The 110,205-nt window shown below is 41.1% G+C and overlaps 1 protein-coding gene and 2 long non-coding RNA genes across 4 annotated transcripts; 1 reads left to right on the top strand and 2 right to left on the bottom strand.

Moving 5' to 3' along the window:
• Positions 1–25,211: 25,211 nt before the first annotated feature.
• RNASEH2B (ribonuclease H2 subunit B) lies at positions 25,212–85,120 on the bottom strand. Its single transcript, XM_058686334.1, is given in 12 exon segments — positions 25,212–25,662; positions 27,369–27,449; positions 31,659–31,701; positions 33,492–33,573; positions 36,927–37,032; positions 38,622–38,686; positions 48,345–48,459; positions 52,737–52,813; positions 57,251–57,358; positions 59,227–59,298; positions 84,488–84,586; positions 84,589–85,120. Coding segments are annotated over 12 exon segments (1,488 nt in total). The 3' UTR covers positions 25,212–25,554.
• Positions 44,396–48,338, bottom strand: LOC131486166 (uncharacterized). The gene is made up of 2 exons (XR_009249215.1): positions 45,348–48,338; positions 44,396–44,511 (listed from the first exon to the last, which is right to left on the bottom strand). It is a non-coding gene; the product is annotated as an uncharacterized LOC131486166 (long non-coding RNA).
• LOC131486152 (uncharacterized) lies at positions 84,743–89,962 on the top strand. Of its 2 annotated transcripts, none has more exons than XR_009249210.1 (2): positions 84,743–84,844; positions 88,865–89,962. It is a non-coding gene; the product is annotated as an uncharacterized LOC131486152 (long non-coding RNA). The 2 variants fall into 2 exon arrangements; XR_009249206.1 differs by lacking the exon at positions 84,743–84,844 and adding an exon at positions 85,118–85,229.
• The last annotated feature ends 20,243 nt before the right edge of the window (positions 89,963–110,205 follow it).

Raw genomic sequence — 110,205 nt, 5'->3', positions numbered from 1 at the left:
TACTGGAAGAAAGCGGGAAAGCTCGATTTCCACAGAGAGCCATCTGGCTGCACCAGACCCACGCTGATGCTAATCCGTTGGTTTCTTTTTCTTTAGTCTTTTTTTTTTTTTTATTTTGTTATTATTATTTTTTCGTTTTTTTGTTCCTGAGCAACACTTCGTCTGCAGCTGTAAACTGAGACCTGGTCCCTCCGAAGGCGAGCCCGCGTTGGGTGCGCACGTTTGTTACAGCATTATGCACTCCCCGCCCCCTTGTAGGTGTCAGGGCATCTTTGTTATCACTGGTGGGTCTATGTACTTGTAACGTCAGGGCCGTACTTTCAAATGGAAATCAGGCAATTATGCTCCACATGGAGACATCTGACAGATGCAGAAGTTTTACACCACTGGCTGTGTCACGGGGACAAAGGCGACCAGCGCTCCCAGGAGATGGTGAAATAAATAGAATATGTTGCAGGGGGGCAGAAAAATCGAGGAATAATGAGCCGTGTGATGCGAGTTCATAGCTCCTGTGGCTGTTTAACTTCAAAAGGTGATAATGATATGTCAACGAACTGCTTAACTCATCCCTGTGAAGGCAGCATTAGAAAACCGACCACAATGTGCATTCAAACACGGGCGGACGCCCTTCTCTGCATGTTTTTCAGTTTCCCAATGCATGGCTTCAGAGTGTTTCCCCTTGTTTTGCCTCCCTCTCGCGGGGGGCTCCAGTCAGCCTAAAGACAAGAGGGGCTGGTTGTAGCCTGAGGTCTACGTGACCAGCAGCTTCCTGTCGACATGCAGCGTTAGACATAGAGTGCTCATGCTGGCTGGGAACCGTGGTGGCAATACTCTCGCGGCCACCAGGGGTTGCATCCGTGTTAGGCACCAAGCCCCAGCCGGGTGCCCTGGTCCTGTGAGTGTGAGGTGAGTACTGTTACCATCCGACGTTACAGCTGGGGAAAGAGGCATAGAGCTGAGTGTGAGAACGGGGCTTCGGCTCTGGCCCCCGACTCCCACCCCAACTCTGGTCTTGGCTCAGGCCCCTCGCAGCCTCTCTGATGCTTCCACAGACGTAGGGGGAAAGGTGCATGCTCGCGCCTGCTCCCTCGACAAAGCCCCCGAGGTCAGACACATATAGTTGGAGTTAACTAAATAGGAGAGACCTACATGAAAGTTAAAACTGAATTTTTTCCCCATAGAATATCCAGCAGTTTAAACGAATGGTTAGTTGGAGCCTGAAGCATGCCGTAAGATTCATCGCTCGATGTGTCTAAAACTGAGTTCAAATTCATTTATATTACCAAGAAGTAAAGTGTCCCCAAATCCTGCTCATTGCTCTCTCCTGTCGGGGAAGAAAACAACTCGGAGCAGGCTTTGGCCCATCGCTTTGGACTTGAGCAGTCCCTGAAGATCCCCCGTTACTCGGTTGCCTTGGATTAACAGGAAATTAACATGAAAGCGGATGCCAAATAACACTGAGAAAAAAGGGAAGACGTTTTATCTTCCAGAAACCGTATTTTTAAACTAAGCATATGATGAAAGAAATAAAACAGCTTTACATAGGAATCGCTGACGCGTTCTCAGATCAGCAAACGCCACTTTGAAAGTGCCTGAAGCACTGTGACAGGGAGAAAACATTAATCCAACAAAACCAGAGGCGGCGGGCGGGAGGCAAAAGGTTTACTAATTTGCTAGTGATCAGTAAACACCAGTCACACGCACGTCGCCCTCTGATCGTGACTTGTTCTACCCTGTCCGAGGGTGGAAGAACATTTAAGGACACTGACAACTCTTTGCACTGTTAGCTTTGTCGTAGGCTAGGAAATAAATTACATTTCTGCTTATGGAAAATTAGTCTTACTTTTTTCATTTCTGCTGAACACATTTGTTTGAAGATATTACATTAGAATGGTAAGCTTGCATTGCAGAAGTGAAAAAATACCATTAAAGTATTCTGTTACATAAAGACCTCAATTAAAAAGGATTGAAAACACCAGTGACAAGCACAAGAGACTGAAGTTACAAATCACTCGCGAATGGGCCACTCAGGAGCTCAGCAAAGCAGCAGGAACCTCATCCCTTGGGTGGGGCCCGCCGTCCTGAGGAACCCATGAGCCCAGCGAGGACTTGTGTCATAGAGACCAAGCACTAAGGACCGAAGGGAGGAAAAATAGGAGCAAAGAAAATGGGAATACTAATTAAAAATCAGGAACTAAAAAATCTAAAAAATCGGGGCACCGGGGTGGCTCAGTCGGTTAAGCGTCTGACTTTGGCTCAGGTCAGGATCTCACGGCTCGTGGGTTCCAGCCCCACGTCGGGCTCTGTGCGGACAGCTTGGAGCCTGGAGCCTGCTTCAGATGCTGTGTCTCTCTCTCTCTCTCAGCCCCTCCTGGGCTCTCGCTCTGTCTCTCTGTCTCTGTCTCTCGAAAATAAATAAACATTAAAATTTTTTAAATTAAAAATCAAGAAAAGCTGGGGCACTGGGGTAGCTGTTGGTTAAGCATCTGACTCTTAATATTGGCTCAGGTCATGATCTCATGGTTCATGAGATCGAGCTCCATGTCAGGCTCTGCACTGGTAGCACAGAGCTTGCTTGGGATTCTCTCTCTCCCTCTCCCTCTGCCCACCCCCCACAAAATAAATAAATAAACATTAATTTTCTTTTAAATCAAAAAGAGCTAAAACAGAGGTTAAGAGCCTCAAAATATATGCCATAGCTAACCAGCTGGACACTGGCTAGTGTCCATGATTAGTTAGCCTATAATATCTTTCCACAAAGAACTTTAACATCTTCATTATATGTTCTTTACCTATCAAAAGTATTTTTTAATGTTTATTTTTGAGAGAGAGAGAAAGCTTGAACAGGGGAGGGGTAGAGAGAGAGGGAGACACAGAATCCGAAGCAGGCTCCAGGCTCTGAGCTGTTAGCACAGAGCCCAATGCGAGGCTCGAACTCACAAGCCATGAGATCATAATCTGAGGCAAAGTTGGACGCTGAATCGACTGAGCCACCCAGGCACCCCCATATCAAGAGTATTTTTAATTAAACCTTTGACAAAAAATAAGTCAGTTCACAGAGAAATCTCTAAAAATTTTTCAGGTTCAACCATTTACCATTTTGAAAGTTTTTTTTAAAAAACCACCTCTGACTAAAAAAGTTGTTTTACGTTTTGGTTTTGCTTTTTTCTTGTCTCTAACACATTTGTTTGTAAATATTATGGTCATCTTGTGATTGTGAGTTTTTTCAAAGTGAGTATGATTGGCAAAATCAAAATTGATTTTGACCCATCTCTTCCAAAAAATTGTGTGTGTGTGTGTGTGTGTGTGTGTGTGTGTGTGTTTGAATATGAACCTGGCTCTCAGGTCATCTAGGTATCGTAACTCTGTATGTGACTGTGTGCATATCACCACAGTACTTAGCATCTTAAGAAAAGTAAAGCAGATTGCTGTATAATGAGGGTACAGTGGGAATGCAACAGTGCAGGAAAGCTTTCCATTAATCATTCTAGTAAAAACATATCAACTTTCTTTATATGTGATTATGGACAATGTGAACTTTGAAAAACCGTGCCGTTTATTGGAAGAAGAAATAAAATGAGACAGCAAGCAGACCATATAAAAAAACACATGTGGGATTTTTCAGATTACACCCTTCACACCCTTGAGAAAATCCTTTCAAAGGGAGCCACAGTCACTCACAGAAGTGAGTCACAGTTCTCAGATGGATCGAATTGAAGGAACAGTTGAAAGCCACTGATTTAGATCAACATGTTAATAGCAGTCATCTTTAGAAGCTAGAATTATGGCTGACTTTCTTTTTCTTCATCATGAGTTTCTGAGTTTTCCAGAAACTCAGAAAAGGGCTTATAGCACGTTGCTTAAATGAATGGGCACTGGAGCCAAGCCTCCCAGGTTTGGAGTCTGGTTTTGTGGCTCATTGGCTTATGCAAATCACTTTCCACCTTTGGGCTCTCCATGTCATCTGTAGCATGGCAACCATCACAGTCCCTATTTCAGAAAGTTATTAGGATGGCTAGTGGGATAATGCTTGCAAAGCACATAGCGTCTTGGTCACGGAACTGTGCAATAAATGTTAACCATTTAAGAAAAATCCTTTAACGGCCCATGTCTGTATGGTTTCTTACAGAAATAGAAAAAGCGGAAACCCCAAGTCTCACTGATGAAGCCAAATATAATTTCCATTTGCCACATTGCCTGATCCCTGGTGTAAGTGAGCATTCCTCCGCTTCCTGTTCTTCCACACTCTCCTGTGTTTTTCATTCATAAGCCCATTGCAGCCTGACCCTAGCTGATTTGTTTATATGTGCTGGAAGTAGTCACCGTGGTTGATTTTAAGCTACCAGTGGTTTCGCAAACGGCTTGGGAAACTCCTGAATGTTTAAGAATTCGCTCTCATGAACCAGCATGCCACTGGCGAACTTCTCTTTTGACGATTCCTACATTTGAAAATTGCATGTTATGTATGCATGGATGGATTTATTTTCAAAGTCGATTTATTTATTTATTTATTTATTTGTAAAGAGCACAAGTGGGGAAGGGACAGAAAGAGAGGGAGAGAGAGAATCCCAAGCAGGCTCTGTGTTGTCAGCATGGGGGCCTACGCAGGGTTTGATCTCACCAACCGTGAGATCAGGATCTGAGCCCAAACCAAGAGTCAGACGCTTACCCAAATGAGCCACCTAGGCACCTCTAACATTGCATTTTAAATGGCAGGTTGGGATTGACAGGGAAGAAAAAATAACTCCCCTCTCCATACCCCTGGGCCAGCACAAATATGGCACTGAATTTGGGGACAATATTACTAGTAGGGGTCATTAGCCATAACTAAACATGTGGCCAAATGGACCGTTTTCTGGGTTGATCTTTATTATTGCAATGGTGAGATGAAGATTTCTTGGAAACCAATGGGATTGTCAAAGCAGAGTCCATTCCACGGGTCCCCAGATAGCTCTGGCACCCTGAGGAAAGGAGCAAGGTGGAGCATCTTCGGATTTCTTTAAGTATTTTTTTTCCAGTTTATTTCAAAAGTCAAGATAAGTAATACCATAAAATAATAATAATACCATAAAGTGGCATACTTTTTCCGATGTCTTTTTCCGATCTCTGAACCTATCCACCCACTGCTGTCATTATAGATCAGCATTTGAAATTAACTTCTCACTAATATTTTCTTTATGAAACTACAGGCACACGCACATAGGTGTTTTCATTCCCCACACCTACCTACCTTCCCCAAGAGATATTATCTACATGGTTCTACACTTACTTTTTTCACTTCACACTAGAACCTGACATTTTTTCACGTCAGTATCTAGAGAACATCCTCATTCTTCTTCTTGCAACTGTGTAGGTTTTCATGAGGTGACACACTGAAGACAGCACCACATTCTTCGCTCCTCTTCCCACCGAGAGGTAGATTCTACTTCCTTCCCCTCGAAGACGTGCCGGTCGTAGTGATTTGCTCGGTTAACAGAACACTGTGCGAGTGAGGCCGTGCATGTAGGTCAGGAGCGAAGAGGTTGGCTGCTTCCCCCTCCTGCCTCTTGGGACACTCCCCTGGGGGGGGGGGGGAAGACGCTTGGGGAGAAATCTGACTACCCTGCGGCCATCATGCTGTGTGGCAGCCAAGCCGGCCATGTGGAGAGACCGTGTGCAGAGAGATCTCAGCCAGTCCCAGCTATTTTAGCCAGTTGGCCTGTGCACCGGACATGGCGATGAAGACCGTGGAGGCTTCAGATGATTTCAGCCCAGCCAACATCTGACTGCAACCCCACGAGAATTCCGAAGTGAGACCCACCCAGCTGATTCCGGTCAACCCACAGAACACTGAGAGATGATAATGTGTTTTTGTTCTAACTATTGTATTTTGGGGTCATTTGGCTATAGCAAATGATAACCGGAACACATTGTGCAGATACGCATAATTTATTTAGTTAGCCCCTTATAAACACACATTAGGGTTGTTTCCAATCTTCTGTTGTGTCAACCTATGAGGTCATGAATAATCTTACCTATATATGTTTTGCACAGTCGCAGGTTTATAAATTCTCAGAACCGGATAGTGAGTCAAAGGACAGATGCATTTGCAATTTGGTGAATTTCCATTCATTTAACGTGCCAATTCCTTGTGCATTTTTCTATTGGCTTGTTCTTTTACTTCTCAGTTTCTAGAAACTTGGGTCTTTGTGAAATGAGATACAAATAGTTTTTCCCATTTATTTTGTATTTGGACTTTGCTTATATTGATTTTTGCCAGGAAGAATTCTATTTTTAAGTCTCCCGTATTTCTTTCATTTCTTTGATCTTTTATCACTTAACCTTTGATCCATTTAGAATTCATCCTGATGCACACATCTAACTTTGTTTTTTCTAAATTGCTACTTGTCTTAAAATCATGTATGAAATAGATCCATATTTTTGCTACTGATTCGAAATTTTACCTTTAGCATATACTAAGTTTTAGTATGCATTTAGGTCTACCCGTAGTATGTTTATTCTGATTCTTTATCATCTATTCATTTCCTACTGCACTCTTAATTTTTGTAACAAAGAACTATAGTTTAATACGTGAGACGGCTAGTGTATGTCTTGTTCTTTTTTTATTATAAAATTTTTTTTTAATGTTTATTATTTTTGAGAGAGACAGAGCGCAAACAGGAGAGGGGCAGAGAGAGAGGGAGACACAGAATCCGAAGCAGGCTCCAGGCTCTGAGCTGTCGGCATAGAGCCCGACACAGGGCTCGAACCCATGAGATCTCAGAAGATCGTGACCTGAGCCGAAGTCAGACAGATGTTCAACCGACTGAGCCACCCAGGCGCCCCGTGTCTTGTTATTCTTATTTCAAAGGATTGTCCTGAATGTTCTTCTTAACTTATTTTCTTACGTGAGCTTTCGAGTCAACTTGTTAAGTTACACACATAATCTGGCAGTATATGGGTTGGAATTACAACACAGGGAGATTTCATTGAGGGAGATTTGCCATCTTGAAGATAGTCACTCCTTTTATCCAAGCATATGGTATGCCTGCATTTGTTTAAAACTGCTTTTGTGTCTTTCGGGATCAGTTTAAAGTTTTTGTTTCATGAAGATGTGGAACATTTCTTAGGCTTATTCTTGGTTATTTTAGCTTTTTTGTTGTTATGCTAAGTGTAAAAAGGCCTTCCATTACGTCTCCTAATCGGCTGCATAAATGAAGGAAAGCTTTTGAAAGTTATATATTGATTTTATATTAAGCCACCTTACTCAAGTTTTCTTTTCAGAATCTTTTTCAGATAATCCTCTTGGGACATCCAAAAATACAAATATATGATTTGCAAATAATGATAATTTTATATCTTTTCAATTTTTCTGTGTCTAATTTCTCTTTCCTGTTTGTAACATTTTTAGCTTATTCTTGACATTAGTAGGGATGATATTGGTATTTCCACTTTATTTATTTTTTAGAGAGAGAGAGAAAGCGTGAGTGTGAAGGGGGCAGAGGGGGAAAGAGAGAGAGAGAGAGAGAGAGAGAGAGAGAGAGAGAGAGAGAGAATCCCAAGCAGGCTCTATGTTCAGCATGGACCCCAAAGTGGGGCTCAATCCTAAGACCCTGGGATCATAACCTGGGCTGAAATCAAGAAATGCTCAACTGACTGAGCCCCGGTATTTCTCCTTTAAACATATGTTGACTTTCAAGTTGGCTTATCCTAGCAGGTGCACATCTATTCTTATTTCACTGAATTTTTTAGATCAAGAATGGAAATTTAATTTTACTACATATCTTCAAAGCACCTAAAGAGATAAATACATAGTTCTTTTCTTTGATCATTTATATGGTGAATTCATATAAGTAGACTTCCTGAGATTGAACCATCTTTGCATGGAATAAATGCTACTTTTTCATGCTATACTATTCTCTTAAGGAGTTGCTTGAGTCTACTCGGTAGAACTTTGCTTTGTATTTTTGCATCGGTATTTTAAAATTATTTCATTTAAAAAAATTACAGTTATTATCAGGTTTTTAAATTCAATATTATGCTCACTTTTGTGTCCTTCTTAATATGTCTTTTCTACACCCATATCCATTTCATTTTGTTTGCTTTTCTCATTGTGACCCTCTAAGCTCCTTCCTATGTTTTATTATTATCCATTTTCTCTCCCAATTCATCCTTCTTTCTTTGATGGTTCGTTTTTTCTTCCATTTCTACCCAGGATGTCGCCAGCTCACTCTCGGTCTCTTGTCTTGCCGTCACTGCTAACGGAGGGCTGTGCCTCTGCGTTGTGCCCCAACTTTGTAGAGGTGACTTCATCACTAAATATTTCACATCTGTAGTACAATACTTTATACTATTTTCATCTGCTCTTTGGCAACATTTTATCTGCCATTTGCTTTTCCTGATCTTGTTTTATGTCTTGAGTCTCTGGAATAATTTGGGTGGGTCCTTTTTGATGTCTCACTTTTGGAGCCAGTGAGTTTTTCTTGTACCAAATATTTGCAGGGTCCCATCCAAGCCTAGTTGGAATTTTTTTTTTTTTTATGAATTAAGAGTTTGTGCATGAGTTAAAAATTTTTTTTTTAATGTTTATTTATTTTTGAGACAGAGACAGAGCGTGAAAAGGGGAGGGGCAGAGAGAGGGAGACACAGCATTGGAAACAGGTTCCAGGCTCTGAGCTGTCAGCACAGAGCCCGACACGGGGTTCGAACCTATGAACTGTGAGATCATGACCTGAGCCGAAGTCAGACACTTAACCGACGGAGCCACCCAAGCGCCCCTGTGCATGAGTTTTAGATCTAGTCTCCCCAGCCAATAAAGACAGGCAGCAGTAGGGTTTTCAAAAAACTCCTCTCTTTCCTGCTGCTGGCAGATAGGGCTTTCCCTGCGTGTGTGTGTGTGTGTGTGTGTGTGTGTGTGTGTGTGTTAACCCCATCATTTCTGCTTATCACAACCAAATTGGGTCCAGAAAGTTCTTGCCACCCTTATTTGTACATTGTTCCCTCTGTAGGAAAACACGAGCCCCAGATTCTGTTCCTCACCTCATTGTGCCCTTTTAACAAACATATTTTACTGATTCATCCTGGTATTTGAAGCCACGTGCTCTTCTCTCCCCTTCCCTGCTCTCCAGCATTTGCAGGCCTTCCCTCTATTTTGCTGTTCTTAGTCTTAACTCCCTCCTCCTTTTGCTGAAAATGGGTATTTTATTTTCATTTCTTATTTCACTTTTGCGTTCCACAACTTCAGAGAAGGGAGAGAGACAGATAGACCTTCCATCTTTACACTCCTATAAGAAAAGTTCATGGACATTCATATTTCAGATTCAATGCCAACAGTCTGAAGGATTAAAGCAGCTAATTTTGAAAATCTTTTAAGGAAAAACAATACGGGATTCACTTTCCAGAGCCTGTGATGTTTTGAAGTCTCAAGATGGGTTTAAAGTATTCAGGACATTTCCTTAGCTTATCATTTGGGCAAGTTATCTCTCTGGACCTCATTTCTCCAATGAAGGGAAAGGATCTCTAAAGCCTTAAGACAGAGTGGACAACCCAAGGCTTAACTCCGAGAAATTAATCACTAGCGGTGAAACTTGGGCATGAGGAAACTTGGATGGGGGAGAAGTTTAGGGCCCTGAAGTAGAGGAGAATTAAGTTGTACAGGGAAGTTACCATCTGCCTGGCTCTGTGCTAGGAACTTACATTAATGTTCACGGGGGCAGGTATTATTATCGGCTCCATTTTAGAGTCATGGAAAATGAGGTTCTAAGAGGTTGGATAACTTATTCAAGATGACAGAACCAAGACAGAAATCCTGACCTTCTCGGTTTTGGAGCTCAGTGTTCTTTCTAGAGCAATTCTCTTTGGTGTGCAGGCCTGTCCTGCCTGAAATGCGTGGGCCGTGGTAACATTCCCGGTCACTAAGGCCTTCTGCTTCCCTGCCTTCCGTCCCGTCTCCATGGTAATTATTTAAAAGACCAGATGTTTTAATACACATCATATTGATATAATCATGGATGCAACCAAGCTAATTGGACCCACTCTGCTATTAATCCTCCAATGGCCACATCTAGGCTGTGTTAAGGTAACTACATTATGCCTGTTCAGGCTAATGCTCTGGAAACTATATTCTAAAATTTTTTTTTTTCAACGTTTTTTATTTATTTTTGGGACAGAGAGAGACAAAGCATGAACGGGGCAGGGGCAGAGAGAGAGGGAGACACAGAATCGGAAACAGGCTCCAGGCTCCGAGCCATCAGCCCAGAGCCCGACGCGGGGCTCGAACTCACGGACCGCGAGATCGTGACCTGGCTGAAGTCGGACGCTTAACCGACTGCGCCACCCAGGCGCCCCATGGAAACTATATTCTAAACAACATGCTATTCATTTACTAAAACTTTAATTAATTTTAAGCCAAATCAGCCATTTTTAAACGAGACAAACTACATATATTAGAAGACCCAAGGCACCTTTCACGGAGCTCATCTCTTAAAACAAGACAAAGCAAACAAAAAACCCATCGGTACTTTGGTTCACATTTAAAAACTATTACATATCTCATTTCGACCGTTTTTGATTGTTCACTAATGAAATCAATGCAAATAACCTTCATGTTTATTACAAGAATAAAAAGGCAAAAAATTCATTTCCTCAAAATACATTTGCTTAGAAATTCTTTTTACCTTATGAACTTCCTTGGCCTTATAAACCTGTCAGCAGAGGAAACTGGGAGCCAGTTTCCTGCAGCCATAACCTCCACTACCCTTTTTACAAGTCTTTATTCTTTGGAAATATAAACACTTGTGTTGAAAAACATTGCCTGGGAAGATAAATGAGCAGTAAAATGATTAGTGCCCATTTAGTGATTACTTACCTCTGGGCTTAACAACGGAGAGCTGACTTGAGGGGCTTTGAAAGAGGACTCCTCCTCCGCACCTGGGTAGATGGGGTCTCCTGGGGCCCTGCCTGGGCCTGCCCGACTCCAGGGCCCCTGGACAGGTCTCCTCACAGACCTGTTAGCCTTTGTGGTGTCTCCTTGGAGCACGGGTTCGAACCACCACTCAACTTGGAATTATCGCTGCCACCTTTAGGCCATGGCACCAGGCAGAGAAAAGTGAAATCAGATCCCAAAGAGGTTCTCCAAACCCTTAGGTGCTGAGACTGTTTTCTCCTGAGTTCTCATCTGCTTTTCATCCTGAGGAAGGGCTGGGGCGCAAGCAGTCTGCACGCGCACGGACAGTTCACTCTCCCTGGGGCCTCGCCTCAGGCCGCACCTGCCTAGATCCCAATCACCCCAGCTCAGGTGTACCTTCGCCATGGCACCTTCCAGTCTGTATCCCACAATCCGTATCTCTTTTTGTGGCTCTTCTATTCTGAGAACCTACATTTCCATCCATTTCCAAGCCAAACTCCTCTGCCTGGCTTTCAAGACCTGGATAACCTGACCTCACCCAATTTACTACACGTTGCTCCCGGATTCCCTGAGCAGCCATGCTGGGTCCTGCAAGGAGAGCTCACAGCTTTGCCAATCAACAGCTGCTGCGCCTCATAGTCTGCGGTCTTCCCTAGAGAAAAGTTTAAAAATAGCAAATGCATGGGTTTACATTTACTGGAGGAGAGAGCCTCCCCAAGACAGTATGTAACATACGCATCCTTATTACTGATATTGAGCTCTTGCCAAATACTCACAACCAATATTAAAATTAATTGGCCTCAGCTTATACGTAAAGTGAGGTAGTATGATGGGCATGGCACTAAGTGGTGGTGTAGACCGCTCACTGTTGAACACAGCGTTCTCACGAAGGGATGTTCTTAGGAGTGACCCACTCTGAAATCATCCTGATTTTTATGGTTTTGAGTTCTTCTGACTGCGTGTCCTAACTGTTGCCCTCCTCTTGCCCTGCTGAGATTACGAGGTGTTATTTCTTCCTCTTATCAGTGTGCCTGCCTATTGGTTGCGAGCGAAGACGCCAGAAAACAGAAGTTTTAAGAAGTCTTGCAAAAATAAGGATAAATTGGCCTTGACTGGAAGCCTGGGCCTGGTGAAATATGATTGTCAAAAAAACATGGCCTGGGGAGCGGGGGGAGAAGGGCAGTGCGGGCGTCAGGAGGGGCTGCACGTTGAAATCCTGGTGCCCAGACTACACTTCAGACCAATTCTATCAGAATTCCTAGAGCAGAGGCCCCAGCGTCATTGTGTTTTAAAACTTCCAGATGATTCCCAATGCGCAGTTGAAGTTGGGACGCACTCACTGCTCCCCACGCTGAGTGTCACTCTATGTGATAGCCAATGGGTGGTGGGGCAGCAGGGAGACAGGAAAGCCAGGGAAGACGCATCTGGGCCAGAGTGAAGGTTCTAGCCCATTGCTCCCCGTGCCTCCCCCGACTTTAGACACAGAAAATTCATTGTCTTGAGAAAACATTCTGACTGGCTTTGACTGTATTAAATTTCCGGAATCATTTCTTATTCCGCTTTTTTGGGAGGTTTGTGCATTCTTTATTTGGGTCATGGGGATATAGTTAATAAATTATAATATTTCTTAGTTCTTTTGAGAATTTCCACAGGATAGATTAAGCCCCAGCCCTCTGAAGTCATGTTCACTTTCATTTAAAAAATAGATAATAAAGCACTTAATAAATGTCAAATACTGTGCAAGTTTCTGGGGACACAATGGTGCTGGGAGAGTCCTCAAGACCACTCCCGTGTTTGAAGGTCTGCTATAAGGACTCACGGGAGTTGGCAAATAGCCGTATTCCCAGCTAAGATTCATTACAGCGGCATATGAAGGGAATACAGCCAGATCATAAGGGACAAAGACACAGGTGGTCAGGAGAAATCCTGTGCAGGCTTCCTCATGCTCCTCTCTCTCTCTCTCTCTCCAGTGAGGGGGTCACACAGTGTGGCTGAATCTTTGTACACATTCGTGATTATTTCTTCTGTGGCTCACGGTGGGCACAGCTGAGGCAAAGGGAATGCAGCATTTGGAGGCCTTTGATATTATTTTCCCACTCGGCCTCCCTTAGTTGTCCTTTTTTATATTCTTCCCAGCAGTGTTCACTTCCAGCACCCTCTCTGGCTCTACGCGGGACTGTTTTTTAAAAGTCCTTGACAATTTGACGAAGAAGGAGGATCTCCTTGTATTTGTGCATCGGCGACTCCTGTACTGAGCGGGGAACACGTGAGACACGCTCAGCTCTGTGGGGACTAGAGACACGGGCCACATGGTCTCTACCCTCAAGACTGCCGACAATCCAGGTGGGCAACAGCCTTAAACCTGGGGGCAGCGGGCGTGTGGAGGAATGGGCTTTTTTTTTTTTTTTTTGAAAGTGCTGGGGTTTTAGTGCCATTGATCTACTTTAGTTTTAGTTTTCCTGTGAACTATTTCTGAAGAAGGAACCAATAAGACAACATAGTAACATACAATATATACGGCATTGATGAGTATATGACATGAAAACCACGTAGATGAAACAATGCAAGAGACTGCATGAAAAGTGAGTGTGGGGTTGCCAGCTGGAAAAGGCTAGAAACTCGATATTGGAAATTGAACAGCTAAGAAAAGGAGCTGGTTCAGGGCCAATGAAACAGTCACCTAGAGGAGCCTGAGCAGTGGTGAGGGTGGGGATTGTGTTCACCTTCTCTTGTCTTTTAAACTTTTTGGGAATGTCTCATGAATTGCTGCGTAAAGATTAAAAAGGTAATGAATGTTTAGAATTTTAGGTGTGTTGAATTTAAAGTGCTGGTAGTTCTTCACAGTTCCGAGGTCAATGAAATATGAGGTCGGGACACAGGTAAGAGAGTGGGGCTTCCGGTGACAAGTTAGGTGTCACCCGTGTTCATGACTTTGGCCACCAAGGAGTGGGTTATATTTGAGGTAGTGTGTATGTGTGTGTGTGTGTGTGTGTGTGTATTTGTATGTGTACATATGTGTGTGTGTCTATTTGTGTGTGTATGTATTTGTGTGTGTACGTGTGTGTGTGTGTGTGTGTGTGTGTGTGTGTGTGTAGCGAGAGACAGAGAGGGCGAGGGAGAGGAGAAGAGGAGAAAAGAAAGCAGAGGAGCAAGGACACGATTGATAAGTGGATCCAGTGGAAGACTCAGAACTGTTCCGACAAGACTTTCTCAAGCTGGGGAAGCCTCGTCCATGTGGGAGCCTGGTGCCCACCCAAGGTTTCCCAGCAGTGTCTTTCTGGAGGAGAAAGAGAGAAGGGACAGCTGTCGCATCCGTTGGCTCTCCTGCCCTGGTACGAGGTCCTGAGAGGCTAACCGAGTTGCTCCTGGATACATAGCACACTTTGCAATAAAACTCCAGGGCTGGCAGTTGCTCTGGGCCAAAATATACACTGGCCTCCAAGGACAGTGCTTGAGATTATGCAAGGGGAGGACGGCAAAGGCCAGGTTTTAACTCTACAACCGTATGTTGAACTAGGTGTCAGGCTCTTGGTTCTTACCCAAATGGCCTGGATTCCAAACAGGTGATTTCTGCCAAGTGCTCCCTCTTGGAAGCCTGTAGTACACCCTCGTTCCACAGCTGACTCTCCAGAGTTGGGTTTCTGAAGAGGACGGTTCACGTACCAACTACAGAGCACGGGAATATTAAAAGTCCTTCAAGGCGAACGCAAATTTCTCTGTGTGGAAGGAGATGTGTAAAAAAATTACAAAGTACTTTCCAGAACTAGGTTCTACTTACCTGCTGGAGTTAGAGAATCAGAAACAAAGCTATTTCAAGAAGAAGAAGAGGTTTGGGGTCCTGTCTGAATGCAGGAAGATCACCGAGTGGCTTCTACTCTGCTCCCCTTGTGTGTCCGGTGGACGAGCCCGCTCAAATCCCTGGATGTCTTTGCACAAATCCCTCCACTGCCCCCTACAACATACTCACTGTGTATCGATTTCCCCATGAAATTTTCTGGCAGGTACTTGCCACTTTCCCCCATGTCTTAGGTCCTCACTTTTAAAAATAGTCATAACACACATACTAGGCTTCTTTTAAAAATGTCAATGTTTATAACTCCAGCAGGTCGTAAGATACCCATGTTCAGCTACCACGTTGAATTAGAAGAAGCTGACAAATTAATAAAGAGTAAAGAAAAGTCAGGCTTTCCCCCCCCTCCCCTCCTTTCTTTTTTAAGTAAGGGTAGAAACTTGGTTCAACAGAGCTTTTAGTGCGTGGAAATCAAGTACTTATGGTCGGCGCACACATCCCTAAAACACATTCACCTGGCCCCAGGGAGACATTACTTCTAGGCCAGCATGGTCAGGTTTTCGAAAGGACCCCAATCTCACAAAGAGCCTTCTCCTCCCAGTGCTTTGAAATCAGAAGCACGAGGCTGTGGAAGAGAAGACAGGCTGCGGGCAGAGGGGCGGTGTGGCTGGAGCTCCTCAGACCCCAGGCGGATTCACACCCAGAGGCTGCTCTCAAGTTCCAGGGACGGAATTGCCTCCAGGGTGGCATGCCATTGACCAATGGACGGGCGGTAGCAGTCAAAGAAGAAATGAATCATCAGTGGGTAGTTCTTTAAAATACACCTTTTGGCATTTGGAGAATTTCCAGGAGGCGCAGAAGAAACAGTCTTAGCCCTTTGAGAGTATCTGAAGTTCTAGAAGAAGCAGCCAAGCTTTGAGTGGAACGGCTGTCACTTGTCCCTTCCCTGTCTTTGTGCTGCCACCTAGAGAGAAAAGAAAAACATATGTTGTATTCCGCCGAGGAGAAGCAGTCACCTGACACCCCCAGCACTATCTGCACCTTCTAGAACAGAAAAGCAAGGCGAGCTGTTCTAGTTCTGAGAAACAGCAGCGGTTAAACTTCTGCTTCTGAGGGAAGACCTCAGGTAAGGGCCAGGGCTCCCGTCGTGGCCAGCCTCCATCCCCAAGCTCCTTCTGGAGCTAGTATTAGTCTCCTCCAGGAGCAGTGGTGGGGAGGAAGCATATTTTCTTCCCACTGTTCAAATGGAGTGAAAGACGAAATCTTCAGTTCACCCGAATTTATGGAATGGACACCATCATTTTAGCAAAAAAAAAAAAAAAAGAAACCTATGAAAACAAGGTTCTACGATGAATGATTCTTAAATCCTTTCTACTCTTTGCCTTTTCCTTTCTTTTTTGTTAAACGCAGATCCTTTTATGAGACAGTGGGAGGCCTTATGTGGACTCCAGTGTATAAAAAATAGGTACCTACAGACTTGTTGGCGGAAGTTGTCGTCCCTAAAGAAGACTTGACTCTGAACATGTGTAATTACGATCCGCTGTTTTCCGTGTCCAAGTTCAAACATCATTTATTCTGGAGCTGTGTTCTCAAAGATTTTTTTTAAGTTAATGGAAATCAGATTTCCGTGCCATAATGGGGGATGACCTTCCCTAAGCACCTGCCTCCCCAGGACTATCACCCTCCCTTCCCCTTCTGCCATAGCCCTAGCACCACACGACACGCCCACCTCTCTGCTTACACCTCTGGTGTAAGGTAACACCTCTTTTAACATGTGTGAAGAAGTCGATTCCTCTATAAATCACATATGGTGTTTTTCCTCCCTCTCACATGGGCTTGACTAACGTGAGGCCATCAAAATAACATTTATTAACCAAAGTACAGTAAAGGCTAAAATGCTGAGGCTGAATTGAAGATCTGACGTGCAGAGGCACCAGCTAAGTAGAGGCTTTCCTTAAATTCTGGCTCACCACTGCTGAGGATGCACGGACATGCAGAACCCGTTTTGAATACGGCAAGAAGTTGAAGCCCAGGAAATCTGAGTGTCCCTTCCTTAAGGTAAAACTCACGATTAAAACAGACTAGCGAAGGAGAAACGGCCCTAAAGCTACACACACGACGGTATGAATAAGGTACCTTTGAGGTAGGCTGAAAGGAAAGAGGCCTGGGCCGGAGGGTAAAAGGGCAGCGGTGGGCTCAGCCACTTTCAGTCTGTGCCACCCACCGTGACCAACATGGAACAGGGACACCCTCCCTTTCTGGTCTACGTCAGAGGGTTGTTGTAAGGATCAGTGCAGCTACTGATAAGTGGTGGCTGCGGAAACCATAAAGGGCTATTCAAACACAAGGCAGGAAACCGCTCTGTCAGTCTAATGAGACTGAGCAGTGTATAAACACCAGTATATGAAAGGTGTATAAGCCCGATCGCTTCTTCCCATCATTCAGACGAGTCAAAGCCTGTGGCCATCCTCTAAGGACACTAAGAAAATACCAGTACACCTCCCTTCCTGGACCAGGAGCTCTTTGTCTTCTAGAGAGGTTTGACTCTTCAATGCAGCTGACTCTGGAGCTCTCCAAAGCTTGCATTAGTCCTGGAGAGAGGGCTTGTGGGAGGACGTATGTGATACACGGCGTCTAGCAAGTTCCATCACCTTTAATAATGGAGGAAGTCTGTCCTAACCATGTGAGGAGACTATCTTTCAAATCTAGTGATGGCATGACTTCCTAGAGTGTGACGGAAGTCCGTTCCTCTGGAGAGAGGGAGTTTGGTCTGGGAGTCAGGGTCCTGAGGTGAGCTTCTGGCTCAGCTCTTTATCAGCCGAGTGACCTCAGGCACATAAGGTGACCTTCGCTTTTCCAACTGTAAAATGGGGGAAATAATACCAATTGTGCCCTACGGTTTCTGGAAGGATCAATCACATAAATCCACGTGAAAAGTGCTTAACATCTGCTGAGCACTTGGTGAGCCTTTGTTATTACTTCCCCCAAACGGTGTTCTTCATGGTTTTTTTTCGCTGCAAGGTAACGTAATCTAAGGAAAATGAAGAAAAGAGACAAGTCTATACCAGGCACACCGCAAGAGCCAGAACGAGCATGTTGGCAGGTTTCCTTCAGACTTTCTTCCAGTCAAACAGGTAAGATAATCCACTTAAAGAACTCAGAGGAGTGCCTGATGCATGCTAAGTACTGGATGGATACTAACTCTGAAGCGTTTTTCTCCTGGGTATAAAGGAGCTGAGGCTCCCCACACAGCAGCAACTGCAGGGAAGGACATAAAAGGACTCACTGATCGAGACTCATTTCACAGGGAAGACACGGCTGTGGGCCAGCAAAGCTAGTGATTTGCTCCTGGGCCCACAGAGTTAAGGCAGGTTCCAGGGACAGTATAATCCAGCTACTGTAAATTAACCGGTCTTTTTAGACCAATTATTCTTACGTTTTAAAACTTTTTAGTTCAGTTGGCAACACGGTGGTTGTTGGTCACTTTTCACTTTATTACATTTTTACAGATTCAGATATCTGTTTCCTGTTAGTGTCGTAAGTTCGCATATGACAAAAGCAACACTGTACATTGGGTAAGTAAATGGATGCTTTTTAGTTTCTCAGTTCCAAATTGCCTTCGTGTCTTGCTAAGTCTCCTCATGAGAGAAACATGATCCTGGGCATGGGCACAGCACACGAGCAACACACCCGAACTAACACAACACAATCCACTTGACATCCACATTAAAGCGGATGGAGGAGAATCTCCTCGGGAACGCAGGACCAGAGAAGTATAAGCCTCGAAAGACGAGAGAGCCTGAGAGCCGGGGTACAGGGAACATTTAAATGGAAGATAAACCAGACATAAAAAAGAAAAGAACGCTGGTAATCTGAGATCCGCTTCAGAATTATGTATGGTTTGGTGAAAACGGGGGCTCTTGTGTAAGTACCTAACTGGTTTTATAGTTTGCAGAAGTTTTTGAAGCTTACCTGAACTCAGCACATGAATCAAAAAAGATAAATAACGTTAAATAACAGAAGCAAAGGACCAAGAGATTTAAGTAAACTCTTTCGGTTAGACGTCACTATCCTGGCTCCTATATCACCCTGCCCTACGACTGTAGCTGTCATGGGGATTCAAGGAGTTATTACATGTAAAGTGCTCAGAACAGTAGAAATACATAAATGCTATACAGTGTGCGTGGTTATTAGAATCATCAGGTCTTAGTATTATGAAATGATCACATGAAAAACAGGATATTAGCATAGTTTCAAAACCTGAGGGGCATTTTTACAAAATAACTGACCAGTATCCTCAGAATTGTCAAAGTCATTGAAAGACAAAGGAAAATTGAGAGACTCACATGTTAGAAAAATCAGAGGAGACAGGGCAACTAAATGCAACGTGTGATGGTGGATTAGATTCTGGAGTAGAGGGGCGCCTAGGGAGCCGTGGAGTGTCAGTCGGTTAAGCGTCTGACTCTTGGTTTTGGCTCAGGTCATGATCTTGCAGCTCATGAGTTCAAGCCCTGCGTCAGGCTCTATGCTGAAAGCACAGAGCCTGCTGGGGATTCTCTTTCTCCCTCTCTCTCTGCCCCTCCCCTGCTCACTCTGTCTCTCTCTCAAAATAAATAAACTTAAAAATTTTTTTCAAAAGATTCTGGAATAGAAAAACGTTAATGTAAAAATAGGTGAAACTCAAATAAGGTGGTAAATCAGTTAATACTATTGCATTATTGTAAATTTCCTGGGGTTGATCATTATACTATGTTTACATAAGGTGTTGACATTAGAGGAAGCTGGGTGACAAGTATATGTAAACTCTATTGTTTTTGCAACTTTTCTATATATTTAAAATCATTCCAAAATTAAAAAGTAAAGAAAAAAAGAAAGAGAAAGAGACCCTGAAGTGACAGAGATGATGCAACCTGTAGACAGGGACATTTAAGCAACTACTGTAACTATAATGAAGGATTTGAGAAGAGAAATGGAAAGACATAAAAAAGAACCAAATGGAGAATCCAGAACTGAAAATTACTGTATTTGAAATAAAAATTTACTAGCTGAGGTTAATGGAAGATGGCACAGAATAAGATAAAGTAAACTTGAAAACACAGTGGGAGAACTGTCTAAAATGGAACATAAAACAAAATCCAGAAACTCAGTGAGAGGACTGGTGGGCTAACATACGTGTAGATAGAAGTCCTAGAAGCTGAGGGGGTGAGAAGAAAAAAAAAAGCAGAAAAATATTTAAAGAAACACCGACCAGAAATTTTCCAAATTTGATAAAAAATTACAAATTCAAAGATTCAAGAAGCTCGATAGGCCCACAAACAAGTTATCACAAAGAAACCCATATCAACACATCATAATCAACTTGCTGAAAACTAACAATAAAGAAAAATCTTAAAAGAAGCCAGGGAGGAAAGGGAACACACTTTATATAAGCTAGAGGAAATACAAAAATTATCACAGATGTCTCATCAGAAATCACGCAAGCCACGAGACAATGATTCTTTGAAGGGATCAAAGAAGTTAAAAAGTTTTTAGTTGGATCAATCAAAAACAAAACAAAACAAAACAAAACAAAAACAGAAACAAAAAAAGACACGACCAATCAGGCACGAAAAGAGAAAATCACTACAGATCCACAGATATAAAAGAGATAATAAAAATATGAGAAACAACTTATGTCAATAAACTTGACAACACAGATGAAACACATATTTCTTTGAAAGACAGGAATTACTTAAACTGGTGCACACACACAGAAGAAAATTAGGATAGCTCTCCATCTATTACAGAAATTGAATTAGTAATTAAAAATTTCCCCAGAAAGAAAATTCCAGGCCCAAATGGCTTCATTTGGTGAATTCTGTCCAACATAAAAGGAAGCAACAATTACTAATCTCATATAAACTCTTTCAGAAAATAGGTGATGAGAGGATATTTCTCAATTTATTTTCTAAGGTCAGTTTTACTCTGACACTAAAACTAGACAGAATTATTACAAGTAAGGAAAACCACAGACCAACATCCTTCATGAACAGAGATACAAAAATCCTTGACAAAATACTAGGAAGTAAAACACAATACTGTATGTGAAAAGAATAATACACTATAAACCAAGTAGGGTTTTTCCCAGGAATTTAACGATATTTTAACTTTCCAAAATCAATCATTATACTTCACATATTAAGAGATACTCCTCTATTAAAGGAAAACTACATGATCATCTCAATAAATTAGGAAAAAAATATGTGGCAAAATTCAATACCCATTCCTGATCAAAACTCTTGGTGAAATGGGGGTAGGAGAGAAATCCACAAAAACCATGCATATCGACTGATAGAAGCAATGAGCACATTTTGTGCCTAGATTTTGGTTTCTAAATACCATTCTCCATGATAAGGAACCCTGGATTTTTAGGAAAAAGGCCGATTCACGGCTTGGGCAGAAGGAGTACCAGAGCCTGGAATACACTGTCACAGAAGAAGAAAGGAAGTATTAAAGAATAATAGAAACACACCAAGAAGATACAGAGGCCAGCTAGAAGGGGCTCCCACTGGCCCTTCTGGGACAATATGAACAACAAAATAATTTAATATAACACAGTGGGCAAAGTAAAAAATCTACAAGTCCATACTGATATAAATTCATAGATGAAAAATAAGTAGAGAAGGGAAAGCTATTCCTTATTTTAAAAATGCCAGCTAAATAAAAAAAATAAATATAGAAGAAATGAAGGAGTTAGAAACATCACCAGTCAATTCTAAACCTTGTGGGCGAATGTTTGATGAGGAATAGTATAGTTAAAAATCCCAGAGTATTTATCTGTAAATTATCTATTAATTATAAAGAAAAAAACACTAACTCTACAGTGGATAAACCTGTATCAAAGGTTACCACCACCTTAATCTAGGTGAACATCATTGGTATTGGGTCACACTGTGACTCCTGATATGGTGCAATGAGAACGACACATCATCACCTCCGTGGGTGCCCATTAGGTATCATTCAAATCTAATCAAGAGGAAACATTAGGCAAACATTCTACCTAAAGTACAGAACATTCTACCAAGTAATGGCCTGTATTCAATAATGTCAAGATCAAGTAAGACAAAGAAAAGGTGGGAAGTTCTTCCAGATTAAAGACTGTAACAACAATGAAAAAGAAGTCTCAGTGCTAGGTGGTTTTATCAAACGTTTTCTTTAATATGTTTCAATACTAGAATATTCCTATGCAAAATTATTCCTTCCAGAACATTGGTCAATATGGAAAGGTGGCATAATTCTAACGCTAAACATAACAGCAATATTACTTTTGAATACAGATGCAAAAATTCTAAGTAAAAGCCCAGAAAAACAAACTGACATGGCTAAACCACATAGAAAGCATACACTATGGTATTCTTTATCTAATGTCAGGTGGAATTTATGGTAGGAACTCAAGTACAGTTCAATAGTGATAAAAACTCTCTTGTCATCTCAAGAGATGCCAGAAAGATATGATAACAGCCAACACCAATTACTAATTAAAACTTTAAGGAAACTAAGTATGAAAGGAAATTTCAAAAATAGACACTCCTTATATTAACTACAGCTAGTGTCAGAATTAATGGAAACGTACATTAATCAAATCACAAATTAGAATGACTACCATTATTATACTTCAACTGTTCCAGGTATTAACCCATGTAAAAGGACATAAAAGATATAAGAGATATAATAATTAGAGTTACACACAATTTTTTGAAGATATGTATCTTATGCATCAAAACCCCAATATGAATATAATAAAAATATTTAAATTAATAGTTTAGTAAATTGGTCATTTAAAAGATAAATATGTAAAAATGTAAAACTTTGCCACAAAATAGCCAGTTAGAAGATCTAACTAAAGGAAAAAAAAAAAGATTTCATTAATAGCAACAAAAATACCTTAGAGATATGCCTTAAGAGAAATATCTAGAACCTATATGGAGATGGAGAAACAAATGTTAGTGAAAGGTATGGTTAGGATTTTAGGAAATATGCAAAACTACTACATGCCTGAATAACAACAATGAATTTTATAAACACATCTGTTTGTCTCCAAATATTACTGATTTAACAACATCTCAATAGAAATCTCATTGGAGCTTATTCTTAGAACCTGACAAAATAATCCAACAGATCCAATGGAAAAATAAACAGGTGAGAAAACAATTAAATTAGAACTTTATCTCACAGCACATTTAAACACAAATTCTGTAGATGATTTAAGTAATTAAATATAAAACAAAAAATTAATTATTGAAAAATTAGAGGAAAATAAGTGGTTAACCTTCCTGCAAAGGGAAACATCCTTCTAAGTGTAACATCAATATAAAGGAAAAGTTTATACACACACACACACACACACACACACGCACGTCTACTTAAAAACCAAAACCATCTGCATGACAAAAAAGTCACACACAAAATTAAAGACAATTTACAGGCCAAGAAAAAAATTAACAATGAATATAGTGGACAAACAAGAATGCCTTTAAGTTATAGAATATCTTTAGGGTCCATAAGAAAAATACTGACACTCCAACAATTTAAAAAAAAAAATTTTTTTTTTTAACGTTTATTTATTTTTGAGACAGGGAGAGACAGAGCATGAACAGGGGAGGGTCAGAGAGAGGGAGACACAGAATCTGAAGCAGGCTCCAGGCTCTGAGCTGTCAGCACAGAGCCCGACGCGGGGCTCGAACTCGTGGACTGCGAGATCATGACCCGAGCTGAAGTCAGCCGCTTAACCGACTGAGCCACCCAGATGCCCTGACACTCCAACAATTTAACAGAGGACATAATCAGACAATTCTCTATAAGATGACAAATGGTGAAGGAAATGTGAAAAAATATTAAATATTATTACTAATTAGGGAAATGCGAATTAAAACCACGATACAATGCCTTTTCCCCCACTTATTTGCAAAGATAACATTCAAAGCTAACCAGGTGGCATGAATAAGACAAGAACTGATACTACCATATGATACAGTACAAGATCCCATACACTTTCTGTGAAAGATCTTCCCGTAAGTATGTATTTGGAAAGTTTAGTTATAAACTGGGAAGCCCACATCTAAAAATCCATTCTAGGGGGGCGCCTGGGTGGCGCAGTCGGTTAAGCGTCCGACTTCAGCCAGGTCACGATCTCGCGGTCCGTGAGTTCGAGCCCCGCGTCAGGCTCTGGGCTGATGGCTCGGAGCCTGGAGCCTGTTTCCAATTCTGTGTCTCCCTCTCTCTCTGCCCCTCCCCCGTTCATGCTCTGTCTCTCTCTGTCCCAAAAATAAATAAAAAACGTTGAAAAAAAAAAAATAAAAAAAAATAAAAATAAAAATAAAAATCCATTCTAAGGGAGAACTAAACGTTTTGAACAAAGGGCACCCGGATGGCTCAGTCAGTTGAGCATCTGACTTCGGCTCAGGTCACAATCTTGCAGTCCGTGAGTTGAAGACCCTCTTCGGGCTCTGTGCTGACAGCTCACAGAACCTGGAGCCCACTTCGGATTCTGTGTCTCCCTTCCTCTTTGCTCCCCCTCCCCCGCTTGTTCTCTCTCTCTCGCTCTCTCTCTTGCTCTTGCTGTCTCTCAAAAATAAGTAAATAAACATTAAAAAAAACAAAAAAATAAATAAAGGCTTGGACAAATATTTACTTATAATGTGATTCTTCAAACAGTGAAACAGTGTAAGTAATCTAAATGTCATGGTCATGAACTAATCAAGTATCCAAATAATTTAAAATGACCATCATTAAAAAAAATTTTTTTTAATGTTTTAAGTATTTTAAATATTTAAATTATTTATTTTTAATTTTAATTTTTATTTATTATTAATTTAAATTAAATATTTTAAATATTTAAATATTTTAAATCATGTATTTATTTATTTATTTATTTATTTATTATTATTATTTTTTTAAATTTTTTTTAACGTTTATTTATTTTTGAGACAGAGACAGAGCATGAATGGGGGAGGGTCAGAGAGAGGGAGACACAGAATCCGAAACAGGCTCCAGGCTCTGAGCCGTCAGCACAGAGCCCGACGCGGGGCTCGAACTCACGGACTGCGAGATCATGACCTGAGCCGAAGTCGGCCGCTTATCCGACGGAGCCACCCAGGCGCCCCTAAAATGACCATCATTTAAAAAGCATATTTATGAAAAATACTTTGGCAGCCTGGGAAAATGCTCACGAAATGATGTTGTCAAGAAAAAAGATTATAAAATTACTACTATGATTCCTTAAAAAATTATTCTTATAGAAACACATGCCATATTATCTCCAGCCAGTGTCAAGGTGGGAGATTCGAATTTTAATTTTATACTTTTCTCTATTTTCTGCAAAGAACAGGTACTCATAAAACAGACAGTGTTAAACAAAAGATTTACCAAAAACTAAAGGCTTTTAGCAAACTAGTAGTTTCTGACAGCTGTTATCTGAATTCTCTTGCTACCCTGAAAACCAGATTGCTACAGCTACCATGTGGCAAAGTTGTGCAAAATTACAGGCATGCACTCAAATATGGTCACATGTTCGTTTATTGAGGAAACTGTGAGGCTAGCTACAGATCAGCTCTGTTCACTTGATGACTTTTCATGATGTCAGACAAGACTCTGAAGGCCACAGGCCGTGAAGTTACCCAATTACTTTCCCATATTTTGTTCAGAAACACAAAAATCAAATGCCAAGAAATGTTCGACTCTGAAAATTGCCCTCATTTTAAAAAAAGTTTTTTTGTTTTATTTTTTCAAAAGGTGGTAATTAAGGGTCAGGAGGTAGAGTGGCATGGAGGAAGGACAAAAACGGAACCTGGAAAAGGCGAATATTTTTTGCCAGATTTCATTTTTAAAGTTTCAAGTCTTTTCAAGTTTTTTTTTTATTTTTTGCAGCGAAAAAGGAATCAATACTTTTCATTCCACTCTTGTCAACTTTAGCCAAAGCCTTCTGAGCTGCGGTCATTTTGTTATTTTTCTGTGAAGGAAAATAAGAGAACAATTGTTACAAATGTAACGTTTATGAATCATACATGCAAATCAAACAAGACCACGCATGTCTCAAGGTTCATTAAGAGAAGTATTTGCTGGTAACGTGCTTCATAAGGGAATGATTATTATTTTTTTTTTTAAAGTTCTGATTTCTATTCAGAATTCAGACCTAAGACACAAAATACGTTAAAAGAAGCAGGACGCAAAACGGCCGCCTTCTAAGGAGGGGAATGTTGCAACCAATGGTTTACTTTAGGGGAATAATTCTGGAGGGTGTTTTAAGTGCAATAACACCAACAAAGGAACTGACATAGGCTGCGGTTGTCAGAGGAGGAATTACAGCCTGGTATTACAGCACGATGAATAATTCACAACAATTTACCGTTGGAGTTTATTCATAGGCTCTCCGGGAAACCAAGGCCAACACTATAATATTCAAAAGATAACCTGTACTGCAGAGCATCCCGGACCAGCAGGACCACTGCCCTGGGATTCCTCCAACTAAGAACTTTTCAAAAAGCTGACTTCAAGTGACTCTGCCTTTTAAATTTCTATCTCTTTATGGTCACTGTTTGTTTTGTTTTGGTTTGTTGCCACATCCTGGAACGAGCACTAACAGGAGGTAGATAGTAGCCAAGTTTCCTTCAGTGCATCATAACTTCTCAGCAGAAGCATACGCCATGGGAAGCAGCGAAGGAAAAAAATTCCTGTGTCTCCCTGCGAACTGTGAGATAGTCATTGACAGAGAACCTTTTAAGGGCACGGCGTCTGATCCCTGAAACCTTGCTTCTCACATTCTGTACTTATATTTTAGAAGGCTTATTTCCTCACGGGATGGTGAAAAGTGGCAGTCTCTTCGAGACAAGTTATCCCCTGTCTTTAACAGACAGGAGGGTCCAGCCCCTCATTTCCCTGGGGCCGTGCCCAAATAGATACAACAGAAAGCAGCAGTTCCAAGGGTGGGGCAGAAGCAGTTCTCACAGAGAATGCCAAAGCCTGCCCTGCTTACAGAAGCCATTGAGGTGACCAGCTATCTTGCCAGATCTCAACCTGGATTTTCCCCTGACGTCACATGCCCAGATGAATTACGTATAGATCAAAGAAAAAAATTATAAAAAAAACATTAAGTGCTAAGGTGGGGGGGGGGGGTTAAATGTTAAAGTCCAAGTGGAAGTTAATTTATCTTGGATTGGGCAAGGTCTTTTTAAGCATAAAAATAATGAGAAAATCACAAGAAGAAACAATTCCTATTATTTAATCCTCAGGAAAACTTAAAGCTGTTAAAAAAATCAAATGAAAAGGATAAACACAGATTAGAAAATTATTTGTACCCTATTTAATATTAGTAATTATGGTCCCCGTCATAAGTTCCGGGAAGCTTCCAGGCAGTAGAGTTGACAAAAAATGACCTGTGGAGGCCCCCTCTCTTTGTGCCCCCCTACTCTTAATATAGAGCAAAGGGTAGGCACACTCTTGCTAAGCATATTGCCTTCGTGCCTCACAAGTCTTCTTGACTTGACATATCCATTGCCATTCACAATTTTGAATTACTGAGTCGCAGAAATGCAAGTTAACAATTCTTCATGGTTAAAACTGTAAAATCACAATCAAGCATGTAATTGTTCCTACGTGTCCTCATGCAGGATCACCTACGGGATCCAAGAATATGCCACTACAGCTGGACACACATACCTTTTCAGTCTTCCAATCTTTCCTGTTAAACTTAGTGTAATCTTCTTTTGCTTCTACGGGCTCATCAGATAACTTTACTTTCTGCAATGTTAGAGCAGTAAAGTGGTATAAAATGTCACCTCGACACATCACTCCATTTTTAAGAAAACAACAGGGCCAATCTGGACCCACATCAAGGCCAAATGGAACAACAGACCCGGCAAAGGGCTTTACTTTGCATTTTGCCAATTGTCTGGGGAATGAAGCCACACGTCCCTTCTGAAAAGCAGCCTTGGTGATGGGGGGATATGATCAGGTGAGCCCACGACCCAGCCCCTTGGGCAGTCTAGTGGTACTGATCACATATTTTGTATGTACCAGGACCAGGAGGCATCTAGGTGAGACTGCTGACTTCCAGGACAGTCTAACGGGGTGAAGGCAGGCACAGGGGTCAAAGACAAAAATTTCCTTTAATGGGGCCAGGTGTCCAGCCAGAACCCCCACTGCATTCACCATCTGGGCTGGTGTAACGTCCATTGAGGAAGAAGGCACACCATGATTCTGTTGTTACCATTTTTGTATAGCTTCATGTTCTTACCTCCTTTCAACTGAACTCTCTCAGTTTGTCCACACAAGGACAACCTTGCAAAGCATGAAGCCAGCAGAAGGAAGCACAGAGAGACTAAACAAATGATCAAGGCCACCTAGCAGAGGACAAGGGCTGGGATCTCCATTTCTTAACAAGTGCTCTTTCCATGAGGCCCGGTGCAACCAAGCCCACCTCTACCTCATATTTTCACCATCCACATGAGCCTCGTGCACCAAGGAATGGGAGAATCTTGTCAAGAGCTAGACTGTGGCCTTAATGGTCCCATTATAGAAGGAATCGTGACACATTTACTATGTAAAAGGCACACAACAGGGCAGGGAAGTCTTGATGATTAACACAGAGAACTAACTGCACAGTGACCACAACCTGGTCTTCTATAGATCTTTGGGTTCTTTGTGGAGACACTGGGTTGACAAGATCTAACGTGACTCTTCCCTGGGAAATGCAGATTTGTTCCCGGCTTCCCTCTTCATATTCCAGCTTTTGCTAAACAAAGAACTGCAGGGCTAGGGCTAAAAGATACCCTGGCACATGAATGAAACCCAAGGGGATAAAACAACAGGTCTTGAAATACTTCATTCTAAACAAGGGCGGGGAGGTGGGGGCGCACTCCTGGGAATCTATAACATTATGTGACACTCAAAAAAAAAAAAAAAACCAGGGGCATCCTGGAAATCTATAAGGCAAAACCTTCTCTTGGGCACACCACAATCTAAGAAGGGAACCTTCAAAAGAAAAAGACGAGCTTATCACGAATGAACTACCTACCAGCAAAGTATGTATACAAGGAACTTAAGAATACATGTTTCTACTTAAATTAAGATCAGTAAGGGGTATTTAGGTGATGCATATTTTTACTAGAAAAGTCTCTTCAGCCAGGAGAGTGGAACTCGCAGGTAATAACGATGAAGGCTCTGATGCAAACTGCAAAAAGCTTAACGTTATAAGGTGGTTTGCTTTCCTTCTCTGTGGCAAAATGTTCTACAGATGTCATTATAAACCCTTGGGCGTATTTACTTTTCACGGAAAAGGAAGTCAAATGAAAAATGTTCAAGGTAAAGGTTAAGATGAAAAGTGCTTCTTTACAAATATAAAATGTTTCATAAGATGACTGACTTGTCCAGGTGTTTTAATGGCTCACTGCTAAGCAAGACACCAGTTATCAGTGCTTACAATAACAGAAATTGATTGTGGAAGGCTCTGCCAGGAATTTTCTTGAGTGTTATTCACAGCTCACGTTGAATACGCTTGAAAGAGTCATAGTTGTTACACTCACTTGAATTTTTGTTATTTAAAAAACCAAATCACTATAGGTTTGGAGGGATGTTTCAGAAGAAATAGAAAAGGGCTCAGAAAGACAGTAACAAAGGGTATGACTAAGCGGGTACAGTTCTGGAAAGAGAGGGGGGCAAACAGAAGAGTACCACAGGGATTCATGCTAGGATGGTCTGATTCTTACAAATGAGCTGCAAGAAGGAGCTCAGGGGCGTCTCCAACCTACTGACTGCATTCGGCTCTGCCAGCTGCCAGCGATAAATTCAAAGCATGGAAGGGGGCGACGGGTGGAAGCAGGGCTTCAATACAGGCAAACATGTGATAGTAAGAAAATAATGTGAAACATATTAAGGATGACAGGCTTCGTGCCATCATTACAAACAGATACAAAGATACCTAATGGCCACTGGAACGTATTTCCTGAAAACGGTCAACTCTATTACTGTAAAAATCAATCAAATCCTGGACGCAGACAAGAAAGCTAGCAGAAGACATTACCCTAAGCCTGTTTAAGCCGTGGTACATCATCCAGTGCAGTTCGCACTTTGCACGCCAGAGCCCCAGGAAGACACAATAGACCGGGAGACCTCAAAAAGCAACTAAACAATCCAGGAGATGAGGGTGAGATTTAGGGGAAACGGGACTGGGAGATCTAAATCAGGGCTTGGCAAACCGCCCGCAGGCCAAGCCCTGCCGGCCGCCTGTTTTTATAAATGAAGTTTGGCTGGAACACGGCCGCCCGCCTTCGTTTATGAATCGTCTGTGGCTGTCTCTGTGCTACCACGGCAGGGCTGAGCAGTTGTGACAGAAACCAGCTGCTTCGCGAAGCCTCAAGTATTCACTCTCTGGCCTTTGCAGAGTAAGTCTGCTGACCTCCGATCTAAATCATAAATGATGAATGACATCACAAATGATTTACATTTTGGAAATTAAAATAGGAAAACAGAAAACCGGGTTAAAAGCAAACGTATGAAATGCATTACCCCGGATGCTATCAGAGGCCAAAAGCTTCAAGAACAGGCTTCGATCTGTTCACGAATGATCTCTAAGTTACTACGGAAGACGGATATTTGGGAGAAAGAAAGATGCTTAGGTTTTGGAAGGAGAGATATGAGAGAGAAACGGATATGCCCATCTCCTTAGTTACAGCAAGGCAATCATGTCTCTGTCCCCTAGAGCTACTTACTGTCAGAGATTAACTACCAGACTGGAAGAAGTGTGGGTCTGACCTAGAAAGACCTTAGCAACTGACCTCTGCCCAGTGCTATTCCTCCAGAGAAAAGGATGCCCCTCCTCGGACGATCCGCTGAAAATGGCCCATAGCTACTACTGATGCACTTTAACAGGACATGATACAAAACAAACAAACAAAAACAAACAAACAAAAACGACCCCGAGTACGTTGGCCATCGTGAAGGCCGGGAAGACAGAAAGTGCTTTAACATCCATGACGTGTCCACTGTACATTCTCAGGGCATCCATTATTCTGTTGGCAGGAGAATGGCCTCACTGACAAGCTGATGCATGTGTTTATTTCCCTGTCTCTGAGCAGCGCTCGCTTGTCTGAGATCAGGCCTGGACTGAGGGACGCCACAGTGTGCCATCAGGTGTGGTTCATGGCTGCCTTCTCTACTCTCTGTATCTGGGAGACAAAAACAAGCTGCGGCCCACGGAGAAGGGGAGTGGTGGGTGGCGGTCGGAGAACAGCTGGAAGAGGAAGGGTTTTGTGCAACACAAAAGTTGCGTTGATCATTTCAAGCGGAGGAAAAAAAAAAGTTTGGCTATCTTTGTTCAAAGGATTCTCTGTGTTATAAAAATCATGCTCTGCTCACCTCTGTGCCAGTAACAATTAGATCTGGCAAAGTGAGTTTAAGTTATACATGGAGTCTTCCTGATGATTAATAAAGTTAATTACAGGATCTGGCTGACTCAAGAAGAGTTCGTCACGTATCTATAAGACTTTTACGTAGGTATCTGGCTAAAACCAACTCTTATCTGGTTTTCACAGCACTTTATCATTCAGGTAAACTCTACAAAAATAAAAAATACCGATGGACAGCTCATTACAATCTTTAATCCATACAACATCAGTCTGTGCAAGGTGGATTTAGAAAGCTTTAAAATGGGGGTGCCTGGGTGGCTTAGTCGGTTAAGCATCCGACTCTTATCTCGGCTCAGGTCACCATCTCACAGTTTGTGAGTTTGAGCCCCATGTTGGGGTCTGCACTGATGGCTCAGAGCCTGCTTAGGATTCTCTCTCTCCCTCTCTCTCTCTGCCCCTCCCTGCTTGTGTTCTCTCCCTCTCAAAATAAATAAACTTAAAAAAAAAAAAAAGCTTTCAAATGTACTAGAACAAATTAACTTATGTGGTAAAAATGAAATATTTTTCCAAGTGCCCCAAAGATAGCTTAGTCACAGCTCCTTACCTTTGATGGAGGGTTTGGCAATGAAGCTGAAGGTTCTGGAAGCCTAAGGAGTGAAAAATAAGAATCATAGTCATTGTTTTTCATAAACAAGCAAACAGAGAGTCTGGGCCAGCTTAGGACTTACAAGTCCCACTTTTAGGGAATAGCTTCACCTCCATGTATCTGACTGTACAACTGCCTCAGTGAAAGGAATGAAATTTCTCTAAATGAAGAAATCTTCATTTTCCTTGTGGTGAAACGGTCTGAACTAAAAAACAAAATTAGAACTCATTGTTGAAATGGAATTGCTTTACTTTAGCCTCTAGAAATTTGCATTCTGGCATTGTAGGATTTTTTTCCTTCAAAAACGACGAATGCAGCACATATATGAAATTGAAAATTATTTTAATTGTTGACAAAAAGTCACACAAACTTTACTTTTCTTCAATTAAAGAGAAGTTGAATTGACCTATCTTTCTCCCCAAATCTTCAAACACTTCAGAGTAAAGAAAAGAATCTAAAAAATAATGGGAGTACAGAGACATAGGTCTCTAATGAGACAAACAGGCACTGAGAAACACAGGGAAATATTAAACAGAAAGATAGGGTTATTGATTGAAAGCAGGCTTTGCAAGCACTTTAACTACACTAGAAACCAGTTCCCACTGTTGTTTTTTTTTTTTAAGTTTATTTTTGAGAGAGATGGCGATAGCGTGAGTTGGGGAGGGGCAGAGAGCGAGGGAGAGAGAGAGAGAATCCCAAGCAGACTCTGTGCCACAGCACAGAGTCTGATGCATGAGATCATGACCAGAGCTGAAACCAAGAGTTGGGTGGATGCCTAACCGACTGAGCCACCCAGGTGCCCCACTGATTGTTTTTTAAAGTAGGACCTAAGTCATTTGCTAAAAACAGCAACTATGCATCTGTTAAGAAGTCGCTTTATGTTTATGCATCAGAGGAGAAAGCTACTAGAAGAATCAGGGAGAGCTATTATCACACCCATAAAATCTTAACAATAGTTGCTAAAATCTAGAAAATAAACACATTCTTTTCAGCCTAAGGTGAAGTCTTTATAGTATATTAAATATCTTTATGAAGGACATAACACAAATCAGGTCCTTCTTAAACCCGTTTTCTGCCCTCTGACACAGATTGTGTTTCATTCTTTCCACTTCAAGTGCTGGGCAAAATGAAGGTATTTGGTGAGTATCCAATGACGGTAAATATGGTACAAAGCCCTTACATGTAGCTTTCAAGAATATTTCACATGCCATCTCTTCTTTCCTTCTAACCTTTATTTCTCTTAAAATCATGACAAAGAACCAAATTAGTTAAGTGTAACTGGGGATCAATTTTAATACTGTTTACCCTCTAAAATCATACCAATCCAAAAATCCAGTCCTAACATTCACAAGTTTCCGCAATCAGTATCCACCAAATCAATTTGTTCCAATCCACCAGCGTCCACTAAAAATTACCTTCAAACCACACAGTCCAGGAGGTAAGTCGAGAATACTCTCTTATCAAAAATAGTGATGTGATGGGGCACCTGGGTGGCTTGGTCGGCTAAGTGTCCAACTTCGGCTCAGGTCATGATCTCACGGTCCGTGAGTTCGAGCCCCGCGTCAGGCTCTGTGCTGACCGCTCAGAGCCTGGAGCCTGTTTCAGATTCTGTGTCTCCCTCTCTCTCTGCCCCTCCCCTGTTCATGCTCTGTCTCTCTCTGTCTCAAAAATAAAAACGTTAAAAAAAAAAAAATAGTGATGTAATGTGATGAGCCATAAAGGACCTATTGCTGGGAGACCAGGAAGCGCCGAGGTACTTCCTAATTACGACGGAAGAGGAATGATACTTACTTTAAATATTTACACAGGTCGTCACTGAGTTCTCTAGGGATGTAATCAGATACCAGACCATGGGCATAACAAATATAATCCTCTGAAAGAAACAGAATGGAGAGTGAAAGAAAAAGAAATTAGTAACAATTATGATAGTTTTACAACCAAATGGACCAGAGTTAAAATTCTGGCTCTAGCTGGCCTTAGAGACTCATTTAAGCTCACAGCCTCAGTTTCGTCATTTGTTCTTTTTTTATTTAAAAAACAAAAATTTTTTTTTCTTAACGTTTATATATTTTTGAGACAGAGAGAGACAGAGCACGAGCGGGGAAGGGTCAGAGAGAGAGACACGCAGAATCCGAAGCAGGCTCCAGGCTCCGAGCTGTCAGCACAGAGCCCGGCACAGGGCTCGAACTCACAGACCGCGAGATCATGACCTGAGCCGACGTCGGACACTCAACCGACTGAGCCACCCAGGCGCCCCTGTTTTTATATATTTTAATAGTCGCTATGGTATGTGGTATGTGAATGCTGTGACTTCAAGGTAGAAAAATTCAAGGCATAACAAAGAGGGGCCGATCTTTTTCATCATCTTTTTCTTTTTATTACTTTTTAAATGTTTATTTTACTTTTGAAAGAGAGACAGAGATAGAGCACAAGTAGGGAGGGACAGAGAAAGAGAGAGAGAGAGGGAGACACAGAATCCGAAACAGGCTCCAGGTTCCGAGCTGTCAGCACAGAGCCCGACGCGGGGCTCGAACTCATGCACCGCGAGATCGTGACCCAAGCCGAAATCGGAGGCCCAACCGACTGAGCCACCCAGGTGCCCCGTCAGTTTCGTCATTTGTAAACTGGGGATGCTAACATCCAGCTGTTAGGGTAGTGAGGGACTTCATGGATGAGGTGTGACAGGATGATAGCAAAGATATGAGGAGATCAAGTAACACAGCAGTTGCCCAATGAGAGTTGAAACAAATTCAGGGTTGTTGTCTTAGTTGGGGCCTTTGAAAGCAAATAAAGCTCCAAGTCAGCTGTAATACGACGACATATTCACGTCTTTTAAAGAGTAATCTTTTCTAGGTCTGCTTCAATATCGGGTAAATCTAATTAATGAACAGTAACAAATATGTTCATGTAAGAGATGTAAGACATGACGTGTCTCTCTCTGTCAAGCACTTGCTTTGTAAGGGTCCTGAACATTATACGTACTCTCAAACTTAGAAAAATGCCTTCAAAAATGTAAAAAACTAACCTCGGTAGAATGTATAATCGTGAATTCTAAAGCACCTGGACAGTCAGTACTAAAATGAAGCTATGGTATCAATGAAATACATAAGACAAAATCTTTTTTAAAACCCTGTTTTTCAGTTCGGTATTTTAGGTAGAATACTAGAGGATAATGAAACACGATATATGGGATCAACGTATGGGCATATAAACTACCAAAAGCACTATCTCAGGTTTGTTGCTGTGATAGTCATTTGCTTCTTCTTTTCTTCCTCTTCTGCCTTAAAACTAAGATAATAATTTGCCTAAGTATTAAAGTGCTGCCTAGACCACAGGATCTCAAAGAGTCTTCAGTGAGGGACCCTCACCCCCAAGACAGAACTGAAAGTTATCATGCGACGCTTCTTTAAATGTGCTCTTGGTTCTAGGTTAGTAATTATCCAATAAGTCATGAAGAGACAAAGGGAACTAAGAGAGCCAACACATGATTGGTTTGCCTCTTCTGGTAGCATACTGAACTAAAGATATAAAAAAAGGAAATGGTGTGAAACACTGTAAAGCTTACTTTATGGCTAGGACCCCAAGTGGTGAGATAGCCACACCCAGACTCTTATCTTTAGAGATTGGTTCAAACACTGGATTCAGAGACAGAAGTCTACTAGCTATGACGGGTGACCCTGGATAAGTCATCTCCTTCTCTGATACCATGAGTCTTCACTTTTAAAATGAGGTCTATCTAAATAATGTCTAACATCCCTTCTCCTACTTAAAAAAAAAAATCTGGGGTCCATCCATCCATTTGACTCAATCCCTTCTCTTTTGTTAAAGCCAGTCAAAACAAGTGATAGCTGGTAAACTCAGTAAACTCAGCTCAGCAGAGCTGTCCACCGTTTCCTGAATGCCTGGAGCCTGCTAACATCTACATGTGTAAGGTGTTTTAAGGTAGATTTCTGCAAATCAAGGACTGCCTGAATCACCTTCAATCACAAACAGATCCCTGGTCCTAGTTTTAATTTTTTTAATGATGAAATTCTGATGCTTTGGAGTGGTATGCCTGTCTAGAACAGGGGAACATTGAATTGGAGTTTAAACTCAGAATAAGTTTTTTTCTTTTTTAATGTTTATTTATTTATTTTGAGAGAGAGTGAGTGCAGGGGAGGGGCAAAACCAAGCAGGTTTTGCGTTGTCAGCACGGAGCCTGACGTGGGGCTCCGTCTCATGAACCATGAGATCATGACCTGAGCTGAAATCAAGAACGGGACGCTTAACCGACTGAGCCACCCGGGCGCCCCCAGAATAATTTCTGTCCCACGGTTGAGAATGTTAATTGTATTATACAGCTGTTTTTATTCAACTATACATACAAAAATAAGGGGACACTACACTGGAAAAAGCAAAAGAATGTACCTTAAGAATCTAAAAGAAAAAAATTGCCAAGGGCATCAATTTCCATCGAAAATCAAAATATTAAGATCCATGGTAGGACATACACTTCTGGAGACCAAGATGCTAACAGAAGCAGCCCGTTGGAAGCCTAGGGACACACAGCAGTATGACAGAAAGGGGAAGCGTGTGGGCCCCAGAGTCAGGCAGGCTCGGCTTCACCACTTACTGGCTGTGTGGCTTTGGGTGCAGCCTCCAGACTCTCATTGTAAAGTGAGACTTAAGGGGAGTGTTAGCTGGGATACTGTGTGTATACTGGCAAATTAGCCAAGGGCTTGGCACACAACATGATCTCAACGAATGACGGCCAGAGTTGTTAGGGTGGCCATTACTGTTTTTGCAAAATAAGTACTTGCCGAAGGAATTATTTAAGCATCGATTAGTGACAGCAGCGATCTATGGTAGAAAGACCACTTGGTTCTGAAACGAAATGCACACTGCCACAAGATCTATGAGAACACATGGACACGAATGCGAAGCTTCTGGGACATTAAGATTTTAAAATCATGAGGCAGGCATCTGTAAATCAGCAACTTACTCCAGGCAAAAGTAATTTCTGATAAAGTGATTTACCGGGGTGCCTGGGTGGCTCAGTTGGTTGAGCGTCAGACTCTTGATTTTGGTTCAGATCATGATCTCATAATTCTTGAGATCGAGCCTGCTTAAGATTCTTTCTCTCTCTCCTTCTGCCCCCTCCCTCACTCATGCTCATTTTCTCTCTCTCTCTCTCAAATTAAAAATAAATAAATAAATACATAATATTAAAAAAACTGATTTCCTTACCTTCCTTGTCACTGGAAGCCTGGTCACCAGAGAAAAATGCAGTTGCCTGTACCCGGGCACTGACATTTACATTATTGGTTTTTAAGGCTGCCACAATCTGATTAACCTATAAAGTAACCAAAAGGGAAACATCAGGGTATTTCCAAGGAACTTTAGAGATCCACAACCTTCCAGATGATCCTCGATCCATTTAAGACCCAGGAAGAAGTAACTGAGGACCTAGAAATGTCTTGACCAGATACCAGAAGATGAGAGAGAGATGCACATTTGGACAGGAGTTGAGCAACAGCGGCAGCATTTGGGGATGATGTCAAAACATGGACCTCTAAATGCCTACGCAGTATGAGAGCACTGCCTCCGGAGTCAGGCTACTTGGCTGTGCTCTGTGACCATGGACTACTTACTTAACCTCTCTGTGCCTCTATCTAATGGGGACAAAAATAGTACTTAATGCACAGTATTGTGGTGAGGCTTAAATGAGTTCATATATGTAAAGCCTTTAGAAAAGAGCCTGGCACAAAGTTTATATGCAATAATTTTTTTTCTAAATGGAATAAATCATATTAATATCCCACTTCCTAGTAATTTAAGAAAAGAAACACAATTGATAAATATACATGTGAATTTGCGATTCATGTCATCATCACTTGCTAAGAACAAAACCTAAATGCCGAGACCCTGCTCAGCACTCACCCTTATTTTCCACCTACTATTAATGCAAATGAAAACTGAACCATGGGGGCACTTGTAAAATCTTTCCACTATTTTGTATAGTAGGAACCTGATTAATTCCGCAAGGTTCGCTTCCATGTTTCCGGGTTCCCCGTGTGCCCAGTAACATGGTACGACAAGTGTGTTTTCCACATACAAGACAGAAGAGAATCTTCAGAATCCGTACTATACTGAACTTGAAAAATTCTGTCATCAGTAGACCTAGACTGGTGAGATTCTTAATCAGTATGAAAGTCCACAATATTCTTAGACCAGTGGCTTTCAAAGGAGTTTGTTTCTACTACACCTACAGTAAGCAATACCCAGCAACCCAGTACTTCAACACATATATATGCTTCATAGAACCACACTTAATACTTGCCCTTACTCTGTGCTACATTTTAATACATCCTATCCTACCCTATCCCATCCCATCCCACCCCAATCCCATTCCATTCAAGAGAAATACTGGTTGTGACCCACAGAATCTATTTGAAAACCATTGCCCCAGACCTGAGATTAGTTCTGGGATGTTAGGATCACTAAGTTCCCTCCAGCATCCGGATGCTGAAGGTGAAACACACTTCCCCTAGGCCTGAATCCCGTCTGCCTCAGCCCCCTGCCTCGCTGTGTGAGCAAAAGCAACCTCTGAGACAGGGACCGAAAGCAGTAAGTGCGTGTCGCGCCTGGTATTATCTGGCTTGTAAGACTCAAATATCCATCACCAAATTGTGGGAACTTCTTTCATTCAGGGGTGAGGATCATGGGAAATGGGGATGCAGGTCAAAGGAAAACATGGAGCTAAACCCAGAGATACATGAGTTAGGGAGGATGAAGAGTATTTGGATATCTCTATACAGTTTCTGTATTTTAGCTGGATAAACAACATGGCCCTTTAGATTCACACTTACCTCCTTCTGTAAATATTTTTTAAAAGGAGCATTAAAACTTTTTCTGCCGTAAGGTACTGGAGGCGTACTCTACCTTTTTTTCCAGCCACTTTATCGTCTTCTCCTTGCTGTACTTGTAATATTTCTTTTTGTCTATTTCTGGATTAAAGAGAAAAACAACACAAAACAGAAGCGTGGATTAAGCAAAAAAAAAAAAAAATAGACTTATAAGGTTATATCGTATACAGGATATGTATGTAACATCCACAATCATTTAAAAATGTTTTGTAACAGTTTATATTCTTAAAAAAGTCAATCTCTAAGCCTGAGAACATACTTGAGAAGTTAAAAAATCATCCCAAGCCAGAACTTGGGTGACTCAGGTTTCATCCAACCGTTAAATGAATGGGAATTTAAGAAAATCATCAAATTATACTAATAGTTCTCATCCCAGAGAGAAATTTCTTTCTTGTCTTTTTATTGCACCTATAGGAGATGATAGATGTTAACTAAACGTATTGTGGGAATCATTTCATAATATATGTAAGTCAAGCCATTATGCTGTACATCTTAAACTTATAAGGTGATGTGTGTCAACTATTTCTCAGTAAAACTGGAAAAAAGGTTACCAACAAATCTGTAGAAAATCTGCAATTTTTAAAACTCAGCAAATGAACATGCCAAGCAACCTTCATTTGTCGACATAAGTTTAAGCTTACCTCAATGTTTTCAATGAAAGGCTTTTCTTCCTTTTTTAAAAAATATTTTTTAACGTTTATTTATTTTTTTAATGTTCATTTATCTTTGAGAGACAGAGAGAGACAGAGACAGAGTGTCAGAGGGGTAGGAACAGAGACAGGGGTAGACACAGAATCTGAAGCAGGCTCCAGGCTCTGAGCTGTCAGCACAGAGCCCAACACAGGGCTTGAACTCACAAACCGTGAGATGACGATCTGAGCCAAAGTCAGATGCTTAATCAACTGAGCCACCCAGGCGCCCCGAAAGACTTCTTTTCTAAAATAAAAATGGAAATCCCAAGAAAGAAAACAAAAACTAAAAGGAGATGCATATGAAGTGTGTTGCAAACATTCAGGAAAAAAAAATCTCGTTAACTACTTAGTACTGTCCTGGTGGGATTAGTGAGAAGGAAGAAAAGATATGCCTATCTTTGAACACATCACCAGTCTAACCATAGCTATTCAGGGGAATTTAGATTTATGATAGGCTTGACTTGGCCCGTAATGGGGGATAAAAGGTTCCCCGCTTGTAAGTTATACTGTCCCCCCCTTACAATCCACCCAGCTTTGCATACTGTGACCTGAGCTGTTAGTTCCTTGGTAACATTTCATTCATGGAGTTTCTTGCTTTCTGTGCAGTCAGCAGAGGCGGGGCTTGCACTCCCAGCCTCCTGCCCAGTGCAGGAGTTATCTTGGGGACGCTTCAATATCCTAAAGCCAGATGCAGACTTGCGCCATGTATTGTTGCTAGCCATGCAGAGTGACAATTTCTCTTTCTTCCATAATCATCGTGGGAAGTGGAAATGCTTAGGGAGGGATCGTTTCCTGCAGTCTGTTAAATTGCTTGCATTCCGTGGGACGGCTTAGATGGGAGAGGGGCTGGCCTCAGCACCTGTAGTCTTTCTCCCCATTGCAGCCTTCGGTTGTTCACGTTGTGGGCAACAGGAGGCATGATGGAGCACGGGCTGGGCCTTTGCATCCATCCCCTCGGCGTGTGTCACTGGCGTAATGAAAAGGAGACCACCGCAAGTGGCACTGTCAGGAGTCCGAGAATTCCAAGGTGCAAAGTCTGTCATGCTGGAGCCAGGACCACCGGGGCCAACAGTCTGCTGTGGAACCAGGCGAGGCTGGACTCAACTTCCCTGGAGACAGTGTCCTACCCACGTGCAAGAGTAAGGGGCGTTCTGAGAGCATACAGCAATCACTTAATAAATGTATGCTGCTGCATGGGTTAAAACTTCTAAAGAAGCTCTGGTCACTGCCCGAGACAAATCTCCAGAGAAGCTCAGCGTGCAGGTCTCTCCTAAGAAATCCCACCTTGACTCGGCTGCTCACTTCTCTCTGGCCTCCACCTCTGCATTTCCTGCAAGAACATTCCACAATCTGCCACAGTTTCCTTCCTCTCTCCCACTCCCTGAGCCCCTTGTAGGCCCTTCATTAATACTCTACCAGAAGAAGCAGAGACCACAGGCTCTGAGCCATACTGCCTGGGTTCTGACCCACCCAGTGCACAGTGTCACCTATTATGTGACATGATCCACACAAAGCCAATAGCACAGCACCTGGCATGTAACAAATACTTAATATCACTTTAAAAAAAGATTAAATGACAGCTTGTTAATGATAACAGCATCAGAAACAAATATACAGTCAAGCCTTTGTAAGTTCTTTATATACATTTCTCATTGAATGTTCAGAATGGATCTCAGGTCAAAACCATTGTTTGTCCCTACCTTCCTAGACTGGGTTAGAGTGAAGTTCACTAGATTGTCCAAAGTCACTGAGCTAGTAAGCAGAGGCACCAGATTCCTACTCCAGATGACTTCAGAGCTGTGGATCTGATACTCATTTTATTGAGATCAATTAGGTCTTCACCCTTCTCAGTATTTCTGACCTTGTTCTTTGTGGGAAAAACTCCTCCATGGTTCTAGGTTCTACAAAAATTTTCCTCTTGGTTCTTCTGTCTTTGATGACTTTTCCTCTGATTCTTTCCTGGCTCTGCTTCCCCCTCCTCCAAGGCTAACTATACCTTTCTCTGCAGGGGGGTTGGGGGGGAGGAGTTCATTTTGTTTCAGACTAAACAAACCCAATCAGGAAGTCCAAAGGCTTGAGCTGAGGCTCTGTATCTAAAGACAGACAGTTCAGCTTTCTCCCAAACCATCCTCCTGGCCAACCAGGCTTGAATCTCAAAGCCATTACTCACTCCTGCCTTGCTTCCCACATTCTATCGCTGGATTCCAGCATTACCTTCTGGGAGCTGTGGGGTAGGATAAACAAAACAAAACAAAACAGAACAAAACACAAAACACACCGTATCAGAAATGAGGAGGCTTAGCTTCTTGTGCTGGATCAGTAACTACTTGAGTTTTTTAAAAATCACCTTTATTTAGGAATGATGTGCATATGGTTGATACACCCGTTTTAAGTGTACAAGTTGAGGAGTTTGGCCAAATGCATACATATGGTCACGTAACTGTCACCCCAAAATGTTCTCTTGAGCCCTTCCGTAGTCAATTCTTTCACACCTACCCAGACTTCAGGTAACCACTGATCTGCCGTCATTAGAGCTGAGTTTTTGCTTGATTCTAGAATTTCATGGAAATGGAATCATACAGTAAGCATATTTTTGTGATCATCTTCTTTTGCTCCACATAATTTCTGTGAGATTCACCCATTGTGCTGCAGCTAGGAATAGTTCCTTCCTTTGAATTATGGAGTAGTATCCTGTGTATGGATATCCTACATTTTGTTTACGCACTCACCTACCGAAGGGCATTCGATTTTTTCCAGTTTGGGGCTATTTTGAAAAAGTTGCTATAAAAACAAAAAAGCTGCTCTGAACATCCTTGCACAAGTCTTTTTACATGGAGATATGTTTTTGTAAGGCTTGGGTAAATCTCTAGGATTAGAATTACTGAGTCATAAGAAATTGTTAAGTAGTTATATTACTTTATGCTTCCATCAGCCAGGTAGGTGAGTTCCAGTTGTTCCTCAATTTATAGTTTTTCTTTTTATTTCACACCACTCTGGTGAATGCTAATGACATTTCCTTGTGGTTTTAGTTTACATTTCCCTGGTGACTAATGATATTGAACATCTTTTCATGTGCCTATGGGCTATTTATAAATCTTCTTTTGCCAAGTGTCTGTTCAAACTTTTTGCTGAATTTTTACTAGGCTGTATATGTATATTATTACTGTGTTAAGAGTTTATATATTTGAGATTCAAAATATATATATATATATTTTTTTGAAATATATATATTTATATCTTTTATCAGATGTGCCATATAAACATTTTCTTTCAACTATGACTTCTCTTTTCTTTTTTCTTAATGGTATCTTTCAGAAAACAGGAGATATTAATTTTGATGAAATGTAATTTATGGTTACATTTACAATTTTTTTTTTATGGTTAGTGGGTTTGTGTCCTAAGAAATCCTCGCCTATCCCCAAGGTCACAAAGTTTCCTCTTAGAAGTTCAATAATTTTGATTTTTGCATTTAAGTTAGTGATCCATATTGAGTTAATTTTTCTGTATGACTGTGAGGTGAGGGTTAACATTGTTTTTTGTATGAATATCCAGTTTTTCCAGATCATTTGTTGAAAAGACCGTCTTTTCTCCCATTATCTTGACACCACTGAAAAAAATTCAATTGACTATACAAGTATGGGTCCACTTCTAGATTCTCTATTCTGTTCCATTATCTATATATTTACTCTTAAACCAATACCACACTTTGGTTATTATAACTTTAGAGTAAGTCTTGACATCAGATTGTGTAGGTTCTACAACTTTGTTCTTCTTTTTTCAAAATTGTTCTGGATATTGCAGGTTTTTGCAAATTCATATAAATTCTAGAATCAGCTCATCAATTTCTACTCCCCGTCAAAAAAAGCCTCATAGGCATTACATTAAATGTATAGATCAATTTGGAGAGAATGAACACCTTAACGATATTGAGTCTTCAAATTCATGAAGATGGTATATCTCTCTATTTAATTCTTTAATTTCTCAGCAATATTTTATAATATCTAGTGTACTGGTCTTACACATACTGTGTTATATTTATTTCTAAAACTGCATGATCCTTGATAATATTATGAATGGTATGTTTTTATTCCATTGTATTATTTCTTCTTAGAGTATGGCAGAACTCGCCAATGAAGCTAGTTGGGCCTGGAGGAGTTTTTCTAGGAAGGTTTTAATTATAAATTTGTTTCTAATTAAACATTCCCAGGACAAGATGGTCACTAAAAAACATCCAGCTCGGATATCCCAGAATGCTACAAAAGGATCAAGTGCTAAACTGCTTAATTTTGAAATTATCAAATTTTGATAAGCAAGGGAGTTCAAAATATCCACGAAGGCTCACAATTATGAATTACCCACACTTATGAAAAATACCATAACATGTCTGCTCATGTCTTAAATTTAATATTTGCAAGAGTTGGTGAGTTAGATAATACGTGCACATGCTGGAAAGGTTTCTTTCCCTAATGTGTCTGGTGCCGATAAAACTGGTCTCAAACATCTGGAAAGAGTGGGTTTACAAAATAAAGATGGAATAAAAGTGAGTCCACAATTAAACAACATGTTCAGCAATTGGGTAATCGGCTCACAATCTTGAATTTCCCTGATGCATTGTTGAACAAACTGCCTAGAGCACATTCTCACATCTACTTTCTCAATGTTTTCCATAACGGAGAAACTCATATGGTCTCTTTTTTTTTTTCCTGCCTCTTGGGGATAGAAACTTGGCAACTGTACTTGGGGTATTTTAATCAGGTAAGTTTTCCTGGCTCTTCCTGTTAATCACATCGGACAGCCCAGCGCAGCTCTGGCTTGCAGTATGAAACAGTGTTACACTCAAGATGAAGTTCATAAGCCTTTATTAGGCCTTTCCTCTGTCATCCCTCCACTGAATGTGAGCTTCTTTGGCAAAAAATATACTGGGCCCCAGAGCTAGCAAACAGAGACACATCATTTCCTTCACTAACAAAGCAGGCGATGTTAACTAAGGTCACCACCATCATCATTTGGGATGCAAACGACCATGGCTGGGTTTACTCGGTAGGGACACAGGGACGGCAGGGACGACGCGAGCAGGGGGAGGTTCTCATAAACCTAGCAGGCTTAACCAGGTCTTTAATGCCATAGACTTTTGAGACAGCATCTGGAGTCTAATATCAAAACATCTGGCTGGGGAATGTGAGTGTTTCAGGTTTTGCTCTGTCTGCACAGTGCCTGGGGAAAGAAGGACATTAAAGATAATCAGCTCTCTTCTTTATCTTTGCTCCTTCTCATGGATATCACCTGACCACTCCCTAGCAGTCCTCTTTTGTTACTTATTTTGAAAATCCTAGCAGTAAAACACAGAACAGAACCAAACACTAACTTATAAATGGACAGTAAGCCAAATTCAAACAAGCAACCAGTAGCCAAGGCAATGACTAAAAAAGAGGGGAATGGGTACCTGAGAACGGAAGAAAGTTCATTGTTGGGATGAGAAACTTAGACGTCTTTTCCTTAAGTTATTGAAGTTCTCTGTCTTCTTTCCTATCCCTTTTTGCCTTTTAAGACGGGGTATACAAGATTTTTCGGATGTTTCTATTTTTATAGGAGACACCAACTGACAATTCTAATGGAGTGTTCTGGAAGTGTTTTGCAGTTGCAAGAAGGAAAGGAAAGAGTTGCTGTCAGACACGGGTTCAAGTCCCGATTCTACCACTTCTACCTCTGTGACTCTAGTCCAGTAACTTCAACTCTTTGAGCCTCTGTTCCTCATTTGTAAAAATGCAGGTTGTAATAATAGTGAAAGGAAATTACGGTAAGGATACCATAACATATGTAAAGCAGTAGGCACAGAAATGATACATAATAATTTCTCATTATAGGGTAGATAGATATTTTTTTATTGTTATCTGATTATCCCCATTCTACTTAAACCATTTGAATATAATTTAGCAATGGACCTTCAAAAACACATGTGTATCAGTGTATATAGTACTTAAACATCAGCAAAGAATTTAAAATTTCTAATTTAGCAGCCTTAACAGTATGAACACTTATTGAGCACTTACTATATATCCAGTACTCTCTTGGCACTCAGTTACTACAATTGTAGGACATGGCACATCTCTTTAAGGTAGATACCAGACACTACTAACTGCAATATTTAAATAATGTTCACGTTCTGGTCATTCCTGGTCATTCAGTAATCTCAATGCTATAAAGCTAAGAGCAAAAAGCTTTATTTTGTGATTCAGAACAACTTTGCAAAGTAGTAAATACAATGTATGAGGGATACTCTCAACCCTTCAAACTCTTCATCTTACAAACCAAAGATGATGAAAAATTTGAATGATTTCTTCAAAACTATATAGTAAATACACTTCTAATTTTTCTTGCAAGCCATCAGATCCTGAGATCAGATTACCAGACTGTTCTTAAAAAATTCTTTCCTCAAAAATATCTGAAGCAACTGTATCAAAATATTAACATTTGTTGATTATTGGGGTTGGGTGCAAATAATATTTGCAGTTTTTTTTCTTGAGTTTTTCCTTTACCTTTGATTTTTTAAATTAAAATAATTATTTTACCTGCCCATGTACTTTCATTTTCAAAGCAGATATAGTATCAGCCTATACATAAACCAGGTTTCTAAACATTCCAGGCCTCAAATTTTTCTTTCTGTCTCAGTGATATTAAGGCAAAACATAAAGTAATTCAGGTTACATTTCATATACTAAAAGATGTATGAAATTCTCTAAAAGCCTTGACAGTTTCTTCATAATCAAATTCTTCCCCTAAAGAACTGCATTCTGTAAATCTTAAAATAATGGAAGGCTTAAAAGCAACACCAAAAATTTTAAGAACAAATACAAAAAAAGGAAATAGGATCCTTTATTTTTCACCCTCAAAAAGGCCTCTTCATCAAAATACACATAAGCAATCTCACATTACTTATTTCACCCCTAATCCAGAACACAAATATGTGAAATATTTTCTTTACATCAGTTCTGAATACAAGGACAGCATACTGAGTCAGACATCTTTTTCCAGGAAGATCCAAAGGGAAAGGCATCGTATTTTGAAGTTTATTTAGAGCTGGTCAAACAAGAGAAGTGTAGGGCATGTACTTTCTATTGCAGTAGAACTTCCAATGATCAGGTGATGTCGAGGAGAGAAAGTGATGATGACAGGAGTTCAGATAATGACTCAGTAAATGGTCACAAGTTCAGCACACAAGAAGGAAGGAATGAGAGAGAGAGAAGATCTTGCTTTGAAATGCAGGCTGTAAGCTAACAAATGCCAGTGTGTTAACGTTGCTTCTGAATTTGGGTTTCTGGGTTTGGGTTTAAGGTAATTGTTCTTTATTCAGCTAATGTAAGAATCTGGGATAATGAATTAATTGCATTTTCAATTTCTGGTAACTTGGCAAAATTAAAATGACTTGTAATTATTCGCCACTACTTAAGCTTTCAGAAATGGCTATTTGTCATCCACAAAACGATGGACATCTTCTCCGAGCTCAGCATCAGGGAATGTCTTTAACGGGCCTGTTTTAATAAAACCTCGGTGCCACACACCATATCCAGAATGGAGCCCTGGGCCTGGCCAAATGTGAATTTAGCAGAACCTAAAATGTGAAATGCAGTCAGTAAGGTTCTCCCCTCTCCCACAGTAAGCTTACACTTCTTGGAACCACGGCTACTTTGGTCTCAGATCCGTCAGAGTTGCCAAACCGACCGTGACCCTGAACAACCACAGCTCATCAGCCTGTTGTTTTGGTTCCCACGCTATATTCCCATGTTAACGCTGAAGCTACCTGGATGACTTTTTTGAGACACTGACACTAAGGTTGTAGTGTTTCTAACTTATCAACTTATCGACTCACTTCCCCCTCTCAGAATTCAAAAGAAGAGTATCTGCTACTCATCTCTTCTTTACCCCCAGCCTGCTCCTCTCACCTGTGTCTCCAGGACGCCAACCTCACTGCGGCTCAGGGCACAACTCTACAGTCATCCTTGACTCCTCCTTCTCCTTGACTACCACCCAACACTAGATGAGGCCGGTTTTCCCTTTCGGCGCTGCTTTCCGCAGGTGCTAAGCTCAGGCCACCACCATTCCTGCCGAGACCGCTGCGGCAGCCTCCATGGACCTGGGCTTGGCTTCTCTAGCACGTTTTCCACATTATAGCTCTGCCCTGCTCCAACTCTGCCGACACTCCACTACCACGAGGTAGAGTCAGACACATACAAGACCCTTCACCATGTGAGCCCTTGCCCTACATCCTACCCCATTCCTTCCTTACCAACCTAAATGCATCCCAGGCATCCTATACGCTGGCTACCCTGAACCCCTTGGAGCTTCCTAAACATGACACTTTCCCATAAATTGATGCCCCTGTCATGCTGCTACTCTTTGAGCTCCACTTAGAGCTCTAAGAGCACTTCAGGGATCCATTTAGAGGTCATTTCCCCCAGGAGAGCAACACAATACCCAACTTTCTGCACTCCCTACCTGCCAGGGTATGAATCTGTCCTGTGCATCCCCAGAAAACCGAGAGTTCACTCCTGTGACTCCTTGCTGTCATTGCCCTACTTGCATTTGTCCCCAGCAGACTCAAAGCTTAGTGAGGGAAAGGACGATGTCTTATTTATAACTAGCTTAGAGTCTAACCCTAGTGCTCAACATACGCTTCTTAGTTGGCCCTCAATAAACACGTCTTGATTCGGTGAAGGTATAGATTTTATGTAATTTTACAAGTGAGAAATCCACGGCAGAAAGTAGGCAGGAAACTTAACTAAAGTCACAGACTAGTTAAAAGAAGAACTGAGACCAAAGCCCAAGCTTCACGATTCCTGGCCCTGTAGGAGACAGGCCACTGTATTCCACTGGTTGGAATTTCACAGGCTGAACAATCCAGTAGAATAGAGGACCAGTACTGACAAGGGGAAGCAAGTCTGAGTGTCGGCCTCCCCTATGACCAAACTAGAACAAGTATTACATTCGGTGGGACGGACGCCCAGCCTTTCCAGCAGCCAAAGTCTCATTTCAAAGGCCACGTACTATACCTTTCTCTTCTGTCACATGTTGAAGTAACTTCTCAAGTTCAGGAAGTTTCAGCAACAAGATGCAGTTTGGGAACATGTCATCCACCACGACTTGGTCCAGGGGCTGGAACTTGCCCTGAAAAAAGACTTTATTTGGTCAGAATGTAGGCACTCCAGTCAGCAAACTCACACATAAAAAAGAGGAAAAGATACATCGTCTTGTAACTGAACCTTTAAACTAAGTTCAAAGCCACTGGTTCCACCTACGGAAACCCTACACTGGGACTGGTGCCAGAACTGACTCTCAGCTCCCCTCAGCAAGCTCTTGAAAGCACCGGGGTTCCAGGCAGCATACTAGCCACATCAAAGGCATAGCCACTGGATAAAACAGGGGAACAAAATTCTGAAAAAAATGCGAGAAGCCACGGAAGCTTGCGAAGATGGCAGATATTACCTGGGGCCGTTCCGACCCATTCAACATGAAGAAGAACCAGCCAAGTGAACAGAGCAGGAGTCCTGACCACCACTCGGGAATAAGCCCAGATCGTGCCCGGAGCAAACTGCTTCGCTCCCTATCCTTACTCTAGGTTGAAGAAAGAAATCCCACAGCAAGAAGAAAATTATCAAAATGAACCCACTCCTGCCAGAGCTGTCTGAAGTACTTCCAAATGCAGACCGTGATAAAAGAAAAGATAGCTGGATGGATGAGTACAGTGAAGGTGCATGCATATCAAATCAGGCTCATCCATATACGTGTATAAGGCCTGGTAGCCAACGGGCCAGAAGGCAGAACATAGGAATTCAGAACATTCTTCTTCTCAGTCAGGTTTATTTTTACTGAACTGTACAGGGGCATGGAGGGGTGAAGTCTGTCTAAATGATTAGTTCCCTGACTTAGCGATACCAGACTTTATAAAAAATGTATTCTTTTGCCCATGTCCCACTTTTAGCTTGCTATGCTTTTCTGTTTTAGTGACAACTCCATTTGAAGACAGAAAAACTGATCGTTTTTCTTTCTGCAAATGCAGCTTTCTTTGGTTTTGAGATGAAATCTCATTCATTCAGCAGCACATGTGAAAGCTTGTCATACTTTCTCTTAGGTCAACAAGTGGCAAGAAGTGCCTCAATTTAAATGCTTTTTCCTTCAGATAGTAAGAATAATCCAGGGATTTTCCAAGTCTTACTTTCCCTTACTTAATTTTACTTTCATTCTGTGCCTTCTGAACCAGCCACAGCACACTCAGGACTTCCAAACGGCCAGGGTGAGGGTCAATTCTGCACCCCCCGCCCGTGGTCTTAAGGGGACATAGGGAAATATCACCACTACATAGGAGGGAGACACTTTAAATGTGCATCATTATAGGTACTAAGGCTGGTCAGTGGCTTTCTCTTAGACTTCTACTTTAATCTATATCCCATGATCAACCGATACCTTAAATATTTAGCAATTTAAAAAAATATTCTAATTATATACAATGGACTGCCACACAGTTATGATATAATAATTTCATAATTAACTAATGTTTTATTCTCATTTTCTTTACCATACATGCCCCAAGGGAAATGTAATAGCAACTTGCTTTGAATATAAAGTTAACAACAGTTGGGACAGCTAGAAAAAAGAATTTTCCTGATGTTAAATCTCAGGATTAAAAAAGACTAGGTCTGGGGTGCCTGGGTGGCTCAGTCGGTTAAGCGTTTGACTCTTGATTTTGGCTCAAGTCTTGATCTCATAGTCCATGTGCTGACAGCACAGAGCCTACTTAGAATTATCTTTCTGCCCCCACTCCCCAAAAGAAAGAAATAAACTTAAAAAAAAAAAGACTAGGTCAACATTTTAATTTTATTTCTTTTAAGTTTATTTATTTATTTTGAAAGAAAGAGAGAGAGTACAAGCAGGGGAGGTGCAGAGAGAGGGAGACAGAGAATCCCAAACAGGCTCTGTACTGTCAGCACGGAGCCCCATGCAGGGCTTGAACTCATGAACTGCAATATCACGACCTGAGCTGAGATCAAGAGTTGGACGCTCAACCAACTGAGCCACCCAGGCGCCATGGTCAACATTTTAAAAGTGCATACCGATATTTTTTAACTAAACAGGAAAAGACCATGTCTAAAATGCATGGGAAGGAAATACCTAAATGTCTCATGCGTTATTTTATAGGGCATTTCAAGTATTTCAGAAGAGGAAGTAAGATGGCTTACAATGAAAGCCAACCACCACTTTGAGCAGGATTTCTTCATTTCATGCCATTCTGAACCAGCCACAGCACACTCAGGACTCACAGATGGCCAAGGTGAGAGTTAATTCACCCCAGTCATGGTCTTAGGGAAACATCACTACAAAGTGGTGGGGAGGCACTTTAAATGTGCATCATTACAGGTACTGGTTCACGGCCTTCTCTCTGTTAATGTATCTTAGAAAGCAAATGGGAGCCAATGGAAGTTTTCAGCTTCCTCCCTGAATACTACTAGGGCCTTCGTGGTGGTGACCAGAACCATTTCTGTTTGTTAGAGATATAAGACTTACTTGCCTCACTGCTTACATGCCTTAAATAGACTGGCTCCATGATAATGAGCACCATGAATAAAGTAAGGAATACAACTTCACTAATCCACACTAAAGGACAGAGGATGTAGGAAAGGAGGAGAACAAAAGAAGTTAAGCTGCATCAGGAGAAAGCAGGACTTGAAAAGTTTGAAATCAGTTTTATTACTTTCAGTTTTTACGGCAAATTAAACTGACACACCTACAATATGGAAGTTTTGGAAATTTGGTCTAAGGACTAAATAAGATGAGCTATAAACATTTAAACTGTAAGTAAACACCAGGGTACGAAAATCCAGATTCTTCTAAGCATTTTAAATAACAACTTACTCCTTAAAGTTGTTAATTCACAGATTTTCAAACTGTGGTTGATAGATCCCTGGGAGTCTCCAGCATCCTTTCAGGGGGTCCGCAAACTCAAAACAATCTTCACAATAATGCTAAGAAGATGCTATCTGCATTTTCACTGTGTTGACACTTGCACTGAAGATTCAAGTGCAAAGGTGAGTAAAACTGCAGGCTCCTTAGCACCAGTCACGGCCATGCCAACAAACTGTCCTAGGAGTCCCTGTTCTCCTCATGGCCATGCAGGGCAGTTAAAAAAATTTTTTTAAAAAGCCAGTTTCACTTTAAGGATATCCTTGATCAAGGAGTAAAAGCAACTACTTTTAGTTAAACCTTGAACCTGAGTACAAATCTTTTAAATACTCTGTGTGTTAGGGGCACCTGGGTGGCTCAGCTGGTTGAGTGTCCCACTCTTGATCTGGGCTCAGGTCATGATCTCACTGTTCACGAGTTCAAGCCCCATGGCGGGCTTTGCACTGACAGTGCAGAGCCTGCTGGGGATTCCCTCTCCCTCTCCCTCTCTCTCTCTCTCTGCCCCCACTCAGAATAAATAAATAAACTTAAATACTCTGTGTGTTAAGACAGATGCTAAAGTCCTTCTGCCACTACCCAGGCACAGTGATCACCTCAAGGAAAAGTGCTTGCGTCACTGAGTCACGAGCAAAAATAATCATTCTTTGTAGGATACCATTTTTAACTGGAAAAAAAAGGAAACGTTACAGACAATGGCTATTTAGACTTAGGAATTTGATAGAACATAAAAGAAGTGAACCTGTCACTTCAAGGAAAAGACTGACAGTGCTTATAATCAATGATACAACTTTAAATTCTAAGCAAAAATTAGAACTGTAGAAAAGTCATATCTGCCACTATGACAGCTTCCTAATAAATAATAATAATAGTTTTCTGATGAGACCAGTGGTAATATTAACAAATGTGAGAGAGAGAGGGAGAATCTATGTGCGTGTAATGAGATGTGTCAACATTTGTAAGATCTGCATAATTCAGTGAAACAATATTTTCTAAGTGATCAATGAATGACATTACAAAGTCATACATGGGAAAAAAAAATCCATTCTCAGTGCAAGACAGGCCAATCGATTTTCATGTGAACAGAGCATGAGAAGTTCATTAACAGGGTTTCAGATTCCACATTGCAACTAACTTTTCAGAAACCTCTACTCCTTGTTGATTTTTGGAGTAGTATCAAAGGGTAGTTAATGATAAAATTTTCACTGTCAGGCGGAGTCAAACAAGTAAGGTACATAGCATGGAGGGCTAGGCGATTCTAAGACACAGGAAAACTAGTCTGAGATTAGTGCTGCTTCTCAGATCTGAGTCAGTGATCGAGTCCATACCAGCACATGTGATACAGGTGTTCTATACCAACCTGAATTAAATTGAATCAAATGTGAATTGTGGGGAATCTACATTTGGATCATTAAAAGGAGAGAGAGAAGATCAAGCCAAAACAGTGTATTCTGTTCCCTCACTGTTAATATCCCAAACTGGGAACTCACCTCTTTATCAGCCTTTCTGAGGTAGTGGAGAAGCAGAAATAGAGGGTCTACAGGTGTGGCAAAGTGGAGAAGACCTCCTATAGATTAAAAAGAGAACAAAGGGAATTAAATGTCTTGGAAAGACAACTTAGTTATTTCATCTTAATCCCAGTGTGGAAACCATTTACTGAAAAATATACCTGGGTGGCTCAGTCAGTTAAGCTACCGACTTTGGCTCAGGTCATGATTTCATGGCTCACGAGTTTGAGCCCCACGTTGGGCTCTCTGCTGCCAGCACAGAACCTGCTTCAGATCCTCTGTCCCCTTCTCTCTCTGCCCCTCCCTTGCTCGTGCCTTCTCTCAAAACTAAATAAACATCTAAAAAAAAAAAGAAGAGGGGCGTCTGGGTGGCTCAGTCGGTTGAGCGACCGACTTTGGCTCAGGTCAGGATCTCACAGTTTGTGAGTTCGAGCCCCGTGTCAGGCTCTGTGCTGACAGCTCAGATTCTGTGTCTTCTGCTTCAGATTCTGTGTCTCCCTCTCTCTCTGCCCTCCCCCACTCATGCTCTGTCTCTGTCTCAGAAAGAAATAAACATTAAAAAAATTTTTTTTAAAAAGAAGAAAAATATATGTGAAACTCCAAATTCAGAAGTTTTTCCTCCACAAGCCCAAGATTCTACACGACTCTTTCAAAAGGCAGAATGCGGTCCATGAGATTCTACTCCAAAAAGCTTCAAATCCGTACGTGGAGAGGACAGCCAAGACAATGAAACTGATCTTTAAATTCCTTTTGTCTTTAGACATCTTTTTGTTGTTGTTGTTTACTGAAGTATAATTCACATACAATGTTATCAGTTTCAGGTGTACAACATAATTCAACAATTCTATACATTAGTGCTCATACGTTATACTCAGTGCTCACCATCTGTCTCCAAATGACGTTACTGCACTCTTACTGATTATATTTCCTATGCTGTACTTTCCATCTCTGTGACTTCTTTATTTTACAACTGGAAGTGTGTGCCTCTTAGTCCCCTTTATCAATTTCACCCATCTTCCCAGCCCATCTTCCCTCTGGTGACCACCAGTTTTCATTCTGTATTTAAGAGTCTGTTATTTTGGTCTCTTTTATTTGTCGGTTGGTTCTGTTTCTTAAATTCCATTCATGAGTGAAATCATATGATATTTATTTTTCTCTGACTTATTTCATTTAACATTATGCCCTCTAGGTCCATCCATGTTGTTGCAAATGGCCAGATCCCATTCTTTTTTATGGCTGATTAATATCCATTGTATATAGGGGCATCTGGATGGCTCAGCTGGTTGAGCGTCTGACTCTCGATTTTGGCTCAGGTCATGATCTCGTGTTCGTGAGCTCGAGCCCCACATTGGACTCTGTGCTGACAGCATGAAGCCTGGTTGGGATTCTCTCTCTCTCTCTCTCTCTCTCTCTGTCTCTCTCTCTTTCTGCCTCTCCCTTGCTTGTGCTCTCTCTCCCCAAACAAATCAAGTTAAAAAAATATTCCATTGTATAAAAATATTTCTCCTCAGGCAAAGGGAACAAAAGCAAAAATAAACTATTGGGGGGTTCCTGGGTGGCTCAGTTGGTTAATCGTCCGACTTCAGCTCAGGTCATGATCTCAGAGTCCATGAGTTCAAGACCCATGTCATCATCTGTGCTGACAGCTCAGAGCCTGGAGCTTGCTTCGGATTTTGTGCCTCCCTCGCTCTCTGCCCCTCCCCTGCTCATGCTCTGTCTCTCTCTGTCTCAAAAATAAATAAAAACATTAAAAAAAAAAACTACTGGGACTATACCAAAATAAAAAGATTTGTACAGTGAAGGAAACCATCAACCAAACAAAAAGGAAATCTCTGAATGGAAAAATACATTTGCAAATGATATATCCCATTGAGGGTTAATATCCAAAATACATAAAGAACTTACACAACTCAACACCAGAAAAACAATTTGATTTAAAAATGGGCAAAGACCTGAACAGACATTTTTCCAGAGAAGACATCCAGATGGTCAACAGACACATGAAAAGATGCTCCACATCACTCAGCATCAGGGAAATGCAAATCAAAACCACAATGAGATATCACCTTACACCTGTCAGAACGGCTAGAATCAAAAATACGAGAAATAACAAGTGTTGACAAGGATGCAGAGAAAAAGGAGCCATTGTGCACTACTGAAAGGAATGCAAATTGGTGCAGCCATTGTGGAAAACATTATGGAGATGCTTCAAAAAAGTAAAAATAGAAGTACCATATAACCCAGTAATTCCACTACTAGGTGTTTACTCAAAGAAAATGAAAACACTAATTTGAAAAGATACGTGCACTCTGATGTTTACTGCAGCATCATTTACAACAGCTAAGGTATGGAAACAACCTAAGTGTCCACTGATGGATGAATGAATAAAGAAGATAGGGTGTGTGTGTGTGTGTGTGTGTGTGTGGAATATTTAGAAATCATTTTTTAGCAGAGGTCCTCCCACCACCCCGAAAAAGGCAAGAATTGGGGGAAATATGGACAGAACGTGAACCAGCAAAACATTACGAAACCTGTAGAAGTCTATCTATAAAGCTGCAGTAAAATGTAATTTCCTACGCTTTTGAGGGTGAGGTCATGGGCAAGCAATAGTATTCTCTCCATACATAGCTCCTTCTCTGGTCTGTGGGTTCACAGCTCGGAACTTCCAATGATCGAAGGCTCAGAAGGTGGTTCCCCACCCCAGACCCTATCCTATCCACATCCTACCCTATCCTCCTACTCCTGAAGAAAAGGCAAGAGGAAAGGAATCTAACAAGACTGAGCATAAGAAACAGGAAACTCTGCAGTAAGAGTCTAACTCTACCATCCAGGCTGAAGGGAAAAAAGGCGAATCAAACAAACTAGCCTACCTATTCCCCACTTTTCTTTCCTCTGTCACAGCCCCCTCCAAGCATCCAAGACTCCTTCTCCCATGGGAGTAAGCCAGAAGAGGTATTTCATCAAATGGAACAATAAACAATTCCTTTATCTCCAATCCTTATTTTGGTTTCAGAAACACATGTGCTTACTTTTATTCCCTAGCAGAACAACCTATCTATACAGCCAAGAAATTCTAACCCTAAATTATATATGTGAATCCATTTCATAGCAAGTAAAGAAAAATTAAGAAAGTAATTTCGTATTATATTAGTTGATTATTTTATTAAAAGTAGAAGAGAAACTTATGAAAACAAACTGTAAGCTCATTTTATAGGAGGCATCCATGATAGTCAGAAATTAGGAACAGGTTTCTAATATCCTGGTGGCTATTCTTAAAAACAGCTCTTTCTTCAAGGCTAAGTTTAAAAGAAGACAATGATGAAAAAAGCAGACATCTTTGCTGTGAACCTAAAACCACTCAAATAAATAAGATCTATTAAAAAAAAAAGCAGGTACCAGCTCAGAGGGAGAGATGATCAATCACTGCCTCCCAATGTATCCCAATTTCATCTGGATATTACTGTGTCTATCGAGCTAAACCCAACTGCAAGTGTATTACGTTAGAAGTTAGAACTCTCATATATTGCCAAATGAATAAGCATAGCAGTGACAATAAAAGGGAATATATACTTTCCACCTGCCAGACTATACACAGACTGCCATTGCATTTTGGCAACTGAAAGCCATTTCAGATATTCTCATGCACACAAGCATGTGAAATTTATCACCAGCAATAAACCCTTGTTCTGGAATGTCTGAGAAGAAGAAAGACAAAGTGGCTTTTCTACCTTGGCACTAAGTGGAGACATACACAGTCAACAGAAAGCAGAGGGCTTAGAAAGAAACAGAAAGCACTCTCTGGAAACAATGAGAAAATAGGCAGAGAGAATACAGAATGCCTCAACTATCCCTGACTCCCCGCAACTGCCAGAACCATCAGAACAACATGCGGTTTACTTTTTCCTTCTGAGTCAATACTACCCCCAAATTAGAACATTAAAAGAAACAGAACTTTCTTCGGTGTTGAGTATATGTGTGTGTTGGGGGTATGTTGGGGTGGGGGCAGCAGGGATTTATGTGGCAAAGCATTAAAAAATCTGTTACATTCTATCTTATTTTAGAAGCAATATCGGTATCCATTTGCAAAGAAATAAGATGTTAAAACTTGAAAATCTTCAAAAGCGTCTAACAGAAGAGCAAAGAGTTCCCAGTCTGCGCAATGTGCAGTGAAAATGAAAGATTTGTACTTTCAGTGGTAGGAAGATCCTCTAATTTCTGACTAAGGACATGTCAATGTTTTAGGAGACAAAGCAGAGGCATTCGTTTAAATTTTCCTACTATCTAAGACGTGTAGGTATTGATTTAAGCTTGCTCAAATTATCTTTCCTTTCCCCTTGATTAAGCCCTGCTCTGGTGCCAAGGAAGGCTAAGGCATGGACCAGACTCCAAACTGGGCAGACAGGCCTGTACCAACCCCCACACCCCCACCATGCATGAAGGTTGGAAAAGTTAGAGTATGTGTTTAGTTAATGGAAACGTATACGCTAGTCACTTACCTGATTGAACTGACTGATTTATAAACCAAGAATGGTGTTTTTCCTTGAAAACTTTTATTTCAAACAGCTGCTGTAGACACATATTGAACAAGTAAATGGTTCCTTCCCCTGTTAAGACAAATCTGTTTTTTATTTGTAAGTTTTCACACACACACAAAAAATCAAAAGACTGTCCAATAGTTCTGAGGAATGTTCCTAATATGAACATAAACATACATAGATATATTCTACACAAACTGACTCCAAGGAAAGCTTATAGCTATTATATACAGATGCTTGTTTTCCAGCTCTATAATCCTCACTGAACTTAAACCAATAAATACAAAAGTACAAGCCATTCATCTTAACTGCTACAAAGCCTCTCACTGAATCCTCCGTTAGATCATGAGGGGAAGCCCATTATTAAACTACCCAAACCTAATGGTTCAGCCAGATGAACTGAGCTGGCATGTGGGTCCTTGTCAACAGTGCAGCGTGTGGCTCCGCACACAGAGGGCCCAAGAAAGGGACGGATCCTACACACCCCAGGGCCAGCTCGAAGTGAGAAAAGGCGAGGGCCCTTCAATGCATGAAATCTTTTTCTAACCACAGCACTGTCAAGGACCCTGAGTTTGAATCCGTGGGTACCACATGCTTGGCACGTGCCGTTGGGGAAGTTATGGAAACCTTTCTGTGCCTCTGTTTCCGTTCCTGTAAAACGGAAGCAATACTGAAGCTACCTCACAGGTTTTTGTAAGGGGTAGAAAGACAGAATATATGTAAAGTTCCTAAAACAGTACTCGGCACATAGTAAACGCTCAGCAAATGTTAGCCTTTATTTTTCCACAGCCAACGTAGAAGATGCAAACATTTGTTCTTCTGTTGTTTACAGACAATTTAGACAAAATGGAAATTTTACAAGAAGCTTAGCTTTTTTTTTTAAACCTTTATTTTCGTTTGATTCTTTACAACCTTTACCACTACCTAAGACTTCTCTTGAACAAAATCGCCCACCTCAGCTTAGTCTCACATCCAGTGAGGAGTGCCACATAACGTAGCTGACTGATTTCATTTTCAATTCAAATTCAATTTCATCTTGAGGAAAGAAAACTGGAGGAAGCCAGGAAATTCTGCCTCACTTGTGGCTTCTATTTGTATGTCTTTCCATCAACAATAATAACAAGGCACTACCCATTGGCTTTCCCTTGCTTTCACTATTCAATATTGTACCCGCCAGCACAATGCTCTAATTTGCTAAGTATTAGGTGTCTACTCAAAGCCTTATAAAATAACTTATAACATAAACCTTGTAAAATAAATGAATGAAAAAACAATCCCACATAAAGACAAATATCAATATTACAGTATATTTACGGTATACTTTAACATTTTTGCCTAAAAATTAGAAAACAAAATGCACTGAATATAAAGTTAAACTGAAACGGGTTGCAATAAAATAGGTATCTCCGTATGCAATGCTTTTAATATAAAAAATTCGCCCCTTGACTGGGAACGAATATACTGCCTTTTGGTCAGAACAAACTAAGGAAAGTACCGCTAAAAATGAAACCACTCACAATCTTGGCATGTCAAGTAAAAACTTTTTTTTTTTTTCACTCTGGTTGTTTATTTTACTTTACAACATAAAATGAATATAAGTGGAGGCTAATGTTGGATAACTACTCTAAGAAGAGTTGGCTTAAGAAAGCTAAAGAAAATTAGTCCGTTTTCCGAGAGAAACCAAACATGCCACTTTTTTGTCCTGTGTGCATTTCTGACGAGTGAATGGTCTACAGATTTAAATTACAACAACAACAAAAATGTTTAGGTCAAGCTTGTTTTGATCATCCAGTAATGCCAGCTTACCTTTCAAAGCTATTAAGGAAGGACAAACATACACGGTAATAAGTATGTACACTTTGGGGCAGCAGTGTTTAAAAAAACATTAAAGTTACAGTTCTCGGAGACGGTGAGGAAGAGAGAGGAGGAAAGCTTACCTGAACACGGGTTCACCAGTTTGACAAACATAAGCCCACTTTTCATCTTCTTTGAAGCATCTTTGAAATATTCTGAAAAGAAACAATGAGTCTGTAAGATTAAAGGGCATTTGCTTTGTTGCTCACCTTATTTAGTTTACTTGGTTTTTCTTCCTTCTGTTTATATGGTTTTTCTTTGTAAAACCTTTAACTTCATTAGAGTTGGACCTTCTGGGTCATACTTAGAGAGGCTTCTCTTCCTCAAGCTTACGTGAATCACCTGCATTTTCTCCAAACACCTTAACATTGTATCTTCAATCTATCTGGAATATATCTGGGTGTAAAATATGGAGAGGAGATCCAGCTTTTTTTTTTTTTTTCAGTGAATTGTCCAGTTGTCCCAACACTATCTTCTGAAGGACTCATTACTGAAACAAGTCCTTTATGCTGAATGTTTAAAATACATTTATAAGTCTGTCTATGGAAATTCTATTTTGGTCCACTAATCTGTGTCTGCTTTAGCATTATTACTTCAATATTTCAATTATTATGGCTTTAAAATGCACTTTATTACCTGTTGAAGTAAGTTCTCGCGGTATGTTTCCTCTACAATATTTTCCTGTCCAAGTTTTAATTGTGTAGATCGAAACACAAAAGATCATGACAATTTTATTTATAACATTTCTTCCAGACGTTTTAAATGCACGTTCATAGAAGTCATTTGGAGAATCTCTCTCCAAAAGGAACAAAGGGGCTCTACTAATCGAGCAGAGCAACAACCTACCAAAGAGCAAATGGGCGAGCTTTGGGGTAAGGACTGGCACTTCGGTGTGTTTTCTTTCTGTGGCCCACATTCCCTTCACCCCATTTCGGATCTTCATAAACTTAAATACAGCAAGCATGATTAGAAACCGGCTTACTCATACATGGTTAAAATACAGCTTTCTTCTTAAAATAATAGTAACACTAAATATATAAAGGTTTAAAAACCCTAATTTTGAGATTTCTACTTGCAACTAAATGGAGTAACAGGAAGCTGATTTATCCTCCCACCTGAAACAACCAAAACAGTAACAACCATGACAACAACAATAAAATACATGAAACAACTGTTTTCAAGACGCTGGGCATTGAACCCTGCAGGACAGTGACCCCGGAGAGATGGGAGACGACCGAGGTGTGCCCTGTGAACGCCCCAGCTTATTGCTTTGAGAGAGTTTCCGGTCCACAGAGCAGAATGGAAGGCCCCCGGTGAAGCCTGGCAGACTCCCTTTTAGAGGTGGAGCGGAGAGTTCTAGAGACACCACGGCTACAGTTCACAGGGCAGTTTACGGGAAAGGAGAGTGCTACAAAGAAAGAAAACGCCATAGATGTGCAAAGGTACTGCTTGAGTACTCAACGGAGTACTGATCAGTGCATGCACATGATGACACTACCTGAGGGCCAGGAGACGAGCCACCCGCATTGGATTAGAGGGAACAGGACCTCACGCTCACTCAGGGCTCCAAATTCCAGATGGACTGGAAAACCTCACAATTCAGAGCACTCAAAAGGGCCTTGCCTCAACAATGGGGAGCAGATAGCCCTAGGTTAAATGCTGCTGTGGTCCCAGCAAACTAATTTTAAAAGCAAGACCTAAATGGATCAAACTATTTCTAAGTACCTCCTCTGTGCTCCAGAATGAAGCTCAAGATTATTTATAGGAATACAAAAGTATTCATCAGCCACAAAGGTAAAATTCACAATGTCTGGCATCTAATCGAATGTTACTGCGCATTTAAAGAAGCGGGAAAATATGGCCTGTAATGAGAAAAATAAAGAAATCAATATTGAGAGAAGGGTACTGATATTAGACACAGATGTTAGAATGAACAGGCAAGGGCATAAGAACAGTATTCCTCATGCACAAAAAATTAAATAGAGAGACGTTTTTTTTTTTTTTTTAAAGACCCAAATTAAAATGAAAAATACACTATTTGGGATTAACGGCGGGAGAAAAGATTAATGAACTGAAGACATAGCAATAGAAACTATGTAAAATGAAAACACAGCGAAAAAAGAATGAAAAATAAATAGAGTATCAGTGAACTGTGGGACAGCTTCAAGCATCCTAATAATATACATGTCACTGGAGTTCTGAAAGGGGATGTGGGGAACAGAAAAAATATTTGAAGAAATTATGACTAAATATTTTCAAATCTGATGAAAACAATAAACCCACACATCCATGAGGTTCAATAAACCCAAAGGACAGAAAGAGGAATAAACTATACATCATAATCAATAGCTCAAAGCCAGTAATAAAGAGACAAATCTTGAAAACAGACAGAAGAAAAGAGGACACATTTATGTACAGAGGAACAAAACTAAAAATGGCAGCAAATTTCTTGTTGGAAATAATGCAAGCCAGAAGACAATAGAAACATCTTTAGAGCACTGAAAGAAAACATGATGATCCTCGAGAGAAATACCCTTGAAAAATGAGGGTGATTAAAATAGACTTTTTCGGACAGCAAGAGCTGAAAGCAATAACCACCAACAGACCCATACTACCAAGGAATGCTAAAAGAAGTCCCAGAAAAAGGGAATGCGATACCAGATGAAAATATGAATCTAAACAAAGAAATGAAGAGTGCCGTTAATGGTGACTACAGGGGCAAATCAATAAGAATTTTTTTATTACTTGAATCTCTTTAGATCACTGACTAAACAAAAATAACAAGTTAGCGTGGGGCTTACCACCTACATATAAATGAAATACACGACGACAATAGCACGAAGGCCAGGATGGGGGAAATGAAAGCATACTGTTGTGAGTTTCTTATGCCGTCTCAGTCTTAAAAAAGCAGAAAGAGAGTAAAAGCAGTTACAAAGGGCAGATGAGATACAGAGAAAACAGAGGCTGACAGACGCAAACCTAACCCTATTAATCGTCACATGTGACATAAATCTCTGCGCACCCCAATTCAAAGGCAGAAGTTTTCAGATTGGTTAAAAACGTTAGGTAATACCATATGCTGCCTGTAAGAGACATACTTGAAAGCACTAGCAGATTACAATGAAGGAAGAAGATACATCACCCTTAGCATGCTACTTATAAAAACAGAGATGAAACAGCTCTGCTAATAACAGACACAGAATATTACCAGGAACGAAGAAGGTCATCTCACTGACTGACTGGTTTCACTTAGCATTATACCCTTTAGCTCCATCCACGTTGCTGAAAATGGTGATTTCATTCTTTTGTTATGGCTGAGTAATATTCCGTCATATATTTGTCATCTCTTCTTTATCCACTCATCAGTCGACGGACACTAGGGTTGCTGCCGTATCTTGGCTACTGTAAATAACGCTGCAATAACCATACAGGGGCACGTATCTTTTGAAATTAGTGTTTTCATTTCTTTGAGTAAATTTCCAGTAGTGAAATTACTGGATCATACGGTGATTCTATTTTTAATTTTTTTGAGGAAACTCCATACCGTTTTCCATATGATTTCACTCATATTTAGAATTTAAAAAAACGAAAAAAGATAAAAAGAGACAAAAAAACGGACTCTGAACTACAGATAACTGACGGCTACCAGAGGGGAGGTGGGTTGGGGGATAGATGAAATAGGTGATGGGGACAAAGAATACACGTACTATGATGAGCACTGCGTAATGTATAGAATTGTAGAATCACTGTATTGTACCCCGGAAACTAATGTATGTATGTGCCAATAAAACTCTACTGGAATTTAAAAAAATAATTTTTTTAAAGCCGGTCATGTCATTTCACAATGAGAAAAAGACCAAGAGGAAATCATCTTAAATGTTTACGCTCACAAATACAGAGCCGCAGGATGTGCCAACCCTCAGAGAACCCTCTGCCCCATCTTCAACCCTTGGCAACCACTAAATCTGTTCTCCGTCTCTACAGTTTTGTGCTTTGGGAGAATGTGATACAAATGGAACCATACCGATTTAATTTTAAGAATCTTTTAAGACTTTCCTTTCTGCAACTTGTAAAAACGTAAAGGATAAAGTTTAGCACTGTTAAAAACGTTTCCACAAAACGAAAACAGGTTTTGGTTTCTCTCCTTGCCCCTGCCGTTTCTCACTTGTCCAGCCTTGCTTATCTCCATTGTGTCTCCAGGCACAGAAAAGGCGACCTCTCTCTTTCGGCAATACACCCTTTATTTTATATCAATACCACAGTAAATCTTTCACCGTTAACTCGGCGAATCATTATTGATTTTTTCTGTTTCCTTTTTTTTTTTAATAGAAAGTGCCAGTTGTGGTGATTCTTGCCAGGTCTCCTTCAGCCTTCCCATTCCTGCAGAGCTTAAAATAATTAAAATTTACAAACACCAAAGGGCCAAAAAATATATTTTTAACAAGTAGACAAGGGAAGCACTGTTTCCATTTTTCTCAGGAAGAGCGCTAAGTCCGAGGATTAGGTATGGCCTAAAATGTCAAACTGTAAGAACTTTGGATTTACTAAGCACAAATAAATACTGACAATGTGTTCTGCTGCAAATGCCAGGGTTCTCTGGAATATACTTTGAGAGGTATTAGTGTAGATAATGCTGAAATGTCTATTTGGTAGGGAAGAAAAGTCATCTTTTCTCAGTCGTGCCAATAAAATGAACTGCTATTGGACTCAATCTTTCAACACAGAATTCCAAGTGAGATGCTATACTCAGGTTGTTTTTCCTCTTCAACGACACAATGGATTTTAAAACTAATCTCTCCTCCCTACTTCAGTCATTCATTTATTAACTATTGATTAGCAAAGCCGACCCAGCCTCTACCCACGAGACGCTTTTGGACTTTCCATGGAAGAGCAAGATATTGGGTGAAATTATCACACAAATTTGGACTCCAAATATAACAGCTGCTAAGATGAAAAAAAACATGGAACTTGAGACCTTCAGACAGAGGATAACAACAGAGACGAGGAGGTCTAAGGCCTCCGGTGCCTAGCAATGGTTAAGTACTTTGCTTTGATGGCTAAGAAGTCAAAGGAATTATGCATTCACTTCACTAGCTAAATCTTCCCTTGTCTCCTGGGCCCAACCCAAGCCACAGAAGGGTTTTGTTTGATGTGTGCCTTTAAAAAAAATCTGAATTTAGGTGCCAATATTCGGAAATCAGGTGATTTTACATAAAGTGCAGACTGCAAATTAAGTATATTTTCCCTAAACGTGAAAAAAAAATTACTAGGCAAAGATTTTGCCTTGTGCAATCAAAGAAACCTGGCAACAACAAGCTAACTTTGTGAAACCCCAACTACCACTCTCTAGTCCCTGTATTCCCCTAGGGCAGCTCGTACATCCATCCCATGGTCAGACCATTGACAGATGCCACATATGTCCTCACTGAACTGCATTCTTGTCTGCTGGATTCTGTGTACCCACAGCAGGACCTAACAAGTATCAAGTGCTGAATAAATAACCATTTAGTAATAGACACCACCCTCTTACCCAATCTTTTTTATTTTATTGCCAATCTTTATTTTATTTTATAACCAGTTTTCTGTTACCAGCCCAGGTATTAACCTAGGCACTGAGGATACAGCTGTGAATAAAACAAGGCCCCGGTTCTCAGAGCAAGACTGCATTCATTACACCCCTTTATCTCCGACTACTTCTCCACCCAATTTCATCAATCCCCATGCTCTACCCTTAACCTCTCAATCATCCAGTGCTACAGGACAGGGGATAGGGCCCACATGTACCAGAACCTGGAGGCCGTGGGTCCAGAACAGAAATAACATGCATTCCACAAATGTGAGTCACTTAGAAAATTTAAATCGGTAAAATAAAAATTAAAAATAGGTAAAATGAGTGTCAATGATATATTTTACTTAACCCAATATACCTAAAGTATTTTCATAACATCAGATTCTGTGTCTCCCTCTCTCTCTGACCCTTCCCCATTCATGCTCTGTCTCTCTCTGTCTCAAAAGTAAATAAACGTTAAAAAAAATTGAAAAAAAAAACCATTAAAAAAAAAAAACTTTCGTGTGAAATGTGTTAGCATGTTACCTGTTTTTTATAGATGTGCTCTATCAGACTAAGAAAGTTCCCTATTCCTAATTTTTTAACTTTTTTTTTTTTAATCATGAAAAGTACTGTATTTTTTCAAATGCTGTTTCTGTGGCTATTGAGATGGTTATGTGGTTTGGGGCTTTTATTTTATTAAAATGGTATATTGATTGATTTCAGTATGTTGAACTAACTGTGCATTCCTAGGATAAATCCCACTTGGTCATGGTTTATAATCCTTTTCTACATACTCCTGGATTTAGTTTGCTAGTTGTTGAGCACTTTTGCATCTATGTTTGCTAGGGATATTGATCTATACTTTTCCTATGCCTTTGTCTGGTTTTGGTATGAAAGTAATACTGGCCTTACAGAATGAGTTGGGAAATGTTCTTTTTCCTTTTGAAAAGTTTAAAAAGGATTAATATTAATATGTTAAATGTTTTTTTAATTTTTTTTTAACGTTTATTTATTTTTGAGACAGAGAGAGACAGAGCATGAACAGGGGAGGGTCAGAGAGAGAGGGAGTCACAGAATCCGAAACAGGCTCCAGGCTCTGAGCTGTCAGCACAGAGCCCGACGCGGGGCTCGAACTCACAGACCGTGAGATCATGACCTGAGCCGAAGTTGGACGCTTAACCGACTGAGCCACCCAGGCGCCCCAATATGTTAAATGTTTCGTGGACTTTATCAGTTAAGCTATGTAGGATTGGGCTTTTTTTTTTTTCCTATGGGAAACTTAATTTACTAACTTCTTTACTTGCTATAGGTCCATTTAGATTGTCTATTTCTTCCTGAGTTGGCTTTGGTAATTTATGCCACTCTAGGAATTTGTGCATTTTATCTAAGTTATCTATTTTATGGGAATACAGTTGTTCATAGTGTTCCCCAGGGTCCTTTTTTTTTTTTTTTTTTAATTTTTTTTTTTTTTTTAACGTTTATTTATTTTTGAGACAGAGAGAGAGAGACAGAGCATGAACGGGGGAGGAGCAGAGAGAGAGGGAGACACAGAATCGGAAGCAGGCTCCAGGCTCTGGGCCATCAGCCCAGAGCCCGACGCGGGGCTCGAACTCACGGACCGCGAGATCGTGACCTGGCTGAAGTCGGACGCTTAACCGACTGCGCCACCCAGGCGCCCCCCCAGGGTCCTTTTTAATTTCTGTAAGATCATTAGTGATGTCCCCTCTTGCATTCCTGATTTTAGTAATTTGAATCTTCTCTCTCTTTCTCTCCCCTCCCCTCTCTTTTTGTGGTCATTCTAACTAAAGATTAGGCAATTTCATTGATCTCTTCAAAAGGACCAACTTTGGCTTCATTGATTTTTCTCTATGTTGTTTTTCTATTCTCTCCTTTGTTTATTTCTGCTCTGATCTTCATTTCTTTCCTTCTATTTGCTTTGGGTTTGGTTTGTTCTCCTTTTTCTAGTTTCTTGAACTGGAAGTTTAGATTATTTGAGATCTTTCTCCTTTTTAGATATAGCCATATACAACTACATATTTTGCTCTAAACACTCATATGTCTGCATCTCTTCTGTTTTTGATATATAATGTATCATTTTCATTCGATTCATTTGATCCATTGGTTATTTTGAGAGTGTGTTGTTTAATTTCCACGTATTTGTGAATTTCCAAAATTTCTTTCTGTTATTGCTTTCTATTTTCACTTCAGTGTTTTTGGAGAGCATATTCTGTATAACATCAATCCTTTTAAATTTACTGAGGTTTGTTTTATGGCCTGTGATATGGTCATTTCTGGAGAATGTTTCATGTTCACTTAAGGAGAATGTGTATTCTACAATTATTGAGTGTTCTATGGATGTCTCTTTAGTCATTTTACAGTGTTGGTCAAGTCTTCTATTCCCTTGATGATCTTCCTCTTAGTTGTATTAGCCATATTGGAAATGGATTATTTAGATCTCCCACTAATATTATTCAATTGTGTATATATACCTTCAATTTGATCAGTTTTTGGTTTGTATATTTTGGGGCTCTGTTGTTAGGTGTATATATGTTATATAATAGACTAACATTATTATCATTATAAAGTATCTACTCTTGTGTCTAGCAACAATTTCTGTCTTAAAGTCTATTTCATATGATTAGTAGAGCCATTCAACTCTCCTTTGGTTACTGTTTGCATTATACCTTTTCCCATCTGTTTATTTTCAACCTATGTGTGTCTTTTAATTTAAAGTGTGCACCTGGTAGATAACATATAGTTGCATCATGCCTCCCCATTGTGCCAATCTCTGCCTTTTAATAGGAATGTTTAATGCATTTACCTTTAATGTAATTACAGATAAGGTAGGATTTATATCTGCCATTTAACTTTATTTTCTATATGTCATATGGTTTTGATCCTGTATTCCTCTATTATTGCCTTCTTTTGTGTTTAATAGATATCTTCTAGGGCATTATTTTAATTCCCTTGTCATTTCTTTTACCATACTTTTGGGGGAGCAATTTTCTCAGTTGTTGTCTTGAGAGTTATAATTAGCAACCTAACTTACAACAATGTAGCTCAAATTAATATTAACTTGAAAATTTCAATAGTATCTAGAAATTTTCCCACAATATATTCCTTTTCCCCTCCTTCCTTTGTGCTATTACTATGTGCCATATATCTATGTGTGTGTACATATATACATATACACACAGATTATCTTTATCTATGATAAGCCCATCAACCATTTAATATTTTTTGCTTATGAAGTTATATTTTAAATCAGATAGAAAAGAGTTACAAACAAAAGTACATTTTTACTGTCTTTTGTAGTTATCTATATTTATCTTTACCAGTGCTCTGCATTCTTTGTGTGGATTCAAGTTACCATCTAGTCTCTTTTCCTTTCAGTTGGAAGGACTAACTTCATGATTTTTGAGGGTCAAGTTTACTAGTGATGAATTCTCTCAGTTCTTCTGTATCTGAGAATCCTTCAGTTATGAAGGGTAGTTTTGCCAGATACAGAATTCTTGGTTGAGTATCTTTTTCTCTCAGCATCTTGAATATGCCATCCAACTAACTTCTGGGCTCTTTGATTTCTAATGAGAAGTCAGCTATTCATCTTACTGAGGATCTCTGTACTTGATAAATTACTTGCTCTTGATGTGTTCAAGATTCTTCCTTCGTCATTTGACAGTTTGACTATGCCGTGTGTAGGCATGGATCTCTTTCTGTTTATCCTACTTAGAGTTTGTTGAGATTCTTAGATACGTAATGTTTTTCATCAAATTTGGGTCTGGCCATTCTTCAAATATTCTTTTTACCTCTTTCTCTCTTCTCTTGCTGGGACTCCCACTATACATATGTCAGCTACGCTTGGTGGTATGCTATAGGTCTCTGAGACTATGTTCAGTTTTCTTAATATTTTTATCTCTCTGTTCCTCAGGCTAGATAATCTTAATTGGCTTATCTTCAAGTTTTGCTAATTCTTTCCTCTGTCAGCTCAAATCTGCTATTGAACCTGCTCATGAATTTTTCATTTCAGTTATTATACTTTTCAACTCTGGAATTTATATATTCTTTTATAATTTCTATCTCTTTTTATTGATATACTTTATTTTGTGAGACTTCATTATCATACTTTAATTTTTTAGATATAATTGGTTGTAGTTCTTTGAATGTATTTATAAGAGCTGATTAAAATCTTCACAGAATAAGTCCAACAACTGGGCCCCCTCAGGGACAGTTTCTATTGACTACTTTTTTCTTCTCCTGTGTACAGACCTACTTTCATATTTCTTCAGGTGTCCCACACCCTTAAAAAAAAAACAAAAAGCTAGACATTTTAGATAATATAATGATTGATGTGACAATTCTGAAAATCAGAACCCCCTGCCCCAAGTCCCTAAGATTTATTGTTGTTGCTGCTTTTTGTCATCATTGTAGTTGTTTCCGGTTTTTTAGTGACCTTCCTGGACTAATCCTATAAAGTCTGTTACGCTTGTAACCACTGATGTCTCAGTTAGTTTAGTGGTTAGCTAATGAGTAGTCAGAGATTCCCTTAAATGTTTTGAACAAATAAGCCTTCCAACATTTGCTAAGGAGTTCTGCATGTGTTCTGGGACATGCCCTCAACACTCAACCAATTTAAACTTCTACCTTACCTTTTATTTACTGCTTACCTAAATGTGAGAGATTAGGGCCCTCTCAGGTCTTTCCTGGGCATGTATACCGTCCTGAATATGTGCTCGGCCTTTTAATTTCCTAGGAATATGTCAGAGCTTTTCAAAGTCCGTTATGGATATCTTCTCCTCATACCTTCCTTTTAAGTTTTTGGCCAGGTTCTTATTTGCCCAACTGCGATTGCTCCCTCAGGAGCTGATATATTAACAATTGCCACTGATTATTTTTGACAAAGGCCCTGGGGACAGGGTATTTCCTGCAGAGCAAGTTCTGAGCTCCAATCTAGCTTTTCTAGGGAACTGCAAGACAGGTCAAATAGGGACAATGCTCTGGGAATGGAACATTTGGAGAAGCTCCAACAAGGCCTGTCCCGTCCAGGGGTTGCAATGTTGCTGGTTTTTACAAGCACCATGTTTGCAAGACTGTTGGTTTTCAAGGTTCCTGTAGACCTGGAGAGAGGGAGATGTGAGCAGTTCAAGTTACAATGCCACAAACCCTGCTTAATGAGATTCAGCAGTTTTTCTTGAATAAACACTTCTCAGATTGTTGGAAGACTTTGGCTAATTTCAAGAGTTTTTAAAAAGTTGATTTTGGCCATCTTTGCCAATGTTTTCATTGCTTTTATGGAGGGGTGGATTTACCCCCACCGAATCTTGAAGGCTTAGCATGAGTAAAGAACTCATATTGCTATAAGACTTCTGATAAATTCTTTAGTCTATATCTGGCCTTAGGCACACAAAGTTACTTACGACTATAAATTAAAGGCTCTATAAAAGTCACGGTGTTTTTATTTTCATTTAAATCTGGAAAATTCTGGGTCATCCTATGGACTATTTCCTTACCCACAAGCTTAAAAGTTCTATCTTTTTTCTAACTTTTACCTGCATCTAGCACAGCTGAAGGATAGCAAAATTAATTAAGGAAGGAAAAAAAAATCTGCTTTTAGAAAGAATAAGAAGTGTATGAGAGTGGGAGTTGGAAAAGGGTTGTCCTCTATTAACCTAGTTGTAACTAAGGCCTATTTCTTTGATAATGTCAGCACAAAAAAGAGTACAAGATCCAGAGACAGAGAGGTCCGCATAACCACTCTCAGTTCCTTTCCTTGCTCAGCAGTATGAACTTCGGCACAGTATGAACTGTGTGCCTCAGTTGTTTCATTTATAAAATAATTTTATAGGTTTTTTTAAAGAAAAAAAAATTTTTTAATGTTTTATTTATTTTTGAAACAGAGAGAGACAGAGCATGAGCAGGGGAGGGGCAGAGAGAGAGGGAGACACAGAATCCGAAGCAGGCTCCAGGCTCCAAGCTGTCAGCACAGAGCCTGACGTGGGGCTCGAACTCACAAACCGCGAGATTATGACCTGAGCTGAAGTCGGACACTTAACTGACTGAGCCACCCAGGCGCCCTCAAATTTTATAAGTTTTTCTTAAGCTTAAGTATATGTCAAAGTGCCCAGAACATGTAATAAACAATTAAAAATCAGTTCCCTTTCTCTCAGTGACATGGAAACATTAAGAATATGCAGGGAATAATAAGATCAAAATATAAAGGTTAAAAATTCTAAACACAGAATTACCTAAGGGCTTAATGATTAGCTTTTTAAGAAGAGACTAAGTTAGGACCAGGATACCCTTTTCTAAAAGCCAAAACACAATATTCATTTTAGGGGCGAAAATGAAGATAATCCAATATATAGTAAAGTACCCAGCAGTTTTTGGCACATGGAATGTGCTCAATAAATATTACATGAATGTGTTGTTTGACTTTAGAAAAAGCTCAGTAAGAAACAGTAAAACAAGTTTTGATAACCAACAAGTTGAACTTCATTTATCTAGAAAATTGACTCATATGAAACACCTAAAGCTACGCTGAATAAAATAAGATTCAAATTACATTTTTTAAAGAGTCAGCTTCCCACCCTTCTTTTTCTGACTGTTTTCTCTTATGTAAGAGATGACTTAAGCCATGCTGGCCAAAAGTGTTTTCAGAAAAGTAAAAAAAATTCAGACATAGGTACTTGGTATTTTGGGCCATTTTGGACTCAGTGATATCTCAAACTTGCTAATTGCCAATTGTCTCAAGCCCTGCTAGCTTTTGTCTAACCAATTCCACAGCAGTTTTCTTATGGCCTTTGTGTTTTCTACAAAGACCCAATTTTATGTCCCACTGGTCACCATTAACTCTAGCAGCAAATTCTCCATCTGTTTATCATCCCGATCTAAACACCTCAACAGAAAGGAAGGTCTCATTGCTACCTTCCTGACATTTGAACTTTAAAGAAAACATACCAGTGATCAAGAGATAACTGTGTCCGATGAATGTAAAACAGCAAATAATAGCTAATACGTATTGGGCATCTACCACACCAGGCAACGTCCTTGACACAAGTTACATGATGTCATCCTTCTACTATTTCTATGAGGTAGGTGCTATTTTGATTCCCACTCTTTTGGGTGGAAAACTTGCCCAAAGTTAAGAAACCTGTTCAAGGTCACAGAGCTATGTAGCTGGACAGAGAGCCAAGATTTAAGAGACACTTGAGAGAAACTCTTCACCTCAAATCCCATCCGCATTAACTCAGAAAACACAAACTGCAGCTCTGAGGCACAGTGACTATCTTGCACGCCTGTTCTCTTACAACGAAGACGTCGCAGACCCATTTGTCTTCTCTTGTTGTGTCCTGTTCAGCTTTGAGGACCAGAGGGTCGTCTAATCAGCTGCCCCCACTCCAATCCAGCCGGCTTCCCACACTGCCAGGGGTGCAGCAGAAGGAAAAGAGGGGCGGGGGTGCTGGGGAAAGCGAGAGAGACAAAAAGGGCTGGATCAAAAAATATACGAACAAACGATGAGAGAAATCTGTCGTGGGAAACAAGAAACATCAGGTGATAAAAACAGATAAAGAAGTTTGACCAAAGGTAAGAAAAGGAAACTGCTCTTCCCATTAGAGAATACAACATCCTCTACACAGTTACATACACCCCCAAGTTTTCACAGAAAACTTGCCTGTACACAGCGTGTATCACTGCACAGACTTAACCATTATGTAATATTGAAAAGTTAGTCAGGAAGTCTTGTAGAAGCCAAAATGCAACATTATTTTTCATCTTCAGACTACATGGTATGGGCTGTGCCGCTGATACGAAGTTACTTATCAACCAGTTTTTAAGCTTGGCAGCTCTTTCTTATCCCTCTCTTGGTTAAGACAAGTTGCTTCGTATCATTTCAAGTTCAAAGACATGAGACAGGAGAAAGAGCCACCTTTTTGCCAAGTGTTCATATGACTTGGAAGCAACGGACATTTGTCCGTGACCCTGTCTGATTTTTGGCACACAGCAGATAAGCTCTGAGAAACACACACCCGCTGTTACATGGAGAAGAAAGGACAGACATCAAAGCACCATTTACTCTATTTTTAGATACTATATCAAGGCTATTCAGTTTTCTTAAGAAGATCTAATAGAAAAAAAAAAAAAAAAGATGAGAGCATCACTCTCATGCTCATGCAATACCTTGTCCTAAATAGGTTCTGGTTCATTTTTTTGCAGTCATCAGCCATTAGAACATATTCACCCCCCTTGGTTCTTTTTGGTTTGATCGCCAGGGACAGCTCCTTGGGAACACTTGGCTAGGACACTTGCAATGCACGCAAGACAAATCAGCATAATTTTTAAGTTACTTGCCACTTCCAGGAATGTTAATTTAAGCAATGACTATATGTCTTCCCTTCCCAAGATGTTAACCACTGCCATCAAAGAGATCTGGGTCATTTTCCTGGCTTTGGGGCACTCTGTTTCCTTCAACGCCACAGGAGGCAAACCAAGAAAGCTAGACAGAGGCACGCACCAGAAAAATAATTCTCAAGTAATGGGTTCCTCTAAGAATGTCTTTTTAATTTTAAAGCTTTGAAGAAAAAAGAAAAAACCAAAAACCGGCCTTCACCAAGGCCATACAAGATAAACTTTCCATTTTCTCAAGGCTGCCCCTATCAATAGCCATGTTTCTAGGACGGACCTGTGCGCTGAAGAAGAAACTGATGAAGAACTTCAGGATGGCGGGCAATTCAGAGTCACGAAGACCAACGACACGTACAGATGGAGCTAAGCTTTTGAAATATCTGCGAAGCAGAAATATTCTAGAGAGGCAGAAAGGACAGACCCGACTGGGATGTCTACTGATAACCAGGGCTGGCACCAGGACAGGCGGTGTGCCTGGTCCCTCGTCATCAAACTGACAACAGAGGGAACCCCAGCCCTTTCTGATCCTCCCGCCTCTCCCATCCTGGTGGGATGCCACCATTCGGCCAACAGAGTGGCCTCTGGCCTACAGCAGGGGTCCTAGACACCCAGGGAGGGCCTGGAGTGTCTGCCATTTAATTCCTGTGGGGTGTTGGGACAGATTGTCTGACTTCTCCAAGTCTTGTAAAATGGTGATGATAAAGCTTGCCTTGACTAATTCCCAAGGCCATCGTGAGGGTCAAATACAACAGCATACATCAAAGTGTACTGCAAAGGTATAAGAGCTAGAAGACACAGGACCTAGAAGATGGGCTTCCTAGAAATCACACAAACCTTGGGTAAACGAAGAAGAGCGCAAGTTACAGCCCAAATCTACTTCTTCATACGATAAACCTCTGCCCCACCTATACACCATCTAGCCAAAGAGACCCCCAAGAACTGGGAAACTGAGAATGCTCGGCTGAGACCACCCCGTCACACGCAGTGCAGGCTTCTGGCCAGAGCTCAGGCACACCAGGGGGTGAGGGCAGCAGCTAGCTCTTGCGCTGCCCAGCCTCGCCATTCCTTCTTCTGGAAAAGTGCTCCCTACCCTCCAGAACCCCTCTGTCCTCCCCGTCTCCCACCTGGTGCTGTAGTGGAGGCTGCCCCTCCAAGGCTACAGCTAACAGGGGGGTGAGGCTGGGGTTGCATGTGATCACAGTGGGGCCAGTCAAAAGGCTGTAAGAGAAGAAGAGAAAAGGGGCAGTTTCTCCCAGTAGACACTGGGGGATTTGAGGCGTGGGTGCAGCGTGCAGCCTATTATCTACTAAGTGGAGGAAGTTGGTTTGAGCAGAGGAAGTAAACTCTCAGGGGGACAGAAGCCCTGGACCTCTAAGCGCTGCAACCCCCGAGTCCCAATGCTTGTATACTCTCTACCCCGCCTCTACCCCCAACACACAGCCGGCCCTTCCCAGGGATCAATGAACTGGCTAGCCAGGTTTTGCAACACAATTAGGATGAAGGTCTCAACATTAAATGCATAGTAATTTCCATACCAAGCCAGATTCATGGTCTACTCAAACTGGCATCCTATTTATGGTAAGCACACCAAGGGACGTTTGCAGGAGGCCATGGTTGTCCTAAAAACTTCAACCTCAAATGGCTTTCAAAGAATCCCAGCTTGCCATTGTGGCCATTATGGTTCTGTGAATTTACGTTCACCTCTCCTGCATCTATTTGTATTTTCAGTCTTTACCCACTCTTAAAGATAATCCATTCAAAATATGCAGTCTATGCTGTGAAGTAATACTTTTTTTTTTAATTGTTTTTTGAGAGAGAGAGGGAAAGAGAATGAGCAGGGGAGGGGCAGAGAGAGAGAGAGGGAGGGAGAGAATTCCAAGCAGGCTCCACGTTGACAGCACAGAGCCTGATGCAGGGACAAACTATGAGATCATGACCTGAGGCCAAATCAAGAGTCAGAGGCTTAATTAACTGAGCCACCTAGGTGCCCTGAAGCAAAACTTATTTGGTATATTTGTTACAATAGAAATAAATTCAGGGGCACCTGGGTGGCTCAGTCGGTTAAGTGTCCGACCTCAGCTCCGGTCATGATCTTGCAGTTTGTGAGTTGGAGCCCCGCACCGGGCTCTGTGCTGACAGCTTGGAACCTAGAGCCTGCTTCTGATTCTGTGTCTCCCTCTCTCTCTCTCTGCTCCCCCACCACTCATGCTCTGTCTGTCTCTCTCTCTCTCAAAAATAAACATTAAAAATTTTCTCTTAAAAAAGAAATAAATTCATAGTATAAGTAGAAAGAATAAACAGTGAAATAAAGCTAAAAATAGAAAAATAGAAAAAAAAAGAAAAACACGGAGTTCACACTAGGATACATACAATATAAAAAGACTGGAAAGAAATATTTCCAAAATTGTTATTTCTCAGTGGCAAGATGATAGATACATTATTTCCTTCTTTATATTTTTCTGCATCGCTAAAGTTTCCGTACTGGGAACTGGGTAAAGTTTCCATACAGCACTGGGTCTGTATTACTGTTCTAATAATATTCTACTATTAAAATATACAGTATAGTATAGCATAGTATAGCACAGTATAGTCTAATCTATACTACTCTATACTGATAAAGCAGAGCCTCACCAAATGTCTTAGACTCTTGCAGAGAAACTAGCTCCGCCTGGAGACCTCGGCCAGCTTGGATCCTCGGCGTTTCAGAGGCAGATGATAAAACAGGCCTCAGAACGTGCAGATCTGACCACTCCAGCAGGCAGCCCATCCCACTTTAGCAACAGTCATACCTGGAAAGGCAAGGTATACCTAGAAAGGCAGATATGTAAAAGGCACGGATAAAGGACCTCTGAACAAAAAGGCTGGGAGTCCTCAGTGGCACGCCTCTGCTTTCAGAGGCACTGGGCAGGGGAGGGCTCTGGAGCCTCAGGCCAAGGTGCCCAGCACTGAGGAGCTGGTGGCGGTGATGCAGGCAGAACGCACGTGGATTCTCCCCAGCTGCTGGCATGTACTGGGGGTTCAATACATCTTTACATAAAAAGGATAGTGGACAGAATAATCACAAGATGCGTAGGTGGCCGAGAAGGTACCGCGAGCTCGCACACTCACAGGGGAGAGGCTGGGAGGGAAGGTTGCCTGGAGGAGCCAGGGGCTGAGGTTAAGAGACAGGCAGGCATTTGGCAGGCAGAGAACGTGAAGACGAGCAGGCAGGAGAGTCCAGGCAGACCCAAAGTCACGGGCATTCAAACAGAGATATGTTGTATAACCCCAATAACCCTGAGTATTTTAGTGAGGAGTGTGAGTGCAGAGTGAAATAAAGGCAGAAATAGAAAAATGAGAAAAATTGAAGAATACTGGAATTCATTTGTGGTCTATACAAATGGCTTAGCTTTGTGGAAACTAACTTTGAACCAGGCCTTGAAGAAAGGGGTAGGATTTGGATAGAAGTGTAAAAGGAGGACAAAGGGCAGTGTAGCAAAGACTGCAGGAAAAAATGGCACGTGAGACATGCATCCTTCAGTGAATGTTTACCGAATGCCTACTCTGTCCCAGGTCTGGGACTAAGATCTTGGGGTGCAAAGGGGAGCTTAGGAGAAAGAGCTGTTCTCCCCACTGTAGAGATGAGGAAATTGAGGCTTTACAAAGAAGATGCAATGTGTCCAAGGACACAGAGCCAATAAATAGCATAAATCTAGTTTTAGGTATGTTTTATTACAACACTTTAGAAAATACTGATAAGTTGTTGGTGTCTTAACATCATGGTAAAAGCTTAGAGGATATGGGAAAAACCCATGTGCCCCCCTTTTCTGCTATTCAAATAAAAAATTATGTTTTCTTTAGGTAAATACACAGTAGTGGAAGTACTAGATCATATGGTATTTCTTTTTTATTTTTTTAATGTTTATTTTTTATTTTTTTATTTTTAAAAAAAAAATTTTTTTTTTCAACTTTTTTTTTTTTATTTATTTTTGGGACAGAGAGAGACAGAGCATGAATGGGGGAGGGGTAGAGAGAGAGGGAGACACAGAGTCGGAAACGGGCTCCAGGCTCCGAGCCATCAGCCCAGAGCCCGACGCGGGGCTCGAACTCACGGACCGCGAGATCGTGACCTGGCTGAAGTCGGACACTTAACCGACTGCGCCACCCAGGCGCCCCATAATGTTTATTTATTTTTTGAGAGAGACAGAGTGCAGTGGGGGAGGGGAAGAGAGAAAGGGAGACCCAGAATCCAAAGCAGGCTCCAGGCTCTGAGCTGTCAGCACAGAGCTCAATGCAGGGCTCAAACACAGGCATCATGACCTGAGCCAAGGTTGGAGGCTTAGCCGACTGGGCCACCCAGGTGCCCCTCATATGGCAATTCTACTTTTAATTTTTTGAGGGACCTCCATACTGTTCTCCACAGTGGCTGTACCAGTTTGCATTCCCACTAACAGTGCATGAGGGTTCCTTTTTCTGTACATCCTCACCAATACTTGTTATTTCTTGTCCTTTTGATTTTAGTCATTCTGACAGTTGTGAGGTGACATCTCATTGTGGTTTTGATTTGCATTTCCCTGATGATGAGTGATGGTGAGCATCTTTTCATGTGTCTATTGGCCATCTGGATGTCTTCTTTGGGAAAATGCCTATTCAGGTCTCCTGCCCATTTTTTAATCAAATTATTTGTTTTCCTGATGTTGTGTTGTATAAGTTCTCTCTATATTTTGGATATTAACCCCTTACTGAATATGTTATTTGCAAATATATTTTTCCATTCAGTGAGTAGCCTTTTCATTCGGTTGACGGTTTCCTTCACTGTGCAGAAGCTCTTTATTTTGATGTAGTCAAAACTTTTTAAAAAAGCTTTTTATTTTGACATGCTTTTGTTTCCCTTGCCTTAGGTGACCTATCTAGAAAAAGGTTGCTATGGCCATCCCTATATTTATTATAGCATTATTTGCGGCAGCCAAGATATGGAATCAACCCAAGTGTCCATCAATAGATGAATGAAGAAGATGTGATTGTGTGTGTGTGTGTGTGTGTGTGTGTGTGTGTGTATGTAAAATGTGTGTGTATACATACATACACAATGGAATATTCTTGGCCATAAAAACGATGCAATCTTGCTATCTGCAACAACATGGATGGACCTAGAGGGTATTATACTAAGTGAAATAGACAAAGAAAGACAAATACCATATGATCTCACTTACATGTGGAATATAAACAAAGCAAAGCAAAGTAAACAGCAGAAAAGACCCATAAATACAGAGAACAAACTGACGTTGCCAGAGGAGAAGAGGTGGGGTGAAGGGGGGTGTGAGATCCAGGTTTCAGTTACAGAATGAGCAAGTCATGGGAATAAAAGGTAGGGTATGGGGAGGACAGCCAATGGTATCATAGTACTGCAGGGTGTGTGACACAGCAGCTACACTCGTGGTGGGCACAGCACACATAACTCACAGAGTGGCTAAAAGACTATGTTGCACACCTAAAACTAACATAACATGAGGTGACAACCATACTCAAATAAAAATTGTGGACATTTCTTACTTTCCTTTTATGAAAACTCTTTTCTGCCCTGGAGGATAAATGTGTGAGAGTTAAAAGTTCTTATAAATATCCCAAATCTTTCGGAACAATTACTAGCGGGACAGTATCAGGCTCAGCTTGACTGCACAACTGACAACCGACTAAGTCCACCCGCTTCAGAGTGTGCTCAGATAGGGCAGATCCAGTGGCCGTCTGAGAAAAGGTCGGTGGAACCGCCACCAAAAAAAGCCTCGTAAAGACAAAACCAGCCTCAGGATTTGTGTGGAAAACGTTAAACATGCTCCATGCTGGGGAACTCAGAGACTCCCGTGCTGCTGACGGCCTGCAGAAGACTATTCAGTAAAAGACAAATCTCCCAAGAAGCGGAGCTTAATTATTCAGAGATTGTCTAAAACCAGTGCTGGAATTGTGCCCCATCTCCTACCAAGTACAGTACAGGTTCCTGTCCTGTGAATAAGCTCTTCTGAAAATAAGGAAGCTTTCAGCCCACAAGCTAGATTTCCAAACACAAACATGCATACATGTAAACAGTGTTGACAAAAAACCAAAAAATCTGGGGTGCCTGGGTGGCTCAGTCGGTTAAGCGGCCGACTTCGGCTCAGGTCGTGATCTCACGGTCCGTGAGTTCGAGCCCCGCGTCGGGCTCTGTGCTGATGGCTCAGAGCCTGGAGCCTGCTTCAGATTCTGTGTCTCCCTCTCTCTCTGACCCACCCCCGTTCATGCTCTGTCTATCTCTGTCTCAAAAATAAATAAACGTTAAAAAAAAAAATCTGCTTACAGTTTTCTTCTGACATTAACCATGTGCCTTTAGGTAAAGGAGGAAAAAAGTTTTATTTATTTATGCATTTTAGGGTCACTGAAAAAAAAGTCATTTGGGTCTATAGCAATTCTTCCTTTACCACATACTTCACACTATTATTATTATTTTTTTTCAAATAAGAGGTGTTTCTTGTGGGCTTATTAAAAAGTTACAAGACTCGAATCAGAAATAACATTAATATAAATTGTCTCTACCATTAATTACAAAAACTACTTTTGCCTTTTAAAGTTGATTTTTTTTTAATCCTTTAATTAGAACATGGTTCTAAAGCCTGCATTCTCACAATGCTTTCAAAGCTATTTCTGTATTCTATTTGGAGAGACAAAGAGGATCGTATTGTTTGTGATCATCATGCTGCCTCTCATAAAAGGCTCATTAATGTATTTGGAATGTCTAAGGTAGGCAGGCAGGCCGGCCTGTGATTCTTACCTCCCCCCCAAAAGCAACCCATCCTCTACTGTGCAAAAGCTGGCACTATTCATGCTGTGGGGAAAGAAGTAACAAATACAATTCTTCTTAAAATGCTTTTGAACGTGTGTTTTCTGGAGATAAAGGTGAATAATTTTATTGCAAAACTTGTCTACAGCTGAAAATGTGATGTGGCATCTACCTTGATCTGGGGGCTTTTTAATCAGGGGGCTGAATGAGGGATGCTTTCAGCCTAAGCTAACCCAAATCAATTTACTGGTCCTGAGATCATTTCTGTCCTTCCTTTCTTCCCTCACACAACATTAGGGTTTTCCAATGTTTTGACATCTCCTTGGAGATGGTCCAGCCACAGGGTGCAACCACACAAACAATCCACACAGACTTCTATACTTGGTGAATCGGTTCCCAGCCCACCTTTCATGTTAGGGTCTATCCCAACCTAGTAGAGTTGACAAGTGTACAAAACTTAGACTAGAGAAAAATATTAAGAATATGACTTAAACATTTATTTTTAGGGCAGGAAAGAGAGATAGAAACTTATACCAAATTCTAAAAGATAGAGATGTTAATGGTCTCTTACAGTAACTAAAACTGTGAATAGGCTAGAACCCACAGGCCTTTTTGGAGAAACACTGAAGACCATCCCAAACTACAAGAAATGTTTGTCTTGCTTGCATGGGAGGCAGTTCTGTTCCTGGCAGCCTATGAAAGTCAAGGCCCTAAGCCTTACTACCTCACAAGTATCCTTTCCAAGCTTCAGTTTTTGTTTCTCTGGGAATTTTGACTTCTCCAGAGGAATTAAAAAGCAAGAGGCCTAAATAGTCCTTTTTAATATATCCTTCAACGTATAACACAATGTTATCGTAGACAACTTGATAAACAACATGAACTAAATGGCAAGAAAAAAGTGTCATCCCAAGGACCAGTGGCTTTGCATTTGCCTCATGGGTAAATCTCTAAAGTTCTATTCATCTGTTGGTTAATGAGCTTGTGTTCCAGTAACAGAGTAAGTTCCTCTGATCCCAGAAATGTCCTAAAACTGAGTACAAACGGCTTCCACCAAATATTCTTGAAAAATCTTCTATAATCTTTGTTTTCTTAATTAAGGGCCCAATTTGGCGCTATGGTGCTCACTCCAAGGAGGATATAGTCTCCTTGTTTCAAATGCATAGCTTACCGTAGCTGATTTCTCATCTGCTAGAAAAAACCCACAAATATGTGTCTGTGAAGATGGGCCTCATACCCTGGACTTACACGCACACCCCTGAGGACACAAATTCCGGCCCACGAAAAGAGAGCTAAACCTGGGGCTGGCCATTCCTACTCCTCTCTACCCACTCCCAAGGGCTGTCTCAGTGCGGGGGTTCGAAGTGGTGTCCACAGACCGACAGCATCAGCGTCACCTGGGAACTTGTTTGAAATGCACATTCTCAGGCCTCTCCCGAGAGCCACTGAATCAAAAACCCTGGGGGTGGGGCCCAGTTTCCCAGATGACCTACGCCCTCAAGTTTGAGTGGCATTGTTGCACTGCAGGAACTGTGAAACCACCAATGTTTGTACGCTCAAAGCCTGCAGGTGGCACTAAAGGCCGGCCGGACAGGCAGGAACAGGAAGCTCAAGTAGTGGTAAAGAACAAGCCAGCCAGACAACGCAGCTCCTGAGCAGCTGGCTCAGCCCTCTCCAATGAGTTCATAGGCCACAGGACATCTCAGCTTTGAACGGGAAGCAGACTGAACTTCTCACAGTCCAGCAGTAAACACATTAAACCTAAAATTTTCAGGGATATGGGGCGCCTGGGTGGCTCAGTCGGTTGAGCATCCGACTTCGGTGCAGGTCATGATCTCACGGTCTGTGGGTTTGAGCCCCGCATCGGGCTCTGTGCTGACAGCTCAGAGCCTGGAGTCTGCTTTGGATTCTGTGTTTACCTCTCTCTCTCTGTGCTCCTCCCTGCTCATACTTTGTCTCTGTCTCTCTCTCAAAAATAAGTAAAACATTACATTTTTTTTTTAATTTTCAGGGATGCAATAGTTAATGAAGGTTTTTGTGGGTTTTTTTTAAATGTTTATTTATTTTTGAGACAGAGAGAGACAGAGCATGAATGGGGGGAGGGTCAGAGGGAGAGGGGACACAGAATCCGAAGCAGGCTCCAGGCTCTGAGCGGTCAGCACAGAGCCCGACGCGGGGCTCAAACTCACAGACCGTGAGATCATGACCTGAGCCGAAGTCGGAAGCTCAACCGACTGAGCCACCCAGGCACCCCAGGTTTTTGTGTTTAATACGATGAGGATATATGCATTTTCAAGAATGAAAATGTCAATACCAATTAAACAGAACAAAATAAGAAACTCAAACTATCAGCAGCCGTTGTGTGTATCCAAATAATAATAATGCACTTGATTGTGAAAGAATTGGAGTTCCTACCCTTAAAATCTCACTGAATTGATGTGACAAAAAAGAAGAAGATTTTTCTAATGTAAAACATGTATACGAGTAGGCCTTTGCTAGATTCTATCAAAACCCTGAAATTTGCTTTAATGGTTGTAGCATATATACATCTCCGGGCACCTGGGTGGCTCAGTTGTTTAAGTGTCAGACTCTTGATTTTGGCTCAGGTCCAGATCTCAGGGTCGCAAGATGGAGCCCCATGTTGAGCTTGGGATTCTCTCTCTCTCCCTCTCTCTCTCTCTCTCTCAAATACAAAACTTTTAAAAAACTGCCTATACAAATCCCTGGTGAAGATGTGAAGCAATGGAAACTCTCACACACGGCTGGTGGTAGTGTAAATCGGTATAACCACTTGGGAAAACCGTTAGCAGCATCTACTAAGGCTGAACATACAGATCCCCAAAACCAGTAATTCCACTCCTGGGTACACACGCCAGGGAAATGAGTGCCTCTTTCTACCAAAAGCCTCATAAAAGAATGTTCTTAGAAGTGTAATTCACGGGGTGCCTGGGTGGCTCAGTCAGTTAAGCATCTGGCTCTCGGGTTTCGGCTCAGGTCATGACCTCAAGGTTGGTGAGTTTGAGCCCCGCGTTGGGCTCTGTGCCGACACTGCAGAGCCTGCTTGGAATTCTCTCTCTCTCCCTCTCTGTCTGCCCCTCCCCCTCTCTCTTGCTTGCTCCCAAAATAAATAAACTTTAAAAAAAAAAAAAAGTGCAATTCACAATAGTTACCAAGTGGAAACAATCCAAATGTCCACCCACAGCAGAGGAAATAAACAGTATGGATATTCATACAATAAAATACACACAACAACGAAAACACAAATCGACCAATAAACCAAACCACTGCTACACATAATATGGATGAATCTCAAGAAATACTGCTGAGTGAAAGAAGCCAGACCTACAGGAGTACACACTCACCCAAACAGGCAAAACAAATCTCTAGTGACAAAGATCAGCACTGACCCGTGGCTATCTAGCAGCAAGCATGAGCTTGCTGAAAAAGTTCTACATCTTGACTTGGGGGATGATTACAGGGGTGTACACGTACGTGTACATAATGAAAATACATGAGTGTATTTGCTGAATTGCACACTTAAATTTGTATACTGTATTGTGTGTAATAACTATAAAGGGAGAAAAAGTGAAACATACACACAAAAATATTCTTGACACACTGTCAGGTAAGAATTTTCAATATTCATCATGAAAGTCTAGATTGCTACATACCTATAACATCATCAGACCATGATTTGTTGTAAAAACACTGCATTTGCTGAGCTAAACCTAAAAATTAAACACAGTGAACCAAGGATTCTCCTTATTTCCAATGTTATGCCATCATATCAATGTATCAACCTACAAGAGGGCCAAACTTGACGGGCTTGCATTCCCTAGTCCCAAACGCCTTTGATTCTGACACTTCCTGGAGCCCATCGCGTGCGGTATCTCACTATCTATTTCTCCAATCCTCTGCAGACCCCGATGGCCCCTCACCACCTAGGGGGAGGCTGAAAAAGGGCCTGGCTCCATCACTTATGTCATTAACTACCCACCTGACTTTCTTTGAAGACTTGTCCTAACCCCTACCATCATCTGGGCCTTGTTAGAAAGGTGCACAGCGTCTGAGGCCTTTCCGGGCTCACTGGATCCTATCCAGCAGGAACCCAGAGCTGGGCCAGCTGCCGAGTGGGGAGAGAGAGGGGGACAGCAAACTGCCCCCCGAAACAGACACTTCCGGGCCCCACAGCGTGCCGCGAGACCCTGAGTCCGCGTCATTCTCCACAGGCCTGGGCCGCTCCTTGCAGCCCACCGCAGCCGGAGAAACAACGCTCGGCCCGTTTCTGCGCTTTCGGCGTTGGGTTGCAAACCCCGCAGCCAGCTGTAAGGAGTGACCAAGAGCGGGTGCGACGCGTCGGGGAGAGAATCTGGTCCCACACCGGGGGCCCGGGGACGCGCAGCGCCCGTGCCCGCGGCGCCCGGGCTCCGCGCGGGAGTGGGACCAGCTGGGGTGCGCGCGCAGGGCCGCGAGCGCCGAGAGCCGACGTGGGGCGCGCCCCGCCGCCCCAGGTGGAAGTCCGGCCGCGCGCCGCCGCCGCCTCCGCCGGACCGCGCGGGCGGAGGGCCGGGCGAGGCGCGCCGCCGTTCGGGGCGGGCGTATTTACCTGGAAGCAGGAACACGTGCTGCCGGGCGCGAGCCCGGTCCCCGCCGTCCATGCCGTCCCTGCCGCCCGCCTTCTTCTCGGGGCGCGAGCAGGCCTCACCCGCGGAGCGCGGGACCTGCCCGGAGCCGGCGGAAGATGGCGGGGGAAGGGTGTATCCCCGCTAGCGCCGCGCGCTGAGGCGCCGGCGGAGCCCGGGAGGCGGCCCGCGGGACGAATTAACTTTCGTTTCCGCAGCCAGCCGGCCGCGCCTGTGAACGTTTTTAAATTTAGCGCCAGGCCGAGGCGACCCGAGTGGTGGCGCGTCGCCCGCCGGCAGGGGAAGGGTCGCGGCCTCTCCCCTCCGCTGCGCGGCCAGTGGTAGGTCCTCACCGAGGGCGCGGAGTGACGCGGCGCGCGGGGCGGCCACCCTGGGACGCGGCGGCGGGCGGGGGAGCCTCGGCCCGCGAAGTGGTGGCGCGGCCGGCGGCGGAAGGAGTCCCAGGTGGGAGAGCGAGCGAGGCCGGGCCCCCCCCCCCCCGGGAGCGGGGGGGCCCCGGGTCGGATGAGGCCGCCGCACCCGGAGGGTTGGGGAACGCGAACACCGAGCGTGGAGGAAAAAGCCTGCAGCAGATCCGTGTTAAGGACAACTGCCATCAGATTCTAATCCTGATGTCATTCTTGTTAGTCTATCTTGTTTGTCGGTTGCATTCTGCGTTGGAATTAAGGTCACAGTATTTTGTGCTTTGTGGATTCATAATGCATTGTAAGTAGTCTTCGAATTGGGCTTAGCTCTCACCACTAAAAAGAGGTGCTCAAAATACGAATTTGTTATTTGGGGAGAATCTTTGTAATGAGTTAAAAATTTAAGACATTTTAAAAGGATATTTAAGGGGCACTCGGGTGGCTCAGTCCTTAAGCGTGGGACTCAGTTTCCGCTCGGGTCATGATCTTAGGGTTCGTAAGTTCACCCTGCATGCACTGGCAGTGTGGAGGCTGCTTGGGATTCTCTCTCCCTCTCTCTGCACAACCCCCCCCCCCCCAATACTCTCTCTCTAAACAGATAAATAAAGTAAAAAGTTTGTGTTTTTTTTTTTTTAATCAAAGCGATGTTTAAAAGTTAAGTTCATGAAATTTGGTGATTTACACTTTGAAAAATAAAATTTTAATTGAAAAAGTGGTACCTGGTACAGGGTTTCTTAAAATAATAAATACTTCTCTTATACTTTAAAGAAAAATAGGTCTCCCTCCTACCCCAGATCCCCAATCTCCACCCCAGGGGGCAACTGCTGTTAACAGTTTCTTGTCTGTTCTTCCAAAAATTTTCCATGCACGTACAAGTCCGTGTCTTTTTGCACGAATGGAAGAATAATATTTTACATAGCTTAATGCACTTCCCTTTTCTTGAAGATAGTTAACTTTGGCAGAACTCCATCTATCTCAGCCTTCTGAAAGGAGTTTCAATTTCAGTCCAATTTCCCATGGGGAGTGGTGGTGGCAAATGCGGCTGAAACTGACTGGAGGACACACCCTTCTGCCTCAGGAGGGACATCCAGATGCCAACGCTGGGACAGGCAGCAGATTAGTATTGCTCTGATCTCTTCCCTCCCCCAAGATTATACTAGGGGAAAAGCGTGTGTAGGCTAAATTCCCAGGCACACCATAATCGCTATTAACAGCTACAAGAGAAACGTTACCCACAGTTCCCTTGCTCTGACATACAGAATTGCTTTCATTCTCTGATCCTTTCCGGCCATTGGCTGTATGAATATGTATTTATTAGGAGGTAGTTTGCACAGAGTAAAGACAATTTTGTCTGCATTTCTCCCTTAACGTTGTATAAACATGTTTCCCATGGCATCCAGAGTATTGTTAATGGAGGCATTATTTCATACTGCTAATGTACCGAGGTTTCTTAGCCATTCCCTAGTGTGCAATATTTAGGTTATTTCAAACTGTTATTATAAATAATGCTACAATGCATACTATACATGGACTTTGCGGCAGTTCAAAGCAATGGACTAGATGTTCATATGATGAACTACGTGTACACACAGCAACATGGATGCTTCATATCAAGAGGAAAACAAAAGATGCAGGGCTAATAGAATACCAAGTAGATAAATCAAAAACCCACATAAGGGGCACCTGGGTGGCTCAGTGGGTTAAGCGTTCGACTTCGGCTCAGGTCATGATCTCGCCGTTGGTGAGTTTGAGCCCCGCGTGGGGCTCTGTGCTGACAGCTTGGAGCCTAGAGCCTGCTTCAGATTCTGTGTCTCCAGTCTCTTTCCCCGCCCCTCCCCCACTCATGCTTTCTTGCTCTCTGGCTCTCTCAAAAATAAACATTAAAAAATAAAACCCACTTAAAACATTCTATCTTTTAAAAGGATACATGCAGTTTTAAGACCATGGATGGAACACATAAGGAATGGCATCTTCAAAATGGAGGGTAGTGGGATAAGGGACAGGTAAAGAATGAGGGGGCAAGAAAAGTCAAATCAGAGAGGAGCCAGGGCACACATGGGCGACTGTCACTATGTTTTATGAATGAGAGTATAATTTACTTTCTGGCGTTTCCATCCAGGGATAAAAACATTTTTTAAAAATCTGTTCCAACAGGGGCGCCTGGGTGGCGCAGTCGGTTAAGCGTCCGACTTCAGCCAGGTCACGATCTCGCGGTCCGTGAGTTGGAGCCCCGCGTCAGGTTCTGGGCTGATGGCTCGGAGCCTGGAGCCTGTTTCCGATTCTGTGTCTCCCTCTCTCTCTGCCCCTCCCCCGTTCATGCTCTGTCTCTCTCTGTCCCAAAAATAAATAAAAAACGTTGAAAAAAAAATTAAAAAAAAAAAAAAAATCTGTTCCAACAAACATTTCTAAACGATTTCCTTTATCCACTTAAAATGTTTAATTTGAGTACCTTCTTAGAAGGGGTACCAGTGGTGATACAGGAAACTGACTCCAGAGTCCTATTGTCCTCAGGATAAATAAAGTCCAAGATACTAAGCTTTGAACAGAGGGACCTTGAGATCTTGTCCTCACTTGCCCCTCCAACCACACTTCCCACTGCCTCCCTCCCTGTCCACAGTCTAGCCACAAGGAACTGCCCTTGTCACATCGAGCACTTGACACTATGTTCCCACTGCAGGGACACCCTGCTCTCCACTAGCCGCATTCCTTCACTTTCTCTCTCTTCACCACCGCTTGGTCAACTTTTACTCACCCACCAGGTCTTATTTAGGCAATTCCTTCTCTACAGCACTCGTCTTGCTGCCTGCCCCCCAACACCCTCCCCAAGAATGAGTGAGTTGCCTCCAGTCTTCCCAGTTACATCACTAGGTAGCGGAGCCCAAGCCTCCACCAGTTCCTTGACGAAGGATAGCATCTAGTTATTCACCACTTAATCCTCAAAAAATAGCAATGGCTTTCTTTTAGTACTGTGACAGCACCGTACTAAACATTTAACTCAGATGATCTCTTTCCATCCTCCTGCAGCCTTAAGGGGAAGTATTAGTGGGATCCCCACGTTGTACAGAGGAAGAATGTAAATTTAGAGAGATAACTAATTGCTCAGCATGCCCAACCAGCAAGTGACCGAGCAGGAATACCAACCCACAGATGGCTCTTCACCCTTCCTCCCTCCTGCCCTGGTGTCCAATGTCTAGGACAAAGCTTATGGGCACACCATGTGCTTAGCATATATCTTTTGAATAAATATGTATGTAGATAAATAGGCAGTTATGGTAACAGTGTGGCTTCTGGTATTTCTAAGTTTTACAAACAAGAACACATGGATTTTCCAATATACCATAAAATATTCCAGAAATTAATTTTTATACTAGTCATGCTAACACGCAAAAAGTCAAGCAGGTCATTCTCCAAAGAATAAGAAAGAAACAGCAGGTAGAGAATTCAGTAGAGAATCACAGAAGCTCTTCTAAATGCCAAAAGCAAGAGATGTTCATTTTCTAGTAAAAAAAAAGGAACTGGGAGGAAGACGTTCAGAATCAAATGACCTCTAGCAATGCTTAGTGGTGACCAGAGCAGAAAATCCTTGAGCTAAGGCGTAGAGAAACAATTTCTTTCTCTTAGAAATTATTAAAAACTTATGAGAATGCTTCTTTCAAAACAAAATGCAAATGAAAATTCACATCTATCATCACTTTTACCATAAGAAAAGACTGTTGCCTTGTTTTTTGTCTTGTTGCCAAGTGTTCATCTAGTGACAACAGAGAAGACAACATTGAGCATAGGCTGGGGAGGAGAAAAGGATCAGCTCTCAAAAGAGCCAATTGTTTACAAAGGGGACCAATGAGTAGTAGTGAACCATCCTTTCTGGGGAGAATGTTTCCTTTATGTTCACTCTCTTATCCAACCCAGCCTAAAATTGGATTATACTTGTTGCAGACGGGTAGTGTGGCACGTGTAAACTAGTGAGATCTGCCAGTTCTAGAAGAAAAATGACTGAAGCTATTAGGAAAGGAAGAAGAGCCACCCTTGACATTGAGAAGCTGGCCCGGGGCTCACAGCTGGACCGTGTGACTCTGCCAGGAGACAAAAACAATTTCCCAGAATACCAGCCTCACACAAGCCTGCCCTGAAACCAGAAGAAAATGAGACAAAGCCAGACCACTTCATGGTTTTGGCCAAGCACAGACAAAAACAGGTCACTGTGCCACCCACAAAATGCCACACACTTCCTCTCTCTTAGACCAAATGAGTGCCTGCTACTTCTTTACCATATACAGCTTTATCCTCATTCCAGTTTTCCCTTCCTGTAGATGAGATTCATTAAGACCCTCAATCACACAATTGCCCCACTTTCCAACAGCACCCAATCTGGAGGCCATGTCTGCTTCCTTAGGCTCTCCCCCGGGTCACATGACTGAAGCTTCCTTCTAACACTGTCTTACTAAGACCCATGATTTCCCATGGCGTGTATTCACCCTCCCTGCAACAAGTGATAAGTTGAACTTGTTCAACTACAGGTGTGCTTCTGGTAGTCTTTGGCTGAAGCTTATTGGCACTATGCTTACACATTCCAGTCCGGGTGTGCATATGGAGTTATAAACATCATATATATTTACATAAAATCAAGGTAGCAAGAAATCTCAGGCAACTCAAACTCCAAAATATACTTTTGTGCCTGAACTATCTGTAAAGATAGGCTACCATGATCACATGAATCAGATAATTAGATAATTACATAGTTTGCTGCATGACAGATGAAGCAATTATCATACACTTCAGAAAATTTTAATAACTTGATGTCTTCATTACTCATTTACTTTCATATAATACTAATATTTCAACAGTACAATGCTTTTGAGATGTGTGTTTTTAAGCCATGAATTACCTAGCAAGTCAATAAATTGAGAATATTTCAAATATCGGCTACTTTTCATTTAAATATTTATGTTCAAAAGCAGGATACAAACTTGTACAGAAAGTATGGTCACAACTAAGAAGAATAACAGAAATAAAAGGCTGGTGGCTAAAATCTAACCAGAGTTGTTCTTTCATTCTTTCTTTCTTTGGTGTATTTTCTAAATTGTGCAGTTAATATTTTAATTTGATAATATTTTTTTAATTTTTATTTTGTTTTTAGAGACAGGGGTGGGGAGACGGGCAGTGGGAGAGAGAGAGAATCCCGAGCAGGCTTTACACTAGTTTAGAGCCCAACACGGAGCTGGATCTCAGAGCCAAGAGATCATGACCTGAGCTGATAGCAAGAGTCGGGCACTCAACCTACTGAGCCACACAGGAAGGAAATAACATAGATACAAACAATTATAAGAGAATACCATGAAAAATTATATGCCAACAAACTGGGCAATCTGGAAGAAATGGACAAATTCTTAGAAACTTACACACTACCAAAACTGAAACAGGAAGAGATAGGAAATTTGAACAGATCCATGACCAGCAAAGAAATTGAATCAGGTATCAAAAATCTACAAACAAACAGGACTCTTCGGCCAGATGGCTTCCCAGGGGAGTTCTTCCAGACATTTAAAGAAGAATTAATACCTATTCTTCTCAAACTGTTACAAAAAGTAGAATGCAAAGAAAGTTTTCAAACTCATTCCATGAAGCCAGCATGACCGTGATTCCAAAACCAGACAAAGACCCCACTAAAAAGGAGAACTACAGGCCAACATCCCTGATGAAGCTGCAGGAAAAAATTCTCAACAAGATACTAGCAAATCCGATTCAACAGTACATTAAAAGAATTATTCACCATGATCAAGTTTATTCCCGGGCTGCAGGGCTGGTTCAATATTCACGAATCAATCAATGTGATACACCACATTAAAAAAGGAAGGATAAGAACCATCTGATCCTCTCAATAGATGCAGAAAAAGCACTTGACAAAATACAGCATCCTTTCTTGATAAAAACACTCAAGAAAGTAGGGATAGAAGGAACATATCTCAACATCACGAAGGCCATGTCCTCAACGGGGAAAAACAAAGCTTTCCCCCTCTGATCAGGAACATGACAAAAATGTCCACTCTCACCACTATTATTCAACATAGTACTGGAAGTCCTAGTCTCAGCAATCAAACAACCAAAAGAAATAGAAGGCATACAAATCAGCAAAGAAGAAGTCAAACGTTCACTCTTCACACATGACGTGATGCTGTCCATGGAAAACTGGAAGACTCCCATCAAAAAACTGCTAGAACTGATTGATATGTGAATTCAGCGAAGTTGCAGGATGTAAAATCAATGTACAGATATTGGTTGCATCTGCTTCTTCAATACACCAGCACTGAAGTAGCAGAAAGAGAAATCAAGGAATTGATCGCATTTACAATTGCACCAAAAGCCGTAAGATACCTAGGAATAAACCTAACCCAAGAGGTAAAAGATCTGTATGCTGAAAACTATAGAAAGCTTATGAAAAAAAACTGAAGAAGACACAAAGAAAATGGAGAAACATCCCATGTTTATGGAGTGGAAGAACAAATATTGTTAAAATGTCTATACTATCCAAAGCCATCTACACATTCAATGCAATCCCTATCAATATAACACCAGCATTCTTCACAAAGCTACAACAAACAATTCTAAAATTTGAAGGGAACCAGAAAAGACCCAAAGTAATGTTGAAAAAAAAAAAGCCAAAGCTGGAGGCATCACAATTCCAGACATCAATCTTTATTACAAAGCTGTAATCATGAAGACAGTACGATACTGGCACAAAAACAGTCACATAGATCAATGGAACAGAATAGAGAGCCCAGAAATGGACCCGCAAATGTGTGGCCAACTTAATCTTTGACAAAGCAAGAAAGTTTATCCAATGGGAAAAGTCTCTTCAGCAAATGGTGCTGAAGAAAGAAACTGGGCCACTGTCTTATACCATACATAAAAATAAATTCAAAATGGATGAAAGACCTAAATGTGAGATAGGAAACCATCAAAGTCCTAGAGGAGAAAATAGGCAGCAACCTCTTTGGCCTCGGCTGCAGCAACTTATTACTAGAAATATCTCCAGAGGCAAGGGGAAAAAAAGCAAAAAAGAACTATTGGGACCTCATCAAGATAAAAAGCTTCTGCACAGCAAAGGAAACAATCAACATAACTAAAAGCAACTGATGGAATGGGAGAAGTTATTTGCAAATGAAGTATCACATAAAGGATTAGCATCCAAAATCTATAAAGAATTTATCAAACTCAACATCCCCCCAAAAGTAAATAATCCAGTGAAGAAATGGGCAGAAGACATGAATTGACACTTTTCCAAAGAAGACATCCAGATGGCTAACAGACGCATGAAAAGCTGCTCAACATCACTCATCATCAGGAAAATACAAATCAAAACCACAATGAGATACAACCACACACCTGTCAAAATGGCTAAAATTAATAACTCAGGAAACAACAGATGTTGGTGAGAATGAGGAGAAAGGGGGACACTTTTGAAATGTTGGTGGGAATGCAAACTGATGCAGCCACTCTGGAATGTGATTCCAGAACCTCCAGTATGGAGGTTCCCCCCCCAAATTTAAAATAGATCTACACTATGACCCAGCAATTGCACTACTATGTATTTATCCAGAGGATACAAAAATGCGGGTCTGAAGGGACACATGCACCCCAATGTTTGTAGCAGTGCTATCAACAATAGCCAAAATATGGAAAGAGCCAAATGTCCATTGACTGATGAATGGATAAAGAAGAAGTGGTACACACACACACACACACACACAGACACACACTGGAATAGTACTTGGCGATGAAAAAGAATGAAATCTTGCCATTTGCAACAACGTGGATGGAACTAGAGCGTATTATGCTAAACAAAGTAAGTCAGTCATAGAAAGACAAATATCATATGATTTCACACATGTGGAGTTTAAGAAACAAAACAGCTGAACATAAGGGAAGGGAAGGAAAAATAAGATAAAAACAGAGATGGAGGCAAAGCTTAAGGAACTCTTAAATACATTGGGATGAGCACCGGGTGTTGTATGGAAACCAATTTGTCAATAAATCATATTTAATATATAAAAAAAAGAAACTCTTAAATACAGAGAGCAAACTGAGGGTTGCCAGAGGGGAGGTAGGTGGGGGACAGGCTAAATGGGTCATGGGCATTAAGGAGGGCACTTGTTGACATGAGCACTGGGTGTCATATGCAAGTGATGAATCACTGGGTTCTACTCGTGAAACCAATACTACACTGTATGTTAACTAACTTGAAATTAAATAAATAATGTACTCTAAAAATATTAATTTCTAGTTTCATTTTACTCTGTGCTTCCTCCTATCTGTTTTTTTTTTTTTTGTAGTTGTTGTTATTTTTAATGGTTATTTATTTTTGAGGAGGGAAAGACAGAGCATGAGCGGGGGGGGGGGGGGTGGGCAGAGAGAGAGGGAGACACAGAATGTGAAGCAGGTTCCAGGCTCTGAGCTGTCAGCACAGAGCCCACCGCGGGGCTCAAGCTCAGCAACCGCGAGATCACGACCTGAGCTGAAGTTGAGCACTCAACCGACTCAGCCACCCAGGGCCCCCCCACCAATCTGTTTAAAGAATAACATTCTTACTCCCTTTTGGTCTCGATTACCTTTACCAATGGTCTCACAATTAAGAGGGTTGAGGATACACGTTCACTGATTACATGAAAGCAGTACATTTCTGCTGCCCTCTGCCTACAAGTAAAATATTCTTCAAATAGTAATGAGATATTTTAGGAACTCATCCTGTCCGACCATCTGAAAACAGGAACTGCAACTGACAAATATGACTAATGCATCACCAAAGATGAACAATTTTCCTGGTAGTGTGACGTCCACCCGACATTTTGCTCAACAGCAAAAATTAGTAATATTGATTAAAGAGGAACTTCTGCATCTTCTACAGGATATTTAATTTCACATTAAGCTTTCTAATGTTTATTTACTTCCGAGAGAGAGAGAGAGAGAGAGCAGGGGAGGGGCAGAGAGAGAGAGGGAGACACAGAATCCGAAGGAGGCTCCAGGCTCTGAGCTGTCAGCACCCAGCCTGACGAGGGGCTCGAACTCACAAGACCATGAGATCATGACCTGAGCTGAAGTTGGGTGCTTAACCAACGGAGCCACCCAGGCATCTCTCACATTAAGCTTTGTAATTACATTGACCATGTAACTTTTCTTAGGTTTTAGAGTCTTCTTCAGAGTCCATGAAATATCCTTAATCCTTTAAGAACTTAATAAAAAGACTGTCCTTTAAAAGAGCTTATAACTTCTCTATTTTTAGCATAACCATGAAGAAAATTTACGAAAAAAAATCATCTAGGTCTCAAGACAGAACAAATGAATGTTGTTAGTTCATAAATATCCCTAATTCTTTAAGAACTTAGTTAAATTAATAAAATGATTATCTTTTAAAAGTGCTTATATATTTTTTCTACGTTTTAGTGTAAATATGAAACACACTAAAAAAAAAAACCTATCAAGACCTCTAGACAAAACAAATGAATTCCATGTATTTCTTTTTTTATTAAAAAAAATTTTTTTTTAATGTTTATTAATTTTTGAGAGAGAGAGACAGAGACAGAGAGAGACAGAGTGCAGAGTGTGAGTGGGGCAGGAGCCAAGGGAGAGGGAGACACAGAATCCCAAACAGCTCCAGGCTCTGAGCTGTCAGCACAGAGCCCGATGCCGGGCTCAAACTCATGAGCCGTGAGATCATGACCTGAGCTGAAGTTGATGCTTAACCAACTGAGCCACCCAGGCGCCCCTATCCCATGTATTTCTTATCAAGATCATGCCAAGAGGTGAAGAATTTGTAACCAAGTAAGTACCCCTTGTTCTGGAGTTGGGAAAAAAAAAAAACAGAGACATTTTAAAAGTTTAACATTGATTTAAGATGTGAAAGAATTGCCCTACACTGAAAGGCTGCAATATTTATTCCACAGCTTTGGCAATATTGACTGAACCGTGACAAGCCTATAATGAAACAGATTCTGTCATCTTTCTTGTAGACAGGAACCATGCATGCAGAGACATGTTTCCATTTATTTAAAATGTAGCTTAAAATAAAAACAGTATTAAGAAGTATGAATAAGATTTGGTGCAATTCTTCTGGCTTTGGAGATAAACACTGAGACAGAAGAAAGCTTTCAAGTTGAGTTTATGTTCAAATTCCTCAAATACCAGTACAGATTGGGAGGAAGGGGGGATAGATTTGGGGACAAAAGGAAAAATAATATAGCTTTAAGTTTCTCACAACAGTGTCGTAAATAAATAAGCACAAATTAAGATAATGATTAAAATAAGTGATGTGTAGGCATCCCTTTTGTGAAGTGTTTGGTTATATTTTGTTTTGGAAGGGTTTTTTTTTAATGCTTATTTATTTATTTTGAGAAAGAGAGAGAGAGAGAGAGAGAGAGAATCCCAAGCAGGCCCCGTGCTGTCAGCTCAGAGCCTGACATGGGGCTCGATCCTACAAACCATGAGATCATGCATGACCTGAGCCAAAACCAAGAGATGGTCACTTAACCTACTGAGCCACCCTGGCCCCCTTGTTTTGGAGTTTTTCGCTATTTATATGATGTCAACCTATTTGAAGTCTCCTTTTGTTATTTCTAACATCAAATATGTCTTCTGTGAGCCATTTTATAAATGGCATCCATACTGCAATCATGTACAAACCCAAAATGATATTTCTATTATTTCTTCCAGAAATTATTTATTTCACAATCTTCCAGCTTTTTATTTTTTATTTAATTATTTATTTAAAAATTTTTTTTAATCTTTATTTATTTTTGAGAGAGAGGCAGAGTGTGAGCAGGGAAGGAGCAGAGAAAGAAGGACACATGGAATCTGAAGCAGGATCCAGGCCCTGAGCTGTCAGCACAGAGCCCGACGCGGGGCTCGAACTCACGGATCGCGAGATCATGACCTGAGCCGAAGTCGGACGCTCAACCGACTGAGCTACCCAGGTGCCCCAACCATCTTCCAGCTTTTTAAAAATGGAAACTACTTCATATGTGATGCTCATAACACTAACCAGATCAAGGTAACTTGTTTTGGAATAAGTACAAAAAGGCATTGGTGATTCCCTTAGATGCCAGGAGTAGTCCCTGCTTCTATGTTGGAAAGTTTGAGGTGAAAGATAAATGAAATATACCAAGAACATAACCCTCCTACCTGGGTGGCAGAGCCAACTCCTTTATTCCCTGAACTGGGTGGCCAAAATTTCAGGGCCCATCACCTTGATCCGGTTACTTTTCTCCTTAAGTTTTAAGTTGTAAACCACGTGACACTGTAATTTATTTTCTGACCTCCTTTACTATTTCATTTTCCATGTTGGATAAATAAGCACGTTCAGCAGAGGCACATGTTTTGATGATTTTACCTAGATTAGCTGTATTAAATCTATAAATTATCACCAGAGGCTCATTTCTTATGCTATACTCCTCTGGGATGGATTCTAAGAAGTTAGTGGAGGCTCTTGGTCTAATGGCTTATAGAACCAGATGTGGACTGAGCCTTATAAGGAGCAAATGTAAGTTAGAATGCCTGCTTTTTAAGAAGGGTTAGAAGTTTCTGATAAAATGCAGAAAATAACCTATGAATGCAAAATCCATCTGGTAATTTCGAATTTGATGCTTGGTCTCTCTTGATGTGGGCCCAATCTAAATTAATTCTACAATATTTATTGACACCTGCTATGTGCCAGACCCTGTTCTGGTTGTCAGTAAATACAAGGGACAAGGATACCTGCCTTCCTGAAATTTACATCTAGTAGAGGGAGAAAGGCAAACAATACACATAATAAATAAATTCTATAGTACGACTGAGGGTGGCTGGTACTATGGAGGAATGAAATCAGCAGGGAAAGGGGGGTTACGAGGAAAGAGTATGAGGAGGGTTGCAGTCTTGAATAAAGAAGTCACAGCAGGCCTCATTAAAAAAGGTAACATCTGGGGGCGCCTGGGTGGCTCAGTTGCTTAAGCGTCCAACTTCAGCTCAGGTCATGATCTCACGGACTGTGGGTTCGAGCTCCGCCTTGGGCTCTATGTTGACAGCTCAGAACCTGGAGCCTGTTTCAGATTCTGTGTTTCCCTCTCCCTCTCTCGCTCTCTGCCTCTCCCTGACTTGTGCTGTGTCTCTCTCTCTCTCTCAAAAATAAATAAACATAAAAAAACTATTTTCACTGTAACCCACAGTAAGAAATACATTCTACAGTATGACCCAGCAGTCACAGGGCAGACACACAACTGAAACTTTTCCCAAACCAATACTTACTTGCATCATGTTCAATGGACTCTAATTCTAGTCTATTAGGTTTCTGTTCTTTATTCAACGCTGATAGCACTGACTAAATTAATTTCACACCCTAGTAATAGGTTGTGATCTGCCGTTGAAAAAGCATGGCTATCAGTAATGTGCTCATTTTAGCTACATCCTAACACATGGATGACGTCATCGGCATCATCAACTCTGAGCATGCCAGACACCACACACGACCTAATGACTTTGACCGTGAACTACCATTAGCTCATTAATCAAAATCCAATGTATATATACGATATTCTTTCATGACAGCTGTCATTATATAAAAATACTGCATGGGCTGGATCACTACCAGGAGATGTAAAACATATGAAATTTGGGCACATCATTTTTGACAGGCAGCCAATATTCATGGTAGTTGGCTAAAGAGATTTGACTTCAAATACACAAATGTTTAGTGTTTCCATAAAAGCATAGATGTCACCCTGATTAGTAAATTTGCTAATAGATTCCTGTTCATTATCTCCAGACCAGTCTTTAGATGTATTTGTTTTTAGATAATACAAATTTTAGAACTGTATCTCAAAATGTTTTGATGTATTCTCAACATGTTTGAGAGCAGCTTCTTTTTATGAGCACTGGTGCTTTTCTGAACTGTTAGATTGCTCTTTCAAAACTCAAAATTTGTTTTAAATCGGCGCTATAGTTTTAAATATTTTTTTCTGCTGCAAAAAAAGTTCTTACATTTGCCATTGGATAGGTTCCAGTTTATTTGTTTGTGACTTAGTTATTTTACAATTGGAAGTTTGTACCCCTTCACCCCCTTCACCTATTTCATACATCCTCTCACCCATTTGCCCTCTGGCAACCATCAGTTTGTTCTGTGTAGTTGAGTCTGTTTTTTGTTTGTTCATTCGCTTTATTAGATTCCACATATAAGTGAAATCATATGATATTTATCTTTCTCTGTGTTACTGATTTCACCAAGCATAATACTATCTAGGTCCATCCATGTTGTCACAAATGGCAAGATTTCATTCTTTTTGATGGCTGAGTAATATTCCATTACACACACATATACATATATATACACACATAGTATATATATATATATATATATATATATATATACCACATCTTCTTTATCTATTCATCATCATATCTTGGCTATTGTAAATGATGCTGTAGAGGTGAATGTATCCTTTCAAATCAGAGTTTCTGTTTTCTTTGGGTAAGTATCCAGCAGTGAATTACTGGATCATATGGCATTTTTATTTTTAATTTTTTGAGGGAACTCCATATTGTTTTCCATAGTAAACACCGATTTACGTTCCCACCAACAGGGCACAAGGGGTCCCTTTTCTCCACAACCTTGTCAATACTTGTTATTTCTTGTCTTCTTGATACTAACCATTCTGACTGGTGTGAGAGGATTTATCTCATTATGGTTTCGATTCACATTTTCCTGATGATGAGGGATATAGAGCATCTTTTCATGGGTCTGTGGCCACCTGTATGTCTTCTTTGGAGCAACGTCTATTCAGGTTCTCTAACCAGTTTTAAATGGATTATTTATTTTATTTATTTAATTGTTTGGCATTGAGTTGTATAGGTTCTTTACATATTTTGGATGTTAACCCCTTATTGGATACATCATTTGCAAATATCTTCTCTTAATCAATAGGTTGCCTTTTTATTGGTTTCCCTTGCTATGCAAAAAAAAAAAAAAATTAAAAGAAAAAATTTTATTTTGCTGTAGTCCCAACAGTTTGTTCGTACTTTTGTTTCTGTTGCCTGAGGAGACATACACATAAATATGTTGCTGAGGCCAATGTACAAGAGATTACTGCTTATGTTTTCTTTTGGAAGTTTTATGGTTTCACGTCTCACATTTAGGCTTTTAGGTTCAAGTTTTACAGTAAACTGGAATCGTCCTCTGAACGATTCCAGTTCGTTCAGTTCGTTCTGAGCACTCTAACTGTGCTTTCTGTTAAGATAGCCACTAACCACCTTTGACTTTTGAGCACTTGAAATGTGGATTGTACGACTGAGAAACTGAAATTTTAATTTCGTTTATTCTTTTTTTTTTTTTTTTTCCAACGTTTTTTATTTATTTTTGGGACAGAGAGAGACAAAGCATGAACGGGGGAGGGGCAGAGAGAGAGGGAGACACAGAATCCGAAACAGGCTCCAGGCTCCGAGCTGTCAGCACAGAGCCCGACGCGGGGCTCGAACTCACGGACCGCGAGATCGTGACCTGGCTGAAGTCGGCTGCTTAACCGACTGCGCCACCCAGGCGCCCCAAATTTTGTTTATTCTTAATCTAAATCTAAGTAGCCATGCTGGGCTAATGGCTGCCATATTGGATAGAGCAGCTTTACAAAGAAAAGCTGAACAAGTCATTTCCCTACTTAAACCACACCAGTGGCTTCCAATGATGATTCAAATAAAATTTGAAGTCCTCAGTTTGATATTCAGGGCCAAGAGGAGCTGAGCTGCCCACTACTTTCCTCCTGTAATGCCAGGGTTCCTTGGTCTTCCTTCTGTTCCTGCCACATGCCATGCTCCTTTCACCCTCAAGGACCTGACACAGGTTGCTCCTTCTGACAGGAAAGTTCTCTCCACCCCCACCCAACACGCCTCTCATGTCCTCCATTTCTTTGGCTAGAGCCTATTCATTTCTTAGGTCTCTTTCTATTATTGGTTCACTTACCCATTTGTTCAGCAAATATTTTTTAGAGTTCCAACTGCGAGCCAAGCATCATGCTAGCAAGTGACAGCAAAGACAACAGAACACGATAAAACAGGCCCTTTGTCTTTGTGGAGCTTATAGTCTAGTTAGGATGATGGACTTTTTAGAATAAATAATCTAAATAATAGTAAATTGTGATAAGCTTCTTAAATCTGGGCTCTGAACCAAACCAGATAATCATGGCAGGTAGGGAGACGATTCTCAGAGGATATGACATTTTCAATGAAGTTCTGAAGGAAAAGAAGCCACATTACGTGAGGACTAAGAAGGGCACTGGAGAGCACTTATTACAGTGGTAGTGAAAGCTTGGCCCTGTGATTACATATTTATTTAATGTCTGTAAGCTCCATAAGGCAGGGGCTCTGTCTATCTTGTCTTATTTTCCCATAGCAAGACCTGGCATATAATTAATGCTCAGTAAATGCTTGTTAATGGATGGGGAAGTAAATTTTTTAAAGTCTAAAAAAACCCAAAATAGTTGCTTGAGAATAATTACAAAAAGAAAAATCATTAGTGATTATTAATTGTGATTCACTTTGGATTAAACAGACAATTTTATCCAAAGATTTTGAGCCTTTAAAGCACAAAGTACAAAATGATTTCTCAAGAATGAAGAATTTGTTGATAGCACACACAAATTTTTAGAATGCCTTTTTTCCCCCAAGATTTTACTGTATTTTATTATTATTTTTTTTTAAATATAATTTGCTGTTGGGGCGCCTGGGTGGCTCAGGTGGTTAAACGTCCGACTTCAGCTCCGGTCATGATCTCGCGGTTCGTGAGTTCGAGCCCCCCGTCGGGCTCTGTGCTGACAGCTCAGAGCTTGGAGCCTGCTTTGAATTCTGTGTCTCCTTCTCTCTCTGCTCCAACCTCGCTCATGCTCTCTCTCTCTCTCTCTCCTTCAAAAATAAATAACAAACATTTAAAAAAAATTAAAAAAAAAACAAAACTGAGACCAGATATAAAACACTATACCACATCCTTAATTTGTAAAGAAGACAGGCTGGTAAATACCGTTTAAAGAAATCAGTTATATGATGTGGACATGCTTTTCAGCAAAGAAAGTCCTGGTCCCTGTTTCCACTTAGGGTTGGGATAAAGGCAACAGACTTGAGTTGCAGCCAAAGAGATTTAGATTAGACATTAGAAATAACTACATATCTCTGCAAGACATTCAAGATTGCCTGGGGATTTGGGGAACAAGAGCTTTGCTGAAATAGCCGAGATCCTAGCCTACTTGGAACTAGAAAGGATTATCAATGTCATAGGTGTCCTTTGAAATTTGAGATTTGGTCTGTGAACTCTCCAGGTATGAAGATCTCAACAGATCTCAGAATCTACAGCAAGGCAGGAAGAACACCGAGGAAGAGAACAAGAAACTTGGTCCTCAGCCCTTATAAGAGCCTGTACTAATTAATGACAAGTTGTCATACACCAATGGACTAGTGGTGACCAGGGCTCTGGGGGACCCGTGATGCAGGGTAAGGTGTGGCTTCATCTGTACTCCAGGTTATTTCTACTCACCCGTCAATAAGCATTTGTAGAGGAGCGTTAGAAATCCATAATGTGCAAAGTGCTCTGCAGAATGAATATAGGAAGAATAATATTACTGCTTATCCTTAAAAGTGTACACTCAACTTAGAAAGGACTCATATGTTTGAAATAATTAGAAAAACAACACACTGACTGATGTTGTTGTACAATGTACAATGTACAAGTACAATGGCAAGTACTTCTGAACGCAAGGAAAGATTATGGGCTGGGCTCACTGTCACTGAGGAGGGGTTTATGATGAGTCCCTTTTAAATGTTTACTTATTCAGAGAGAGAGAGAGAGAGCGCAGTTGAGAGATGGTCAGAGAGAGAGGGAGACACAGAATCCGAAGCAGGCTCCAGGCTCCGAGCTGTCAGCACAGAGCCCGACATGGGGCTTGAACCCACGAATTGGGAGATCATGACCGGAGCCAAAGTTGGAAGTTTAACATGGGGACTGAGCCACCCAGGTGCCCCTCTGCTTCTTTTTTATGTTAAAACTTGGGATTTTTGTTATTGTTAAATGACTACTCTTAATTACTTTAGAACACACTGAAGGAAAGAAGCCTAGGTATGATTGAATAACCTTCTTATCATTCAGTTTAGGCTGAGCTTTAACCTGGAGCTTAAAACTCTTTTCCTGACAGTTAGTATTTCTTGAAATTTTCATTGCATCTGAGGACAATTTCTTGGAAAGTAGCAGTAACAGTTTTAACACGGCAGAGCCATGAAAAATTCAGAGTTCCTAAAATATAGGATCTCAACAGTTTTACTTCAGATCCTCAAAAAATGCTTGTAGAATGCTCATCTGCTAGGGGCGCCTGGGTGGCTCAGTCGGTTAAGCGTCCGACTTCGGCTCAGGTCATGATCTCGCGGTCCGTGAGTTCAAGCCCCGCGTTGGGCTCTGTGCTGACTGCTCAGAGCCTGGAGCCTGTTTCAGATTCTGTGTCTCCCTCTCTCTCTGACCCTCCCCCATTCATGCTCTGTCTCTCTCTGTCTCAAAAATAAATAAACGTTAAAAAAAAATTTAAAAATTTAAAAGAATGCTCATCTGCTACTGGAAAAGGGCACGAGAGTTATGCTCGAAGGTTCAGGATTGCAGAGCAGCAGGCTGAGCACTGAGTGGAGAGCAGGAAATGTGGGCTCTGTCCTACCTCTGTGCCTCCTCAGTGTTTCCGGACTCCAGTCAGGTCAAGTCACTTCTCCAGTCTAGGTTTCATCTAAAACTAAGGGGAATTAAGTCTGATAAACGAAAACAAAACAAAACAAAACAAAACAACATTTTTCAGTTCAAACTTTATATGAAAATACATTAAATATATTTATTTATGTACCTGGGGTTCTAGCTTGAGTTTAACCTGGCATATTCTAGGGTATCACAGGACATACCTGACAGGTGGGCAGAAGAGGTCTAGTTGCATGAGGAAGTCTCTTGGGAAAAGAACTCAGTCCTAGAGAGTCACGCACACACACAGTTCACAATCAGTTCTCCAACACTGGAGAATGGAGACAATATGAAGCGTGTTGTCTGCTATTTAGAGCCTCTTTGGCCCAGCCCTCATGGACTCGTGGTTGAATTCTAGGAAAACTTCTGAGATATTGGTGTACAAATTGCTCAGAAGACCACTTAAATCAGTGGAGTAGTGTTTTCTTTTCTTTTTTAAGTTTATTTATTTATTTTGAGAGAGTGCGCACAAATAAGGGAGGGGCAGATAAAGAAGGAGAGAGAGAGGATCCAAGCAGGCTCTGCACTGTTGGTGCAGAGCCCAACACGGGGCTTGAACTCACAAACCATGAGATCATGACCTGAGCTGAAACTGAGTCAGATACTTAACCAACTGAGCCACCCCGGTGACCCAAGTATTTTCGACTGTGAGGAATCAAAATACCTGACTCCACCTGGCATAAATAACCAGAATACTTATTTCTATACCCAGATCCTGAAGGTAGAGAAGCCTTAGTCTTCTCCTAAGACTGGTTCTGTTTGTAGTCCCAGTTTGGCTGCCAGTGGCAACGGGAGCTACTTGCTTTCCTGGTCTATCTGAGGCATGAAATACCTCATGCCTATCTCATCTCAGATTATGTGCCCAACACAGTGCCTGGAAGACGGCCATTGATGTGAACTTGAACTAATCAGGTTCTATTGTTGATGATCCAGGTGGCGGTCAAGCCCCCAGCAATGTGTGGAAGAGGGTAGGTTTCTGAAAAGCACTTTTGTACTGTAAGGTACCAATGAATATTCTGCAGGCAATGAACATCTCCCAAGACTCTTACCTAGCATCTGGAGAGGTGGGAAGAAGAGAGCATCTCCAAGTGGTTGAAAACACTTACCTTGAGGGCACCAGAACACAGCGGGTGTTGCCTGCCAAGGAGGTTGTCCGTGATAGTTTTCCAAGAGTTGAAAGGACACGGTTTCCTCAAACCAATAGGCTGTCCAAAATGTAGCTTTGGTAATTCTGACAGTTCATGGTCTTTAATATGAAGTTTCTCATTTGCTGCTACTGATTTGGGCAGAAATCACATGTTTCATGCAGCTGGAAGGAAGTTGCCTAAGAGAAGTTATCCAATGTGTGTGAGGAATGGAGGCTATTAAATATATAGATGGTGAACCTGCTGGCTGGGATTTGGAATAAGTGAAAATTCAAGAAATGAATTTGGACAGACCCCTGGGGATTTAGCTAAAGCAGAGAAGGGAAGATATCTTTTTTAATGGTTTTTCCTTGATTCATGGTCTAATTATGCTTTAAATCATGAATTCAGCCTATTTCTTGGTAGGTGGGGTTGACAAACCACAGAAATTCTAGCTCAGCTTTACCTCTGCTCATGGCATCATTTTAACGTTAAGGCCAATTGATACATGCCTCTTTTCTTCAGCAATAAGACCTCATTCAATGCATCTACTTTGCATGTAAACAGGGAGCTTGGTTGCGGCCTAACTGAATTTCTATGCACATAAGTGTGGTTTCCTGATAAAGAAAATGAAATCCTGTCTCCACGTTATTATGAGTCTAACATGCATGCTGGCTTTTTTTTTTTTTTTTAACTGTATATCTGACTCACACTGAAAAATCCTATTTCTTCTCCAAAGGAAAAAAAAAAAAAGTTAAATTTATGTTACATGCCTGTAAGGCATTTTAAAGTTAATCGGGCCCTTTGGGTCTAATTTAATTTGTGTAAGATTGCTGTTGATGATTAGAATAGCTATTTAAGATTTTTGTTAACAGTCTGTTATGTGGACTTAATGGAAACACTCCAAAAGCAGTCTGTTCACTTTCCCCTGTCAAATTCAGGTTACAGAGCCTTCACAGATGTTGTAAGTAGACATCGATATGAAAAGGGAATAGAGCACAAATTAAAATCATAAGTGTACTCAAACAGCCAACGTTGAGCTTTGGTTAAAAACATCTGTCACATAAAAGCAAACATTCAGAGCTATTGCGTCTTGTAACAATTGTCTTTATTTTTCATATCTTTGGCATTTTCATCATTTCGTGTTACTGCTCCCTTCGGAATTTTTCTTACGAATGATTGCTTTTTTAACATCACTGAGTTCTCTACACAAACAGCATTTTATAAGGCTTTGGTACCAACATTATAAAGTGAAAGAATCCCAAGCATAGCTGAGATTGTCATGGTCCCGTAGAATTGGAAAGCTGACTACTGCAGGGCACTAGGAGGGAGGGAATGTATTTAACTCATTCAGGCAGGCCCATATTAACTCACACGAGTTCTTTGATTTCTTCTACACGGCTATTTTTCATCATTTAAAATTTTAGTGACCATCCTTACGACATAAAACGACCATGGGAAACGCTTCGGTCCAGTTCTGCCTTCTCTGTAATCAAGGAGACTTCAGGATGCTCTAGTCTCCATCTCCCGTTGTTATAATCAGATAATTCTTTTTCCAGATTTAAAATTTGGTTTCTCTGATTACTTTGTTCCAAAGCTTTTAAATTTGTGTTCCTCTATTCTGTTTTAATTTTCTGTTATCCAGGCTTTGCATTTCAAACCACACTCTGTAGTTCATCTTCCCTTTCTTGCTTTTCTCCTCCATCACCTCCATTTCTTTTCTGCTCTTTGACTCATGTTTCTTTTACAGAGGGAAAGGTTTCTCAGAGAAAATGAGATTTCCCAGAGAAAATGAGCTGCAGCCAAGTGCCCACACAGCAGAGCAGGAGCAAGGAGACAACGGGCACCATCCCAGCGCTATGTTGCACTGCCCAGGGACCCCCCCCCCCCCCCCCGACCTTGTTTCCCGTGTGGCAGTGAGGACGAGACTGTGCACGGCAGCACAGATGCCCACAACTGTAGGCCAATATTTTGACAATAATGAGATCACTCATTGAGTGGGAAGTGGTTGGACCAAAAGGCTGGCCTTTAATTATTCTTGATTTTACCCTTAAGGGTGATAGGTTATGATACTGTAGTTTCTACATTAAAATCAATCAGGTGACTGAAGATTTAAACTTATGTGGAAAGCATTATCTTGATAGGCATTTGGCTGGAGGTTTGCCAAAAAGTACTCTTCTCTTACAATGCCTTTAAAAAGTGTATTAATTCATAAAAGGGGAACATACGATTTAGATTAACCCTATTCCCTAATTTGAGGGAAAAATCTCTATTTTATCTTGCTTTAGGTAATGGATAACTGGCATTAAGAAAAGGGACTGAAAAACCTAGTAGAAAAGGTTGTGGATCATGCCCCAACCTACTCTCCTCCTGATCACCCCAGGCTGGTCGCCATGCCCTCCTTCTTTAGGCTGTCATTTGCACCCCCCAGGAGATTATATCCTCTCTCACTTCCTGTTCACTCTAAACAAAATCTCTTATATGCTAACATATTCAATGCCATGAATAATAAGGCTAAAATAAGAAGACCCAGCAATCACATTTCCCCCCATAACTAATTGTGTAAGTGTACAGTTTGGTCAAACCTTTATATTTTCCCCCCACCTATATTTTTAAAGATTTTTTTAAACTGCTCTTTTGTTTCTACACCCCTGACAGTAATGATAAAAATACCTTGCCTCCCCTATTCCTATATGTCTATCATAGTTGTAATACTCTTGATTAAAAGAGGGCATCAGTGGAATTCAAGGAGAAAGATCAGGCAGCCTTCCCACATGTACTTGTAATATGGTGATATATATATACACATATACATATACATATATATGAATGACAGTTGGGGAGAGGGGCAGAGGGAGAGAGAGAGGATCCTAAGCCCCAATGCAGGTCTTGATCCCATAACCCTGGGATCATGACCTGAGCTGAAATTAAGTCGAATGCTCAACCGAGCCACCCAGGCACCCCAGTGCAGCCTACCTTTAAAGGCTCAGGCCACCCTTCTGCACCCTTTACCAGCTGTGACTCCATCTTAGGAACTGTGTTCTCTTCTCCGTTGCAGACCATCTTCATGCAGAACCTTCCTGGACTGTGTGTTGATAAATGCCAACAGTTGGCTATGGTAGAGCATGGGGCTATAATTTGTAGCATTTGCCAATTCCTGTGGCAGAAACGCTCCCAGAACTGCCACTTTCAAGCTACCAACTTGACATCACTAAGTGAAAAATTGGGAAGTGATATGCATAATGGGCTCTTGGGAACGGATACGAGCCAACTCAGAGATTATTAAACTACTGTTAACACATCCAAAATGGAGTTGCTTATGCTAAGCACCCCCCATCACCAAACTGAGACTTAGTTACAGAAATGGAATCTTCTCCCGGAAATGGAATCTTGAGCCAATCAGGAATCACCTGGTCAGTACTAGTTAGGTAGACTGCCTGATGGAACAATGCTCTCCCCCAAAGGAAAATAATCTTGCAATCACCAACATCCTTTTTGCCTAGTGTCATTTCCTTGATCCTGCCACATTGGCTGTAAGTCTTTCATTTTGTATGGCTCCTCAGAGTTCCTTTCTACATTGCCTCACTGGCTACCTCCTGATTCGAATTAATTTTGGCTCATGCTCTTAAAAATTTTGATACGTCTCAGTTTACCTTTTAACGCTACTCAACAAACATTTACTTACTGTGAGTCCGCCGTTTTTGTCATGTACTGTGGGAGGAGAAGGTGTATAAAATAATGTCCCTGACAAGGGAGAAAGAGACTTAAAGCAATGGCCAGAGAAAGACAGTATGCAATAGTGATCCCACAAACTCCACTAAAGAGACTCAGAAAAGCTCAAAAGAAGGGCACCTTAGTGGGGAAAGTGTGCTTGAAGGACACTGAGGACTTCACTATGTGGAGGAAAGAGGAGAAGCCATTCCAGGCCAGGGAAGACCTGAAGGCTGCAATAGTCATGATACATTCTCAGAAAAGATAAAACAGATTTCAAGTCACCAATACTGCCCTGCTGACTACAAATGGAAAACTTTTTGTACTATTACAGAATATTTGTTTCCCATTTACCAGATATTTTTACACACAATGCTTCTTTGTATCCTCATTATAACCTTGGGAGACATGTAGAATAGAATAGGTATTATTATTATTATCCTCATTTTATTTTTTATTTATTAAAATTGTTTAAAATATATTTATTTTTGAGGCGGGGGAATGGGAGAGAGAGAGGGAGACATAGAACTCAAGCAGGCTCTAGGCTCTGCTCTGTCAGCACAGAGCCCAACGCAGGGCTTGAACTCACGAACTGTGAGATCATGACCTGAGCTGAAGTCAGATGCAAGGTACTTTTCCTCTACTTGGTAGTGTTGACCATGGTTGATTCCGTCTCTGAAAATTTCCATTGGCCAAAGGGAGACACCTGGCCCAAAGTCACACCTCCTGCCTGGGAGCATCTGAATGGGGGAGGAGAGCCAATGGAAAGAGCTGGTCTCTTGCCTCAATGCAGGGGAACTCTGAAGGGAGAGGCAGCTCCAGACCACCTCATGGAATTAAGACAGACTCTTTTGCAGCTGAGCTGCGATTCAACTTGCCCCTCTGCCGGTCCAGCGCCTCTCATTCCCTTACAGGTGTCGATCCTGTGGTCACTCCCCAGCAAATTTCCTGTGGTAGTGCTAAGTTGTTTCCTAAGTGAGTGTAGCAATTTACTCTAGAACCAGTGATTTTCAGGAGCTCTTCTTCTCCCACATCTCCACCAACATTCTGTGTTGTCAGGTTAAAATGTATTCTCTGTCAAGCCAATGAGTGTCTTGGGCATTGCAATGTTGTTTTAGTTTTAATTGCTCTGAGTACTGGTGAGACTAGCCATCTTTTCACCTGGTTACTGATTACTCATGTCTCTTCTTCTATAAATTGCCTATTCACATCCTCTGTCCAGGTTTTCTATTGGGCTATTGGGCTTTTTTTTTTTTTTTTTTTATTGATTGGTTGGAACTCTTTACATACTAATAATTTCTGTGTACTATGCAAATATCCTAGTGTGCATCTTGCTTTTGTACTTCTGTTTTGTTTGTCTTGTTTTTGTTTTTGTTTTTGTTTTATTTGCTCTTTTACTTTTGTATGGTACTGGGTGGAGGATTTTTTTAAAGTTTAAGATATTCAAGTATATTCTATTTTTCATGGTTTATGGTCTTGAATTTTACATAATAATTGCGTCTCTATTCTAATGCCATAAAGATATTATTTTTCTATTCTCGTCCAAACTTTTACAATATTGCTTTTCTGACATTTAGGTTTTTCATGTGTCTGAATAGACAATTTCCTCAAGACTACTAACTTGTAGTGCTGTTTCAAATGTCTATATTGAAGTTTCTAGACTTCTTTGTCTTTGGCGTTCTGAAGTTCCACTGTAACAGGTCTAGCTGTGGTCTTATTATTTTCATTCAAGAGCGAGGGCAAAATAGACTTTCAGAGAAACAAAGCCTGGTACATTTACTAGATCCTTGCTAAAAGAACTACTGTGAAAGATACACCCCTGGCAGAAGAAAATTGAAACCAGATGAGAGAATTAAGATACAAGAAAAGCTGTGCATCTTTGCTGTGTTTGGCAAAGATGTAACTAAAACAAAACAAGCACCGACCATCAAGCAATGATCATAATACACATTGGCTCTTCCAACCGTTATTTAACAGCCAATCTCTTCTAACGATATCATAGAAGGTAAGAAAGGGCAAAGCAGAGAGAAGAACAGACTCAATAGAAGGTGAAGATCCTGAGAAATCTGTGCTGGTTGAGATCAAACTTGGTGCTTTCCTCTTTTTTCCATGATGTGAGTTAGTAAGAAAAAAAAATAACAGATTTATGCTTTTTCTAAAGAATGGGTACTTTGCAGATATTTTCAGTGTGGAATAGTATAAGCATCTTTCAAATGTTATTTTCAGCCTTAAGAAGCAAGGAGATAACCAAAAGGCGGACGCAACACAAGTATCCATCGATGATTAAACAGGTAAACAAAATCCGTTAAATCAGTACAATGGAATATTATTCCGCTTTCGCGGGAAATTTGAACACGTGCCACAGCACGGATGAACCAGGAGGCTTTACTGTGCTGGGTGAAATCAGTCAGTCATCAGAAGACAAACACTGTATGACCTTCCATCTATATGTGGTGCCTAGAACAGTCAAATCCATGGAGATAGAATATAAGCGGTGGTTGCTAGGGGAGTTATTGCTTGATGAATACAGGGTTTCAGTTTTGTAAAAGACGAGAAAAGTTCTGGAAATGGATGGTGATGATGGTGGCACAACAATGTGAACGTAACTGTTGCCACTGAACCGCACGCTTAAAAATAGGGAAGGTGATAAATTTTGTTATGTGTTTTAAGAC

This window comes from Neofelis nebulosa, chromosome 1 (genome assembly GCF_028018385.1).
Source record: "Neofelis nebulosa isolate mNeoNeb1 chromosome 1, mNeoNeb1.pri, whole genome shotgun sequence".
NCBI classification, from domain to species: domain Eukaryota; kingdom Metazoa; phylum Chordata; class Mammalia; order Carnivora; family Felidae; genus Neofelis; species Neofelis nebulosa.
This window is presented reverse-complemented; position numbering and strand designations above follow the sequence as displayed.